This window comes from Canis lupus, chromosome X (genome assembly GCF_003254725.2).
Source record: "Canis lupus dingo isolate Sandy chromosome X, ASM325472v2, whole genome shotgun sequence".
Lineage (NCBI taxonomy): Eukaryota > Metazoa > Chordata > Mammalia > Carnivora > Canidae > Canis > Canis lupus.
In genome coordinates this window covers 34,466,785-34,608,464 of record NC_064281.1, presented here as the reverse complement: position 1 = coordinate 34,608,464, position 141,680 = coordinate 34,466,785, and the positions used below count along the sequence as shown (strand labels likewise).

Here is a 141,680-nt window from a genome sequence, read left to right as displayed (position 1 = left end):
TCAGTTCATATAAAAATAACAAGGTTAATACGCGGAAGTTAGAAACTCGTGAAAGTCGAGATTTTAAAGTCTGGAACTCTGACAAATCAATAGCAATCCAAAACCCAAAGGTAAAACGGTCTTTTCTCTACTCACAGCCACAAACTTACTGGGATGTCGAGTAATTCCCGGGGACGGCTGGGAGGAAGGAAGAGATGCGGAAGGGACAGCACGGGACGAGTGAGACGTGGAGCAAAACACGAAGGCACGTAGCCTATTTTCGTTTAAAATGAGTTATGTGTCAGTTTTTAAACAGAGCTCCAAGATTCTTTGACTCACCTCCCACTGAGGGATAAGAGGGAGGGGCCGACACCTTCTCCCCCTGGAATCCGGGCTCTGTGGCTTCTGGGCCAATAGAACATGGCAGCAGGAACACTGCTAGCTTCCAGGCAGCTTCCCCTTCCCCTCTCTTGGGTGCTCGCTCTTGGCAACCAGCCACCATGCTGTGAGGAGGCCCAAGTGATCTTTGGAGAGGCCCACACAGAGGAGAAACAGAGCCAGCACCAACTTGCCAACCATGTGCGTGAGCCATCTTGCAAACGGATCCTGGAGCTGCTGTCGAGCTGCCCCAGCTGACGAGGCGGCGGTGCAGAGGTGAGCTGTGAGCTGTCTCTGCCAAGCCCTGCCCCGACTGCAGATTCTTGGGCAAAATAAATGATGATTATTGTTTACACCACTAAGCTTTGAGGTGGCTTTACACAGTAATAGATAACCAAAACAGGATATAACTTACACATAGTAAAGTGTACAAATCCTAAGTGTACAGCCTGATGAATTTTTACATTTCGATATAACCATGTAGCCATCAATCAGATTAGATACAGAATATTTGCATCTCCCCTGAAGGTTCCCTTAGTCAAACGGCTTCTTGAAATACTACCCAGGCACCTGAACTATTAGCCTACAGCTCTGGGCAGCTCAGCATTTATTTTTTCTCAGAGACGTTTCCCAACGAAAGGGGATTAGAAACATTCTCTCCAGCGTCCATCGATGAAATAAAAACAGGCTATGATGTGCAGGCCAGAAAGGAGCCGAGGCTCAAATGGAAGACAACCAGACTGCAGGCTGTAACCTCTGGGAAGTAGGTCGGCAGGAAAATGAGCTGATCTGCTCTTCGACTCCCCATCAGCAGAGTCACCTCGTAAAATGCAAGCACATAGGGTGCTGTCTTAATACCTGTGGTCAGGCCTGCGAGGCCTGATTTGGTACGTATAATCCTAACTGCCCAAAGCAACTGAGGCCAAAAAGGCTTTGGGGAATCTTTGAGTTGGGCGGAGGAGACTCCCCCTCCAAAATCTGCTGCACCAACTGCTTTACTTCAAACTGTGGGCTGATTTCCATTAATCACACTTGGCCCTAATTACCCTGGAGCAGCCTTTCTTCCTTGGGCCTGGGGCAGGAATTTTAAGGGGCTCCTGACAAAGCAGGTCCCTGAGACCAAACAATAGTGGAGACTCCAAGAAGAGGCAGGGTGAGGAAGCGTCCATGCCCGCTCCTCTCTTTCCGGAGACCCAGGTTCCAGGCCGGCTTGTGATCTCCCCAGGTAGGAACCCGAGTTCCTTCACTAAATAGATTTTCCTTTTGTTGTCACATTAATTTGCAACTCATTAATAGTGACAGAAGTGAGGTACTGCACCGATGCTATTTGCATATTCATGAGTGACTTATTATTAAACAAATAAGATTTTCCTATCTTCGCGAGCACCCAAAGTAAGGCTGAACAGTACATTACACCGGCCCCGATGCTTTATTCTCTCTTTAATATGTTAATAGATTCAGTTGATTTCTTTAAGTAAATACGCATCTATAAAACAACACGTACTTTATAAAAAAGAAATCATTTAAATAATAATCCATTAGCAAAGTTGGCAACAATTTAAGAGGAACAAACCATTAATACCAACGCGTGAGAATCAATTTGCGAATTTTAACTCGATTGGGTGGTGGGTTGCGGACGGCCGAGGAGGACGACCTGTGAAAGCGTGGGAGCGCTTAAAAAAAAAAATATATATATATATATTTTTATATATATATATATATTTTTATATATGATATATATATGAGTTTCCGGAGACAGGTACTCGAATTTTCCGCGTCTTTCGGGTGCAAGTTCCCAGTAGGGCGAACACTGCCTGCGTCCCGACCGGGATCGGCGTCTTTCCGGCGTCCGCAGGGCACCGGACCTGGGAGCTGAAGGCAGGCCCGAGCGCCTCGCCGACTCGGCCGCTTTCCCAGTGTTCGTCGACCCCGGATTAGCACCCGGTTCAGCGGGGTGGGGGCGGGGCGGGGCCTAGTCTCTCTCGGCGAGACTCCCCCACCCGGCCGGGACTGGTGGCCTCCCCTCCTAGCCGCCCCCAAGTCGGGCATGGCTTTCGTCACAGCCGGCTCTTTCCTGCCCGGGTCAGGGCGGGTTCCCCCCGCGGCGGCGCGGAGCGCGGGGCCAACCGCGCACCCTTATCTCGGCCGAGTCAGACACTCGCCGCGCGGAATCTGTTGACATTTACTATTGTTCGCAGGAGTCCGGAGCACGGGCGGGGGCGGGATGGAGGCGAGGAGAGGGAGGGCGGCGAGTGTGGGGCAGTCGGCCCGAGTGTGTGTTTTGTGTGAGCTCGCGAAGGTGGGGGGGGGGGGGGTGTGCGCGCCGGCTCCACGGAAAAGAAAAGTGGCCCGCGGGCCCGGAAGCTTCCGAGCCGGCTGACCGGGCTACGCCGGGAATTGTGGCGGTGCCGGGCGCGCCGAACGGGAGATGGGGCAGCCGGCGGTGGGGTCCGCGGTCGGAGGGGGTTGGTTCCAGCCGCACGGCCCCCGGTGACCCGCAGGACACAAGTGCATTTGTGCCGAGCCGTGGCGGGGATTAAAGTGCCATACGGCCCGAGCGAGGGGGGCGAGGCGGGTGGAAAACAACTCCCCGCGCGCACAAAGCGCGCATTGTTCCAGCCACCTCCATTATGCCGCGCTGCAGCCAAGAGCCCGTTTCGCAACTGCCCGCCCGGCGCGCGCGCGCGCACGCACGCACACACAGACCGCCACACACACACGCGCGCGCGCGCACACGCACACACAAGCACGAATTCCCCCGGGCCGAGGCCAGGGGTGGGTGCGCTCTGCTGGGACTGGGAGAGGCCGCTGGGGCCGGGGTGAGAGGGGCTGGTGCTCGTCGGCTCAGGGCTGGGCTTTTTAATGTCTTCTCCCTCTAATTTCCTCCCCGGCACTTTTCCTTTCCTCCGTCTCTCCAGGCCTACCCCGAGCGCACCCCGGAGCCTCGAGCTCCCCAGGAGAAGCGGCGACGGCGGGTGTGGGGATCAGGGAGGGGCGCTCTCAGCCGCTGTCACCCGCGGATCGCAGCCCCAGGCGTGCAGCGCTTGCCGGCTCTGCTGGGGACACGTGCTCGGGAGGAACGGGGGAAGCATCCCGCCTTCCAAGGAGAGGCTCCCGGAGCGCCCCCATCCCGGGCTCTCCAGGACTTCCCCTGGCCCGGAGCGGGAGCTGCGGAATCCCGCGCCGCACTGCCGGGTCTGCCGGTTGGAGCTCGCCAACTAGGACAGCTCGGCCACCACTACCCTCACCACGCCAGTGCCCGGGCCCCGTCCTCCGCTCTCGCTGGCTTTCGCGGCACTGATGGGCACCCAGAGAGGACTATCAGGCCTGCCCGCCTCTTGGGATCCTACCCTGTTCTTCCCCGGGAGCGCAGTGGGGATGGGGGAGGCCGGGAGAGAACTAAGGCACCCTCTTCGCCTCCCGCCGCGCCCTCCCTGGTGGGCAGGTGGGGAGCGTAGGAGCCGGAGCGCGGCGAGCCAGCGCGGTCTGGTTTCCTTTACGTTTACAAGCTATAAATAAACTTCCCCTTGGGCGGATGCGCGCTGCGTCCAAGGGCGGCTTCCCGCCGAATCGGGCGAGTGGTTTACGATCCGGGCCGGGAGCTGGTCCTAGCGCGGCCTGAGCCCAGGGTGGGGCGCTGGCTCCGGGAGAGCTCAGAGGTCAGCCAGGAGTGGCCGAGTGACCCTCCATCCCCCGCGGGGCTGGGGCGCCTCTGCGGTGAGGCCCGAGGGTGGGGCCGGGTGATTTATGAGCCGTCACCCCACCCCGCCCCTCCCGTTTCACTTGTTTTCCTCGCCTTCCTCCCAAAGCCTCGCCTCCAACCTTGCCCAGGGACGACTTGGCAGTTTCAGGCTGCCGAAGCGCCAACAGCGGGCCCGGCGGGGCGCGTGTCCGCAGGACGTGGGTGAGGCCCTCGGTGCTTTCACCCCCGCGCCCCCGCCGGGGCTCGGGACCCGGCCGGCTGAGCGCGACGAGGCTGGGCGGCCTTGGCCGGAGAGGCGGGGAGGAAGGGCTGGCCGCGCGACTCCGGAAACCGCGGGCCTGCGGGGTGGATCGCTGACCCCCAAGGTCACCGGGCCTGGGGAAACCACCGGCCCACGCCGGAGCAGAGGCCACCGCTCCAGTCGGAACCCTACTGGGGCGGGGGTGCGCAGCCCTGCGCGGAAGCCCGGAGGACAGGAGACGCAGCGCGGAGGCCGCCACGCGTGCCGGCACTGCCCTCCCTCAAAGGGGCGCCGTTTCACTCGCACCGCGAGCCGTGCCTCCTCGAGCCCTCAGCACACGTGTGGGGCGGCTGGCGTACACGGAGGGTCCTATGGGGACTGCAGAAGGAGTGGGGTGACTCCGGCAGCGGCTGCGTTCGCTTCCGCCGAGACTTGGGAGGCTGCGGGGGAGAGAGGCGGCCAGCCGAGTGGGCGAGGGCCTGGCTTGGGAATGAGGAGGGGGCGCCCTCCCTCCTGGAGGCTCCGTAGCGAGCGCCCCCAGCGTCGCCTTCCCGCCGGTGTCTGCGGCGCGAGGGCCGCGGCCCCACTGCACCCCAGGCTGGCTCTTCTGCCTCGTGTTTGCTTAACCCTCGACCCCTCTGCGGCAGCTGCGGGTAGACGGATTCCTGGCGGCGCTAACGCTGGGGCTGGACCCCAACCTCGGGCCGTCGGGAGCGCCCCTCCCCCTGCCGAATCTCCAGGCCGAAGGTCCCCGTGGGCCGGCGTCTCCGCCACCTACACGGGCTTGGGGACCTTCAGGGACTGACAGAAGGGGACCCTTGGCAAGGTCCCCATTGTTCCCCGGGAGCTGGGAAGCTGACTCACGCTCTGAACAGAGCGATGCCGAGTGTTTTCTCGGCAGCCTTTACCCGAGTGCTTTATTTAGACAGGCTTTATTTACAGTACACATGTTTTCGGCTCGTTATTCTGGAAGCGGGAATGGAAACTGGGCAAAGCAGGAGCTCTCCCCGTGAGCCTCACGTTTGGAAGGGGCTGAGGCTCGGCGCAGTCGAAGGATCCCTCTCTGGCTGGCGAGGTTCCCTAGTAAGAGGCTTTGGAGGAAGACAGGGAAGCAGGAGCATAGAGGGCGCTGGGGCGCACCCAGGGGGTCAACCCCTCCCGCAGGGCCACTCTTCAAAATGCAGAGCACCCCAGAAAGGTGACACACCCGCAGCTCATTACACAGACTTCAGGGAGGGCGATGGCAGGCGGGTCACATGGACACCAGTTCAGTGAGGAAAGCAGGCGTCTTTAATTTCATTTCCTAGGCTGCCTCCTTATGCTTTGGACCTCCGGGGTGACCCAGATCCTGGTCGCTCTGGATTCTGTGAAGTGCCTTGTCCAAACTCCTGAGTGCAGGGTACAGGCCGGCCAGGCCGCTAGAAGGCCCGTGGTTGCCAGCCTGCAGTCAAGCCTGCTTTTTGGCAGCTGTTCAGTAAGTGGGGTGGTCCGGTTAGGGACTGCAGGAAATTGTCTGAGCTAGATTAAATATTTTACAAAACCTTCGGGGGGCCCACGGTTGACTTGAAGCTGGCAATGTTAAACCAAACAAAAGTTAACGAGTTCTCTCTCCTGACTTTTTAGGTACAGTTCAGAGAAAACTGGGGGTAGTGCTCTTTAGAGGAAGCAAGTTTAATGGCGTTTCCTCTAATTTTTCTCCACATCGAGATGTAGTCTTCCTGCTGCTTGCAGAACTCAGTAGCTTCTCTGGAGTTGGGGTGTAAGAAAGGCCTCTCTAGGGTCTCTCCCGGGGCAGGGGGCGGGGGTGGGGTGCAGCTGACTTGATCTCCCGTGGCCTCTGAATTCTAAGTCCTAGGCCCTTTGCTTGCTTCTGACTCCTGCAACCTGACCGGAGGAGGTGCTCTGGCCCTCGGCACTGCACGGGACACAGTGCATACCCGGGAGCCCCTTCTCCCAGCCTTCCTATAACTCAGCCCCTGGGAGAGAATGGCCTACTCCTCAGGGGCCAAGGCCCAACAGCCTGTGCCTGGCCTGAGTTTCTCTCCCTTTCTTCAGTTTCTGGCTGCAAAACCTGAATTGCTTTTTGGGGTTAGTCTGCAGGGTTCCCCTTTCTGAATCTAACATCCCTTGGTCCCTGCCCTCTGGCTTGCAGGGGGTGCTGACTTTTCCCTGGTGTGGATACCCACCCCAAGCCCATAACCAAGCTGCAGCATTTGAGCTCCGCAGGCCAGAAGTGAACCATGGTCCTGTGAGAGGAGATGGCCTGACCTTTGCAGGAGGGGAAGAGAATGGAGATTCACAGCTTGCTGCCCGCGTGGCGGGGAGACCCAGTGTTGCACAGGGAGCCGCAGGCAGGCTTGCCACAGCCCTGGCGGCTGATAGGAGTCTGTAAGAGGAACCCAGCTCTGGGAGGCAGAGATCTTCTGTGCCCTGGCGAGGTGCACAGACCACTCAGCCAGTGGAGCTGCTTGGGGGTGGGGGCTGTGGCTGCTGCCAGTGGAGCCGGGTACGTGTGTGGGAGTGGTTCACAGAAGCTGGGGCCAAGGTTGAGGCTGCAGTGGAGGATGGGGCCTCTGGAGAAGACAATGGCCAAAGGAAGCTGCTCTTGAGGCCCAGCCACCTGGAGACTGGCTCTTTGATGAGAGCCCCCCCCCCCCCCCCCCCCCGCAAGAGCCTAGGAAGGATAGAATTGCCAAAGGATCTAGGTTGGGTCTTTAAACATGAATATTTGGGGTGATGTCTTCCATACAATGCCTTTCCAGGGGGAAACAGGCCCTTCATCTGCAAGTCCCCAGAGACCTCAGGCACAATGACCTCAGGGCTAGCATGCAGGTCCAGGCACACCTAAGGGTGTGTGTCTCAGGAAGGGGCAACCCATGCTGGATCTTTCCTAGGCTCTGAGGGAGGGGTGGGCAATGATGGGGTGCTCACACCCGATGCTGAGGCCGCTGCCGTTGTGCTTGAAGCGGGAAGGTGCTGCCTTTAGCTTCGCTGCTGGAAACCATTGTTTGAGTCTGCACCCAGAGCTTCTCCAGCCGGGCTAATTCTCCACGTGTCCAATTTTCGTGTCTGAAAAAAAGCAGCAGCACAGAAACAAAACCATATGACAAGACTGGGCTGCAAACCTTGAAGAATCAAGAAGAGGGTGGGGGAGGTGGCGGTTGGAAAGGGGGAGGGGAAATAATGTATGTGTGTGTATGTGTGTGTTGCGGGGGGAGGGCGGGGGCGGGGAGAGGCAACGGCGGCGCACAACTCAAAGTTTCGACTCTTTCCTACCCGATCTCACCTCCCAGGCGTGCTCATCTGATGCAGTTCCAACTCCTCAAACGATTCCGCAGCCCCGGCGCTCGCGGGAGTGTGGAATTACAGTTGGGAGGCGAGGCGCTGGGGGACAGGCGACGCGCAGAGCTGGGCAGTGCGGAAGCACAGGCCCTCGGCGGCCAGACGGCTCCGTCCCCCTTCTGGTGCAGAGCGGGAGGTCGGTCCCCGCACACCCTCTGCTGGCTGGGGGCTGGGGCGGGGAGCGGGCCGGGGCTTCTCCCGCCTACCTCTCTAGGGCGCGAGGTGCCTCCTCCCCTTCCTGAGATCCATTTCCTTAAAAACTAGCCCTAGGGCCAAGCATTTAGCCACGGGTTCCGACCCCCGCCCCGTGCCCTCTCCAGGTTCTCCAAACCAGCGAGGGCACTTTAGGCCCGGCCTCTCTCCCCCACCCCCCACCCCCCACCCCCGCTTCCGTCCGTGCACGAGCCTGTGGCGGTCACTTGTGCGACTCTGGAGGGCCGACGGCCCGGAGCTTTGTTCTCTCAGGGCTTCCCCTTTTCCCCTAAGTCACCTCTTCCAGGCTTTATCTGCCCCCCCCCTTCCACATTCGCGCATACAAACAACCCTGGTTCATAATCTCATTAGCATAGGCCTGGGTGTGGGTGACCGCGAGGTTCCCGGCGCCCCAGCGCAGCGCTCTACTTCGCTGCGAGCCTGAGTTTGCACCAGGCGTGCGCCCTGGGCGGGGGGGCGGGGATGTTGCGGGGGGCCAGTGTTGGCTCCGGGGCAGGATTGGGGCCAGCCGGGAGGAGGAGGCCGCCCGGGGCAGCCGGAGCCGCGGGAAGGCCCCTCCCAGCGCCCAGTTGCCGTGGTCCCCGGAGCAGATGGCAACTTTGTCTCCTGGTGTGCGCGCAGCGACTTTCAACACATTCAAAAGGCTGCGCTCAGCCTGTCGGGGAAGCCTCGCTGACATTCAGAACCGATTAAAGACCCGAGACGGTGCCAGGCGCAGTGGAGAGTTATGAATTAATCATGGGGGTTACCGATATCTGAGGCTCCCCAGGGCAGCCCCTCTATTATTAAGCAGCCCCCACTGCCCACTCTTGACCCCCCTCCCCCCCCACAAAGGGGTAGGCTCGGCGTCTTTTACACTGCCCAATTAACAGCCACCGGGTAACGTGAAAAGTGTTTGCCCCGCCACCCTCGGTGCAAGGCTCAGGTCGCGCCGCTGGGCCTGCCAGACGCGCGTCGGGCAGAAAGCTCAGCCTCTGGGACAGGCCTAGGGTGAGCGCCCCGCCCCGCCCCGGGCCGGGGGTGGGGTGGAGTGCGGCGCGTTCTCAGGCTCGGTGCCCCAGGCTCGGCTCCTTTCACCTCCGCAGGGGCGGAGGTGGGGAAGGCCCTGGCTGGTGGGCGACGCCGGGGGGCGGGGGAGCTCTTACCGCGGGGTACGAGTCCTGGGCCCCCCAGAGTGGCGGCAGGTTTGTGGTTTCGCGTGGTGGCTCTGGTGACGTTCCAGGCATGCAAAAGCGAGGTTCGTGTGTGCTGTGAAAACCCGCACATTTCCTGGGCCTTCCAGGAGGCCAGCTGACTGGAAGCCTCAGGCTCTAGGCAGCCAAGGGTCACCCTCTGTGCCCGGCACCCCTGGGAACCCAAGCATACACTCGACCACCGAACTCCCTGTCTGCATATTGTTAAATCACGTACACCCTTCTAATCTTCCCTATTTATTTCCTGGGCCTGCCTGGCCACAGATTTCTGCAAGACAGAGCAGTCTTCGGGTTCCTCCTGCTTCCAGAGGGGCCATAAAAAACAGATGGTCTCATTAGGAACAATTTATGCATATATATTTCGAAGAGTTCAGCAGAGCCGGGGTAGGTTTGCAGCCCCTGCGTCAGGCAGGAGCAAAATATCACCACTTGCAAATGTTTCCAGTTTGCAAAATAATGGCCTATCCAAAGTAGCTAAGCAACGAATTACTCAAACACTAGAAGGTTAGATGCCAATATTATCACATTCCTCGTGTTCCTTAAACTGTCCTCCTCCGCGGTCATTGGATTTCGGAGGGAGGCTCGCGAGCCTCGCACCCCTACGCCCGCGGCTTCCTTTCAACGACTATTTCCAATCTCCAAGTCAAATCACTTATTAATTATAGAGGCAACTCGAGCAAACCCAATTACCCGTAGGCAGCCCTTCCCAGATGGGAAGTCTGTCTCGCGGCTCCCACGGTGGCCCAATTTCTGGGGAGCCTTTTTTTTTTTTTTTTTTTTTTTTGCGTCCGATTTCTTTTTGCCAGTGGACTGCCAGCGGCCCTGAATGTTTCCTCTCCCTGATTCCTCTTCCTAGAGGCAACTCCATTTTCCTACCCAGTTCGCTTTCCTTCCTCCAAGGAGACATCCCCGCCCCTTAGGAGGCGCTGCCTTCAGGCTAAATTTACCGCCGCGCCAGGTTTAAGCCTTAGGCGTCGCAGACCTGGCGCAGGAATGGCGGAAGCCGTAGACAGACAGAGCCCTATTCATTTGCAAAGGCGGAGGGCTGAGCGATTCGCTCCCTCGGCTGCCCCTCGACTCCTCTGTCCTCCCCTCAGGCCTAGCTGGTGGCTGGCGCTCACCTCGATTTGTGAGCTGTGGCCCTGGACCCCCAGGGGTTCACTCCCCGGTCGCAGGAAGGCCACCTCGCTTTTAGTGCTGCCACAATTCTGGCCACATGGTAATAATGCTAACCGCCTGCATTCTGTGCCAAGGCAGTTTCCATATACAGCTATCTTTAAACCACACGGCCACGCATTTATACGGACAGCATTCCTCCCATTTTGCAGATAAGGAAACTGAGGTTAAGAAAACTGCCTCAAATCACACAGTTGGTTGGAAATGAAGCCCTTAATCCCAAACCTGAGTTTTCATTCACAGCTTCAAAGACACCTTCCGGAATAGTATAAAACCGCGGCGGGAAGGAGGGGGGCAGTTGGTTTGCGTGCAGCAGAGGATGCCTGCCTGGTAGCGCAAAGGCCTCGGAGGTTTCAGGCAAGTGGTTTAGGCGTCCACTTGGCAGTTGGAAAGCACACCGGCTGGACGCGGCAGAGACCTGGGAAACGGAGGCGTGCTTGGGCTTTGGGGCGCTAGGGTGGCTGCGCTGGCCGGGGGCAGGATTGCGGGGCAAAGCGAGGCCACAGGGGTCTTGCAGCGCGTGGAGAAGGCTCCCGTCGCCGCTTCCGGGGCTGCGGCGCTCGGGGACGGGGGACGCGTTGCCGGGCGTGGAAGGCTGGCCCGGGCGACCCGGGGGAGGGGGGAGGAGCCGCGCGGAAGAAGCCTCGGGGGGTCCCCAGAGGCAGTCGGCCGCGGTCGGGCTTCCAGGGCGCGCACTCTAAGATGGAGCCAGCAGCTCCGCGGAGGGGAGGGGAGGGGAGGGGAGAGGAGGGGGCAGGGATGCGCGGGCGAGCTGGTAACCGTCTGCAGCGAGGAGTGTAATTGCCCCTGTGACCGCGGGCGGCGAGGGCGGGGCGCGCGCCCGGCCTCCTCCCTCCCACTGCGCCGCCGCGCGGAGCCGGCTTTTGGCTGGGAGGGCGCGGAGCACCTCGAGGGCCTGGCAGCCTCGCTGTCCGGACCGTGGGCCTCCGCGCCCCCGCCAGGGGCCGCGCCCGAGCGCGGAGGCCGCTCCCTTTGGCCCCCGGGCCCTTCCGCGCACCAGCCTCCGGCCGCCTCGCCTCGTGCGTGGTGCGCCTCGACCGCGGCCTGGGGCGGGCTGCTGCGCCCTGGTGACGTCGTTCCCTGGAGAGCGGCGGCCGGCCCTCCACCCCATCCCATCCCCGGTTCCGAGGCGGCCTGAGCCACCCCAGCCGGACACGAGGCCGAGCTGGGCTGCGCGGCGCCGGCCGCCGGTCCCCGGGTCGGGAGGGAGACAGTCCCTGCGCCCCTGGGAGCTCCCCGCGCCGTCGACGGGCGCGCTCGGCCCTTTGGTGGCTTCCTGGCCCCGCGCCGAGCCGAGGGGCCGCGTCGGAGGTGGGAAGGGGGCCCGGGCCGGCCAGGGATTCCGGAGTTTGTAACCCGTGTAGTTTCTGGCTTTCACGGCTCGTTTGAAATCCTCCCACAGGAAGATGTCTGCCAAGGAGGCCTGCGCCGCTCGGAGCCCCGCGCGGCCACCCGGGTGTGCGAGTGTGAGCGCGCACGCGTGTGTGTGTGTGTGTGTGTGTGTGTGTGCGCGCCCGCGCGCGCTCGAGACCTGGGGGGATGGGGGAGGGAGCGGGCCCCGGCACCTTCTCGCCGGGCGGCCGAGTTCCGAGCGTGACCCGCGGCGCGGGGCCTGGCACCCCGGGCTCGCCCGCGCCCCCGCTTCGGCCCCGTGGGCGCCCGGGAGTCCCTCCCGCGCCTTCCTCCTCGCCCCCGCGGCACGAACTGTTAACCCAGGCAGGTGACGGCGCCCCGGCGCCCGTCGTGCGTTGGTCTTTATACCTCGTGAGTTCAACACTAATGAGTTATGGGTTGGCCCACGAAAACATAATGTGTAAATTAGGAATTTAATGATGTGTAAGATTAAAAGCTGCGCAGGGTTGCATTTATTTAAGGCTGCCATCTTGTGTTCGCAGAGAAATTACTCGAACGACATTGACCCCCCTTGCCTGTGGGCCTGGAAATGGCGCGGGGGCGGGGATGGGTTCTGGGGGCTCCGGGCGGTGGAACTCGAGGCCCCTCGCCGCTCTGGCTGGGTGGAAGGGAGGCCTCAGCGGAGCGAAGTGTGGTCTGGGGAGGCCCAGACCGTGGACTGCTTCTGAGTGGGCCCATTCCCAGGAAGCCTGAAGAGGGGTTGATGAAACTCCCTCCATCGCCCCCTCCCTGCTTTCTCGGGTTACGGATTGGCAAGGCCCACAGGGTTTGCCAATTTCTGGGATGCTTTCATCTCCTTCCTGTCCTGGTGAGCTCCTGTGGTGCAGGGGTCGTCTCCAGAATTCAAAAGCACCCATTTTTTTTTTTCTTGACCATTTCTCTTCATATGAACGAGCTCCAAGTGTTGAGTCTGCTCTCAGAGACATAAAACCTGTCCCATGAAGTGGCCAGGGCCCCCCAAGACCTGGGCAGGCCTGGACTTCTGCCTCTGAAACCTCAGGTTTATGCAGATGCAGCTCACTCTGGTTTTTTTTTTGTTTGTTTGTTTTCTTTTTGCAAATTCAAGGGGGATATAGAAAGCAGAGAGTCCCTGCTTTTATGCTCTGACATTGGGGTGCCCCCCGCCCTGTGACAGCATGCCTGGGTGCAGGCCAGCAGCCACCCTTACCTGAGTCCTGCTGGGCCCCACCTATTCCTGGGAGCTGAGGAGATTCGTTTTTTCTAGCAAAAGCTCCTGATCATGTGTGTGGCTTGAAGCTCCCTCTCGGTTGCTTGTCAGACTCAGATGAGGAGTCTTGGGAGGCTGTGCAGAAACAGCCACTGGGCCAAGCCTTCCCTCTGGTTCTGCTGCCAAGGTGACTGGCAGGTGGGACGCCTCTTATGAGCACCACATGTGAGGCCTCTGGGCCGATCTTTGCCTAGCCCTGCAGCAGCTGAGAAGGGGGCAAGGCAAAGTGGGGTGCTCTTGGGGCCCAGTATAGAACTCCCTGCTAACCTCCTTCCGCAAAGAAATGTGGGCTTTTCTCTGTGAGGCTGCTTTTTGCCTGGTAGTAAGAGATGGCCTATTTGGGGGGACCCGAGATGAGTAAAAGCAGATGGAAAAAGGAGCAGTTCATGAACTTTTATTTAAGGAATGAAGGCTTGTCTTGGTAAATTCTAGAGTACCAGGACCCCATGGGACATAGGCCTCCAGCATGTGTTTTGTAGACCTTGAAAGAGTTAATGGAAGAAATGTTCACGGTTTGTCTGTTTGCTCAGGCCCCATACTTATCTAACCAATCGCTGAAAGGGTATAACTTTAGAAGTTTCCTTCTGTCTCCCGCTTGGCTGGGAGTTTCAGAAAACCCTTGCTTAAGTAATCATGATAATCCTTTCAGAGTCCTTAGGGTCTGAAGCCATTTGGTGTTCCCACTTGAGTCGTTCCTAGAAGAAAGGACGAGGAGAGAAAAAGGCAGCCTATAATAAAGGGCACTGCAATGTACCCCTCTGAGAAATTTCCTCCCTGACTGGCTGTGTTGTCCGGGTAAACTTACTAAACGCGTCCCCCAGTTTCTGAGAAATGGTACTGCCAGGCCTGGATGTTGGCAGGGAAGGGAAAGATCAAAGGGAAGCCAGGTTGGGGGGGCCATATTTTCCCTCTGGGTGAAACCGTGAAGGTGATACCTGACGTCCTTGGGCAGCTGGTCAGAGTGGTAGGCCTTTGAGATGCTACTGGTAAGACACTGTTGGTATCAGAAGGAAGGTGTGGGGGGGCGCCTGGCTCTTGATCTCGGGGTCATGAGTTCGAGCCCTACTTTGGGCCTAGAGCTTACTTAAAACCAAAAAAGAAAGATGTGTGGTTTCTTGCAGTTCCTTCAGGAAACTTTTTTTTTTTTTTAAGATTTTATTTATTCATGAGAGACACAGGAGAGGCAGAGACATAGGCAGAGGGAGAAGCAGGCTCCCTGCAGGGAGTCCGATGCAGGACCCAGTCCCAGGACCCCAGGATCATGCCCTGAGCCGAAGGCAGAGGCTCAACCACTGAGCCACGCAGGTGCCCCTCCGCCAGCCAACTTTTTCCCCTTGCTGTATGTAATGTCATGTCTCTAAGGGGTCCCTCGGCCCTGGGCCTGCCCCCTGCAGCCCAAATCAGCCCGTCATGGGAAGTGCCCTGCCACCACCTCCCTCCTAAGCCACCCTGTTCCTGATCTGGGTCCTGAGGGCCTCAGACATCCCGGCTCTTTATACAGCCTAGCCTCTTCACTCCCAAGAGGATCTTTATCCCCTAAAGAAATTCTTCCCTGAGCCATCGCAGTAGGCTGGCCAGACCTGTCCCCATTTCTGGTGACATTCTCCAGGCTTTTGCTTAGTCGTTTATATGCCATTCCCAGAGAAGCTGCGGGCGGAAGTGAAAGAATGCTTGGCTGGATTTTTGTAGGTCTTTTCGAGTCTGTTCTGCGGCTGATCTAGCCCTACAGGCTTAGGCAGGCCTATTCCCCTCTCCGCGCCCTGGTGTGGGGCAAGATGATTTCAAAGGGCCTTTTCAGTTCAGACTTTCTGACAATTTCTTTGACAAGGCTGGAAGTGGCTGGGATTCTAATCCTCAAGGCTGGATACAAGGAAAAGGCAGTTTTTGATTGATTGGGAGGTTTCGGTGTTTATGGCTTCTTTGGCAGCTGCTCAGAACCACTGTGGTAGACAGTTTTAGCTTTGCTCGTCCAACATTTGGTTCCCCTTCTAGATCCAGAACCCACACCCACACTGTTTGGGGAAACCATTCCTCTCTGACCCTCAGTCCAGGTGCTTTGTGGGAGGGGTCTGACTCTCTCCCTGCTGCTGAAATGGGATGACTGGAGCATTTGAACCTGTCCCCTCACCCCACTCTGGCCACACTGATTGCTTCAGAGATTGGTATGTGAACTGAGTGTGACCCAGAGAGACAGTTTGAGAACTTGCTGTTTCTGGTGGAAAAGAGAATGACACTTTCTACGGGGGTTACCAAAAAGATAGGTTCTAAGCCTGGGCTGGCTGGCTGCCTGAGAATGGAGCCGGTACAGGCAGAGAAGAGCCTCACGACAGAGTCTTCATTGTTTGAGCCCCTGGATCCCACTGAACCTGAAGCTAGCCCTGCCCCAGGATATTTCGGTAACGTATGCCAATAAATTCTTTTTCCTTCCTGAGATCACTTTGACTTGGGTTTTCTGTCACTTGATTTACCTGCGACCCTGGGGAAACATAGAGGTCACTACCCCCAGACAGGTTCCCAGAAGTTAAATCCAGGTGGTACAGAGCCAGGACAGGAACCCAGATCTCTCCTTCCACGGTGCTTGGCCCAACGAGTTTTGTCACCCTTTTAGTTTTCTTTCTCTGGCCTCTAGATGTTTCCAAGGACCCATCCAGAAGTAAACCTTGTATGCTGGGGCATCTTCATTGTGGTTGGTGCCAGGGGAGAATGTTTGCTTTTATTTCTGGCAGAGACTGTTCAGGATTTCACGCTTTGCTCTCAAACCCCTCCTAAGCCGTCCTCCCAAGATTAACTTCCTTTCGTTTGGTTTTCTGTTTTGTTTTCTTGCCCTCATTCCAAGGACATTTTCTTGACTCCCATCCATTCCTTTAATCTGATCTTCTATATTCTGCTATAAAGACACTTCCCAGGCCTGGGTCTGGAGACAGTGCCTAGCACAGAGTTGTAAGTGCCTGGTAATTGTTAGTTTGTTGTGGTGTGAATTACATCCCTTCCTTCTCCTTGTTCACCAGACATCGATACTTTGTCTCCCTTCTTTTGAGCAGCTTCTAGGGCCTCAAGTCTTTCATTGAAGCCTTATCAATATCTGGGAAAGAGGTAGCCATCTTCTCTGGCACTGGCCTAGATAAACTAGTGTGGCCCTCTCACCCCCAATCGCAGCATCGCCAGCCCTGTCCTGTCGCAGTGTAAAATGCCAAGAGGCCTGGACCAGGAGATAAGAGATTTGGTATCAGGCAAATACGGTAGTTAGTCTCACTCACACCCATTCCAACTCCCTTCTGCTTTCTCATTCTCTACCATAGAGGCTAGATAGTGAGATTCTCAAATCGCTAGGCTACTTTAGAGCGAGTGGTAGCCAAGTTCTGGCCAATGAGAGGTAAGCAGAAATCTCTGGGAAGGGTTTCCCTTCCCAAATAGGTAAAACCCTGAACAGAGAAGACCTTTAATCCTTGTCTCTTTTCCCTGCCTGGGATACAGATGCTGTGCCTGGAGGTGCAGCAGCCAGCTTGGGATCATAAGGATGAACCCCACAAGCAGTGGACAACAGCACAGGAATATAGAGAGTTTTGTGATGACTTAAGTAGATGACTGAGCCCTGAATTCTGAATGTTTCTTTGGATTTTTCATACAAGAGAAAAATAAACCGCTTACTCAACCACTGTTCATAGGATTTCTTTTTTTCTTTTTTTAAGTAGGCTCCATGCCCAATGTGGTACTTGAACTCACAGCCCTGAGATTAGGTCACATGCTCTACGGTCTGAGCATGCCAGGCATCCTAGGATTTCTGTTACTTGTAGCATTCCTACTTGATATACCTGGGCTCCGATCCTAGCTCTGCTCTAACTCACAGTATATTCCTGGGCAAGTGACTTCACCTCTCTGGGCCTTAGTTTCCTCATTTGTAGAATGAATATTTGTGAGTACATGCTTTAGAAGATTTTATATAGCTAACGTATTCTGATTTTAGAAATGTGGCTTTGTGTCTTTTCCCCTTGTCTCTACCTGTATTGAGGCCTTATCATCTAAGACTGCCATCCAGTCTCCTGACCTTCAGAAGGACCTCTCCTTCTACATTTCACACGCCTCCCTCTGATTAACCCCAAATATAGGAAGTCTGCTTTGTTATGCTTGAAAATTGCTAATGGTTCTTCTTACCCACAAAATAGATCCCCGAGTCCTTTTTTCTTTATTCCCTACAGATGTCAAGGGGTGAATATACTGCTGTGATAACCAAGATCCTGTGTAATTGGCTCTAAAACAGAGAACGGATCCACCAAATAGGAATGATTCTAGAAGAGACGAAAAACGCTATGATAACAATCCATGACAAACCAAAATAACCAAGTAACAGAGAAAGGAATAATTATTTAATAAATGCCACAAGTACAATTTATTGGTATAGAGGACTAATTGGGATTTGGATTTGTATCTCACACTAGACTCTGTCCTCCTCCCACCCCCACCCCACTCCTAAAATTCTGGATGGGTCAGAGTTAACTATTAAAGCAAAGTAGAAAAAAAAAATAAAGCAAAGTAGAAGGAGTGCCTGGATGGCTCAGTGGTTTAAGCACCCGACTCTTGGTTCTGTCTCAGGTCATGATCTCAGTGTTGTGAGATCAAGCCCCGAGTCAGGCTCCACACTCAGTGCAGAGTCTGCTTAGGATTCTATCTCCCGGGATGCCTGGGTGGCTCAGTGGTTGGGTGTCTGCCTTTGACTCAGGGCGTGATGCCGGTCTGGGGATCGAGTCCTGCATTGGGCTCCCTGTGAGGATCCTGCTTCTCTCTCTGTGTCTCTGCTTCTCTCTGTGTCTCTTAGGAATAAAAAAAAAAAAAAAGATTCTCCCAGGGATCCCTGGGTGGCGCAGCAGTTTAGCGCCTGCCTTCGGCCCAGGGTGTAATCCTGGAGTCCTGGGATCGAGTCCTGCATTGGGCTCCCTGCATGGAGCCTGCTTCTCCCTCTGCCTGTGTCTCTGCCTCTCTCTCTCTCTCTCTCTCTCTCTCTCTGTGTCTCTCATGAATAAATACATAAAATCTTAAAAAAAAAAGATTCTCTCTCCCTCTTCCTCTGCCCCTCCCCCACCCACTGCTCATGTTCATGCTTGTACTTGTGCTCTCTCTCTCTAAATAAGTAAATGAAATCTTTAAAAAAATAAAAACAAACAAACAAAATCAAAGCAGAAATATCTCAGCAACAGCAAGCACAGAACTGGAAGAAAATAGGCACGTATTCATTGAATATATCTATAAGAAGGTAAGGTGAACTTAGTAGGAAATGACAAGGACATTGATGTAAAAATAAGGAAAAGTACTACACAAGAAAAGTGTGGGTCTATTTTGGGGGTTCTGCATTCTTCCCTGTGGATCTGTGCGCCTGTCCATCCAACAGTATGATACTGTCTTGATTATTGTAGCTATAAGTAATCTTCATGTCAGAGTGAGAATTTGAAATCTTTTGACCATAAGCTGACTCAGTTTACCACTCTTCTCCCCACCCCCCTGACTGCTCTGATTTGTGCAGTGTCCCTCACATCTTTCATGGGTGCACTTGAACTCATTGTTGGCTGCCCAGAATGATGGGCCGTAGCCTGCATCTGAGACCAGCTCTTTCTTTAAGATTTATCTCGGTTTCTTCTTTTTCTGGGAGACCTTTCTTGGTTCCCGCTGCTTCACACCTGAATCTTAAAAGCGAGGGTGCTTCCCTCTTGAACTCCCTGTCCTCCATATCTGTGTCATTCACTTAGACTTTCACAGGTTATCCCTTTTATGTACCTGCATTCCCAAGTGTCACTATCACCTTCTTGAAGATGGGTTTCAGGTACCTGACACCCAGTGTCTGGTATACAGGAGGTATTTAGCAAATAACTCGTCCTCAGAGCAAAAGAGTAAATCTGATTCCACTGCTACTTCAGGAAGGCATATGTGTGTGGTCATAGGTGGGCAAAGGGACCCATGCTCCCTTTGAGTACTGGTGTGCTTGGAAGTGGGTTTGCAAGAAAAGTTTCTGACACCATATTGGTGCAAAGCCAAGTTTCCTGTATTAACAGGTTGATCGAAGCTCTATCTCTATATATATTTTTTAAATTATTTATTTATTTATTTATTTATGATAGTCACACAGAGAGAGAGAGAGAGAGAGGCAGAGACACAGGCAGAGGGAGAAGCAGGCTCCATGCACCGGGAGCCCGATGTGGGATTCGATCCCGGGTCTCCAGGATCGCGCCCTGGGCCAAAGGCAGGCGCTAAACCGCTGCGCCACCCAGGGATCCCTATCTCTATATTTTTTAAGATTTTATTTTTATTTATTCATGAGAGACACACACACACAGAGAGGCAGAGACATAGGCGGAGGGAGAAGCAGGCTCCCTGTGGGGAGCCTGATGTGGGACTGGATCCCAGGACCCTGGGATCACGACCTGAGCCAAAGGCAGATGCTCAACCACTGAGCCACCCAGGTGCCCCCGAGGCTCTACATTTAAACAGAACCTGGAATGGATGTAATCCCCATTGCTACCACCCAGCTGCATAACAAATGACCCCCAAATCCCCGTGGCTTACCACAAACACTTATTTCTTACCCATGGCTGGTTGTGGCTTCTCTGCTCCAGGCTAGGGGTAGGATTGAGGTCAGCTCCATGCATCTCTCATTCCGGGGTCCCACATTGAAGCCACAATAGCTACCTGGAGGCATGTCCTTCTCACAGTGATGGCAGGGGTTCGGTGGAGGGGGTCAGGCGAAAACAAGGAATCATATTTAAAGCCTCTGATTGTATCATGTTGACTGATACTCCATTGACTGAAGTGAATGGCTTTGCTGAAACCAAGGTTAGCAGGGCGGGAGCATACTCTGCCCCTGCAGGGGGTGCGGGGGGGCTGGGGGGGTCTGAGGGGGAAGGGAGGAGGGAGTATTTGCTGAGCAGTAGCACAGTGGGCTGCAGTGCATAAGCAAAGATCAAGATCCCAGCTACGAAGGCCTTGAAGCCAGAGGGGTGGACCTGACCTCTTGGGACGGTCCAAAAAGATCCAGGAGGAAGCCAAACTGCATGGGGGATCGCGCCGGGTCCTCAGCGAGGAAGAGCTGGGAGCTGGCGTCAGAACCTGCAGTGCATCCTTCATGGTTTGCGCGTGAAGTGCTCCTATAACAACTGCACGCTGCTCTGAAATAAATCCAATCGGGCTGAAGCGGCGGACTCATCCAGGTACAGGTAAGGACATGGAATCTGCCGTAGACATTGCCAATCAATTTCCCCCCTCTGTGATTTCTCTGTCATTGCACCCGTTCATCCTTAGTGGGGAATAATCTTGATTCCCATTTTCTTAGTATGAAATATTGGACTGTGGGAAGGCATAACCTTTGAAAAGAAATGACAGTGAAGCTTCTGGAGTGGGGAGTCTTTTCTCTCAGAGAGAGAGAGAGAAGCCAGGGATCTTCTCTAGATGAGGGGAATAGCTGAGATTTTGCTGGAATGTTTCTGGGTTCTTCTCACTGCCCCTCCTGGGAACTGAGTCTAGAGAGGAGCCAGTGTATTCCAGAGTCTCAGTGCCCGCACGGTACAAGGGAGAGACTTGGCCCTCTGCCAGCTGACCAAGACGTTCCCATGTCCCCCTATGCTTTCCCAGTTAACTCATTCGAGGCTTGCTTCTGAAGGTGGCTCCAGAAGCCAGCGCTCACCAGCCGAGGAGAACCAATTATACCCATCTCTTCCCAACTCTGCAGTCGGAGGCGATGTCAAGTCGAGAGCTTGAAATCGGCCACGGTGGGAGAATTTACACCACGCAAATGGGCAAACACGACAGACAGGCTTTCCCCACCCAGGAGAGAGTCCATTGTTAAATGTTTACCAGCACATCACTGCTGCTGAGGGACACATCCGTCCACGCCATCAAAACCTTAGAAGCATCTTTCTCAAGGTTTCTTAAAAGTCTGCTGTTCTTGTAAAGGCAAAACGGGAGTTTGGGAGTGTGGTGGGGGTGGATATAGGAGAAACAACTTGTGTTTTGTGTGTGTGTGTGTGTGTGTGTGTGTGTGTATAGGAATGAGGGAGTTGAACTATCCCATGTTTATTTAGCACTTTTTCTTTTAAAGATTTTTAAAATTTATTTGAAAGAGAGAGTGCATGAGTGGGGTGGGCGGGAGAGGGGCAGAGGGAGAGGGAGAAGCAGACTTCCCGCTGAGCAGGGAGCCCCAGGCAGGGCTTGATTCCCGGACCCCGAGATCATGATCTGAGCAGAAATCAGACACTTAACCATCTGAGCCACCCAGGCACCCCCAGCTCTTAATACAGACAAGAAGCCTTAAAGCACTTAGTTTTTAAGTTCAGCAAGTCCAGTGTGAGGCTGGGGGCTGCCACTAGGACAGGGGAGGGTCCATGGTGAGAAGGCTGGGGTGTGGGGGGGTAGTGACCGGATCTGCAGGGGGCCGTCCCTCTCTATCCTTTTCCACGGAGCGCACGACTGTCATTCACCACCGGAAAAGGTTATAAATGTACCCAGTATTGAAAAGCTCCGGAATGAATGAAATGGAATTAGAGGTGTACCACGTGAGAGGGCTCTGCTGGCTGTCTCCCCTTCATCCTAGGTGTGGGGCTTTGCCAACATGACCAGGACTCCAGGAACCCACTGAATGAACGAGTCGGGGGCTGGAGGGGGGGGAAGGAGTTTTGCATGCCTCTGTTATTCTCCTGTATCGTCATTCAGCAAAGCTTTTTGGGGGTACCCAACCTGTGCGGGGCACTATGCGCCCCCTGGCTCCCTAGGCACCCCACAGGGGGCATCTTGCCTGGTCATGGCCTGTGGCTTCACCTACATGGTCCGTAGTCTGTGGTCCGAAGGCAGGATCTGGATTCTTGACTCCCCGGCCCCCTGCCCTGCCCTTAGAAAGCCCATCATTAATTCCTGCGGGAGCTGCCACCGCCCCCGTCTCTCCTTTGGCATGGTGTTGGCAATCTCTTAAGGAGAAAGGAATAATTTTGTCTCCTGTCACGTAGCAAAATCAAAGCGTTTGGCAAGCACGAAGCTGGGAGGCCTTTACTGCCACACGTATAATTAGAACTTTGGGCTAAACCCATCCCCGAGGAGCAAAACATTACATTTTAAGGCACATGCTTTTGGATTTATTTATTTTTACATTTTTTTTTTTCCAAAAAAGCCGTTCCCTTCATTCCCTCGGATGACATCACGACTGAACACAGCACACAGTTCTGCACCGCTTTAGAGGGGGAGCATTTTGCATGCCGTCTTTCACTTCAAACCCTTGTGAACCAGACCTTCACCAGGAGCCCGGGATGGGTATTCTCCTTCAGGGGCAAGGATCATTACAAGGCAAGCATTCTTAAACCGGGTCTGCTCCCAGCACAGCATTTCCACATATGGATATTAATTTATGTGATCACTTGAATACAAACGCTCAGCTGTCTCCATAAGTTATAGAAGCAATCATCCCAGGGAGCATGGGAGATACCGAGAGTCAATTCCTGTGTAATAATTTCATATTCGAGCCAGGGATGCCAAATCACGGCCCCTTTGGATAAAATGTGAGCCTGTGGAAACACTCCCCTCCCCCTTTTTATTATTGTGCATTTTATTTCTCCATAAAATACGTTTATGCCCTGGAAAAACAAACCAACCCAGGGGGCCAGGCTGACAGCGTGATGCAGGAGGTGCCTGCTTGGGGCTGCCCGAAGCTTCTGACTCAGCCACTAGCAGGCACCGTGATGAGGGAGTGTGTGCCGGAGCTGCTGAGAAAGCCCTCCTGGGGCCGGACCTCAAGGGGGCAGGTGGCTGAAGATCGCCAAACCCTTGGAATAGAAATCACCCAGCCTCGGAGTGGAAGGAGGTCATCCAGCCCCAGTTCCAGCTCAGTTCCCATCTTGGGAATCCCTCTTTTTTTTTTTTTTTTTTTTTTTAAGATTTATTTATGTATTTGAGAGAGGGCAGGGGGAGAGGCAGAGAGAGAGAACCTCAAGCAGACTCCCTGCTGAGTGTGGAGCCTGATTCGGGGCTTGATTCCATGACCTGGGCTGAAACCAAGAGCTGGGTGCTTGACCCACTGAGCCACCCAGGCACCCTGCCTCTATTCCTTTTTTTTTTTCTAAAAAAGCTTTATTGAGAGATAATTCACATGCCATACAATCCACCCATTTAAAGTGTACAATTCAGTGATTTTTAGTACATTCACACAGAAATGCAACCATCATCACTTTTTATCATCCCCCAAAGAAACCCCATATCCATTAGCAGTCACTCCCCATCTCCCTCTAACCACTCCCCGGTCCCAGGCAAGCGCTCATCTACTTTCCGTTTCTATAGACGTGCCTGTTCTGGAGATTTCATACACACAAAATCATGCAGTGTATGTCTTTTGTGACTGGCTTCTTTTACGTTGTATGATGTTTCCAGGGTTTCTCCGTTGTGTGTCAGTTCTTCCTTTCTTTTTATAGCCAAATAATATTCCACTGTGTAGATTCACCACATTTTGTTCATCCATTCCTCAGTTGGTGGCCATTTGGCTTGTTTCCACCTTTTAACTATTGTGAATAGTGCTGCTCTGAACATTTGTGGACATATGTTTTCATTTCTCTAGGCTGTATACCTAGGAGCAGGATTGCTGGGTCATATGGTAACTCTATGTTTAACTTTATTGAGAAACTGCCAGACTGTTCTCCACAGTGGTTGCACCATCCATATCCCCACTGGCAGTGTATGTGGGCTCTGATTTCCTTTTTAAAATTTTTTAATAAATTGTGGTAAAGTACATATAACATAAAATTTACCATTTTAACTATATTTAAGTGTACAGTTCACTGGCATTAGTAGATTGACAATGTTGTGTCAACATCACCACTGTCTGTTTCTTTCCTTTTTTTGTTTTAAAGATTTTATTTATCTATTCATGAGAGACACAGAAAGAGAGGCAGAGACATGGGCAGAGGGTGAAGCAGGCTCCCCGTGGGGAGCCCAATGTGGGAGTCGATCCCAGGACCCCGGGATCACGACCTGAGCTGAAAGCAGATGCTCAACCACTGAACCACCCAGGTGCCCGCCCCCCACTGTCTGTTTCTAGAACTTTTCCATCATCCTAAAGAGAAGCCACATCCATTAAGCGCCACTCCTCATCCCCCCCGCCCCCGCCTCCTGGTAACCTTTGTTCTACTTTCTATCTCTATGAATTTACCTGTTCTAGGGTTCCAATTCCTTTTATAGTTCTCCTGACAGATGTTTGTCTGGGTTCAACTTAAATACCCCCAGCGGCAGCAGGCTCACTCCTTTGCCGGGCATCCCATTCTGGTCTCAAAAATATCTGTTGAAACATCTTTTATGCTTCTGTCCCCATCAGCTCCCATCAGATCCATCGACTGATGTTTGTGTCAGCCTCTGGATATAAGACATGTTGGACAAGTTGACCTCCCCATCCACAAGATAAGCCCGTCCTTTTCCAAACAAAACCAAGGGCTTGTAGGATCTAGCTCTGGAAAGAGTCTTCGCAGGATAAGAAGTGAGCAGCTCTGACCTTGGGCCCCCCAGAGCCCCCTTCCTCTGGGGGATCCTCACTCTGAGATCCACTGATACCACCAACCAGTGTTGCCCCCTCCCCAGGTTACGCTTGGGGCCCCTGCATGGAGAACGCTCTCTCCAGCCTGGCTCCTCTTGAGACTTCTAAACACTAAGGGAGGTCCGAGGGACATTGACCCAGAGGCCACAAAACATAAAAGCAACCTGGCTTACATAGCCAGTCCCACAGAGGCTGCCTCTTGCAGCACCGTCCTCAGCCACAAGGATTGGGATGGTTTGCAGGCTCTTTCCCTCGTCTTCGCTAGGCTTTCTTTCTGAAGACCCCGCTAGTCCTCCCGTGTTGCACCTCCCGGACAATTGTGTATGTCTCTTACCTTCTCTCACGCTTTCTTTCATCGTGCTCTGTGTTCTGGAATAATCTCTTGATTTTTTTCTTTCAGGCCATCAATCAAGTTCTCTCACTCTGTCCCCCTATTTTATTTTAGATTTTAGATTTTATTTATTTGAGAGAGAGAGAATGTGCAGTGGGGAGGAGCAGGGGGAGAGGGAGAAGCAGACTCCCCGCTGAGCAGGGAGCCCGACATGGGGCTCGATCCCGGGACCCCGAGATCATGATCTGAGCAGACACCCAACCGACTGAGCCACCCAGGTGCCCCTGTCCCAGTATTTTAAATTTCCAAGGGTTCTTACCTTCTCTGATTGTTAGGCTTGCTTTGTGGATGCAATAGCTTCTCACATCTGAGGGTAAAGCTTTCCTTCTCCCTCTCCTCTTCCTCCTGCTCCCCACCCCCCGCCTCCTCTTGCTCATCTTCCTTTAAATTCTCCCCTGTTTACCAAATTATCTGTTTCCTCCAGGATCAGTCTGCCTCATGTTCTTCCCTGTCTTTGTCTTTGAAGTTGCAGGCTTTCCTCAGACGAACAGCCGGGGAGGGCGTCTCTCCCTGTGTAGCAGGAGGAACGTGGACCAGAAGTGTGGCGTTGCCTAGGTTGGGGATTGGTGGTTGGGGAACTCCACTTAGGTGAGCCTGTGGGGAGCTGGGGTCTCCCAGATGATGGATTGTGGGGGGCTTTCGTCCAATCCCCTTATGTGCACATGAGCCACTCCAGTTCTCCTCAGAAAATGTGTCCCCTTTCTTTGGAAGAAAGTCTTTCCTGCTGTGGCATGAATACCAATGTCAACTCTAAGGAACCAGGAAGTTTGCTCATGGCTGTCCTACCCCCGAAGGCGGGGACGGTGGTGGTGGTGTGGTGGTGGTGGTGGGCGGCGGCGGGGGGGAGGTAGCGTGTGACAGCAGGTCTGCCTGTGGACCCTCAGTCCATCCTGTTTCCAGTCCTAGTTCCTACTCCTGCCCTTGGGGACCCCCATAGGCTCAGCCTGGAGCCTCTTCCTTTTGCTTCCCTGCCTGGGAGGATTCCAGCTGGGGCTCTCTCTGCTCTGTGTCACCTGTCACCACCCTTCCTTCTGCTCTCTGTCTTCCAGAAATGTGTTGAAATCCCTCATCTGGCGACACCCTGCCCCCCCTTCCTTATTGTGGGTTTATACCGTTTTTGTTCCTTCGCGATTATATTAAAGGGAGCTTGGGAGGGAGGGGAGATAAATACATGTGCTCTAAGTATGTAAAACAGATAATCTGTGCAAAGCACTCTGCACGGTATCTGCTCAACAAATGTGAGCTCCTCTTAAAATTATCACCTGGTGTTGTGCTGTCTTGGGGTGTGCGGGGAGAGGTATCAGGGCCAGGGGGACAGTGGGTTCTCGAGTCAGGGTGAGCACATAGGTGGCTAAACGGTGGTCTCTCTCTGTGAGTCTCCTGTGGCTTCTAGCTATAGTTTTTGCTCTTAAAAATTTATTATTTAAAATAGATTTTTAATTGCATTAAGAATAAAGGAGTACGTGCCTTTGTAAAAAGTGTAAAACCTCGAAATAGCTTCACACCAGTTCCAATCCCCTTCTGCCTTCTGTCTCAGCTCCGATCCCGGAAGCATGCCCTGACACAGGAGTTTGAGGGCCAGCCCTTTATGCGGGTGGTAGTCCCCAGGAAGCCCCAGTAGAGGGGTATGGAGATGAGCCATGAAAGGGAAGGAAATAAAAACCAATAAAGGCATGGTTACCAAGCAAGTTAAGCTGTGGGCAGCTGGAGCTCAGTCCCGCTGGGGATCTGTGGCCATCAGCAGAGAGCAGCCCACCCAAGGAGCCAGGGCGCTGGGGGATTTACCTGCCATGCTTGCTTCTTGGCCCTGCTCCACAGGGCGGGGGTCCTGGCCATGGCTTCTGAGGCCGCAGCTTGTGTGGTTCACTTCACTCCCACCTCCCACCGCCCCGACATTCCTCTTAGAGGTAAGAGGCTGCCAGTCACTTCCACTCCTGGAGCACATATCATGCTGCCCCCTCCACAGTCTTGGGGGATGGGAGTGGGGGAGCTCTTCAAGTCTTTCTCCAGATAGCCTGCTTCCCTCTTCCCCTCCAAAAACCTTATCCCATCCATCAAGCAGTGGCTGCTGGAACTGGTTTGAGCTGGCAGATGGTGTGCATCTCTTTCTAACTCTGAATTCAGGGATGTCACATTGGTAGCTTGAAAGCAGCCAGGGGGGAAGTATTTATACCACAGAGATTGGCCGACGCCCCAGGTGTTAAACATTTGCCACCACACGAGTGTGTGACTTCCAATGGGGAGCAAATACAGGGGATAGACAAACAAGCTAAATGGCATCACAAGGAACCTCCTGATATATCTAGAAGGTGGGACATTTTGCAGAACAACCTCTCTTATTCTCTTTGGAGCATTAAGTTCATTTAAAAAAGGAACTGGCCTGGGGCGCCTGGGTGGCTCAGTCTTTTAAGCATCTGCCTTCAACTCAGGTCATGATCAACTCAGGTCCTGGGATTGAGCCCTGCATTGGGCTCTGTTCAGCGAAGAGTCCGCTTCTCCCTCTCTGTGCTTATGTTCTCTCTCTCGATCTTTCAAATAAATAAATAAAATCTTAAAAATAAAAAATAAAAGAGGACCTGGCCAGACAGAAAAAGACTTAAGTGACATAACCAGATGCAATCCAAATTGGATTGGATACTGGTTTGCAAAAACATTTTGGGGTCCATTGAGAAGCTCTGAATATGTTCTGGGTATTAGCTGAGATGAATATTTACTGAAGTGGAAAGGTAGAGGGAGAGAACAAGGGAAAGGGCAGAGAGGGGGAGAGAGAGAGAGAGAGAGGGAGAGAGAGGGAGAGAGAGAGAGAGAGAGAGAAAGAAAGAAAGAAAGAAAGAGAAAGAAAGAAAGAAAGAGAATCTTGAGCTGAAACCAAGAGTCGGATGCTTAACCGACTGAGCCACCCAGGCTCCTTACAAATATGTCTTTACAAATATACTCGTGCAGAGAAAAATGTAGACAGATACGGTGGTGGGCAGAACCCATACCCTGGTCCCGGCACCTGTGCAAGTAAGGAGATTTCACTGCCGTGATTGTGTGGTGGGATAAGGCACAGTTGACCCCAGGCCCAGGATTATCCCGGTGGGCCTGACCTAATCACAAGAGCTGTTTAAGAGCAGAGCATTCTCTCTGGCAGGCAGAAGGAGAAGTCAGAGAGATTTGAAGCATGAGAAGGGCTCAGATGGGCTCTTTCTGGCTTGAAGGTGTGCAAGAACCAGAGGACAGCCAGAAAGGCAAGAGGGAGGCCCTCAATCATGCTGCCGAAAAGACCTGAATTCTGGTGATGACCTGGACGAACTCGAAAGTGGATTCTTCCCCCAGACCTCTGCAAATAAAAGTCCAGCCTGGCTGACACCCTGACTTTGGCCTTCTGAGGCTCAGAGCAATCTACCCGGACTTCTGACCTGCAGCAGTGACAGGTAGTAAATGGATGGTATTTTAAGCTGCCAAAGTTGTGGTAATTTGCTACACAGCCGTAGACAACTAAGACAGACGTGCACTTAGGTGTTAATGGTAGTGATATCGGGGAGGTGAGAGTGTGAGGTTTTGATTTTAACCTCTCTGATGGTCTGTAGGTTCTAATGTTCTACAGTATGCCTGTTCTCCCATTATATCAAAAGGGTATATTTTTGTAAAACCCTTTTAGATTGCTGGAAGGGTGAGGGGGAAGCGCGTCCCTTCATCCCCTCCCCATCCAAGACAGCCTATTACAGCATTATTCTGTACCTCCTCCGTGACAGTTGCTGTATTTTGTGCTGCTTATGTTCTTAGTAACACCGTATTTTTAATTTAGATCATCTTTTCTTTTTAAAAAGACCAAACCAAACCACCCAAAATACTTTAGCCTCCCCCTGAGCAGTAATATTCATGAAGTCATGGGTTGATTGTACCAGTTCTCTTTTTCCCAGCACATCAAAATACATAACCATAATTATTTAAAAAAAAAATACGAGTCTGTGTACCTCCAGTGGTATACAAAACAGGCTCCGGGAACGGCTGATCCCATATAATCCTTTTGCAGCTTCGGCTGCAGTTGAAAACAAAAGCCTGGGAGGGGTTGGCTCCTGGGTGCCTGGCAACTTCAGCCGTGACCCTGCCCACAAAAGCCCAAAGGCTGGGGACGCCAAGGTCTGGCCACTGTCTGGGTCACGGAGGGGGAAAGAACCTATGGCAGGAGGAGATAAATCCAGATTTGTGTTTCTGGAAACTGCCCTACCCACGGCTGGGTGTCAGAGCCCGAGGTTCAGCTGAGCCAGGCCATCTGACTCCTCAACCCTGGACTCATGCCACTTTTCCTCCCAAGGAAAAGACCAGAAGCATGAGAAGTCCCAGAAGGAATCAGGCATCAAGCAAAGACTAGTAGACACAGGGCTTTTTGTCCAGTTTTTGGTTTTACCCAGAGGAAGGAGAGAGCAGGAGATAGAGTGTCAGATAAATTTTTTTTAAAGATTTTATTTGTATATTCATGAGAGACACACAGAGAGAGAGGCAGAGACACAGGCAGAGGGAGAAGCAGGATCCTAGGACCCCAGGATCACATGCCTCTGATGAGGCCGTGGGTGACCTGAGCCGATCCCGCAGCCAGCGGTGCTGGGGTGGCAGCAGGTGGTCCTCTTCTTCCCAACTTGATCATTGGCCTGGTGATGAGAGAAGTGAATTTCTTTCTTTCTTTTTTTTCTTTTTAAAGATTATTTATTTATTTATTCATTCATGAGAGACACAGAGAGAGAGAGGCAGAGACACAGGCAGAGGGAGAAGCAGGCTCCGTTCAGGGAGCCCGATGTGGGACTCGATCCCGGGACTCTAGGATTACACCCTGGGCCGAAGGCAGGCGCTAAACCACTGAGCCACCCGGGCTGCCCTCTTTTTTTTTTTTTTTTTAAGATTTTATTTATTCATGAGGGACACACAGAGAGGCAGAGACACAGGCAGAGGGAGAAGCAGGCTCCCTGGGGGCAGCCTGATGTGCGACTTAATCCCAGGACCCCGGGATCACGCCCTAGGCCAAAAGCAGACACTCAACCACTGAGCCACTCAGGCGTCCTGATAAATTTGGTTTTAATCTGGGTAGGGCTCCTGGGGAAATCTGTGCCAGATTTTTCCTGGTCAAAGAGTTTACAAACGTGGCAAATTCAGAGTGAGTCACTTAACTTCTCTGTTTCTTTATCTTTGAAGTGGGAATAATGGAAAAGGTGGGTTTTGCCACATACTGGTGACGAAGGTGAAAACACTTCCTACTGAAATAATATTTAGTGGTACATTTGTGGTTCTCGGTGTCCGGATATGGATCATGTAACCTCTTCATGGGTGTGCTCCCCTTCTGCCCTCACCCCTCCACAGTTTGCTCTAAAAACAACAGCCAGTGGGGTCCCCTAAAACCCGAGTCAGCTTCTGGTGCTTTTAGCTTAGAATCCTCCAGAGCCTTCCTATGTCACTTGAGTAAAAGTTGAGGGTGGTAGGAAGGCCCTGACCCGACTTCTCTGAGCACCTGGCCTGTTACCTCCTCTCCTTTTCTTTGGCCACACTAGCCTCTTCGCAGTTCCTGGAATACACTGGGCCATCTCCACCTCAGGATCTTTGCACTGGCTGTCCCCTCAGCCTGCTCTTTCTCCTTTACCCACATAGGGCCCTCTCATACCTCCTCGAGGCCTTTGCTGAAGCATCAACTTCCCCCCTGTCCTCAGCCCCTTACCCGTGTTCTCTATTCTCTTCCCTACGCTGTTTTTTTCCTTCCCGCTTCCCACCAGAAAACATGCCGCATGTTTTGCTTATTTATTTGTTTTCTACCTTTCTCCCCTGCAAGAACGTAAGCTCCATGACTACAGGGATTTTTAAAAAATCTGTTTTACTCACAACAGTTTTCCACGGCCTAGAACAGCGAGTGACATATTGCAAGTGCTTAGTGATTACTCGTTGCATAACGAACGAACGAGCAAGGGGCAGAGTGGGTGCACAGTGGCCTAATTTTCAGAGGGTACCGCCTCGGGCTTGTGCGGGCCTTGGCCCGGGGAGCCTGTTTCTCTCCCAGGACCCCTTGCAATTTGAACGCCAGTGGCCACGCTGTCTGCTTTTCAGCAACCATCCGGGGCAGTCCTCAGTTGGCTCCGCTTTTGCTGGATTCTCAATACGTGATATCCCCCCATGGACAGAACAGGAATCATTTAAAATCATTCATGAGAAACTCATGGCTGTGCTTTCTGCAGGCAGCTTTGCAGGCCACGGCAGGTGAAAAGCAGAGAGGGGAAACATTGTGCCCATTTTCTCATCCCCTGTACTCTACCCTCCCAGGTTTCCCCAGGCCTGGGATGCGGGTGGGCAAACCTGCAGCGCGCAGTGCTTCAGCCGGCTCAGCGGCGGGCACGGTCATGGTGGGCTCCTCTCCCCACCGCCGCCCCCTGCGTCCCAGGCCTGCAAGCTGCAAGTTCCCCAGGGCTCGGCCTGGAGCCTCGAGCCTGCCCCGATCCTGGCCGAGGCTGCAGGCTGGGCCCCTCTTCGGCCCAGTGGCAGATCTGTCCCCAACCTGGCCTCCCGTGGCTCAGCGCAGAGGAGTCCATGTTATGCCCTCACTGGCTCCTCTTGGTCTGATTCAAATGGTTAGGGGCAGCCCCTGGGGTTCATCTGTGTAGACTCATGTGCCCTGCAGCCCTTTGCTAGTGGCTTAATCCGTGGGGTTGGGATTTTGCCACGCAGGCGGGCGGCCCTGCTCCTCCGGCTGGCTTGCCTTGACCCGCCCTTTGCAGCAGACACTTTCGGGGGGGGGGGTGCCCACCCATCTGCTGGTAGCCTTGGCCTTCGTGCTGAGGAGATTGTTTACTGCAAATGCCTGTGACTCCCTGCCCGAGCGGGTTTTCTGGCAACACACTCTTCCTGTGTGCGGGGGCACAGGGCAGGCTAGAGCACCCATGAAGGCGGGGTGGGGTCAGCGGACGAATCCCACAGTTCGCTTAGGGGAACTTTAGGGACATGTTCTATACTGTCTCCCTGAGGTCCCCAGTGGGACCCAGCCCCACCTAGTTGGCTGTACTAACCGCCTTTCCCTTCTGTGCCCTCATTTCCCTTCCTGTTATCTCTCAGGTCGTGGTAGGTGAAGACAGCCGCAAGCTCCTCGTCATTCTCCTAGCAGGAGGCAGGGTGCACACATCAGCAAAGGCACACTGAAGTCCCAACCCCCAGGGCCTGTGGATGTGATCTTGTTTGGAACCGGGGTGGTGGGAGATGTCATCAAGTTAAGACGAGGCCGTACTGGAGTAGGTGGTCCCTAAGTCCGCTGGCAGGTATCCTTTCAAGAAGAAGGAACGAAGACACAGGGACACACACGTCCACCCGCCACGTCACAGCAGAAGCAGAGATCAGGGTGGCTCGGCAGAAGACAAGGGATACCTCGGAGTATGGGCGAGCCCCAGGAGCCAGGAGGGAGGCCGGGAACACACTCTCTGAGGCCTCAAGAAGGAACCTACCTCGCTGCCGCTTGAATTTTGGACGCGTGGCCTCTGGACCTGTGAGAGAATGCATTTCTGGGCTGGCAGCCGGCAGCCTGCATCGACTTGCTGGCTCTTTAGGAAATGGGTCTTCCAGCCCAGCTGATGCTCAAATGGTAAAATTGTGAGCAAGTAAGTGATTGTTATTTATTTTAAGCCGCCAAGCGTGGGGGTGGTTGGTTGCCTGGCAATAGACAACTGAAACACACATGAACTTCTGGCCCTGAGATCCTTGTTTTAGAGCCCTACATCTTCCACGTTTCATCTTGCAAATTGGCTGCACTTCAAACCCAGTCTGCTTCTCGCGGCCCCTTTCCAGGCCTGGTCCCCCGGGGACGGTGCTCCCACCCTCAGCCACCTGCCGACCCACACCCGGCTCCCCTGCCTCTACTGGGTGTCCCCTGCACGTCTTCCCCAGACGTAGAACCGGGACTGGTGCCCCGGCCCTGCTCCCCTCAGCATGTACACTGTCCTTAGCCCTGCAGGCTGCCTTCGGGAAGCAGCCTCCTGGAACTGGCAGGGGTGCCCCTGGGGGAAGTTAGTCTCTGCCGGTTCCTGGTTTGCAGCCCTTCTCAGCATGTGTCCCACCCCCACAGCTCAGCATTCTCACGGGGTGGCCGTCCCAGGTCCCTGTCCTTTGCCACATTAAACCGTCACCTCTGCTACAAACCCCATGAGATCCATTTTGTGGTTCTTGGCTGGCATCCACAGCGAAGTCCTGCCCTTGTGGGCTTGTGGAGGGCATGGTGGCTCAGTCCCTGATATGTATCACTCTGCTGGGTGGCCGATCTATTTATCTGGCTAGGGATCGGGTCAGGAATGGACCTGTGGCTGAGTCTTAACCAATGAGACATGATGCGGCAGGGAGGGGTGTCTACTAGGGGCTTCTGAGGAATATTGACTTAGTATTGACTTGCTCCTAAGAAAGGTACTCAGAGTCTGGCCTGCCTGTTTTTTTTTTTTTTTTTTTAAGATCCATTTATTTATTTGAGAGAGAGAGAGAGAGAGTGAGCGAGCAGGGGGAGGGGCAGAAGGAGACAGAGACACGCAGATTCCCTGCTGAGCAAGGAGTCTGACTTGAGGCTCGGTCCCAGGACCCCGAGATCATGAGCCAAGTCAGCCGCTTAACCGACTGAGCCACCCAGGCGCCCCTTGCCTGTGTGTTTTGCTTCTGGACTTGTGTCTGTCCAAATGTCTCGTCTGGGATGGCCAGGAGCACCATATGACCTCCAGAGAACACAGGCTGAATGTGAGGCTGACAGGAGGCCAGCTGAGTGGGCAGAGGGGGCCACTCAGGTCCTTGTGGATATAACTGAGCTGATGAATGTCCCTTATCTGGAGCCAGCTGCACCTTGATACTAGAGTCATCCATTCTTTTTGTGTTTAAGCCAGCATTTTCCCACCTGTGGATCAGAACCCATTAGAGGGCCATGAAATCAATTGGGTGGGTCACAACCAACAATGAAGACAAAATGAGTTAGAAAAAGGAAGAAGAGGGGCGCCTGGGTGGCTCAGTCTGTTAGGTGTCTGCCTTCAGCTCAGGTCATGATCCCAGGGTCCCTGGATAGAGTCCTGAATCTGGGTCCCTGCTCAGTGGGGAGCCTGCTTCTCCCTCTCTGTCTGCCCCTCCCCCTGCTCCTTCTCTCTCTCTCTCTCTCAAATAAATAAAATCTTAAAAAAAAGGAAAAAAGAAACAGGAAGAAAGGAAGTGAAGATATCAGAGCATAGCCCATCCTCTAGTGCTTTGTAAAGAAACTTTTGTCTGGTGATGAGGATGAGCATGTACAGAGCCAAAATGGAGAGTATTTCTCACCGTGGACTGTGGTCAGAGTTCTAAAGCCATTGGCCAGAGACAAGTTGAGTCGAGGTTTTCCATAATTGCAGTCAAAATTGTCCCTGACACCCTCTTTTTCCATCTCCCACTCGACGCCAGCTCTTTTCTTCCTGTCCTTCCTAACCGGCCACGTGGCCTTCATTTCTGACTTAAGTCTTGGTTCTTATTCTCACCCCCATCTGCTAAAGCCCTTTGGCTCTCTCCCCTCTCTCCCTACCCGCCCGGTCTGATCTGGTCCTTCAAGTCCTGGCTCGAGCCCCACCGAGTCTGTACGTCCTGCAACTCCTCACCCCGGGTCTTATCTGCACGGTTACACATGGGCTGTGCAGCCCACTGCCTGGATTCGAATTTCGATTCTGCTGCCTATGGACTCTGTGAACTCGGATGAGTCAATGAACTTATCTGAGCCTCTGTTGAATCAGCTGTGAAATGGGGCTCATTACAGTGTGCGTTGAGTAGGGTCATAACGAGGACTAAATGAATAAACATGAACACTGTTTGCCAAGTGCTAGGACAGTGCCCGGCACAGCCATGATGCTTTATAAATGTCTGGGAGGTAAATGGCAGAACTGAAAGTTGTCATCCAGCATTTGCAATCGTATGTGTCTGCTCATGTGGCTCTTGCCTCTCCCCAGGATTGGCCTTGGGTCTCGTTCTTCCTGGATGTTGAACTTCCTTCCAGGTTCCTGGCTGGCCCTGTCCTCAGCTGTCTACCCCACATCCTCCCATCTGGCTGCTCTCACACCGGGTGACTGTGTCCATCCCCTGGCAGCACAGTGCTCAGACCTGCTTCTTCCAGCCTCAGCCTCAGCCCAGGAGCCTTTCTTGTCAATCTGGATGGGAACCCCGGAGGTGCCTGTCATGGGCAAATTTGATATGGAACTCCGATCTTCATTCACCAGGGGAGAAAGGGGCTTAAGAGCACTCGAGTAGAATTTCATGGCTAGACAGGTGGCATGAGGGATCCCTTCGACTGCCTAAGGTTTGAGAAGCATGGCAGTCATACTCCTGGTGGTAAGAAGACAATAATGGGACCTCTGAGCAGCCACTGAGCGTGGCGTGTGTGGCCCTGACCTGCCAGCTCAGGCTGGATGCTCCATTCAGAGCTGCCTCACTGAAGCCCGCCACCGTCCTGGCAAAGGAGGGACCACTCTCCTTGCTTTAAAGATGATGGAACTGAGGCCCAGAGAGCAGGGCCTCAAGATGGCACAGCCAGGAAGAGGCTGGGAGTGGAGAGCAGGGGACGGGAAGCCGGGAGGAAGCTCAAAACAGCTTTGGGAAGCTGGTTCCCAAAGCACACTCTGCCCTCCTCCTCCTCTGGCCACCTTCCTTGTGCACTGGCCTGAATTGTCTTGAAAGCCCGGAGCCCACCAAGCTGCTCGGGTGCCTCCTCACCCGTTCTCGGCCTGGGCTGTCCCTCCCCAGGCCAGCTGGGTTTTGCTCGAGGAAATGTGATTAAAGTTGGTCTCTCCAGAGAGGGTCTGTTTGAAAGAATCAAAGGCTCGGAGCAAGCAGAATGTTCATAATGTTGGAATAAACCCTTTGCTTGGGCGGCTGCGGAAATATTAGACCTCCCAGCAAAACCTGCAGGGTTGTCAATTCTGAGATGGGGAAGGGGAAGAGGGGAAAAAAAAAAAAAAGCGCAAAGCCCCATCGCCAGCAAATGCTAGAATTCCAACGGCACCGGGTCCCTGGAATCCTCACGGTGTGAATTCAGGAGGAAGAAAATATCTATCTGGGAGAGCAGGCGGTTCTCCATCTCACTTTTAATTGCACCTGGAAAGGGGCTTAATATCTCAGCCAATTTCTGCATCATCTTTTGCAAATCTTGGGCTGCTCAGGTCCCCGGGGGGTTTGTGTAATAAAACGGGATGGTTAAAGGGCATGTTTCTGCATTAACGAATCTTTCCGCACTGGCTGGGCCCGAGCATTATGTAAATGTTTATTGTAATTAAGAGATGAAGTTGTCACGGTGTAGTATTTTGGTTGCTGGTGTGGGGTTCTTGCCGTGCCCCAGCCGTGAAGAGTCACCCGGGGAAGGAGGAGGACCAGAAGCAGCAAAGAGAGGAAAAGGCAGGGCACTTGGCTACCCCTGGGAATAATCCTGTGGTGGTAACGGGCCATCCAGCCCCAGCTGCAGGGGGAGCCGGGTCGCCTGCATCCCTCGGGAGGACGGGTCTGGGCTCGGTCGCGTGGACTCGCCTTCCTGCCACTGCTGTGGTGGGGTGGCCATGCTTGTGTCATGCGGCCCTGAGCCTAAAGGTAGGATTTCTCATGCTCCATCCCAAAGATAAGCAGATACTTGGAGTTCCAGGGCCTCTACTTGTTGTACGGGTTTGTTTGTTTTTGGAGGGGGAAGTGGCAGAGAATTCTGGCATTAAAAAAAAAAAATTGAAGTATAATTTTCGTAGGGTGAAACACACATCTTAAAACAAAAATATAGCTTTTTTGAGGTATAATTGACATACGATAAACTGCACATATTTAAATGATACAATTTGATCTGTTTTGACGTTTGCGTCCACCCGTGAAACCATCACCCTAATCAAGACCATGAATATACCCAGTGCCTTGTGAGGTTTCCCCATGCCCCCCTGTAATCCCTCCCGCCTGCCTCTCCCTGTTCCCCATCCCCAGGCAACCGCTGATCTGCTTCCTGTCACTGCAGACTAGCTTGCATTTTCTAGAATTTAATATAAATGGAAACATGCAGTATGTGCTCTCTGGCTTCTTTCACTCAGCATGATTATTCTGAGATTCATCCATGTTGCGTGTTTGTTCCCTTTATTGATGAGTTGTATTCCACTGCATGGATATACCACAATTTGTTTATCCATTCATCTGTTAGTGGATATTTGGGTTGTTTCCAGTTTTGGGTTCTCACAAATGAAACTGCTGTTTGTGTGCATATACTTTCATTTTTCTTGAGTAAATATCCAAGAGTGGAATGGCTAGATCACCCGGCAGGTATATGTTTAACTTTGTTAAAAAAAAAATTTTCCAAAGTGGTTGTACCATTTTTCACTCCTAGCAGAGATGTGTGGCTGGGGTGGGGTGGGGGTTGTCCCATTGCTCCACCTCCTTTGCCAACAGCTGGTGTCATCATTCTTTTTAATTTTAGCTATCCAAGCTTGTGTCTGTGTGTGTGTTTTAATTAAAATCTCATTTTTATGTGCCTTAAAACTCTGTAAGCTACCTGAGTGTGTGCATTTGTAAAAATTCGTCAAGGTGTACACCAAAGATTTCTGCATTTTCCTGGGTGTAAATCATTTCTCAATAAAATACTATAAACAACACTGTAGGGAGAAGAGTCCCTTGAAATGAAATCATCTTCTATTTCTGTCCTTCGAAATGGTTTTCCCGACTGAGGCAGGGCCCCAGCTCTGGTAATAGGACCTTTAAAAAAGCCTGCTAGTTGTTGGTGGCAAGGTGAGGTGTGGGCCTGGGAGGTGTGGTTCAAGCTGAGGAAGGCACAGGTGACTCATCCAGTTTCTTGGATCCTGGAAAATTGTGCCCTGGGCTTTTTTTCGAGGCTCTTCTTTGAAATCTCAGAGATGAAAGCTTTGTAAGCTGTGGCCACTCCTGGCCGCTGATGGTGGTGGCAGCCCACTCCTGGCCAAGAAGCAGGGAGGCCGCTGCCCTGGGGTCGGGGTGGTGAGGTGGGCACAGGGGAGGGGCAAGATACCTCTGCAGCCCCAGACCCTGTCGCCTTCCCCAACACCTCGGTGTGAGGATGGCCTGGCTCTGCTGGCCCAGTCTGGTGGCTTAGTCATTGTTGACTTAAAATGCCACAAATGGCCCAGTGTACCCAGATCAGGGGTTCCCAACCTGGGGGTGCACTGCCCACCACCCAGGGGGTGTTTAGAAATGGTGTTTTTGTTGATCACGATGTCAGGGTGCCATATGGGTGAGTGGGCAGGGATAGTGTGTGGGACAACCCTGTGCAATGAATGACTGTCCTTCCCCAAACGCTGACGGTGTGCCCTAGGTTGAGAAACAAGCTGGTTGTTTTTTTTTTTTTTTTTAATTTTTATTTATTTATGATAGTCACACACACACAGAGAGAGAGGCAGAGACACAGGCAGAGGGAGAAGCAGGCTCCATGCACCGGGAGCCCGATGTGGGATTCGATCCCGGGTCTCCAGGATCGCGCCCTGGGCCAAAGGCAGGCGCTAAACCGCTGCGCCACCCAGGGATCCCTGTTGTTGTTGTTGTTGTTGTTTTTAAGTAGGCTCCATGCCCAGTGTGGAGCCCAATGTGGGGTTGAAATTGAGCTAAGATTGAGTCAAATGCTTAACCGACCAAGCCTCCCAGGCACCCCAGAAATAAGCTGGTTTTGGTAGGTAAGAGTTAATTGATTGCTTCAGTGGCAGATATTCCTGTTCTTTAATACCTTGAATTCATCATCATCTTTTTCTTCTTCTTTTTTTTAGAGTAAGCTCTACGCTCAACGTGGGGCTTGAACTCTTGACCTTGAGATCAAGAGTCGCGTGTTCTACTGATGGAGCCAGTCAGGCGCCCCATCCTTTTTTTTTTTTTCAGGCGCCCCATCCTTGAATTCACCTCAGGATGTCCACTGGAGCCTTCAAATCTTGCTGGCTGCACCCATACTGCATGGCCGCTACTGATTAAGAAATACATCTGGAATATCGACAGCACAAAAACCCTCCGCAGATCAAAACCTTTCTCATCTTAAAGGTTACGAGTAAGCCTGGCCCCGTCTCTAAACTTTCTGGCCCTGGAACACATAGTTTTAGGGATGTTTAAAGAGCCAGGTTGATTTCCAAAGCCATGAAATAAGTTCTCGGTCTTATTTCATTTTAATTTTATTTTTTTTAGAATTTGTTTTGCACCTAGTATTTGAAGTCAACCTAAACTGCTCTGCTGGTCTTGGTGCTGGAAGAGTTCTGGTTGGCGTGACCCATGCAGAGAAGGGAGTTGCAGTTTTCTGACATTAAATATTAACATGGGGGATTAATAATGAAGGCTGACAGTTCCTTTCTCGGTGTTCCTGAGCGTGTCTCTTCCCAGCCTGCCAGGCCCTTCCCCTGCCCGAGCAATGTGGCTGGAGCCCCCCGCTTTCCAAGGTCAGGAGAGGTAAGGACAACAGCCCTCATGTCACCCAGAGAGGCAGGAGTGCCTACCTGGACCACTGTGCACAGCTCCAGGCTTGTCCTCACCCTCTCTGGCGGCAGGAAAGCAGCTGGTGGCAAAGGAAAGAACAGGAGGTAGATGTGGGGCAGGGGGTGGGGTGAAGATGGCCTCCAGGGGGCCCAAGGTGGCTGGAGGTGGAGAGGGGCCTCTGGCTGAGAGACAAGGGGGGCTGGGGTTCCTTCCCCAAGGATGTGTCACCCTGAGGAGTGCTCACATACACCCAACGCCTCCTAGGCTTGGCCCCCACTCCCGAAGCCTTAGAGCTTCGTTATGAGCTCAAACAGCATCCCCTTCTTTTGGGCCAGGAGGCCGCAGACTGGTTGGGGGTGGGGGTGGCAATGTCAGTGCCATGTAGACCTGGGGGCCACACAGATGCTGATCTTGCTGCTCCTGGCCTTGCGCGGGCACCCCAGCTCCCCTGGACGCCCTGGTGTTCTGCCGCGCGAACTGCCAGGCCTCCTGAGCTCCGGCGACTCGGGGACGAAGGAAGGCAAGGCCAGCCTCGAACTTCCACACAGGGAGCTGGGCTGGCTGAAGTCTGTGCCGGGAGCTGGAAAATTAGGTGCCCAGTCATCTCTTACAAACATAATAGAAGTGCAAGGAATCAGATGTGAAATAGTCCCTATTTCCCACATTCCATTTATGGATGATTGTGTCTTCTCTTGGCTTTAATAAAACCTCGCCTCCCTCCATGTACGTTTTCTAGAACTTTCTGTTCTGGGCCTCCCCTTGAGCGGTGATGGTGGAAGGCGTAGGAGAAAAATAGAAGGCTAGGGGCAGAGGGAAAGCGTCCGTGTCAGGATTTGCCTTTCTTTACCTGTGGCGAGGGTCAGCGCGGCCGCCGGGCCGTAGGCCTCTGCAGACATTTGCGGGAGACCCAGGCCACTTAGAGCAGGGGCTGGAGTTTTAGGTCAGTGTCCCACCGGCTTGGCGCTAGGACCTCCCTCTGACGGAAAAGGAATGTAATCTGAGGAAGGAGCCAGCCGAGGCGCTCGGAGGAAGACAGCCATTTTCTCTGAGGAAAACTGTCCCATCAGAAAACCTCCAGGGACGCCGAGGGCTCACGGCCCTGCAGCCTGGGGAGCCAAGGCCCGGACGGGGAGCCTCTCCCGGCCTTGTGGTGGCCCTGTCACCGCTTGCCTGACTTTGCCCCGAGATAGGGCAAGGCGGCTGGAAAGAAAGAGGGAGGGGGGTGGGCCGGAAGCCTCCGTCAGTGGTGCTAATTAATTGGGCTTGTGGTCGCCTCGCACCTCTCATCTGAGGCTGTACAGGTGTTCCACAGACGTTAATTAATTAGGGCCGCCGCGCTTCCTGTGGGGTTTGGACAGATGTCTGATTCCAGAGGCCCCGTCTTCCCAGTAGTAGGGCAGAGCGCAGGGGGTTTGGTTGGATGGTGAGGAGGGCACCAAGCCACCTGACCTGTCGCCGTCAGGAAAGCTGGAGCAGGTGTGGAATTCCCTCTGAGGGGTTGATTGGAAGAGATTTCTGGAAACACAGTTGATCGGTATTCCCAGGTCCAGGCTCTATTCTCAGCATCCTCCTCTGTGGAGCATGACAACTAGGCCCAGCCGGTGACCGTCTGGTTTTGGCATCAGAATGGGGATCACTGAGAAAAAAAAAAAAGAATGGGGATCACTGCCTTCCTGCTCGCTGACTCACCAGTGCGGTGCCAGCAGGGACGGTTGAGTCCTTCTTTCGGTGGAAAGCCACACAGGGGAAGGAAAAGGTTATTTTCATGGGCAAAAAAGTTCCTGAGTAATGGTTTCTAGAATCTCTCCTCAGCGAATATAACCTCGTCAGCTCTAGGCTTCTGGCTTCTGAATAATTGTTCTCGGTAATAATACAGAATACCTTCATAATAATACATCCTTCTGTGTGTTCAGGAAAGTAGCAATTTATTCCAGGCAAGACTGAAAAAAAAAGAAAAAAGGAAAAAAAAGTTGCCTTTATTCATCTTGAGACCTGCCCACCCCAGAGATCAAGCGGTGAGGAGGCTGGCTTTTTGGAGGTCTTTAATGAGCGCCTATGGCATGCTCAGTAGTGGGGAGAGGTGCCGTGAGGGAAACAGGAAAAATAAGCCAGAAGAGCTAAGAATATTTCTGGGAAGGTCAGCCCAAACTACGTACTAAATTTGTTTTCCTTAAGTGCCCCCTTCCTTGGGGAAGATACGGTGGGTTGATGTTTAACATCCATCCCAGCCTGTGCTAAACAGTACCTTTCTCACACTCCTTTGCGGCTGGGGTTCCAGGTACGGTGAAGGTCAGCCTATCACATGCTCTGGGGCAACACTTGACTTTGGATCTTGGTTCTCAGTGACAGAGGGAGAGAAGCATGCATTTTGCTTCTGTGGCTCGTGGCTGAGGCCACAGTGTTCTCAAGCTGGTACTGGTGGCTTCCAATTACGTAATGGCTCCCTGATGGTGACAGCTCAGTTCACCCAGTGGTGTGGCTTTGGAGCACTCTTCTGGAAGCTCGACACTGGGTGGGTCTTGTCCCCCCTCCAAATGATCCTGTAAAGCCTCTTAATACCCTACGAGGAATCCCCTTCTGTTTAAACTGCCTGGAGTGGATCTTAGTCTCTGCACTGACCCCTGACCCCTGACTGACACAGCTCTGCTCTGGCACGCTTGCTCCCACACTGCCTCTGGGTCACCTGCCCCATGCCTCCACCCCCTCCTGTCCCCCCATCCCCCGAGGTCATCTTCCTTATGTAGGTAACTCCTACTCATTCCTCAAGACTCAGTTCACATGTCACCTCCTCTGGGAAGGTTGCCCTGATAAGTATGTCACCTCTGCATCCCTTGAACCTGATAGCACCCAACGCTTCCCTTCACAGCACTTCTCCCATTGGATTATCAGCATCTTTTTCTGAGCCTTCCTCCTCCACTAGACTGTGAACTGCTTTAAGATAAGGACTGTGTCTTTTCTTGGTGATTCTGGTGCTAGGCTTGGCTTTCACCAAGAAAACATTGCTATGTTGTTTGCACCTAGTAGGTCCTCAATAAAACTTTCTCATTGAATTAGAAAACAACATATGGCAAATACTCGCATGTGTGGTTCAGACCTCAATTCGGTAAAGGGAGAGGCCACCGTTGCCTAGAGCAAGTGGCAACCTCCCCTAGGAGAAGAATTGGTGACCCAGAAGCCAGGACAGCCTCCTTTCCTGGGTCTGGTTTCCTCATCTATAGAATGAGAGGTGGGCCTTCATTCGTGTTTCCTGCTGCAGATCTCTCGGAACGTTGCTTCTGTAAGGTGTTTCTTTGGACACAAGCGTTCCAGGAGCAAATGAGTTTGGGGGAATGTTGGATTCAGCAAAAATTCAACAGGTTTCTCTACTACAGAACTTCCCAGGGCCTTTACTGTACTAACGGGCATTGTGACCTTCCCGTGGAGAGTTCTAGTATGCAATGCTGTATCAGTTGTCTTTTGCTTCAACAATGCTACCAAACCTCACTGTCCTACCACATTCCAGATTTATGGCTCATGTGTCTAGAATCGCCTGGGGATTGGCCGGCCTGCTCCTGTGTCTGGTGGTGGCTAGCTGGAAGGCCACCTAAGCTGGTCCTGCTTGGGATGACTCCGGCCAGTCTCCTCTGTCCCACCTGTGTGACATCCTCCAGTGTGCTACCTGGACATGTTCTCGTGATGGCGAAGGCTGAAGAGAGCAAGCCTCAAAGTCCCAGCTCGCTGCAAGTCTGCTTCCCTCAGGCTTGCTAGCATGATCATTGGCCAACTGGTCGAGGGCTGGGCAGGTCGCCTGGCCTGCAATGGGAGGGCACTGCAAAGCTTCCTGGCATTGGGCATGGATTCCTGGAGGGGCAAAGAATTGGGGTCACCGTGACACTCTGCCTCACGGTGTTTCCCAGAGTCAGCTGACTGAGGAACTCCTCTTTACGCGTGACTGGCTCTTACAACATACCCTTTGCTGTCACAGCAAGGCTTAAAATCTTTCCCAGTTCTGATGCCCAGATTCTGCGCTCGGAGTAGCTTCAAGGAGCCGGTAGCAAATCTGGATCATGCCGGTTGGATGGGGTTGGACCAGAGGCGTGGCTGGAGGTGAGTGCCTGAGCGCCATACCATCCGGGAAGTCTCCTTCAAGATGGTTCCCTGCAGGCCATTCCCATGATGCTCCTCTTCTTCACCTCCTGTCACCACCAGACTTTTTGCCCAACCACTGTTGGGGAGGGGGGTGAGCAGAGCCCTCCCGGAAGCATCACTTCCTGAGAGGCGTAGTTCTAGGAACCGTGTGGCAGGCCGGGAAATTCATTTTTCCTGTGTTCTCTTGCTCCAGGAAGGCATTTCCCGGAGGCTTGAGTTTGGGGTGGCCTTCCTCCTCACGACCGTGATGCCTTCAGCAAGTCTTCCCTGGGGCTCCAGCCTGGGGGCTGTGTTCCTGCCATTGAAGACTCAGCCTGAACTTTCAAGGTTCGGGTTACCTGCACCCCCGTTCCCACCAGATCTGGAGGCCTGCACTGCCCACTTACCTCCCCTGGTTGGGGGGCAATCGGCCTGACCCCCTTTCCACCCGCTGGCAGAGCTGTCATGACCCCCCTGACTTCACCCGGACTTTGCCACGTCCAGGTAGAAATGACAACCGGAAGCCCCGCAGGGGACAGTGCCAGTGACGGACCACGGAGGTGGCCCTGAGCACTCACCCAGCGCTTCTAGATTTTGCAGACTTGAATCCATCCAGCAGCCCCGCCTGCCTTCCACTAGGCGCGGTGGAAATGCTTCCTGTTTATGACTCCCTGTCTTGTGTCCCCAGAACTCAGAGAGAGGTGGAGTTTCCGACCAGACATCAGGGACTGCTTGGGTTTTATCAAAGCCCACCCGACCCCCTTGTGAATGCCCTGTGGCTCTGGTGCGGGGAGGGGGGTGATGGTGGTGGGTGGGCTCTGCTCTGGGGAGGAGGACAGCTCGACAGCTCGGGTTCCCTTTGGGGTACATAAATTTGGCCTTGTTAAGGAAACCTGCAGGGACTCAGGGATGAAGGTGATCAGGTTACAAAAACACACCAGGCCTCTGTGGCTTCGCGGGAGGCCCGGGGCACACAAAAGGCCCTGGGGCCTGGGGCAGGTGGGGGTGGGGGTGGTGGCAAGCCACCTCCCACTAGGCCCCCATGGAGCTGGCCCCCAGGCCTCCCTCACTTTCAGCAGCTTAGAGGGGGTGAGGGTGGAGGTGCTGGTCCCGCCAGAAACATCCCTTTCCCCCTCCTGGGTGGAGAGCGCCTGGAAGTGTGGTGGTGTGATTTTATCAGAAATCAACACAACGAAGTATGTGCATAGAAACAATACTGAAAGGGAGCCCGGGGCTCTGGTATGGGTGGAAAATCCTCACTTGCAATTAGAGGTCATTTACATTTCTTTTTTTTACACTTTTTTGGTAGTTTCCAAATTTTCTACAGTGGTCACATGGTATTGTTAAATTAGACCAAAAAAAAAGTGAGGAAAAAATAGAATGGTGCCTTCACGTTTTTGGAGAAGTGGTTGTTTTATAATACTTTGTGCTGTATATTCAATAGAATCTCAGTTTAGTAAAAAAAAAAAAAAAGGATAAAAGGTACATAGGAAAGGCATAATATTGTTATCGGTGCTTATGTCTTGGAAATATGGTTGATTTAATTTTCTTTATTTGTTTTTATATTTTCTAAAGGAATGTATGACTTCATAAAATTAGGGAAAAGTAACAGAAGAAAATGAATGTATTTTTATTTTTACCTCTATTCCCTCAGTAAATTTGGATGGGGCATATCCAGGGACCCTGTGCCTGGGCTCCTGGAAATAACCACCGAGGGAAACCCAATCACCCGGTGACCCCCCAGGGTGTACACTTGCCATCTGCCACTGGGCCCAGACATCCAGGTGTCTGACAGGGTATAAAGGTCCTGACCGAGTCTGAGGCATCCAAGAGTCTGTCCTGCAGAAACCACGTTTGAATGGAAACTGGAAGAGTAATAAGGGGTTAACTAGATGATTGCTTAGGGAAAGGGTTTTCCAGGCTGGAAGGCTGGTACAGGAGGCCTGAGGTTGGAGGGAGAGTTCTGGAGAAAGACACAGGAGGGGGTCTTGGGGTCCTTTTCAGTTTAGAGCTTTATCAGTGGGATGCCGCCAAAAAGATTTAAGCAAGGAGGTGAGGTGGTAAATTGCATATTTAAAAACAACTGCAGGAGAACTGTCTAGGAAAGGAAGACTGATAGCAAGCATGGGGAGGCCTGTTGGGAGGCCTGTTAGGAGGCCGATCGGAGGCCAGTGAGGCCCAGACCAGGATGGGGAGAGGAGGTGGAAGGAATCACTGGAGTCTTGAGATCCAGGTGCATTTCAAGGTGCAAAGGGGCTTCTGGGTGGAGGATGGGTACAGGCCCCGGGGGTTTCTTGGAGCCCGAGTGCTTACCTGGTTCTCTCTTGCCGGCTCAATGGCCAGGGCCAAGTTGGGTCAGGCTGATCTGAGCAGAAGGAGAAGCAGCCAGCCCCCTGTAGCATGGAAGCTTGTCGGAGCTGTGGGCCCCAGAGAACGGCCAAATCTAGAGAGGAGAGAAGCAAATACGATCCCAGCTTCCAAAGCCCAAAAGAGACAGAGGTGGTAGCAGTGGACACGCTGTCCTTCTCAGAGTTGTCGCCTTACACTGCACAGTTTGGAAGGGTTGACTTGCCCCTGCCACCCCAGGGATCCAGAAAAGGTAAAGGCGCGGGGGAGGGAAATGGGCAGAATGTGTTTGAGAAGGGGTTGCTCATTAATCAAGCGGCCACAAAATGCAGCATGCCACAGCCTCCTGATGTGGTCTCTGACCTTTTTTGACATATTAAGTGCAATCTCCCACCTCTCCCGAGAGGGCTTTTGGAGGACATTTACTCCGACGGGCGTGACCCCTCCCCGCAGCCTCCGGACAGGACCTGGCTTCTCTCGGGGAGTGAGTCTGTCTGTCTGGGCCTTCTCTCCCTCCCTCTAGCCGCTGGCATTCCGTGGCATCCGGCTTCTGCTCAAGGCCTAGGCGGTCCTATGTAGCCAGGGGGTCCTCCAGGCCGCATCTGGGCCGGGCCTTCTGCACGGATACAGGCTGAATAAATATTCCATCTCACACCTAGAAATACGACCGTTTTCCAAATGTCTGCAGTGCTGCTGTGTTGAGTAAAACACAGCATTTGCAAGACTCACAGAATTCCGACTTGCCTCATGTCGTTTCGTATTGTTTGTAACAGATACTGAGAGCGCAGCGAGGGGGAGAACTTTGGGGACCTTATAATGAGCGGGCCCTGTGTGTGAGAAGGCTGGGGAGCACTGTTTGCAGAGCTGACCCCTTTTGTCAGGGGACCGTGCCATGTCCATGGGCCTGCCTATTAGGCCAGCCAAGCTGTGGTCTGGGAGGGCGTTCAGAGGTGCCACCTGCCTCTCTGCGGCCGGGGCCCCTGCTGCCACAGCCCGGCACCGCACAACACCTCTGGCTCTTGGTTGGCAATGGCAGAGTTTGGATGCTGCCCCAGGGTGCTGGGATGGGTTTCACCACAACCCCTATAGGATCCGCCACCGCTGCTGGTGAAAGAGAGCAGGGCATGGAATCAGGTTCAAGGGTGCTCCCACTGTCTCTTGGACTCTCCAGTCTAATGAGTGGTGGGGGAATTCTGGTGTAGGTTTGAGAGCAATCACAGTGGCTCGGGTGGGTGGGGATATGCATGGGATCCCACGCTTTGTCTGGAATGTTTCTTTCACAAAATGAACTTTGGCAAACACTAGAGACCTGTTTTTTACTGTTAGTGTGCTCGAAGTTTTGGCCTATCTGGCATGCTAGACACCGTGGGCTGGCTCTACACACTGCTTTCTTCCTTGCCTTCCTCTATCACAGAGGCTGGAAAGCACAATTCTACGATCTCCCAGGCTCCCTTGCAGCTGGTGGTGCCCATGTGACTCAGATCCAGCCAATTGTATATAGGAGGAAGTTTTTTGTGAAGGGCCATCTCAGCTGGCATGTCCCCATAGCCCTTTGTCCACCCCCCCCCCCCGCCCCATCTTCCTGTATGGAATGCAGGCTCATGCCTGGAGGTATAGCAGCTATATTGTGCCCATGAGGACAAAAGCCACATGCTAAAGAAACCAGAGAAGAAGATAGAACATCCTTGGCCTTCAGAGGTGTTGTTGGGCTGCCATACTAGTCCTGGAAAGCCACCCTCTTCATTTTTTTCTGTATGAAGCAAACAAAACTCCTACCTGTTTAAGCCATCGTTCATTAGGTTTTCCATAACTCAGCCAAATTCAAATCCAAATAACACACATGATTTTATCTTCAGAACAACTCAGTGGCACAGAACTGACATCTTTGTTTTACAGATGAGAACACTGAGGTTCAGTGGGTTCAAATAATCAAGGTCAGACTGCTAGTTGCAGATTTAAGATTTGCATGCAGGAGTGTCTGACTCCAAACCCTTTCTTTATTTTTTTTAAAGACTATTTTTTTTGAGAGAGAGAGAGAGAGAGAGAGAGAGAGAGAGAGAGCATGCACCCGTGAGTGGGGAGAGGGAGAAGCAGACTTCTCACTGTGTAGGGAGCACGAGGTGGGGCTCAATCCCAGGACCCCGAGATCACAACCCAAGCCAAAGGCAGATGCCTAGCTGACTGAGCCACCCAGGTACTCCATGACTCCAAAGCCTCTCTATACTCTTTCTACAACACCCCCTTCCATGCAGTAGAGAACCAGCCGTATTTGCCTAGTGGTGGAAACCCATCCAGGGTATCATACATGTTGGGTTTGAGGTTCATGGGTAGCAACGAGAATTTTCCCTGTTATTGATTGGTGCTTTTGCCATGATCACAAACATGCTCTCTGTTATGAGTGGAATTGTGTCCCATCAAAATTCATATGTTGAAGTCCTAAGCCCAAGTACCCACATTTTAATACAAATGTGACCTTATGGGAGGCCTGGGTGGCTCAGTGGTTGAGCATCTGCCTTTGGCTCAGGGTTTGGTCCCGGGGTTCTGGGATCGAGTCTCACATCGGGCTTCCTGCATGGAGTCTGCTTCTCCCTCTCTCTATGTCTCTGCCTCTCTCTCTCTGTCTCTCATGAATAAATAAATAAAATCTTAAAAAAAAAGAATGTGACCTTATTTGGAAATAGGGTCTTTATAGAGGTTATCAAGTTAAAGTGAGGTTGTTAGGGTGGGCTCTAATCCCATATGACTGGTGTCCTGATAGAAAGGGGAAATTTGGGTAGAGACAGACAGACAGACACAGAGGGATGAGGACATGAACACTCAGGGAGAAGATGGCCATCTATAGGCTGAGGAAAGAGGCCTGGAACAGATTCCCTCACAGCCCTCAGAAGGAACCAACCCTGCTGATACCATGATCTTGAACTTCCAGCTTCCAGAACTGTAAGACAATAAATTTCTGTTGTTTAAGCCACATAGTTTGTGGTACTTTGTTACAGCAGCCCTAGCAAAGTAATCTACCCTCCTAGGTGAATTTCTCCTGTTCTTCCAGGCCCTTCCTCTTGCCTTACATATCAGTCAGCTATCTTTGTAATCCTGCTGTGTAACAAACCACCCCAGGATCCACAGAATTCAGATTGGATTCAGATCTGCTCCTTGTGTCTCTTGTTTTCTTTGGGCCATTGGGCTACCTGGAGCACCTTTTTCTCATGGTGATGAGAAGTGTAAGAGGCCAAGCTTGGCCCCACCAGCACATTTTAAGCCCTTTCTCATATCAGAGTCTGCTAACATCTCATTGGCCAAACAAGATCGTGTGTTCCAGCACAACAACTGGGGAGAGGCAGCAGTGTACTCTAACCCACAAATGGAGAGGGAAGGCAGTGAATATTTACTAAACTATAATTCAAATTTCCACCCTTCCCAGAGGTGCTCTGGGCTTGGAATGAACCCACATATTCTTTTTCCTCTTTGCCTTGATCAAAGGCTCCTCACATCTTCCCATCCTATGGACACTTTTGTGGCATTCCTTCTCCTTCCTGAAGGCCATTTCCTTCTTAGTCTTCTGTACCAGTTAGAATGATTTCGACTAGAGGGACAGAAAATCCAGCTGAACCTGGCTTAGACAATAAAGGGATATAAGGCTTCAGTAACTGACAAATTTGACAGTTGGATGAGCTTCAGGGGTGGTGTGATCAGGGCTCCGACTCCACTTATCTGCCAATCTCTTGGCTCTTTTCTGCTGTGTGTCAGCCTGCTCCTCCAGAAGGCTTCCTTTAGAGTCAATCTATGATTACAGCAACACAGTGGTGAGGTGAAGGGAGAAGCTGCTCACCTGGCCTACAGGTGAGGAAAGAGGAAGGGGAGAAGGAGTAAGGGAAGGTGGGAAGATGAGGAAAAGGCAGACCTCTCGGCCCCACTGGTGGGCTGGAGGGGACATCTGGAGATTTTGAGGGGAGCAAGAGAGGCACTGGGAGCACTAGGACGGGAGTGAGGGAGTAGCCGGGGATGGTAGCCTGCCCCTCACAGCCAGGGTCTCCTGGTGACCATGTGAGAGAAACAACACTGAACTATTTACCTGACCCCAAAATGGTATTTCTTTCTTACAAAATTTAGGCTCCCATCAGCAGCAGATGAAAGTTCCTGTTGCTCTATATGTTGTCAACGCTTGGTATGGTTGTAGGATCTTTTTATCTTTTTTTAATGATTTTATTTATTTATTCATGAGAGACACAGAGAGAGGAGGCAGAGACACAGGCAGAGAGAGAAGCAGGCTCCATGCAGGGAGCCTGATGTGGGGCTAGATCCCGGGACTCCATGACCACACCCTGGGCCAAGGCAGGCGCTAAACCGCTGAGCTATCCAGAGATCCCCATTTGTAGGATCTTTTTAAAGCATAAATCAGGATGTGTTTCTGTCTTACTCAACCACCTCCCCCTGCCCCATGCCTTCCTGTAACATAACAAAATCAAATCCTAACTCTTTACGTGGCCTGTGACAAGGTGCAACCTATTTCTCAAGAGGCCAAGCTTGGCCTCACCTCAGGACATTTGCATTTGCTATGCTCTTCACCCCTGCCCTTTGCCTGTTTTCCTCTTCTCATCCTTCACATCTGTATGTTTTTGGTACTCCTGCTGCATAACAAACCACTCCAAAAGTTAGGGGCACGAAACAAGAATTTTATTATGCTCATGGGCTCTAGGAGTTAAGAGTGCAGACAGGACACAAAAAGCTTGCTTCTGCTCCACCGTGGCTGGAGTCTCAGCTGACAAGACATAAAGGCTGGGGATGACCAGCAGCTGGGCCCCAGACATTTCTGGAGGCTTCTGGCACCTGTGCTGGGATGACTCAAACTCTTAGTCCATCTGAGACAGCTGGTCACAGCAGGTACATGTGGCTTCTCTTGCTGTTTGAGCTTCCTCACAGCATGGCGGCCTCAGGCTAGGCAAGCTCCTCACGCAACAGCTCAGAGCTCCAGCATGAGCATTTGTGGGAACCAAACAGAAGCTCTGTGGCCTTTTGTCACGTACTTTGGAATTCTCTTGGTGTCACTTCTGCTCTACTCTCCTGGCTGAAGCAGCTGCAGCATGCCTGGATTCAAGGGATGGGATATACTTATTTATATGTTTTTTCCTATCACCTTTGTATCACTAGTGGCTGGCACCATACCTAAAACACAGTAGAAGATCTGTTAATATTTGTTGAAAGGAGATGATTTAGTGATAAGCAATACAGGGTGCTCTGGGAGCACAGAGGCTGGCTTTTATTGGGGAGTCCAGTAAAGGGCTGCTTGGGGGAGGTGACAAGAGCCGAGCTTTATTTTTTTATTGTTTTAAAGATTATTTATTTATTTATTTATTTATTTATTTATTTATTTATTTATAAGAGATACAGGGAGAAGCAGAGACATAGGCAGAGGGAGAAGTTGGCTCCCGGCGGGGAGCCTGATGTGGGACTTGATCCCAGGACCCCGGGATCACAACCTGAGCTGAAGGCAGACGCTCAGCCACTGAGCCACCCAGGTGCTCAAGAGCTGAGCTTTAAAGGACTGCCAGGTGTATGGCTGGTAGGATGGGATTTGCTTATTCCACATGAAGAGATCGCTGGGGACCTGGCGCATGGGACCCAGCCGGGGCACCTCCCCTTCAGTGTGTGTGTGTGTGTGTGTGTGTGTGTGTGTGTGTGTGTGAGGAGGGTGGAGGGGTGGTGTGGGGGACAGACTGGCAGAGCTGGAGCACACAAGGCAAGTCTGGCCTTGCTCCTGAGGGCCGCAGAAAGCCCCGTGAATAATTTTAAGCTGATATTAAATGATGGGATCAGATGAGCTCTTTTCCAAAGGTCATGTCTTACAGATGGAGTGTTTTTCCCACGGGCAGCAGGGATCCAGGCGGGCACTTGAGCGGGGCCTTGCATGCAACCTTCCATCCCTGCTCCCGTCTTGGGTTCTCATTATGCCGCAGACACACCTTCTATTCAGGCTGCTGCAGGGTCCAGGTGGCCCGAGGTCTGGAAACTGATGGTTGTCCCAGGCCTCCTGGGGATGTGTTGGGCTGAAGTTCGTCTCGGTTTCACCACAGTAAAGAGGGACAGCTATGGGCAGAGGTCTTACTCCTTGACAATAATCTACCACATTATTAACAAAACCCAGGATCAGGCGGGTGAAGTCTGTGGTGTGTGTGTGGGGGGCGCTGAGATGACACAGGGTGGGTGGGACAGGACTGGCCCCGGGGGTTGCAGGCTGTTGAGGCTGATGATGCTTCCCAACAGTTCCTTATAGAATTCTCTCGATTTTTGTTTGGAATTCCCCATAATAAAAAGGTTAAAAAGACATCACAGCCACCCCAATAAAATCATAGTCTCCCCTTCTCCATCTTCCCTTTCAGAAAACCATCATGTTGGGCACATTCTGTCCCAATAATTTTAAAAGCAATAGCTTTTGACCATAATGTCAGGATAACAGCAAGATTATTAGCAACTCGCACAGGATGTGAAAGCAGTAATCTTGTTTTTCAACTTATTGGAGTGACTTAATGGTCATATATTTTATCCTGAAGCGTGGAGAATGCATATTGAAAGTGTGTACTCCAACACAAAAGCTATTATTTTTAACGCTCAACTTTATGTCGAGTACAAAAGTGTCAACTTTCATAAGGCAAGCAGGGAGACTAAACTTTATTGTTTTGGAGGATCTAGCGACAGATTCTAAAGCTAAAGGCAGCATCTTTCATACTCAGCCAAGTACACCTGGGCTCTCTGAGACTGAGAGTTTGGGGCTGTGAGGACAGAGAGCAGTAGCCCCAATTCTACAAGGAGCTCCAGGTCCACAGTGGAGCTCTCAGTGTCTGTTTTCAGACCTACCCTTTCTGACAAGGCCGCCAGTTCCAACATGGCTGCCAGTTACTGCTGTTGAGTACCCCTACTAGGCACTGCTGCTGTTCTCAGAGATCTTAGGGGGAACTGCTGTCTCAGGTTGTGAGGAGCCACTCCTCTAAAGGAGGGATCTACTAGGTTTGTGTACATGAGCACAGAGATATGCACTTCTGTGGATGCCCAAAGAGACTGGGGGATGAGGTTAAGGTGAAGCTCTAGAGTGAAACACAGCCAATCGAGGCTACAAGGTTGACTTCCCTGGCTCTGTGGGTTCCATTGCTAGCCAGAGGTTTGTAGAAGGCACAGTCAGGGCCTTCCCAGAGGCAGGCCATCTTAGAAGTGAGGGGTGACAGGTTTTTCCATTGAGGCCCACCACAAATGCTAGTAGATGGATATATAGGGGAAGAGGATGGCTCCTGGGGCAGGGCCAAGCTGTGGGTACTGCATCAAGGTTGCCCCGGTCTGCAGGTGGCCTCTCTGACAGGCCAGCAGGAGGCTGGAGACCTAGGGGTGGGTGTGAGGGCAGGCCTCATCTCAGTGCAGGGGGTTAGGGAGCAGAGGAGTCAGAGGGCTGGAGGCTCACAGTTCCCACCCTGTCAAGTGGACACTGAGGAGGAACAGTAAAGACCTCTGCTCAAGGCTTCTGGGGAAGGGAGAGGTCTTCAGGAGGTTCATAAATACTTTGTACTGTGGAACTGTGAGCATGGAACTTAAGGACTGTTCCTGGGGTGGGAAGCTCCTATGATGTGCTGGCAAATCCCAGTGCACTGGCATACCGTGACCGCAGTCATAGCAAAGGCCCGAGATAATCCTGGGCCCTGTCCCCATCCCACTTGCCCGCAGGGAAGCCTTGTCTCTTCCAGGACCTATGCCCCAGCTTGGCCTCAGGGGCACTCCTTCCCATAGGAAGGCAGCTCGCCACTGTAGCTTCCCGGTCTTCAGATGGCTCACCTCCCTTCCTCTCAGTCTGAACACATCACATTTTGCTCCAGGTCTTGCTCTGATTGACAAGGCCTCTGACCCCTTCTCCCTACCTCCCTGACCTCTATCCTGTTACCCACACCCCTCCCCCCACCCTGCTCCAGGAACACATCAGGTACACTCCTACCTCAGGACCTTTCCATGGACTATTTCCTCCTCCTGGCATGCTCTTCCTCCAGATATCTTAATGTCTTGTTTCCTCACCTCCTTACATCTCCTTCCCAGCGACCCCTTCCTTAACACACTATTGAAATGCCAACAGCCCTCCCTCAGTTCCTATTTCCTGTACTTCCCCACTCCATAGCCTTTATCATCATCTGCAGGGAGACACATTTGAAGTGTCATCTATTTCCCCTCATTCACATAGAAGCTCGGAGCAGGAAGGGACTTTTCACCTCTTTCATTCAATGCTCCATCCCCAGAGCTTAAAACAGTGCTCGGCATGTACAGGCACATGGTAAACAGTTGTTCAGGGAATGAATGACTCTACTCACTGTGGCACCTTTGGGTCCCTGCTCTTCACTTGGTCCTTTCCCACAGGCTCAAATCCACCTTGGCCCCCAGCAAACCTTCTGTCTTCTCCCTCTGCCAAGCTGCTTGTCCCTGACCCTTCTGTGCTCACTGCCCCCACATTGTGACCTCCAGTGTGCTCTTGACGCTGCTTCCTGCAGGCCCCGACAGCCCATGCACTCAGTCCTCCTGTTCTCTTCACCGTGTCCCTCTGGCCCCTGCCCAGCACACAAGCCCTCCACCCCCCATGGGCCTCTCCATGCTCCTGTGCATCTCCTCCCCACTTTCCTTTGTGTCCACTCCCCACTATGGCTCAGCTCTCCTCCTGGCCCGAAGGTGTCCTCTGCCTCCTGCTTTTGTCTCCGGGGGCTCTCTCCCTTTAGAGGTCTACTCCATCAATCTCCTCAATCCAAAATCAATGAGGAAAAGCCCAACAGCCAAGTGCATGGATTAGCTAAAGAAAAAAAAAGCAATAAAAAAGGAGAAAAAGAATAAAGAAAAGTCTAGCTCATCAGCTTCTTTTCAGCTCAGCTTCTCCCCCGTTCCTCCCATCTCTGTTGGTAGCCTGACCATTCCCCTGGGTGCTGGAACAGAGGATCAGTATCACCTTCGGGGGGGCCCCCATCACATGCCTCTGGGAGGTCCTGCTGCGTTACCTCTTCTGAGGGCTCTTTGAGCATCTTTTCTCTTTGTCTATTTTCCTGCCACTGCCCCACTTCAGGTCGCAAAAGCTGTTAAGTGGGGTCCTCTGTAGCCGACGTGTCTTCTGAAGCCAAATTGGATCCAATTACCCTGTATTAGTGAGGGTCTAGCCAAGAAAACAGAAACCACTCTAGGTATTTAAACATAGGGAATTTAATCCAGGAAACTGGCTTCACAGACACTGGAGAAACCAAGGAGCCAAACGGGGCACAGTGAGGTAACACAGAAGTTAGCAACCCAGAAATTAGTAGCAGCAGGAAGCTGCTGGCACCCCTAGGGCTAGAGGGACAAAGGGAAAGGGGGCGTGGTAGGAGCCTGGAAGCCAGAGTCAGCTAACAGGAGCTGGAACCACGGAGAAGATGCTGGAGAAGCAACTGACGCTGGCATTGACTGGGGAGAAATACCCTGGCTTCTCCCTCTTGCTTCCCACCTAATCTCCCACCGGAATCTCCTATTGGCTAAACTGAGCTAGGGGCCAGGCACAAAGCAGCCTGGGAAATGTAGTTCCCTGCTGTACTGAGCAGGAAAAGAGAAGGGTGGAGGATGGATCTGAGGAAAGAGACAAGTGACTGTCCATGCTCCTTAGCAAAGAAGCCTTCTGTAGTTCCCGTCTCCCTATCAGATAAACTCCATCTCCTGAGTCTTTCTACATGCTCTGGGTCCCCTTCTTCTTCTTTTAAAGATTTTATTTATTTATTCATGAGAGACACAGAGAGAGGAGAGACACAGGCAGAGGGAGAAGCAGGCTCCCCACAGGGAGCCCGGTGCAGGACTCCATCCCGGACCCGGGATCACGCCCTGAACTGAAGGCAGACACCCAACTGCTGAGCCACCTGGGAGTCCCTCTATGGGTCCTCTTCTGTCCATTTTTCTGGCCTTATCTGCCATGGCCCCTGCATGCTCACATTGAATGTGAATGATATTGAGACCCCTGCCACTAGCATCTGCCGCCTCTGTCCCTGTCGTCACCCAGTATCCTCTGTCCAGGAGGCTTGCCCTTCCAGCAATGCTTGTGCAACCTCACTGAGACTTTAATGGCCAAGTGAAGTGCCACCTCCTCTGTGAAGCCTTCCTGCCCATCACTTCCAGCCCCAAACACACACAAACCTATATATTTTTTTCTTCCCCAGCACTTCCTGCATTTATTCCTTGCCTCTCTTCTCCCTGTATCATAGTTATTAATGGGCTTGTCTAAGCTCCTCCATTAGACTGTAGGCTTCCTTAAAGGCTTGTTCAAAATGAAGGCTCCACAGCCCCCAGCATGCAGCACCCTGCATCTAGGGAGGGTGTACCGCATTCTAGTGTAATAAATGAACAAGTAAGTAGCAAGCAACCCATCAGCAGGTAGCAATGCCCAGTCAACACAGGTGAATTAATTTGGACTTTTTGGCAATCCGTGCCTGGGGCGGGGGAGTGGTGACAAGGCTGGGGAGAAGTGAGCTGGGGAGTCGTTCAGGGCGGGGAGCAGATGTCCACATTCTGCCTTGTTATTACTTCAGCTTATTGTTCCAGGTTTTTTCTTTTAGAGAGAAAAGAATCCGCCCATGTTTTCATGTTGTTCTCATTGAAATCCACCCACAGGCTTTGAAACGAACCCACTGGTGAAGTGTGAGGAGAGAGGGTGGCAGGTTTGTTTCTTTAGCGTGGTTGGTGCAGCAGCTCGTGGGCCGGGGCTCCCCCAGGCTCCCTGGGGCTCCCCAGGGCTCTAGCATGGGAAGCAGAGGGTGGACTGCCCCAGCGGGCTGGAGAAACCCCTGGGCTGGCAAGCATGGCCTTGGGTAGGTGCTCCAGGTTGGGAGGTGGGTAGGGAGGAGGCTCAGACGCTGGAGCATTGAAGATGTGTCTGAAGTCATGTTCGTAGGAAGCATTTTTCAAGTGCTTACCTCTCCTGGAATGAAAGACTCTGGGATGAGAAGGGATGTGGGTGTGAAGCTGAGCACAGGGCAGAGGTGGCCCTGGGGCTTGGGGGTCCCCGTTGTAGGCCAATTATTCATGAATTGTGGTTGCCCATTCATTTATTTCATGAACACGAATTGAGGAGCCACCAACATGATCAGACTTCTGAAGCTAGCCTAATCCCCCTATCTGAAGTTGAAGGCCCAGAAAGGTTAAGGGACTTGCTCAAAGTCACACTGCCGGTTACCTGCAGTGTAAGATTTTAACCTGAGTCTCCTGCCTCCCAGTCCGGTGCTCCCAAGGATTGCCGGGCCGCCAAGAGGAGTCCAGCCTGCCCTTGCCTTGAGGCCTTATAATCCGGTGGACATTGGGTCTAAGGGTCACTTTTGGAGTGGCTTTCCAGAGTCGTGACTGGCTCTCCTGGCTGGCTGTGACACTGGGGAGGGACGGCTGTGTCTGGCACACTTTGCATCCAGCCGAGGGTCCTGCCAGCCAGTGGAGAAATGTATCTGTCTCTGAGCAGATCTTGTTAGACCCCTCACACCCCAACCTGTCCACAGCGCTGTGCCCTGCCCCCCCCCCCCCCCCCCAGCGTGTATCTCTGCCTCGGGTTAGTACGGACTGCATTCTGTGCTGTGTGTTTATAAAGCCCCGTCAGCTTGGGGTGTGGACAGAAATGACCTGCACTGTCTAAACAAACCACGAGCTTCTGGCAGCCTGCCTGCCAGGGTGCTTGTGACATCCTCTGGCCCGGCAAGGTGGGTTGGGTTGGGAGTCCTGGCTTTGCTCATTTTGAGATCTCGCCAGTATAAACGCAGGTCTGAGCCCTTGGCTTCCCCGGAGTGAGTGGTGGAAGCTGGCGCTAATCTACGATGCAAAGGTGTGTGTGGGGGGCCCCCCAGGATGTTACTGCCACTCCCTCCGCCTCCCCCACGCTGCCATGCCTCCCCGACCCCACCCTTCTCTTAATCACCAAGGCACAAAGAGAAGACCCAGCGGCAGCGGAAAGAAGAAAAAAAAAATCCCAAGCAGATTTTACCAATGAGAAACCACAGGAACAGGTACATTTTAGTAAAATGAAGGCCTATCTGCTTCTTTCAGAGATTGTGCCTGAAATCATAACTTCAGTTTCTTCTCCTGGATGCATATTTGAAAAATGAGGCTTAAGTCTGTCATTTTAAACAGCTTTTCAAATGACACAGAAATTATACTATTTTTAGGTCAAACACTCTGCAAAGTTGACATTTGAAGGTTCGGCTATGTGTGAAAACATCCAAAAGGAAACGTGTGATTTCTCTCTCTCTCTCTCTCTTTTTTCCCCCCAGAAACAATAAACAGGAGTGGCTTTGGTTTATTTGTGTCCGTTCTAATCCCCCTTACATTTGCATCTCCAGTGTTTATTGGTGTAATTCTTCAGGCGCACACTCTACATGGCAGATGTCACCTGAAGGCCGCCCTTGGAGATGTGGTCCCTACAAATAAAAGCAGGTCGTTAGACTAGAACCGTCTTTGTTCCCTTAACTATGGCGGTTTCTCCCTCTGCACAGAGCACGCTCTATATAAAGCCATAACCATTCAGAGTCACACGTAGACTATATAAAGGCGCTGCTGAGAGATGAAAGATGTTTTTAACCCCTTCCTCTCGGGCGGCGGTGGCAGCTGCCGCTGCTCAGTTCCAGAGCGTGCAGAGTTCTGTTCTGGGCCCATGCGGGGCTGGGGGAGGGGGAGAGAAGGGGGGTGTGAGTGCAGCAGCAAGGTGGGAGAAGTCCCCACCCTCCCCCTTGCCTCGCCTTTCCTGCCTCGGTGTAGAGCGGTGGGGAGGGGGGGACCCCAAGATGGAGCCGGGCTCATATGCTGGGAGTAGGAGGAGAAGCAACCTGTTGGGGGCTTTCATCTGTGATCTTATTTGGGGATCAGTGCACTCTGCCGTCTCTGCAGGGGTGCCAGGACCCTGGGGACAGAGGGGTCAAGGTGGCAGTGCTTCCTGGAGGATCAACTGTATTTGATTTTAAGTGACTGTCAATGTCGCGTTTATGTGAAAACAAGCCCAGGGGTGTCTGATGGGACAGAAAGCAGATGGGCATGAATGTCAAAGCTAAACATGGAACACCAGAGAAGTGCCCGGGCTCGCTGAGGTGCTACTTTGAGCTCTAGCTTGAGACCCTCGGGAAGCTGTTTCGGTCCCTTTGGGGACAAAGTTTAAGCTGTATCCAAAGGGCCCCCACCCCAGGCTGGATGGCTCTGTACGTTAAGCAGCTGCCTTTGGCTCAGGTCACGATCTCAGGGCCTCGGCTCAGCGGGGAGCCTGCTTCTCCCTCTCCCTGCCCCTCCCTCTCTGCTCGTGCCCTCTCTTCTCTGTCTCTCAAGTAAATAAATCAAAAATCTAAAAAAAAAAAAAAAAAAAAAAAAGAAGCCATACTTTACCAGCACATATAATCATCTGCTAAATGCAATGCAGAAGTGGTTTAGTGCAAGGGACGTGGTGGGGGTTCAAGGCCTGGCTCTGCTACTTGCTCGCTGTGCGATTTGGGGTGAGTTTTTTTTACCCTGAGTCTCGGTTCTTTCCTTTGTAAAATGAGACAGGTCCTGGCTCCTTCCTTAAGGGACCAGGCCTGCCTACTCTTGGAGCCTCAGGGTCTTGTGCGGCCCCCCTTCGAGCTGACATTCCTGTGAGGTTGCCCTTGCATAGAAACAATCCAGTCTGAGCCCAGCTGCTGGCAGGGCCACGGTGGCCACCAGGCAGGGCAGCAGCCTTTGTCCTGTGAGAGCACAACTGTGAGCGCTGAAAGCAGGGAGGACACCCCCCCCGCCGCCACCCCGAGGTGCAGTGCAAAGTGCAGTCACAACGTGCCCTGGGTTATTAGACATCCGAGGGCTCCCCGCCCTGGGCCACCACCCGCGCCCCACGGCACTTGGCTTTTCTCACTTGTTCCGCCTGACCTACGTGGTCGCTTCTGAAACAAGCCACGTCTGCTTCTGAAACTTGCTTTCATGGATAACGTGACCCATGTTCGGTGGGAGAGGGGTCGTGAGCCCAGCTGGACAGGCAGGCGTGGGGAGAGGAGGAAACAGCTGGTGGAAACTCCACCCTGGAGTGGACACTGTGGTGCTTTGAAAGATATGTCCACACATTCTTTGACACTCTTCCCCTCGAGAGGGAGGCCAGCTGCCACGTGGTGAGGACCGAAGCCTCCTGCCCACAGAAACCCTGAGATGATAAACGTGCGCTGTTTTAAGCCACTGGGTCTCGGGGTCATTGGTTCTGTAGGAATAGATACGGACATCTCCCCTTGTCCTTCAGAGTGCCTTTTGAAAGCTGCCAAGACTTCATGGATGCCTTTCTTTTTCCTCCTGGCTTATGAGAATGTTGGAAGCTGGAAAAAGAAGGGACGTGGTTTTGGCATAGGGCAGTCATACTGGGGGGATACGTGCTGAGTGTTTTCCGTCCGCCGTCGAATCATCTCAACCATCCTGAGGGCCAGGGTTATTAGTCCCATTTTATAGATGAGAACACGAGGCTCAGATAGGCTAAGACTTTTGGTTGAGATTACACAGGAAGCTTGGCTGATGGGACATCCAAACTGTGTTTCTTCATCAGTAATGGGCTGCCTCTGCTTGGGAATAAAGCAGCTAGCCCAAGGTCCTGGCCTTGCGTCTGATGAATTACATAGCCTTTGGCAAGTTACTCTTCTGTGGGGGCCTTTTTTCTTTGTGAAATGGCCCATGTCCCATTCCTTGTAGCACAAGGGGCTGTCAATCAGAGTGGCCCACTCTCCTGTGGCAACAGGCGTGGAACATGTGTTCCTGGTCTGGCCTATCAGAGTATCTTATTCCCCTGGCCACAGTGATTAGGTAAGAAATATGCACGGGATTCTAGCCAGGCCAATCAAAAGCTCCCTCAGGGCATCTTGGCCAGAGTTACTGGTGGGGGCAGCTCTTTCTTTCTGCTGGGCTTGCTAAGCCACAAGGCTGTGGATCTGGTGCTGTGGGGCTGGTGGGCCCGCCCCTCTGCAGAGTCAGGTCAAGGCAAGCCATGAAGGGAGGCAGAACTGTGGAGCCACTTGAACTCCTGGATCCAGCTATGCCTGAAGCCACCCCTCTTTCTGGACTCCTCAGTTATGTCAGTAAATTCCCACTTTTTTGTTTGTTTGTTTCAGCTGATTTGACATGGGTTTGCATTGTTTGCGGTGTAGTGAGCAAACTTGGGAGTTGCTTTTGGCATATCAGAGCAGTAGAGCATAGCTCCTCTATACGGTGACCAAACATAGCAGGTGCTAATGGTGCCCTGCTGGCCCATGCTAGAGGTCATAGTAGACTGTTTCCTTACAGGCCAGTGGTCTCCTGTATCTTTCTGCTTGAGGTGTTCTCTGGCTTTAGGACCACGTATGGGCCGTGTGTGTGTGTGTGTGTGTGTGTGTGTACGCACATATACATGTGTCAGGGGGGGAGGCTGTTCTAAAATGGCAGGGAGTTAATGCCTCAGGAGTGACCCTCTTCCAATGACAGATGGAGGTGGATGGATACATACTCTGGCTCTCTTGCCCCTTGAGAGGACAATTTACAGGTGTCTTCTACAGTCTCCCTGAGGGTCCCCAGCAGGACTGCACCCCAGTAGCCTGAGGTGGGACTCCCCCCACAGTAAAGCAAAGCACCCTTCACTGGTTCTCTCCCTACCTACTTTCTCCATTCTTTCACTTGTGATTCCTGGGATCACTTCCCAGATAAACTACCTGTACCCAAACCCTAGTCCCCGGGTCTGCTTTGGGGGGAAAATCTAAAGCTAGCACATCGATGAATGGGATTTTGATTTTTTCCTGGAGTTGACAGATCTGGAGATACTTCTCATCGTTGGGAAGCCTGAAACTGCAAGGTTCCTAGTCATAGCAATTTTGTGGGCTAAACAGTCCCATATGGGACCAGTGAGGACTGCCCCAAGACTGGGGCGGGGGGGGGGGGGGGGAAGAGGCAAGACAGCAGGGGGTGAATGACAGGCTTCGGAGATTCCATCAACTTGGGGGAGCCACCCTGAAATTAAAGTTGAGGGGACAGATGAGGGCCGGAGCATTTGGGCAATTGGGGGTTGCGTCAGTCTGGCACTTTGTGGGGTGCCTGCCTTCTCCCTTGCCCCCGCCGCCTAGAAGTGTCTCTGGACAGACGGCTCTGGAGCCCTCCCGATGACAGCAAGAGAAGGGCTTGCTTTCCAGCCCTTGGGCTTGTTTGCCTTCCTCCACTGCCCCCCCCAGCCCTGCCTTTGTTCTCTCTTTCCTTTCACTGCTCTGGTTTATTTATGTTTAAACACGTCTTGTCCTGTGTCGCTGCCTCAGCGGAGTGGCAGGAGAGCAGACGACAGCGGGGTTCCCACCTCGCCCTCCCCCCGCGAGGCTGGGGCTCCTCTGTGCTCAGGCCGTTTCCCTGGGCTGGGGACAGAGGCGCGTCTGCTGGCCTGGGGATGTTTGGCTGGCGAGGCCGGCTCTGACTCCCGTCTGCTGTCGCTGCTCCCGGAGGGCGGGCCCCCTCCCCCGCTGCTCCCCCTGGTCACTTCCGCGGTGGCATCTGGGCCGCACGCACGCATTGTTTTCCTCTAATTGCATTGCAGCCAAGGAGAGCCACGCTAATAGACGGAGCGCAGGAGAGGGGCCTGGCAGGGCTCGGGCCCAGTGGCTGCGGCTTCTGCGCGGGGCTTGGATCAAGAGGGAAATAGAAAGGTTCGCTTGGGGTATTGGCCCCCCTCCCCCCCTCAGAGGGGATTTCCACTCCGTTTTGTATTTCATCTTTTCCCTTGAAGGATGCCGTGGACAAAGAGCGTCCAGTGCACTAGGCGAGCACCTTGATGGAGTTTTACATATGCCTACAGCACGCCACCCCCATCCAGGTCAAGATACAGAACCTCCCCATTGATCCAGAATCTGGTCCTGCAACGCCCCTCCCAGTTAGCATCCTGCACCCACTCTCCTGACCTTTCTCACTGGAGATGGATTGCCTATTTTGTAACTGCAAGATTGAATCATCCAGCTTTGTCCCCTTCTTCTTCTTCTTTTTTTATGTTAAAAGATTTTATTTTGGGGCACCTGGGTGGCTCAGTCTATTGGACATCTGCCTTTGGCTTGAGTCATGATCTCAGGGTCCAGGGATTGAGCCCCATGTCCGGCTCCCTGCCCAGCAGAGTGTCTGCTTCTCCCTCTCTCTCTGTGGTCTCATGCTCCCTCTCTCTCAAACAAATAAATAAAAATCTTAAAAAAAAAAAGATTTCATTTCACTCAAATTCACAACCCCAAGATCAATAGTCGCATGCTCTGCCAGTCAGGCACAGGCATTGTCCCCTTCTGTGGCTTCTTTCGACCAACATTATGTCTATGAGCCTGTGTAAAAATGATCTCCTTTTTTTTTTTTTTTTTTTTTTTTGTTGCTGTGTTTTCTTTGATTCCTCACCACGGAGGGTACTGAAAGTTCAGACCCTGCAGAGTGTAAAGCTAGGAGCTCCAGGTTCAGATTTGGCCCCATCGGCAGTCCCAGTGGTGGCTTTCCCTGTGGGCACCTTCCCTCCCAACTGTGGGACGGTGATGTGCCGATTCTGCCAGACGCCAGCTCAGGAGGCTAATGCAGCCTTGGGCATCAGGTTCTCTGATGATTCAGGCTGCTGGGCCAGTAACCTCAGGTTGGCAACCTCACTGGCTCTTTGGGATGCTGGAGGACACTGGAGCAGCCCCAGATGTGGGGTGGGTCTCAGAAATACTAAGTTGCAAAGAGAGAGAGAGAGAGACACTAAGTTGCGATTTGCAAACATACAGACCATATGGGACTCTGCGCAGGGATCCTGCTAGCTGGTGGAAACTTCTCTCTCTGTTCCTCCTGGTCTATGGATCTTAGGAGACATTCCTTTCTATTCCATCTCCCCAGGGAGGTTCCCAGCCAACCCAGTCTACCCTGGAGAGCCTTGGTTCCTGGGGTCACTTCATGCACCAAGATGCCTGCTTCAGCTCCTGCCATCATGACTGCATTCCAGCCAGTAAGGAGGAAAGGCAAGGAAAAGGGTTCCATTTTCCTTTACAGTTCGTAATAATAATAATCATAGCAGCAGACACTTACACATCATTTACCATGTACCAACCCCTGTTCTAAGTACAATATCATCCTATAAAGTACTATTATTTGCCTCATTTCACAAATGAGGAAATGGAGACACAGAGAGGTTAAGCGATTTGTGCAAGGTCATATAGCTAGGAAGTGACCAAATCAAGATTTGAACTCAGGCAGTCTCATTTCAGCATCTGGGTTCAGAAGCCCTCTGTTTTTGTGCTTTTCTCTTCCAGATCTTCGTAGACTCTCCCCCCTCTTACAACCCATTGGTCAGAATTTAGGCACATGGCCATACCTACCTGCAAGGGAGGCTGGGAAATGTAGTCTTTGTTCTAGGTGATCACCTGCGTAGGAAAAATCTGGGGGTTTGATTGCTGGGGAAGAGGAGAGGACAGATCCAGGAGGGTGGCAAGAAGTCCCTGCCCGAGGTGGTAATTGCCATTCTAACTCTATGGCTCTGTTATGTGACTTGTTGGTGGGTACTCGGCTTGCAAGAAAGGCTCTCGCCCGGGCCCTGCGTAGGAAATGGCAGTCTTTGTCTTGCTGTGGACTTTAGGTCTAGAGAAGCTCCTTTTAGGATCCAGAATAACGCTATGCAAAGAGTGGTCCCTAATACGTCAAGTGATCCAATGCCTTTCTAGGGAAAGGTCCCATTCTCTGTTCTCTGGATGTCAGGAGGATGCACCTGGCCTAGTTGACCACCCTCTCTGTTCTGAAATGGTCTTTGGCTTGGCTTCCAGGGCACCACGGTCTGGAATCTCCTTGGACCCTCCAGGGCTCCCTCTCAGTCTCTTTTCCAGGGGCCTCCTCCTTGGCTGGCCCTGTAGGTGCTGGCTGGATCTGGGCTCAGTCCCTGGGCCCTCCTCTACATTTCCTTCAGCCTCTCTCCCTGGATGATCTTGTTTCCTTCCCTGTTTTTTTTTTTTTTAAATGCCCTCCATGTGCTGATCACTTGAGACTTGTCTCTTCTCAGAGCTCCAGATGTCCACAGCACCCCTGCCTGCTGGCATCCCATGTGGCAAGGTCATCGGTACCTCAAAACTAATGTATACTTTTTTAAAAAAGATTTTATTTATTTTTTTCATGAGAGACACACAGAGAGAGGCAGAGGGAGAAGCAGGCTCCCTGCAGGGAGCCCGATGTGGGACTCCATCCCGGGACCCCAGGATCATGCCCTGGGCCGAAAGCAGAGGCTCAACCGCCGAGCCACCCGTGCGTCCCAAACCTGCTGCTCCTTGAGTGTTTGTTTCCCACCTTAGTCAATGGCTCTTCCAGCCCTCCAGTGGCTCCTTCCAGAAACCCGGGAGCCATCCTTGGTACTCCATGCCTCATATCCAGCTCGGGGTCTGGCCCTGGCCACCTTACCTCCAGTATGTCCCCTGAGCCCATCCACTTGTACCCAGGGCCACTGGACCCTCAGCTAATCCCCCTCCTCCCTCCTAGACCATGGAGATGCTTCCCACCTGTTCTCCCACATCCATCCCTCCAGCCCCTTCTTCACGTTGCAGACTGAGAAATCTGATCATCCATCCTCCTGCTCTTGGTCCTTCAATGACTCCCGAGAGCCTGCGCACAGCGCTCCCAACCCTGGATGTGGCCCGTAACCTAGATGCTCTGGTTCTCAACGCCTCTTCAGTCTCACTTCCAGCTGTGGTCCAGTTACTATAGCTGCAGAGCAAACCGCCCCAAACTTAGAGCCATAAAACAACCTCCATTTATTACGCTCACAGATTCTACGGGTTAGGAATTTGAAAAAGGCACAGCAGGGACGGCTTATTGCTGCTCCTCGGTGTCTGGGGACTCAGCTGGAAACCTGGAAGGCTGCGGGGTGGGACCGTCTGAAGGCTTGTGCTTGCACCTGTCACCGCCCCACCCGGTGGCTGCCGGGTAAGACTGCTGCGTGGAGCACCTGCCCTGGCCCCTGCCTGAGGCTCAGGCTTCTTCACAGCATGGCAGCTTCAGGATGGTTACATCTCCCATGTGGCCGCCCAGGGACCCACTGGGCCAATCACCAAGGTGCCAGCTGATTCCCCTTCTCTGACCCAGCCTCCAAAGTCACGTGGTGTCACTTTGGCCACACGTTGATTGCGGGCCAGACAGAAGCTCACCCAGATTCAAGACAAGGGGACATAGATCCCATCTCTCCATGCTTTGGAAAATGCTCTCTGCCCCGTGGCCCTCCCTTCATTGCCTGGGCCTCTGGCGCATTGACGCTCTCTCTCTCTCTCTCTTTTAAGTTCCTTAAAAGCTCCAAATCCTTTCCCTCGGCTCACTTGCACACACTGCTCTCTCTTTGCTTCCTCTGGCTCACTCCAGCTCGAGGCTTATGTGTCACTGCCGCCCCCAATCTGAAACAGGTCCCTATTATATTCTTTCCTGGTTTCCGCCGCTGGGCCTGCATCATCCTTCCTGCAGCTTTTAATTATAGGCACTTTGGTTTGTCGAGATGTTTAGTTTTCGTCTCCCCCATTGTAAGTGAAGCTTCCCGAGCCAGGAGGGGGGACACCAAGGAGACTGCTTGGCTTGCTGCAGTGTCTCCGGAGCAGAGCCAGGACAGGACAGGCCTGCAAAGGAACGTTAGAGTTTTCAAGCCAGTTTCAGGGAAGAGCTGTCTACAGGCTAGCAATGGCTATGAGGATAGGTCAACGATGGTCTATCTCAGAGAAGGTGGAGTGTTTTTTAGGAGTGGTTGTGAGCCAGGTGGGCCAAGATGGAAATGACTACAAGAAAGACAATTTCTGTACCAGTTCTAGTGGCTCTCTTAGGGGTGGGCATGCCAACACCAGCTGCTTGCCTTGCCCCCCACCCCCCCGACCCCGCTCCCCAGCCTCACTGCACTTTCTATCAGACTTGGTTACTCTGGCTACTCTGGCACACCACGACTTTGCATTGATCAGCTCTCCTCCTAGGCACACCCCTCCTCACTTCCCTGACTGGCAAACTCCAGACCACCTCTTCCAGAACCTTCTCTGACTTCTGAGGCCACTCTGTTCCTCCCTTCCCTAACTCTTCCTGCACGTCCTCATCATGAGAGTGTATACCACTCTTACCAGCAGTGTCCTAGTCACACCACCCCTCTCCTCCCCTGCAGCCTGAGGGCTTCTTAAAGACAAGGCCCAGGCCCTCGGGGGGCCTCTATAAATTGTGGGTGACAGGCCACATTGCCTGCTGGTGTTAAGGCTGTCGCAAGGCCCCCTCTGTCTGGAAATTGGCCCTGAGCCCCCTGCAGGCTGTGGGTGGGCTAGGTGGGGGCTGAAGGCAAGTTGCTCCTCCACTGGGGCTGCCTCTCCTGCCTCGGGGGGGCCCAGCCTTCTTAGGATGCTTTCTTCATCCTGACTCTGACCGGAAGTTCCTCATTCCTGTGTAATTACATTGAACTTTTATGATGGGGATCTGGGCGGCCAGCAGCATTACTTTGCAGGGGCAGATTGCATTCCTGGTGTCTGGGTTTACCTTCCTTCTCAGTCTGTGCCCTGGAATGCCAGTCTGTGGACAGGTCCTCCTGCCAAGCCTGGGTCTAGTTGTGGGGTCTGCTGGCAGCATGCTGGCAGCAGGATAAAGAGTCAGAAGTATGTTCCCAAATCCCAATCCCAATCCCTCCTGCAGGGCAGGAGGAGGGAGCTGAGGCCAGAAAGATGGCCCAAGCCCCCTTTCCTAGCTGACACCTGCTTGCTGTGGCTTCAGAAGCCTCATAGTTGTCTGCCTCACACACATAGCTGGTCCGTGAGCGTGTGTGTCCATGTTCAGGGACTTTCTGCTTTTTTTTTGGTTTAAAGATTTATTGATTTATTTTAAAGTGAGAGAGAGCATGAGCAGGGGGAGGGGCAAAGGCAGAGAGAGAATCTCAAGTAGACTCTGGTTGAGTGTAGAACGGTTTTTTGTTTTTTTTTGAGTGTAGAACTTGACGTGGGGCTCCATCTCACGACCCTGAGACCATGACCTGAGCCGAAATCAAGAGTCAGATGCTCAACTGACTGAACCACCCAGGCGCCCCAGGGCCTTTCTTCTTAAATCGCTTCTTCTTCTTTTTTTTTTTTAATACTTTATTTATTTATTCATGAGAGACACAAAGAGAGAGAGAGGCAGAGACATAGGCAGAGGGAGAAGCAGGCTCCATGCAGGGAGCCCGACGTGGGACTCGATCCCCGGTCTCCAGGATCACGTCCTGGGCCAAAGGCAGTGCTAAACCTCTGAGCCACTCGGGCTGCCCTAAATTGCTTTTTCTTTAAAAAATTTTTTGTAAGCAGCTCTAGCGTATAAGGTTAGGACCCAATCTCACCACCCTGCACAAAGATAAATACCAGGTAGATTAAAAATCCTGATAAAAACCTGAGATGAAATCTCACAGTAGGGATCCCTGGGTGGGGCAGGGGTTTAGCGCCTGCCTTTGGCCCAGGGCGCGATCCTGGAGTCCCGGGATCGAGTCCCGCGTTGGGATCCCCGCATGGAGCCTGCTTCTCTCTCTGCCTGTGTCTCTGCTTCTCTCTCTCTCTCTGTGTGACTATCATAAATAAATAAAAAATTAAAAAAAAGAAATTTCACAGTGGACTACTTAATAATCGTGAGGTAGGAGGGCGTTCCCAACACAAATAACCAACAACATATGAGAAGATGCTTATATGCAGTATAATTGAGAAGGGTATTGGAGACGGTGGAAGGGGAAAGGCGCTCTCATATGCTGTTGGTGGGGATTAAAATTGGGATAGCTTTTCCTGGGGAACAGTTTGGCCTATCTATGCAGATTCTTTCAAGCCTATGTGAGCAGGTGGACATATATCCGGGGAGGTTCACAGCATCGTTGTCTTATGGCACAAATTTGAGAACAACCTAAATGTCCAACAGAAGGGGAAGGTTAAGTGAATGAGGAGCATCTCTGCCATGAAATGCTATACATCACTTAGAAAGAATAACAAGCTCTGACATGGAATGTTTTCAAGAAATATGAAGTAAGGAAAGAAATTTGCAAATCCCTGTGCCTAACCTGAGTTCCTTTATATCCAACAATCTGTGTGTGGATTTATAAATGCAGAGAGAAAGGGGCTTTGAGCTATATGGCCAGGATGGAGGTGGTGGTCCTTCTACAGAGGTGAGCAGTATCACGAAGGATGGTAAAAGGGGAGTTTCACCTTTTTACCTGGGAACTGGTTGAATTTTTATAAGCATCTATTACTTCCTTGAATTCAAACTGTTTTTTTTTTTTTTTTAAATCTCAAAGGCAACACCTGCCCCTTGTAAAAGGCTCAGGAAATCGAGAAAAATGATTAAATTGTGATGTATCTATTTTTTTTAAAGATTTTATTTATTTATTCATGAGAGACACACAGAGAGAGAGAGAGACAGGCAGAGGGAGAGCCCGATGTGGGACTTGATCCCAGGACCCCAGGATCAGGCCCTGAGCCAAAGGCAGGCGCTAAACTGCTGAGCCACCCAGGGATCCCATGATCTATCTATTTTATTTATTTTTCTTTTTAAAAAAATTTTTTTGTGATGTCTATTTTAAAGATTATTTATTTATTTATTTATTTGAGAAAGAGCGAGAGCAAGAGCGAGAGAGAGAGAGAGAGAGAATGAGAGGGAGGAGCAGAGGGAGAGGGAGAGAGGGTTAGGCTGAGTTGAACTTTGTAGCCAGTTTATTTTTTTTTGTATTTTTTAATTAGAGTTCGATTTGCCAACATATAGCATAACTCCCAGTGCTCATCCCGTCAAGTGCCCCCCCTCACTGCCCATCACCCAGTGTAACCAGTTTTTTAAAAAGGGTGTGGGCAGTGTAGGAGAAGATGTGCTGGATACAGAAGGCCGCTTTGAGGAGGGCTGGCCAGGAGTTGGCCTTTAGCAGAGCGCTGCTCCGAGGTGCCAGAGCAACCAAGCCCATGTCCTCACCAGCACCCACGCCCCCCCCCCACCCCCTTGGCCCTTCCACCTTCCACAGCTGCCCAGGGCTCATTGTTCCGGAACAAAAGCAGTTGAGATCTTGAGAAAGGAGAAAAAAAAAAAAACCTCAGCTGAACTCATCTTGCTTGTAAGTGAGCAGTTGGCTCTGGCCACTGAGTGGGGAGTCCTGCAGGGCGGGTGGTGGCAGGAGGGCCCTGGGGACAGTTTGACTGGAAGGGAGCAGGGGCAGGGAGGTGCGGCGGGACTTGAATGGTTGGTTGGTGATTTATGGCACCAATAAGCACAACGGCTGTCTTGCAGTTTTCCCTGAAGATGTGTCTGAACGCGGTCCCCTTGGAGCATCACCTGTGTGTGCTGTGGCTTCAGGTGCGGCCTTTCTGGGCACAAAAGCCCGGCTCCTCTGCGCCCTGCTGATGGGTGCCCCTCTCCGCTGGAGGCCCAGGGGGAGCCCCGCCCCGCCCAACTGAAGGCAGTGGGAAGATGTACCAGGAGGACCTAAAACGTACTGTGATAGGGACGGTGCCGGGTGATGAGGTGGTGAGCAGGGAGTCTGGCTTCCTCTTTGGGGCAGCGTGTAGGATGCATAGATTTAGGGAGCCTTCTGGAAAATCAGCCAGTGAGGAACATTCACTTTGGCAGCTGTGTCACTGCTTCGAGCTTTGGCGAGCATGCCCCGAGCTGTCCTTGGCTAGGATTCTGGGGAGTTAGAGGTAGGAAGTGTTTCTCAAGGGCCTACTATGTGCCAGGCACTGGGCTAAATTTTGAGCATTTTCTTAATGCTCTTTAAACTTCACGATGCCACCCTGACATCAGTATTATTATTGTTAGTTTCATTTTGCAGAGGAGGAAAGTCATGCTTGGAGAGCTCAACTAACTTACCCAAAGACCACAGCTAGGAGGTGGAAGAATGGGGATTCAAGCCTAGCTTCAGAACCAAGGAACCTTAACATACTTCGATGCCTAGGGGTTGAATTTGCTGAGGGGCAGGCCCAGAGGTACCCCGAGTAGGATAGGGCAGCTGGGCCCCCAGAAGCCCTCCAGAATGAACCTAGACAACTTTCTAACAGCAGATTGCTTCTAAAATCTGTGAAATCTGGGGTCCACTATGGCCTCTGGATCTTTTGCTGTTAAGCAATCTGCAGATGCACCTCGAGGACTGAGTTTTTCTTTTGGAAAATCTGACTTCCAGACTAATTCCATCTGGCTTGTTGGCTTCTAGTGCTATTGCTGACTGCAGAGGAAGAGAGCAAGAGACAGCAGGAGAGAGAGCACAACACTGACCTGTAAGCTACTGAGGGTCAGAGTGTTGGCTTCCCACCATGGACTTTGGCCTTGGTTGCTCTCAGCTGTTGGGGTCACTCAGAAGCTCATCTTTGTTTGGTCATTTGTTGGGCTAAGAGTGAACAGGCAGATGGTTCTCCTGGTCATGGGTGGCCATCCTGCCCCCTGCCCCCACCAGTCGACTCCTGCGCGTCCCATCCCTCCCTCCAAAGGCAGGCACTCAACAGAGATGTTTCTCTTTCCTGTAGGAGCTTGGGTACTGGAACCTGCACGATTTTAGCTTGAGGAAAAGACAAAACCGGCCCAATTTGAGATATTATCGAAAATTCCGATGACCTTTCCTTTTCCTGTGGGGAAGAGTCCCCTGCCAGCGCAGGGCCACCAGCTCCTGGCAGGCCACAGGAGACCTGGCATTGCTTGCAGGCTGCCTGGCCTCCTGGGAAGGCTATCTCCTGGCTGTGTGGGCCCCTCAATAGAGTATCAGCAAACTCCTGCGGGCCCAGTGAGGTCCACTCTGTGTGTGTGTGTGTGTTTGTGTGCGTGTGTGTGTGGTGCAGGCAGGGGCTGATGACCGGGCATCTCCTTCCCCTCTTAGCCTGCTGTTTTCTGCACCCCAAATCTGCATCAAGTGAAACAGTGGCAAGATGATAAGGGGGTAGGGGACAGAGGATTGCATGGCTATAGGTCTTTCTTGGGAGGGCCCGGCTGAGGACAAGTTGCCAGACTCTCGGCACTTTCATCCTTGCGGAGTTGTGAGTTTTCTTCCAGGAATTCTGGAATGTTCTCGAGCCAGGCTAGAGGGGGAAAGGAAACACAGCCTGGAGTCCCTTCCTCCCACCCCCGCACACTCCTCGCGCGCCAAGATTGATTTTCTATCAGAGCTCAGTGATTTCCAAATGGTCAGCAGCCTCCAGGCAGCTGAGAGGGAGAAGGAGAGGGAGCGAGCTGCGTGTGGAAGAGGTCCCCCGCCTGCCAGGTGATGGCTCCGAGGAGGAGCGCTCCCAGGGCCCGGCCATCGCCAACCGCAGGGGCCCAGAGCAGAGATTTGTTTTCCGTCTGTGACTGAGAGGTTTTCAGGCCCCTATGGCATGAAGATGGCCCTGGCGCTTGGTGGACAGGCAGAGACAGCCGGCATACCCGAAGCAGGGGCTACACAGGGCCACCTGGAGGCCCACCGGCAGGTGGCCCGGGGGGCTGGTTGATGGCGGCCAGTCTGGGAGTCAGATGGACCCAGGTTCAAATCCCGGCTCCATGACAAGAACCCCACTGAGTTCTTTTCCCTCCCTGATCCCTAGCTTCCTGGTCTGTAAACTGGGGACAGCGACAGCTTCCTCCAGAGGTGAGCACTGCGCGCAACGCCCGCCACACAGCAGGTGCACGGTGGCGAGGTAGCTGCTCTTCTTATTCATCAGTGTTTTCTCTTCCTTCCCCGGCGAGCACCGTCTGTCCTGGTGTGCCTGCCGTCTTTTTTTGGGTGCTGGACTAGGTGTTCTCAGGCAGCCAGAGGGGCCTTGGTGAGAAGTTATCCGAGTAACTGGCTCCTGCCTGGCAACAGGGCCTGAAAGTGTCCATGTCAGGAGGACTTGCATTTTGGCTCATCTCTGTCTCAGGGGGTGAATTAATTTTTTCAATAGACATTGATTGAGACACTGGCCTCCACTATAATCAGTGTTATCACCGTACGCCCACCATGTGCCAGGCACATTGATCTCACTTCGCACCAGCATTATGAAGAAGGTTTTAGCATCTTTCCCATTTTACAGATGAGGAAAGAGGTTCTGAGAGGTTAAGTCACCTGCCTGAGGTCCCGCAGCCGTGCCCCTGGCTCGACTGGCTCTGACATTCACTTTATTGATTGATTGATTGATTTTTTATTTGAAAGAGAGCGCAAGGGAGCCTAAGCAAGAGGAGCAGCAGGCAGAGGGAGAGGGAGAAGCAGGTTCCCCGCTGAGCAGGGAGCCCATCGGGGCTCGATACCAGGACCCTGAGATCATGACCTGAGCCGAAGGCAGACGCTTAAACACTGAGCCTCCCAGGCGCCTCTACCATCCACTTTGAAAGGGTAGGCACCATGCTGGTCCCTGGGGCCACAGACAGGAATACACTTCGTCCTCAGTTGCAAGGACCCCCTGTCCTGCGGTGGGGCCTGGCAGAGAAAACGGGTGGCCAACTTTCAGGAGTGGCAGTGGGCACAAGGTATGGCGGGCCCAGACTAGGGGCATGTGAGGCATTTGGGAGCAGGAACCAGCGTTAATTCTTTCCTGTGGGGAACCCGAAGCCACACAGAGCAGCATAAAGTTTATACTCCCACTTTCTGAGGACGAGGTCCACCTGCCCGGGATCAGCCCCTCTCCAGCCTGGGAGGACGGCCTCTTGACCACGTGAAATGACTTCAAGGGCGTTTGTTGGAATCAAGAGCCGTTCCTCTGTGCCGCCCTCCTCCCAGCTTCCGATGTATCCTTCGGGGGATACAAGAGGATATACGTATTCGATTGTATATAAATATATCCTTTGCAAAAACCACAAAGGAGAGTGCACTATAAGCCAGTAGCGCAATAGGACATCTACATCACGTATATTTATATATAAGAGCAAGTCAGCTTCCAACTCTCTTCCCCTTCCTGAAGGCCACCCCTGCTGCCAACATCTAATACAAGGTGATACATATATATCCTTTTAAGAAAGACAAATGATGCCATATCATAAACATATGATAAAGTTCTATATATCTTGTTTTTTTTTAACCCAACACTATGTCTCACAGAGCGTTCTGCAGCAACACCTAGAACTCTATTGCTCTTCTTTTTAATGGCAGCATAACATTCTATTATGAGGCCGTGCCAGACTTTATTTAACCAGTTTCCTATTAATGGATAATCATTCAGGATGTTTCTGGCCCTTTACAGCTCCAAAATACCCGGCTATGAATACCCCTTTACATAGGTTTTTACTCACATGTGGTATGTCTGTATACTTTTGCTGGATAAAGACATATGCATTTCAAAATGAAAAACCATTAAGGCATACCTAACTATGTAAAATCCGTGCCTAAAAGCTAATCCAAAGAAATGAATCACTAAGTGTGGAATTCTGACCATCAGCAAGCAACACCTTTTGCCTGAGTAGAGACTGCCTGCTCACCCTGGGAGTGGCCCTCCCTCTCTCCAGCTCCCAAGCCTGAGTGCCATCGGAGCGGAGATGGCTGGGGTACCCTGGCTCTTGAACCCTTTGGGGGGGGGCACAGAGTGGGCTGGTGGTGTATTCTCTGTGGACAGAAGTTCCCTCTCTAATCAGTTTTCCCACTGCATTTCATTGGCGGCCAAGAGAGACTTTCCTAACTCTTGCTATCTTTACAATATGTCGTTCAAATTTAAAACATGCTAAAAGGGAGAAAATATTTATAGAATTTTTCTCTGGAAGTAAAAAAAAAAAAAAAAAAAAACCCTACTTTTAAGCCTAGCCAATGACATTTCTGGAAACCACGGAGAGAAAACAGCAACAACTCGCAGAAGATAAAATGGGCTAATTACACAACAGATCTCTAATTTAAGAAACTAGCTGCATTCTTCTGGGCTTTTTTTTTTCTCTTAAAGATGACAGAGAATAAAAATACTGGCTTAGCAGCTTATTAAAAAAATAATCCAATGACTCCTAACCTCCTCTTCTGTGAGATGACGTGTGTTTGTGCATGCGTCCACATGGCAGGCCTGCTGGCCTTGGTAAAGGCCGTAGAGAGGGGTCCTGCTGGTGGCGTTTCTTGGCCTATGGGCTAGTTTCCCATGGGAAGGAACAGGAATTCTGCTGCCTGAGTTATTTAAATCCTGCCGTATTCTTTCCTTTTCCAAAGCTCTGGGAGTGTCTGCATGGCCCTAGCTGTAGTGGACGCTCGGCCTGGCTTTGGGGTGGCCGAGGTAGGCCTGTGGTCACCTGTGATTTGCCCTGTCATGAACCCAGCCCCTGGAGCCGCCACCGGAACCCCGGCTGGCCACCTTGAACAAGGACCCTGCGTTTCTAGAACAATTCCTCAGCTGCAGGGTGGTCAGCAAAGACACGGGGAGCCCCTCGCCCCTCCATTGTTTCTGCGAATCCGAGTCAGAGCGCTTCCAAATGGGCCACCAAGGGAATCTTTCCCTGGCTAGAATTTCCAGAAGCCAAAAAAGTGACTGCAGCCAAAACCTCCCCGTGAACTTCGTTTCTGTTTGGATTTTTATGGAAACTGTTTCTCCCAGACACACATCCTGTGGGACTGCGCTCCTTCCCCTTCCCTTATTTTTATGTATGAGTGGATTATGTCGGCTGTTTAATGGGTTTGCAGCAAACCCAGGCCACCGAGCGGTTTTAATGAAGCCTTGGGGCTGGCTGGCCTGTGGCTTTCGGAGGCCTTTCGAGACCTGAGAGAGGGGTTCCCTGGTGCCCGGATGGGATTTGCTCTGTGCTCCCTGCCTGGGAATCGTGGCTACCCTAGCACTGCTCTGATTTGCTGGGGGATTTGGGGAAAGGTCTTTAATCCCCAAGCCTGCAGTGTAGACCAGAGCTCACACCAGCAAGCACCGCGGCCCTCTCGCTGAACCAGGATGAGGAATCCTAGTGGAGAACAAAGAGTAACAGTGAGAAAGGAGTGATGGGGGCCCTGAGGAGGGGGTGTGCCCGGTGGGAGGGGGTGGTTCTGCTGAGGGCCAGGGTCTAGATGGGGATTCTCATCGTGAGTTCAGTTGGGGTGGCTAGGCCTCCATTGACCTGGTTTGCCTTCTTTTACCCAGTAGGCTCTGGTCTGTTGATTTGGGAATGTATTATCCATCTTTAAAGCGCACAGATCCAGGAGGCGACTTGGGGTGAGGGGGTGCTCACCTGGGGGCCGCTCTGGACAGCCCTTCACCTCTTGGGGAGAACAAGGATTCTGCGGGGAATCAAGGCGTGCTCTCTCCCCAGTGATGGGCTCCTGCCACTAACTCACCCTCCACCCCACGGCCACCAAGATCTCGTTTCCTCAGGCTGGCCAGAGGCAGACCTGAGAGGCAGGGCACCTTCCCTCCTCGCCTTTCAGCCTCCTGCCCGGCCTGGGGACCCCTCGTCGCCAGCGTTCCCAAGGGGCCCGCTGTCAGCAGCTGCCGGCAGGGCTGACGGATGAGGCTACCCCACAGAAGGTTCCCGCCCCTCTCTCCCAGAGCTCCTTTTATGATATCCTTCCCAGGGCTCCCAGGTTGACAGTAGGCTCCGTGGGGAAGGCTGGCGCTTCCCGACCCATTGGATTGGGCGGGGAGGGGGGTGGCAGGGCGGGGCGAAGCGGCTGACTGGGTCAGAGCATCCCACCGCCACCCCGACTCCCACCCGCAGGCCCCTGGGCTGCCTGGCCCACGCTCTTCACATCTGTTCTCTGCACAACTGGCTGAACGATCTGTTGAAAACGCACACTGGGCTCTGTTAGTCCTTCCTGAAAACCCTTGGAGCCGCTTCCAGGGCCTGGAGATGGAGGGTGGTTTAGGCCTCCCGGTCCCTGCTCTCTGGCTTCCATCCTCAGCCTGCAAGTGGCCACGCGCCTCTCCGCGCCGCCCCCAGCCACTGGGCGCCCCAGCCCGCCCTGCCACCGCCACCAGGCCGCCCGCCGGACTTCGTTTTCCCTCTTTCTGGAAGAATTCTCTCCAGTCTCTCTGGATCACCCCTATTCTGCTGTCAGGAGGCAGCTTGGGCATCACCTTCGGAGTCTCTCTGCAAATCTTTAAGCCATGGATTCCTTCATTTTGTTTTCCGTCGATCGAGACATATGTAACTGGCCATTACGGCTCCGGATGGGCGGCCAGCAGCCTGTCCTAGAGCTCATGCCTCGCCCGGAGCCAGCCAGTCGCGATACGAGAAAGGGGTCCTTTGAACCAGGGGCCCGGCTCATCCCTCACCACCCTGCTGTGTGCGCACCAACGGATTGCTCACCCCTCTGCCTCTCGGGCCCAAGGCCTTCTGTTTGCCTGGTTGCCCAGAATTGCTGAAGGAGGAAATTCACAGAGGCCTCTCTCTGACCTGTTGTCTCTTCCTCCAGGCTTGGTCTCCTGGACTTTAAGTCCATCCACTTCTGCGGTCCGGGGTTCCTTGAGAGAGGCCGAGAGGTCTCAGACTGCCACTTTCTCAAAGCCTGTGGCCACCAGCTACATATGGCTCACAGCAGGCCTTTGTGAGGCCCTTGTATGCGTCCTTCACTCCCCGGGCAGCCTCTACTCTCCCTTACCTGGGTGACTGAGGCACCCCCACCCCACTGGTCTCCCTGCTTCCCCTTCCACTGCCTCTTCCTTCTACTTTCCACACAACAGCCAGGTGATCCTGTTAAAACGTGAGTCAGATCATGGCAATCCTACCTCAGAACTCTCTGGTGGTTTTGCATCATGCTCCAGGTGGCCTCAAGGCCTCCCCATGGCCCACGACCTTCTACAGAATGGTCCCTGTCACCTCTCTGATCTCATCACCTCTCACTCCCCGTCACTTACCCCACTCCAGGTAATTGGCTCCTTGCCATCCCTCCCACTCCCTGGAAACATCTGGCCCCAGGCCCTTTTCACTTGCTGTTCCCTCTATCTGGAATGCTTCTCCCCCAGTCCTCTCCCTTCCTTCAAATGTCCCGATCAGTGACACCTTCTCCCACCACTCTATGGAGAATTGAACTCCTCTCCCCAGCACGCCTTACCCCCTCCCTGCTTTCTTCCCCTTTCCTAGCACTTACCACCTAAAAGATTATACATCTTTCTTATTGATCTTGATTATTGTCTATTCCTTCCGTGTGGGACTGTAGGCCTCTGTTAGAGCAGAGATTTTGTTTGTTTGGTCTCCTTAGTGCCTAGAACAATGCTTGGCACAAAGTCGGCTCTGATTAAATATTTGTTGGGTGAGGGAAGAACGGACAAATGGATGGATGGAGTGGCAGTTGGGTAAATGTTCCACTGTCTCATGGGCAACGTCTGAAAACCAAGAACGTTGGTTGGCTACTGGAGGGACACTTGCTCATGATTCATAGGTCTAGGAGTGAAGGGACTCTGAAAAACTCGATGGTCATCGGTCCTGGAATTCGATTTCTTCCTCCTCCGCTGACTTTAGATTCTCCTAACGTGGATCGTAGAGTGATCATCCACTATCTTCCTTCTCCGCAGGCTGCAAGAGAGTGTTCATGGCTTTCCTCTTGTTCTGCTGTAGCTCATCCCTGGCAGCAGTTCTGCATGACTTCCTGCTGGGCTGTTGCTCTTGGAACATTCGAGAAACCTCATGAGCCCCAGCAAGAGGAGCATGAGCTTTAACGTCACTGCTGGTGCCAATGGCCCTTGGTGCACCTAACGATGGAAATGAGAGAGCTTCACTTTGCCATCAGCTCTCACAGGCTGCTTAGAGGGGGAAACTTGCCTCCCGGAGCGAGGGAGCCTTCCACTTTCAAGATGAAGTGCTTACTTTGCCTGGAGGCATGGTCTTAGATGACATTCACTGGGCCAGGGTGTTCGGTTTGCACATCTCTAAAATGGGGCCAGTGATACTGACCCCGCCTGGTTGTCATGTGAGGAATAAATAAGCGACATAAATTAGGCAACCTATAGAAGTGTCTGGTGTTATTGTTACCGGTGGGGCCCGCTCCTTGGGGCAAGCTCGCTGCTCTGCGGGATGGGGGACCTCTGTGGGGCCCTAGAAGAATTCGGTACCTTTTGGCAAGGTCCTGTAGCTCACGTAGCCTCTTCTGCTCACGTATGGGGTTTGGGTATGGCTCTGTGTGCAGCTTCCTGCGACTGGAGGGTGGCCTGGCTCCCGGGCTGCTGGTGGCCAGATGGAAACGGTGTGTGTGTGTCAGGAAGGGAATGACCGCTGACCTTTCTTAGATATTCTGTGTCATTCATTTGCATTTTCCAGTCAGCTGAGAGTTTATTAGCCAGCAAAGGGACTCTCAGCTCCAAGCCCCCAGTTGCTCAGCGCTGAAGAAAGTCAGGCAAGGAGGCAGCCTGATGGCACAGGGAAGGTTCGAGCCCCGGGAGTCGAAGGGATTAGGGTCTCCTCCTCATTTCATTCTTCCAGTCGGTCAACTTTGGGCCTGTCAGGTCATCTTGCTGGGCCCCAGCTGCCTGTCTGTGTCCCAGGGGGCTTAAAGTAGACCGGTCCTGTTCTGAGCTGGTGTCATTTTATTCTTGTGACTTTTCAATGACAATCACTTCAAACCTGGAAATGAAAACCCTGTTGATGTTCCCTCTTCTTCTCCAGGTGGCTGCCCGTTATTCTGAATTTCTGGGGAGTCTTGCCTGAGGCCCGCTCTGGTTTGGTGGCTCTGTCTAAGGAGATTCTCCACTCCCAGAGGTAAACTCCTAACTGGCTGACACCATTGGGATCCATTGGTCTCGCGGGTGCCCTGGCTCCCCTCATGCTTCGATGGCACAATTTTGTGGCGTGCTCGACATGCTCTCTCGAGGTCCTCTGAGGGCCTGGACCCCAGTCACCCACAACAAAGCATTGCTTGTTCCTCATTCATCCTCTGCCGGCACCCTCCCTTTCTGCTCTCACTTCCCCCACCCTTGCCATTCTTCCTGGATCTCCTGCTGTTAGGAGCCACATTGTGTTCCCTGCAAATTCAGATGTTGGAGCCCAAACCCGCCATACATGAGAATGGGACTGCATCTGGAGCTAGGGCCTGGGAAGAGGTGAGTCACTTAAAATGAGGCTGTTAGGATGGGACCTGATCCCACTGGTGCCCTTATAAGAGGAGGAAATTTGTTCTTGTTTTTTTGTAAAAGGATTTTATTTATTTATTCATGAGAGACACACAGAGAGGGGCAGAGACACAGGCAGAGGGAGAAGAAGCAGGCTCCCTGTGGGGAGCCCAATGCGGGACTCGATCCCAGGACCCTGGGATCATGCCCAAGCCAAAGGCAGATGCCCAACCACTGAGCCACCCAGGTTCCCCAAGAGGAGGAAATTTGGACATGAAAGGGGACACCAGGGGCCCCACAGACAAAGGCATGATTGTATGAAGTGGAAGCAAGACAATGACCATCTGCAGGTTAAGGAGAGAACCTCAGAGGAATCCCACCCTGCCGGAGCCTTGATCTTGAGCTTCCAGCCTCCAGAACTATGAGAGAAGATCTCCATTCCTGAAGCTATGCTGCCTCTGGGATTTTGTTATGGTGGCCACAGCAGACAAATAAACTACCTGCACCCACATCTCCAGCGTGGAGTGTGCTTTTTTGGGGAGTGAAAGAGATTTAAGAAATCATCATCCAGGGACAGAAGATCAGTGCTACATTTTGGGTGCTGTGGTCTTATCTGGGGTGTCACAGACCGGGTCTCCATGGTGGGGTCTGAGAGCGGTTTGTCAAGATGCCGGCTCATCCCTCTCAGGTAGAGAGGGAAACAAAGATCTAGAGAGCTGGAATAAGTCAAAAACATCTTCATAGTCACCTTCTTGTATTCAGATTTGGGCCTGGTTCACGGAAAAGAGCCGGAATCCTGTGGTGAAGTCTACACTGGGAGTCCGGGCTGAGATAATGCGCATTACGCAGTGCATGAATACAAATGCTTTTATTCACGTGAAATTGCTTCAGAATGAAGGGCTGCTTGAAAACTGACCGCCAAATGGAGCATTTTGTGTTACAAAATAAAATTGCATCCCTTCGGCTCCGAGAAAAATGCATATTGCCCTCATCTGAAATGTGGTGATAATTATATGCCACATTATTCATCCCGTGTCATTTCTGGTCACATTCAGCATTTGGCACAGTGGCAATTTAGGGTGTGCTGGAAACAAAGGCAGTCACGCAAAAGGCACAGGGGACAGAGTGCGGGCAGCCAAGGTAATGGGGATGGCCCGTGGTACCTCAAGGCTCCCACTCTCTGGGGATGATGCACCTCCAATTTCGAATGTTCTCCGTGGAGAAGGACCAATGTTGACATGCTTTTCAGGGAAAAGGGGAAGAGAGAAGAATAGGAAAAGGAAACCAAGTCAAATAGCGCAAAGATGTCAGAGGAGGGTGTGTGTGTGTGTGTGTGTGTAGCAGGCCAGGGAAGTCAGAGCCATGTGCTCTGGCCTGAGCAGTCTTGGGGCTGAGGGAGGATTAGTTATTAGTGCATAGTATTAGGCTCTCAGCTAAGAGCTGTGTTATTTATCTGTTGCTGAAAGAGCTAATTACCTCAAAACTTAACAGCTTAAAAACAGCAAACAGTTTCCTCGGGTCAGGACGCCGGGTCGGCTTAGCTGGTGCTTCTGGCCTGGGTCTGCTTGGGGCTTGCAGTCAGCTCAAGGCTTGCCCGGGCCTGGAGGCCCAGCTTCCAAAATGGCTCAGGCACATGGCTGTTGGCAGGAAGGTTCAAAGGGTCGGTTTCTAAGCTCACTCACGTGGTTGCTTTGTTCCTCCCCATGAGGGTCCTCTATAGGCTGCCAGCGCATCGTCAGGACAAGTCAGCTGGCCACCTGGGGGGCAGAGAGTGAGTGCCCCGGGAGAGTCGGGGACTGAAGTCACAGTCTTTTTGGGACCTAATCTCCAAAGTGACTGCCTGTCCCTTCTGCTCTGTCCTGTCCCCCAGCCTGGCCCACCCGCAGGGCATGTGAACACCAGGAGGAGGGGGTCACCGGGAGCCATCTTAGAGGCCGCCTGCCACCGAGGTCAGGCCCTCGACCACCCCCGGCATCCGAGAAGGTTCTCGGGCCTGAGAAAGTTGCCATCATTACGAACAAGTGCTGGAGAAGAGAGCTTCAAACGTGAGATTTGCAAGAGCCTGGTTCTTGCCCCGACTCCCGACTCTCTTTCCTGTCTGGGTCTCTCAGAACAAAGACAAAAGTCTGTCAGAGTGGGTTTCCGCGTCTGTCACATAGGGACAGCAACACCGAGCTCACGGAAGTGGGGCTAGTTGAGTGACATGAGCAGCAAAACGCTCTCAGATGGAAGGAGCCACACTGGCGGTCTCGGGAACATTCCCCGGTGTGCTGCTACCCGGCCAGGACTGGGGGACCTGGGGCTTACGTGGGTGACAATTTCTACTGTGGTGGGCTTTCCTGGCCACTCTATTCTAGGGGCTTAAGACCAAGACTGACAAGAGCCTGAACAGTCATTAAGTAAGTGACCGTTGCCAGGTGGCGTTCTCTGTCCAAGGAGATGGCAGAGGGTGACGGGCAGGCCACAGCCCCTTGGAGCCCAGGTCTCGCCTTTCCCCTTCTTTCCACTGTCCTTGGGTCTCCCCAACTCTGATTTAGACCTCTCTCCACCCACCTCTTGACTGGCTCGAATGGGTAAGAAAAATCTTTTAATAGTCTGGTACTTTCCAAACAGTATTCTTGTTTCTGGTCCTGAGTGTTTTATATTTCCTCTGGTCAAAAATAAAAACATTGACGTTTCCCTTTTGTGTGAGGTCCTGGGGACCAGAAGCCTTCAGGAGAGGAGGGGGAGAGGCCTGGCATTCCTCTGTAGGAATGGCAGGCGGGAGGGCGCTGGGCAGCCTGGTGCCCTGTGGAGGAGCAGCCTCTGGCCTCTGGGGCAGCTGCCGCCACCTCCCGGGAGCTCCCATCATGCTCTGGGGTGTGCTGTCCCCAGCCACGCCAAGCAAGCCTGGTAGTGACTTGGGAGCAGGGAGGATGTCAGGTCGCCTCCAGCTCTGTCACTTATTAGCTCTGGGGCCAGACAGAGGGTCCCTCTGGACGGGCCTCTGCCTGCCCTGTGCACTATCATATCTCCTGCTCCTGGCACAAGCCCTGCCTGAGATTCTTTTTAATTTAATTTTTTAATTAAAGCCTAATTTGCATGCATTGAAATGCACAGAAGGTGTACACCGTGATGCGTTTGGGCAAATATATGCATCTGTGGAGCTACCCGCGCGAGATATAGAACATTTCCATCACCCTCAAAAGTTCCCTTGTCCCCTACCCAGTCAATCGCATCGGTCACCAGAGACAGCCACCCCCCCACCCCCCCAGTCTGATTTCTGTCACCGTGCATTAGTTTTTGTCTCTTTCTAGATTGGATATAAATGGATCATACAGCATGTGTTCTCTTGTGTTTGGCTTCTTTTGCTCGACATCACATCTGCGAGATTCATTCACATTGTTGTGAGTCCTGTGAGTACCTTCCCTTGTATCACCGAGTACTGTTCCGTTAGACGGTTAGGCCGCACTTTGTTTATCCCTTCACCAGTTGATGGATATTTGAGTCGACTCCAGTTTTGGAGCTATTATGAATAAAGTTTCCGCGAGCATGCCCGTGCAACTGTGTTTCTGAACATACGCTCTTATTTCTCCTGGGTAAATACCTAGGAGTGGAATTGTTGAATTCTAGGGCAGCTGTATGTTTAACCTTGTGAGAAGCTGCCAGACTATTGTCCGAGGGGCCCTGCCATTTTATACTCCTGGCTGGCATTCGAATCTTTGAGCAGAAGGGTAGAGGTTGTTTGTCTCTGGGTCTGCCTTGGCCCCTGCCAGTGCCAAGCTTTCTTATCCAGACATCCAATCTACGATGCCAATCTCCGATCGTCTTCCAGTAAATTTCCTTTTTTTCCCCCTCATTTTTTAAAAAAGATTTTATTTATTTATTCATGAGAGACACACAGAGAGAGGCAGAGACACAGGCAGAGGGAGAAGCAGGCTCCATGCAGGGAGCCCGATGTGGGACTTGATCCCGGGTCTCCAGGATCACACCCTAGGCCGAAGGCAGGGGCTCAACGGCTGAGCCACCCATGCGTCCCTAAATTTCCTTTTGTAGAAACAGATTTTATTAATTTATTTGAGAGAGAGAGAAAGAGAGAGAGAGAGCGAGAGAACACAATTTGAGAGGGAGGGGCAGAGGTAGAAGGAGAAACAGACTGCCTGCTGAGCAGGGAGCCCAATGCAGGGCCCAATCCCAGGACCCCAGGATCAAGACCTGAGCCGAAGGCAGATGTTTAACCCACTGAGCCACTCAGGGGCCCCCAGTAAATTCCCTTCTGCCCAAGTTAGTCAGACTCTGTTTCTATTGTTTGCAATCCAGGAACTCTAGCTAACTGATGCAGCACGGTGCACACAGTAGGTGCTCAGTGAAACGGCGGCTGCTCTGGTATTTGTGGTGTTCAGTCCAGACAGTCACAGGGAGAGGCAGAGGGAGCAGGGCGAGGCTGCTAGATTGGGTGTGTGTAGGAGGGAGGTGGGTGCAGCTACAAAAGGGGAGTGGAGGAGGAGGAGATTGTTCTAAGATGCTTGGACACGGAAATGTCGTTTTGTCACTTGTCTGGGGAAAAGGTCCTTTTCATGTAGCTTTTTAGTCCTTTGTAGTATGGACTGTGGAGCTTCAAGAGGCACCTGCCTTTCGGGAAGGCAAAAGGGTTCATGAGGCTCCCGGGACACCGGCTTGGCAGGGCCCCCTGCCCCTCAGGATCTCGTTTCCCTCTTCTGCAAGGAGGCAGCTGACCGGGAGGTCCTCGAGGAGCCGACGTCGACATCGGCAGCATCTACACTCACTCCATCCTGGTCATGCTGGTGATCTTTTTGAGGCTGAGGGAGATGGATAGGCCATGCTAGGGTGGTGGTCCTAGCCTGAACACCCGTGCATTTTGGGGAGCCACTTGCTTCACACAGAGGGATCACAGCAGAAGTTGGGCAGGCAGGATCTCAGGCTGCTCTGTTCCTGTTGTTCCTACTTGCATGTGGACATGCGGGGGGCTGTCTCCGAGAGGCCCCCCCCGGGTAGCCCTCTTCCCAGACCTTGATGGTTTCCAGTTTGCACTGCCATGGCTGACCCAGTGCTGAGCTTGGTCTTGCATGAAGGGCAGGTAACTAGCTGCAGTTGGGTCCACGGGGTGCCACCTCCTGCATTTTCACCTGACGCCGCTTTTTTTTTTCTTTGTTTAAGTTCAGGTGCAGCTTCCATACAGGGAAATGCACCAATCTTCAGTGCTAATGTTCGAGGAGTTTTGGCAAAACTCAACCCTTGCGTAACCTATCCTCCTATCAAGATACAGCTCATTTCCATCATCCCCAGAGCACTCTCGTGCTCCTTCCTTTTTCTGACTTTCATTACCATAGTTTAATTTTGCTTGTTCTCGAATTTCACATAAATGGAATCATAAAGTGTCTCCTCTTTCACGCTTGACTCTTTTCAGGGAGCAGATGCATTTGAGATCACCCAAGTTGTTGTATTTAGGAAGAGTTTTCCTCCTTTTGATTGCTGAGTACTTACCACTGTATGGATGTACCATAGTTTTTGTATTTATTGACCCACTGTTGGACCTTTGGGGTTGTTTCTGGTTTGGGCTGCTATGAGCAGTGTCACTGTGAACACTGACATTCAAATCTTTTTGTGGATAAATGCCTTCATCCCTCTTGAATGGGTACTCAGGAGTGAAATAGCTGGGTCTTATGGCAACTGCATGTGTAATTATTTTTTTAAAAATGTTGTATTTATTTATTTATTTATTCATGAGTGACACAGACATAGGCAGAGGGAGAAGCAGGCTCCCCACGGTAAGCCCGATGTGAGACTCAATCCCAGGACCCCAGGATCATGCCCTGAGCCAAAGGCAGATGGTCAACCACTCAGCCACCCAGGCACCCCTGAATGTGTAATTCTTCTTTTTAAAAGATTTTATTTATTTATTCATGAGAGACACACAGAGAGATAGGGAGAGACATAAGCAGAGGAAGAAGCAGGCCCCATGCAGGGAGCCCAATGTGGGACTCAATCTAGGGACTCCAGGATCATGCCCTGGGCTGAAGGCAGACACTCAACCGCTGAGCCACCCAGGCATCTCTGAATGTGTAATTCTATAGGAAATTGCCAAACTGTTTTCCAAAGTGGCCTTATCATTTTACACACCCATCCACAAGGTCTGACAGCTCCAGCTGCATCTCACCCCTGCCCGCACTTGGTGTTGTCGAGTGTTTTTAGTTTAGCCATCCCAGTGGATGTGAAGTGTTTTCACATTGTGGTTTTAACCTTGGGCCGTTTTTCAGTTCTGGGAGAAGTATGATTATTTTGAGGAGTGTTGAGAATGGCTCTGTGCCTGTGTGATTATAACCTGGCATTTGAAATATCAACAGAGAAAAGCTGATTTGGAATTCCAGTGAGTACTATTTGCTGATCCTTGTACACACCAATAGGGTGTCTCTCGATATAATACATGACAGCAATCCATTTCAGTGCCCTCCTTACCATCCTTGTTTTGCATTGAGAGAGAGTGAGTTCCGCACTCTGCCGGAAGCTGGCACAGCCCCTCCTGGGGTCGAATATCCTGCTGGATAGGATGGCGCTGCTCATGCACTGTTGAGGAAATGTGTTGGAGCTGTCTTGGGGTGCTCCCTGCCCTCTCATGGGATCCTGATCAAAATAGCTGAATCGCTACTGTTCACACACGAGAATAGGGTGAGGTCCTGGCCAGTGCTGCAGAGGTCCTGCATGCAACGTCCATGAACTGAGACCACAGGCAACTGCAATCCCTCTGACGTTGTATGCACAGTTTTGCATATACATGATTTCTGTTTTTCTGTGAAAGGGTTCATAGCTTTCATTGGGTTATCAAAGACAAAGATTGCTAGTTGACTCCCAACATTTATTTTGTTCCCCTTTTTTCCAAGTAATGGAGTCCCTGAATTCTTTCCGGACACATAGGCTATGTGAAATAAGGACTACATTTCCCAGCCTCCTTTGCAAGCTAGAGGTGACCTGTGATTAATTGTTGGCCAAGAAGATGTAAGTAGACATGTCATGTGCAAGTTCCAGGAGGTGAAGGGACCCTTTTTCTTGGCTGGCTGGACTGTGGATGTGCTGGCTAGAGCATGAGCAGCCATCTTGGACTAAGAGGGGGCAAAGAAACAAGATGGAAGAGGTCTGGGTCCATCAGGAGCATGGAACATTATACCAACTTGGGTATAGACTTTGTGAGAAAGGGAAATACATTTTTCTCTTGTGTAAGCCACTACTCTTGGGTTTTGTGGTAGGCAGCTGTTAAGAAAGACTTCAACGAACCTGCCTCCCACACTGTTCCAGGGTTGGTTTGTATGACCAATAGCATATGGTGGAAGTGATGGTGTGTCACTTCTGAGATTTGGTTATAAAAATACTGCTGCTTCTTTCTTGGGTTCTCTCTCTCTCTCTCTCTCTCTCTCTCTCATGGATCACTGGTTCTGGGGGAAGCTACGTCATGAACACCCCCACGAAGAGGCCCATGTAGCAAGAAACAGAGGCCTCCGCCAATGGCCACATGAGTGTGCTTGGAAGCGGATCCTCCTGCCCCAGTGAAGCCCTAAAAGACTGCAGCCCCAGACAACAGCTTGACTGTAGCCTGAGCCAGAACCTCCCCCAGCCAGGCTGCTCCTGGATTCCTGACCCTCAGAAACCGTGTGAGATAATAAATGTTTGCTGTTCTAAGCTGCTAAGTTTGGAGCAATTTGTTACCAAGCAATAGATAATGAATACAGGCTTCCTGTCACTGAAACAGACAAAGACCATCCTGCAGATTAGACCCACAGAATATTAAGAACTTCTGTGCTAAGTAACATCTAGGCATCTCTGTCCCTGGGTTCTAGCCCCAAATTTCCAGAAACGTGCTCCACGGCATTGGACAAATCATGTCGCCAATCTGGGCCTCGGTGTCTCCAGCATCAGCTAAAGCAACTGCTTTTTCCAGCTAGAGTCTCAAATTGCAGAGAGTAAGGAAGGCAGGAGAGGGTGGCATGGGCCGAGACCAGACCAATTTGGCCGGCATAAAACTATTGCAACACTTTGGTGAGGCTCCTTGGGCATTTCCCCAGTCCAGGGGGGTGGTGGGTAAGGCTAAGTGAGGACTGAATTGCTCTGCCTAATAAATTAAGAAAAACTGTCCAGGGGAGCTGTGTGCAAGTGGCGGGGAGGAGCAGGCAGGGGACGAGAGGGACCAAAGGAGAGAAGCCTGTGAACACGGCCATGGATAGGAGCCAGGGAGGAATTCCCTGATGCCAGGAGCTGCTGATGAATTTTTAAACTAGTGAAAGTATCATCTAAATTGTTTCTTGTATTGTGCTGAAATCTATTTCGAAGACTCCAAGCTCTCTCTCTGTCACACACACACACACACACACACACACACACACACACACATGCGCACACTCAGGCACATCCACACACACACACACCTACTGTGCCTTCTTACCCCGGCAGCCTAGCACTGGGGAAAATTTAAGAGCGCAGAAGCAGCCCCGGACAGGCCTGGCTTTTTGAATCTGGGCTCTGTTTCTTACCAGCTGTGTGACCATGAATCTGCCGCCTCCTGTCTCTGAGCCTCAGGTTGACCTGATACAGTGAGGCTAAAATAAAGCGTCCTTGATGGGAGTTGCTGAGGGGGACACCGGATTCTGTCCTCCAGGCCCTCAGCCAGGGCTGAGCTCCTTGCCAGAGCGCAGGAGCCACTGCTGTGAGCTCTCGGGGTTGTCTTTCCTCTGCTTCTACCTGCCGCAGGCCAGTCATGCTTCTGGAAAGGGCAAGCTGAAACCTCCTCCTCTGCTGGGTGCCCACCAGCCCAATGTCCCTCCTCTCCCCTCCCCTCCCCTCCCCCAGCCACAGAAAGAGACTGCGCTGTGTGACATCATCTCTGAGTGCCCTCTTCCCCTAGCCTGGGAGCCCAGGCCACCCTGGGTGGGTGGGTGTGCAGGTGGCTTCTGGTGAAAGCATAAGGTCCAGGCTGGTGGCTCAGGGGCTGCAGTCCTGCTCTCTCAGAGGCAGGGCTGCCAGCAGGGCTGTCACCTTTTTCTAGGTGTCCTGCTTGCTTTTCTGGGTACAGAAAACTTCAACCAAGTGGCCCAAGTCCAGCAGATGCCACTGGGGCCCGTCGACTGGGAGTTAGCCCTAGCAGGAGTAGGCCGGATGTGCTGGGCCCGGGGTGAGCATGGCTGCCTTGCAGAGGTGCCACTGCTGGCAATGGCAACCCTAATGATCATCGCCTCCCATGCGCTCCCCTCCCGCTCCTGAGAAGCCAAGGTGTCCGTGGATACTATATCTCGGAGGCCATCCCTGGGGGCTGGACAGCATCAGTCCATGTGAGAGGGGAAACTGTGGCACAGAGCTACGTAGGAGGCCGTGGAAGGTGCCAAGGGGACAGAAGCCATAGAGGAGCCCGCTGTGATCCTGGTGACAAACATCTGTTACCCCTGCTGATGCTGCCAGTCAGATTGGATTAAGCCCACTCTAAGGGCTCATTTTAACTTGATTCACCTCTTTAAAGGTCCTGTCTCCAAAGGGAGTCACTTCTGAGGTCCTGGGCATTAGAGCTTCAAACTATGAATCTGGGTGGGGGAGGGGAACATGATTCAGCCCTTAACAAGCTCAATTTAGTATGAGGCATGTGACTGCCCCTGAGCACATTTCTGCCAGGCGGGCACACAGACTGACCCAGGAACCCCAGCCTTGGGTCCAAAGGTCACTTGGCTCATGAATGCTTTGACGCTTCTCCCGCTGAGTGGCAGGGTCCATCTCACCCCTTCCAAGTCCAAGCTGGGCCCCGGCAGAAGTGATACGTGCCACTGTCAGGCTTAGTTGGTCCTTCTGAGCGCCGGCACCTTCTGCCCTGGTCTCTTGGGGGCCCTGAGACCACTTCAGAAGTTGAACCACCCTCCTAAGAGACCCCACGGAGAAGTCATGATGCCCTATGGCCAGAGGGACAGGCCCAGCTGAGCCAGCCCCCTGCCTTCCTCTGTCAAGGCACCAGGCATAGGAATGAAACTGTCTTGGGTCCTCTAGACACCACAGTCACTGGAAGAAGGCCACCAAGTGACCCTAGTCAATGCCAGGTCCTGCTGAGGATTTGTCCAGTTGAGCCCTGCCTGCGTTCCCGACCCCCTACCTCATGAGAGATAATAAAACGGTGGTTTTTATGCCACTAAGTTCTTTTTTTTTAAGGTTTTATTTATTTATTCATGAGAGACACACAGAGAGGTGGAGACACAGGCAGAGGGAGAAGCAGGCTCCCTGTGGGAAGCCCAATGCAGGACTTGATCCCAGGACTTCGGGATCACGACCTGAGCCAAAGGCAGATGCTTAACCACTGGGCCACCCAGGTGTCCCTATTCCACTAAGTTCTGGGGTCATTTGTTATGTAGCGAGAGATAGTGGACTATTTGGTGACTCTCGAGGTGGTGTGGTGGGAAGGGGGTTCAGTGATGTGGAGGGACGTTCTTGCCAGGCTGGGGTGGGTCATTCTCCCCTCCATGGCTGAGCAGGCTGGACTCGGCTACCTTCCCTGGCCACGGTTGAGAGGGCAGGCATCCTCTTCCCTCTGAAAGTCCATTTTCTGGAATCTAGGAAAGCCTTGGGCTGCGGGCTGTGGCCACCCCTGAGGCCATAGGGGTTCAGGAAAAGAGGGAGAAGAGGAACTGCTATCTTTTTTAACGATTTATTTATTTGAGGGCAGGGGAGGGACAGAGAGAAAATCTTCAAGCAGACTCCCCACTGAGCAAGGAGCCTGACTTGGGGCTCGATCCCCTAAACCTGAGATCATGACCTGAGCTGACACTGAGTCAGATGCTCAACCAACTGAGCCACCCAGGCGCCCTGAGGAACTGCTATTTTTGAACACCTCCAATGAGCTGATGAGTCCTCCAGGGAGGGACATTCCATCCCATCCGCCCTGTTTGTCTGACAGGAGGCCTCATTTCCTGGGTCATACCAACCTGAGCCTATGTTTGGATGGAGGCGGGTCAGATTCCCCAGCCAGTGTTCTGACCCTGACCCCACACTGTCTGGGCCGAGTTGGGAGGAGGGTGGGGGGAGGAGTCTGACAGTCAAGCAGCTCTGGATGGGCTGACACGTGAAGGTTTGAGAAGGTTGACCAACAGGCCAGAGGGTAGGCTTCTGCAGCAGCCAGGCCATGGTGGGTGGAGGCAGGCCTTGGCCACTGTCCCCAGCCTGTCCCACACGTGGGGATGCAGGCAGGGACTGGGCCACAGATGTGGTGAAGACCAGGCCTGAGAAGCAGGGTGCAAGGATGGGGCTGGTGTGCCCCCAAATACTCTGATGGCCCTGGCTTGGGGGACTAGGGAGACCCAAGGCCTCAGGTGAACATCAAGGGGCCTCCCTCTCCCACCACGAGGAGAAGTGGGACTCAGAGACCGGATCTTACTGAACTGGATCTGTGCCCTTGGGCAGGTGTGTACACTTCTGAACCTCAGTTATCTTATCTGTAAAATGGGTAAGTTAGACTAGGTGATCCCCTCCAGTAACGCCTGGCTCGAAAAAGTCTGTACTTTTGTTATAAAATCCCTCCTTCTCTCTCACTCTCCCTCCTTCCTTCACACCCTCCTGTCCTCTGTAAGCCTTGGTTTTGTTTTGTTTCATTTCTTAGCACCACCCAGTGCTGCCTGTCTTCATGGATCATACAGTCTGCTAGCAGAGAATGGAAGATTGCACTTTCCAATCGACATACGCCATCCCACATGCCCGTCTTCCAGGTAGCCATTGACTCGTCTCTACTGAAGTGTCTACATTTCCTCCCGGGGCATCGGAGGGCCTGTGATTATGGCAGGAGTGATGCTGTGCCACATTTGAGGTGGAGCCATAAAACGCACTCGAGTTCCTGCCTCGCCTTGGGGTGCTCTCTCAGAATCTGCAGCCATACTGGGAAGGACCCTGAAGCCACGTGTAGGGGTGACGACCCCAGTCCCAGCCGATGGCCCTTGTGAACTCCCAGACATGAGAGGGGCCGTCGGATGAGCCAGCCCTGGCCTTCCAGCTGCCCTGGCTGACGTGGGATGGAGCAGAGATGAGCTGTCCCTGCCATGCCTGCTGAAATCACAGATTGATGAGCAAAATAAATGTCACTGTTTTAAACCATTAAGTTGTGGGTTATTTGTTATGAAGCAATAGATAGCCAGAACTGGGCGAAGACAGGTTGGAGAAAAAAAATGTAACACCGGATGACACCGTCTTCAACGAAGGTATATATATGTCACAACCTGGGCGCAAGGGAAGAAAGATAAACTTTAACCAATGTGTGTCCATGTATGTGTTTGTGGTGGGGGGGAGGGTTGCACCTGCCATGGTGGAGATGGGGATGGAAATGGATTTTTCCAGGCAAACAAAATGGGGTGGGGACCATGCTCCGCAAAGGAAGAGCCAGTGCAAGGTCACGGTCCTGCCAGGTCCCAGAGCTGCCGGGTCACAGAGCCTGGAGATTACAGAGGAGCAAGGTCACAGAGCAGCCAGGTCACAGCGCTGACAGGTCACGGGGCCACCAGGTCACAGAGTTGCAGGTTACAGAGCTGCCGGGTCACCGAGCCTGGAGATTACAGAGGAGCAAGGTCACGGAGCAGCCAGGTCACGGCGCTGCCAGGTCATGGGGCCACCAGGTCACAGAGCTGCCGGGTCACAGAAGTGGGTGGCAGCCCAGGGCTGAAGCTGAGGAGGTCATGCTTGCACCCAGCCACCGGCCACCACCGCAGTACAAGGCTCCAGCTCCGGTTTATGTATTATTTTCCCTTAATTGCCTCTGAGGCTGGTGGATGTCAGCCAGGGAGGGTCTTAGATCACATCAGGGAGCCATCTGCAAATCTTCGTGCAGGGGGTGGTGGCCTGAGGGCAGCTTTCCTGAGGGGAGCTAATCCCAGGCAGGCTCTGTAGCTCCTCAGGGGAGCTGGGTGGGGGTGGAGTGCCTCCCCCCATCCCCAGCCTGTCTTAGATTCGGGCCTTTAATTTGGATGGTGGTTGGCTAGAGGCCCGAAACCTTGAATGCTGGAGGCTGCTGAGTCTTGCCCACCCCCCTCACGTAGGGAGGTGATCCCTGACTTAGCGTGATGGCTCTGGAGTCCGTGACGGGGAGGTGAAGCCAGGGTAGCTGGCTTTTGGGGAGCCACTCTGGTGACCTGGTTATTCTATGTGACAGAGGCAAGCCTAAGCCATTCCTAAAGCCCTCACCTTTCCGAGAGCCCTGGGGCCAGGCCCCCACAGCTCTCACCTGGCTTCCCTCAGTCAAGGTCAAGTTGAATGAAAGAACATGGAAGGGCTTTGAGGTCCTTAAAGGCCCAGGCAAATCCAGGTGTCTGCTGGGGCCCTGTACTAAGCCCTGTACTAGGGGGCCCACACCTGGCTGCTCATCTACTGCCCCCTGCGGCCACCCCTTAGCGCGGTGGTGAGGAAACTACAGCTTAGGGTGCCCAAGGCCACTCGGAGTGACACAGGCCTACCCAGCTCCAGGCTTCCCACTCTCCACCGGACGCCAATACTGCTGTGAAGACCAGAGAGACACCCTTATTCCCTTGGTCTGGCCTGTTGTTCCAGGATGGGGACTCTGGAGCTAGGCCCCGGGGGACAAACCGCGCTCTCTTCGTGTGACCTCAAGCAAGTTACTCAACAGTCCTGGCCTTGGCCTCATCACTTGTGACTGATCGAGCAGCAGCACCTGCCTCCGAGCGGTGGGGGGGCGGACGGGCTGAGTGGGGTGCCACGGCCTCCCAGTGGGTCTACCAGGCCACTGAGCTGAGATGGCCTTTGTCGGTCGGAGCCACGGCACGGGGTGGGGGGCGGGGTGGGGTGGTGACTAGCTCTGTCTGCCCACCACACCGGGAACTCCTGGAGGGCACGGCCACCAAGAACTTACAGGAGCAGGTGGGGACGCACGCCCTCCACTCCGCCCCATTTGGGATGAGTCCTCTGCCTGCAGAAGGACACGGAAAGGAAAGAAAGGTGGCTCCTTCGGCTATGGGGTCTTAGAAAGCCAGGGAAGAGGGTATCAGGCAGAAAGGACACTGGGTGGGGTGTCAAGGGGCATAGTGCCCATCCCTGGGAGCCAGGACTCCTTGCCCTGCCTTCTCAGGCAGCCCGGGCCTGCCCCCAGGGCCCTGCAGCCTCCACCTGTTCCCAGAACCCCGACAAGCGTCTCCTTGTCTTCCCGGGCCTCCTGGTTCTGGGTTCCTTGTCCGGCCCTGTTCCCTGCAGCTCTGCACATGGCTTTGGGCCAGAGCAGCCCGGGGCCCGGAGGGAGGTTTGTGAGAGTGCACTGCCTCCTAACGAGGCGAGGCGGTGTCCCTCTGCAGCGCCCACGCCAGGGGAGGGGGGTAGGCAGGGCTGAGCCATGAGCCGGGTGGGGGGACGGCCCAAGCTTAAGGGATCCTGTGCCCACCTAGCTCTGCCCCCGGCTCCCCCGTGGCTTCTCCCCGGCCCATCATAACCGTGCTGTCTTTGCTGTCCTGCTCTGTCCTCTTGCCCCGTCTGCCAGCTCCGGGCATCTCAGGGCCTGGCCACGTGATGGGCCCAGTGGGAATGGCTCTGGGTGTTCCCGAGCCTGGCACACAGACAGGCCCTGTCCCTGCTGCTTACTCTGCCATCTTTCCTGATAGTTTCCATCAAGGGGAGTTGACCGGCCCTACTTTTCCTCTCCATGTCCCACAGCTGTCCCTGTCTTTGCCGGAGACTTCTAGAACTTCCAGATTGAAGGGAATGCTCAATGGCTCCATACTGCCCTCAGGAGAAAGTATGAGTTCCTTAGCTGAGCTCCCAGAAGCTTGCTGTGATGAAGTCCCCCAACTTCTCCAGCCTTGTCCTGCGTCTACACCCCCACCCCCATCATCCCATGTCTTAGTTATTTGCAGCAGCCGCCAGGCCCTTGGTGGGCTAGACTGTGGCCCTATCTTCTCCCCCTGCCTTCCTTTTCAAGTCCCTTCTCTCCCCTGCATCCTCCTCATGCACCTGGGCCTCCTCTGTGAAGCCTTCCCTTACCACTCCCCACATGCAACAGATCACCTGCTTCGTCGTGCTCCATGGTGGGCTGAGTAGCCTTCCATCACGGCATCTATAATGCTGGAGCTTGTCTGGCATTCTCCGTCATGCTGCTTCTCCCACCAGGCCAGTGGCTCCTGAAGGGCAGGGCGCATGTCTTTCTTGATTTCGCTTCCCTAGACCCTAACATGGTATCTTAGATAAGAATTCTCTAGAAGTACAAGGAATCGTGTGCATGTGATTTATGGAGAGTGTGCTCTCTGGAGAGGCCAGTGAAGGTGTGAGGAAGCAGGAAGAGCAGAGGAGGGGGAGAGGGCAAGGATGTGGTTTCAGGGGGTGTCCGGCCCCAGCCTAGCCCGGAAGGGGAGCTCCCGGTGTCAGTTGCGGTGGAGAGCGTGAGAGTCAGAAAGTGAGGTCTAGAAAGAAAAGAAGAGGAAAGATGAATGAACCAGTGAGAGAGGAAGGGGAGGACAGAGAGAGGATAGGCGGGAGAGAGCTGGAAGGGCAAGGTGGGGTAGAGGGAAGAGAGAGAGAGAGAGAGAGAGCATTGGAGGAGGAGGGTAGAATTTGTGCTGGCTAGCATAACCCAAGCCTCGAGGTCCCGGGGTCCCTGGCTGCCCCAGGCTCTCTGGACAGAGCCAGGAGTCATGGCCTGGGTGCGTACCATGGAGGGACAGAGCAGGGCCTCTCTGGCAGGCTCCACCTGCCATGCCCCTGACAATCTTCCTGAGGAGGCCCGAGGGGAGAGCAGGCCCTGGTAACCACCCCTCCGCTAGCATTTCTGTACAGACGTGCATTCTCTAATCCCACAGCTCCTGGAGGACAGGGCAGCCTTGTTAGTGTTTCCATGTCACCACGGCGGAATCTGAGGCCCAGGAGACTTGACAGGGCTCCCAGGTGAGTCACCAAGGAGAATCCATCCCCAGATTCCCTCTCCTCTGGGAGGAGAGATGCAACTCGGGGTGGGGTGTGCACCCACCACAGCGCCCTCCTCTGCAGCAGGGCTTGTCCAGGTGCAAACATCAGGGCTAGGAAGGGGGTGGGAGAGCCATCCCCTGTGCCTCCAGCCCTCAGGGACCTTGCCAGCTCCTGCTGGGGGTGGAGCAGGGCATCCCTTTTTTCTACCTGCTCAGAACTAATCAGAGCAGCAAGGGCGGGTACAGGGCCTGGGGCCTGGTAGGGAGGGAGCAGCACCCGTGTTCTAGTCTCAGCTCTGCCACCAAACATCATATGACCTTGAGCACGATACTTAATTCCTGGGAGCCTCCAGTTCCTAGTCACTAACAGGCCCAAAGCCTGTCTTACCCATCACTTCAGAAGCTTGTTGTAAGGGCCCATCCAGGTAAGACAGCCAGGTCCCAGCATGTAGCACAGTCTCTTAGAAGCCTCTTGGTGGCCCCAGGGAAAGGCCTTAGTAGTCTAGTGTCAATGCTATAACAGATGACTGCCTGCTCAGTGGCTTAGAATAACAGAAGTTTGTTGTCTCATGGTTCTGGAGGCCAGAAGCCTGCCATTGGTTTCACTGGGCTGGGAGGTGTCAGCAGAGCCACACCTGTTCTGGAGAATTGAAGGGACAATTGGTTCCTCGCCTCTTCCAGCTTCTGGTGGCCACCGGCATCCCTCGGCAGGTGGCCACATCATTCCAAACTTTAAGAACAGCGGCTTCAAATCCTGGTCTGCTTCGTCCTCACATGCCTTTTCCTTTTATCAATGCGTACACCAGGATCAGGGATGTTACACAGTATCCCAAGGTCACAGCCAGTGAGGGAACCAGAATTTGAACTCAGCCTGTGGAGACTCAATCCTGTGATCTCTGCTCCATCTCAGCTATGACCTGCCTGAGCTGGGCCTGCCCTCCTGAAGCCTCTTTCTGGGAGCCATCTGGAGCTGGCCTGTGGCCATCCCCAGCTTGTCTCCAGCCAGTGGATCTGGGACTTGGAGACCAGCTGTACTATGGTGTCTAAATAAAGGGCATCCTCGAGAGTACAGCAGAAGTAGGGGAGGATGCTGGCTGTGGCTGACTGACCATTCAGGGTGGCCTTGGTGGCCCATCACAGGGCTGGGCAGGGCGATCCAATCTGGATCTTCAGGGCTGGGGTCGGCCCCGGGGTCAATGCCGACATGAAAGCCAGCCAACTTAAGCAAGACCACCTACGTATTTAAACAGTTCTTTGAGACTGAAGGGGCCATGTCATCGCTTGGGCCTAGAGAGACAAGATGGGCCTCAGGCTGGGGATTAGGGCCTTTTTTTGGTTTGAGAATTTTTCCTGATGCCTGACAGGGCCTTTTCTGCCTCTTCCTTCTCTTGTCCTGTTGTGGGGAATAGCAGGGTCTGTCCTGTTTAGTATTTAGTTCTGGGGAAAAGACAAAATGAACCTGTGTGCATGTGTGTGCAAGTGCCTGTGTGTGTATGTGTGTGTGCACATGCATGGGCGTGTGCAGGCCTGAGTGTGTGTTGAGGGTGAAGGGATGGAGCTATTTAATTTTTTTAAGCCAGCTAGGCCTGCAGAACTCAACACTGCTTACTCTATTCCACGTTTCAGACCCAGAAAAAGGGAGCCAGAACAAGAGATCCCAGAACATGGGAAAGACGGCTGTGGCTGAAGTCGTATCTGGGTTAAAACCCCAGGAGTGCTCCTCTTTAATTTTTTGGTACAGCAGGATCAAGGAATCGATTCACTCTGGTTATGCTTCCTCCCATTGTTTCTGTGGGCCGTGTTTGATCTGTGTTTCACGTGTAGATCTGCTATCCACGCTCTGAAAGAAATAATATATTCTGCGTTGCACTGGGTCAGGCTCAACCATGAAAGCCCCTTTTATTTTATTTTTTTTTATTTTTTGGATGATTTCAAAGACACACACACACACGCACACATACACACGAGCACACAGGCGTATATACATGCGCGGGCGCACACACACACACTGTTTGCGTAAAGGATTAAGAAAGAATGAAAGGCCCAGTTCCAGAACATGAACAGGGTCCGGGACACGGACGGGCCTGCAGGAGTGGCCCAGGCTGTGGCCTTCATCTGCGAACCTGGGCCAGCTGTGTCCCCTCTGAGCCTTGTGTGCCTGACCCCTGCGGGCAGGGGGGTATACCAGCGGACCCTTTGACGCTGCGCCTGGTGAGGCTGAGTGACAACGGCTTTCAGTGAAAGAGAGTCATTCTCCCAATGGGGAAGTCTTCCCCTTCCTTCAGGTCAAAAGCTGAACGGGGATGCCAAGGACACCCCCCAGTGCTGGGTCCTGGGGGTGGGGGGAGCGGGGCGGTGTCCGGGGTGTCAGGGGGATCGTGCACGTGAAAGATGTGAGGCCAGACAGGGAGGGCAAACAAATAAATAACCTGGCGCTGGCAACCAGAGCCGAGCCTGACGTTTCGGCGCGGGGGTGTAAAAGTTCAGGGGAGCCGCTTGGACCGCAAAGGCCCCAGGTGGGTATTGCTACCAGACTCTGCCAAGCACCCGGCTGGTGAACATGACAAAACTGAATCGATAAAAAAGAGAAACAACAGCCACCACAGGAAACACAAAGACGCAACACAACACAGCGACAACATGGCAATCGCAACACGAACCCACCCACGCAGCGTCCACCCAGCCCGTCCCGGGCCAGCCTCCTGTGCGCCCGTGACGACATTGCACTCCGCGTCCTCTCCCTTTATTTAGATAAGGTGCCTGTCGCCGCCGCTGGCCACCAGCCAGCTTTCTGTCTCCGAACTTGGGGCTTCAGCGCCACACAGGAACGCGACTCTGATGCCGCGGGCCTGAGTGTCAGCAGCACCCCGAGGGTCCCCGCGGCTTTGTGTTCCCAGAAGGATGATTTGTTTGACAACGGGCTTGCCTTCCAGACCGTCCTTCCAGGCTGGCACGGCGCGGGGGTCCCCCGAGACACGACGGGGCCGTGGAGCGCCGGAGCAGGCACCTCGGGCCCCGGCCGGCCACTGCCTAATTATGACGGCCACATAAAGGAAACGCAGACACAGTGGAAGGCCAGGGAGGGTCTTTGGTTTCACGGACTAACTGAAGCGTTTGTGTTCATCAGGCCTGAAAAAGTTAAGCGCTGGGGGAGCGGGGCAGACAAGACTGGACTCATTCTGTGGCACACAAAAGATTTTTAATAAGCTCCGAGAAAGGTCCCCACCCCCACCGCTCGTGTCTTTCTCTCCCTGTCTCATTCCAAAGCTCCTGTGTTAGCCAAAGAGACAGCTCGGAAAAGCCGCCCGGGAGGTGGGCGAGGAGGCGGTGGGGGAGCCGTTCTACCAGGCTGGTCCCCGCTGGGTGGCTCCCACAAAGTCAAGGCCAAAGTCATCCTGGCCAGGCCTGGGGCGAGACAGCCGTGAACAGTGGGGGCAGGGCTGGTGTCCGGTGGAGACCATCACACCGTCTCTGCTCCCATCTCCTTTCAGGCTTGCTCCGGGGATCTCGGATCTTAAAGCAGCTTGACCATTAGCCACTGGGCTCCTGGAAGCTGGTGGCGAAGGCTGGAGGGATTGATTTTACAAGCGACACTTGGAGTCAGTTTATAGGGGCCTTTGGTGAGGAACCACAGAACCACAGGAGTTGGGCAATAAGAATCCCTCTGCAGGCCGGGGTCCCCCTCCTCACTGTCCCAAGCCCTTTCCCTTCATATTCACTGAGGAGTAGGCCCCGGGAATAGCTGGGACAGCCTGCCCGCCCCCCGCCCCCCCCGCCACGACATCTGGTTGTTGTCTTAGGGACATCAAGGGAAGATCTTGCCTAGCTGTCATATTGGGACCAGTTTGGTGGACTGTGTTAAAGGCAGGGAGTGGTCAGCATGGGGTCGAGAGGTCTAAAGCGACCTCCAGCAGGAATTATCTAGTGCTGCCCAGGCAGAGACGCTGACCGCACCTCTGCTTCTCCTTTCCATGGTCCACCTGTAGCACTCTGACTCTGATTCCCAGGAACCTCAAAGAGGATAGTTCAGAGGTGAACATGGGCTTTCCTGCCCCCGGGGAAAGAAATCTGCCTGTTGCCAGTGGCTGTGTTGGCATCGATTTTTCTGAGTTTGGCTTGGCCGCCCCTGGTCTGCTCCAGGTACACTGACCAAATTCTGTTTCCGAGTCAGTCCTCAAATATGGTCTGCCAGGGTTAGCCTCCCCTGCTCCCTGTCTGAAAGTTTCCCTCCCCCTGGAACTGTAGCAAGCCTTATTCGCGAGGCCAATCTCTTATTTCGGGCCAGGGCTCCTCTTGCCCTTTTTTTTTTTTTTAAATATTTATTTAATTTAGAGAGAGAGAGAGAGCAGGGTGAGGGGCAGAGGGAGAGGAGGAGATTCCTCAAGCAGATTCCCTATTGAACGCAGAGCCTGATATGGCGCTCGATCCCAGGATCCTGAGATCAAGATCTGAGCTGAAACCAAGAGTTGGATGCTTAACCTACTGAGCCACCCAGACATCCCCCGCACCCCTGCCTTGGTTTTGACTGGTGCACGAGGCAGGTGAGGCTGTGGGTGGGGTAGGGGTGGAGGGGTGCTCTCAGAGAGGAGGAAAAGAAGAGGAGAAGGAGACAGGAGGAGGCCTGATCCTCATTTCGCATCCCTCCTCATCCGGCAGCTGCCTTTTCCACTCAGTCTTGGATCTTTGGGGGATTATGTGATGGGGGGCTGAGAAGAGGAGAGAAGTCAAGAGCTCCCATTAAGCCTCTGAATTATAACCTGTTTCTGGAATGAAACAAAACTGATGGCTTGAATAAAAGGAGACAAACTATAAATGGCTACACTTTGCTTATCTAGAAGTCATTTGACTTAGCAACCTCAAGTATCTGGAACAATCTGGAAGAGCCAAAATGTGTTAGGAATTCCCTGCTCTAAAGTCCATTGACGGTGCATGGGAGCCTGTTTACTCTTATTTCACAAACTATTTTAACGACCTAGCCGACTCCGAAATTCCATCTAACTCCTGCTTTTGTTTTCGTTTTTGTTTTGACTTTGATGGCTGGGTGAGCACAGGGGCCATTCACCAGGCTCAGAAATACAAGAGGAGAAGGAGCAAGCTGGAGGGAAACGTAGTGAGTTCCCGTGGGGGTATAGACTGAGATGCTTCTGGGGTATCAGAAGCATCAGGAAGGGGTTATTGTCCACATCTGAGCAAAAGAGAAGCCGAGAACAAGCGAAAAGGAAGAGCTCCAGGGGACAGCAGGGTGGAACCATCTAGTGAAGGGGCGCATTGACGCAGAAGGCTGCCCCGTCTTTCAGCATGACAGTTGTCCATGTCCCAAGGGAGCAGGCCACCACGACAACTTCAACTGTGTCAGTGCCCTCAAAGGAAACAGGGAAATGTATAATGCAGTTTAGATGTGGTTTACTTAAAAACAGGTACACTTTTGTTTTTAAATCTTCGAGTTTCCAGGGGGTGAGCTTAGCCTGCACGTTCATGTCTTTAAAACAAACCCATTCTTCCCTGGTGCTCGGTTAGGGAGGGGTTAGTGTTTTCCCTACGCGTTACATCTTAAAGATGAAAAAAAAATTCTGCTGGCTGCCCGAGAAAATTCAGTATATCTCACTTGACATAGGAAGCTTGGCATTCCTTTGAATGCAAAATGCGAGAAGCATGCCCATCAGAGCATCCCTTAGTTTGAAAACAATTGATTTGTAGCCCTGTTCCCTGGCTTCCAGGAGGGAGGATTGAACAATAGGAAGCAGGGTGCTCCCGCTCTCTTTCTGTTCCTGACAAAGAAGGGGACCCTCAGGCTGGCGGAGCCCACACTGGAGGCTCCATGGGTGCAGCAGGACTAGCCCAAGAGCTCCCTCCTTGGTTAGGCCGGGGGCTGAGCCTAGGCTTTCGTTGCTACGCATCTTTCTTCTCTAGGTGATTATCTGTGGGACACACACACACACACACACACACACACAAGCTTGAGAACCACTGCTTTAGAGGGAAGGAAGCTCATTTATTGAACATCAGTGCTCTGCCTGGCATTTCATAGGCGCTCAATGCAGATTTGTTGGAAGGAAGGAAAGTAAGAGGAAGGAAGGTCACTATAGTAGTCCAAAGCCTTGGATCTCAACCCTGACTGACCACACACTGGAATCACCTTGGGGGCTTTAAAAAGTGCTGATGCCTCCATCCCAGCCCCAGAAATTCAGACTTGTTGGGTCCAGAGCGTGGCATGGACATGAGGGTTTCTGGAAGCTCTTGGAGATTCTGGTGTGCGGCCCAGGGTAAGGACCACCGATCTAAAGGGTCTGGCTTCAGCGTCAGAAAGAACAGGCCTCCATTGACTCTTGGAGCTTCCTCGGCTCTATGCCTTTGAGCAGATGGCCAGGGTCTCAGTCTCCCTATCTGCCGAGTGGGCAGAGGTCCCGCCCGGCTCCTGGTGTCTGCTCCCTGGAGGACCGAGTGGAACGGTGTCTGTGAAGCTGGAGCGCAGAGCAAGGTGCTCTGGAACAACGGGTAACAACCCGTGATTCCTGGCAATCCTGTGCTGGAAAACAGCCCATGGAAAGATCTAAAATCACCTTCCCATCCTCCGGGTCTTGAGGTTGGCTGTTTCCTATCCTCGTTAGCTCCAACTCTGTTGCTCGCATGTGGTCGAGGTTCTCGAAATATTGGCGGGTTGACAGAGAACCTGCAAGGAGAGCCCGGCAGAGTTCGGCAGACCCCAGGAGTTTGGTTTTTCCTTTTAAACCTTGCGGAGGAAGGATGGAAAAGAAATTCCAGATGCAGGTTTTATGATGCCCTTAGTGAGTGCTGTGAAAACAGCTGAGCGGTGGAGACTCCCGCTGCCTGCCCTGGGCCATCCCGGGGCACGTATGGTGACAGGGCACCCCAGCCGAGCGCTCTTGACTTGCGGCCACCCCACCCCGCCCGCCCCCCAGCCTTTGATGAGAGACACGGAGCTAGCGAGCCACTCGCAGGGAAAGAGAACGCTCTTTCCTCAGCCCTGGGGACTTGTTCAGCTGTTCGGCATTTAGCAAAATCTGGCATGCATTCTGCACAGCCCTGCACCCCTTCCCTTCCAGCTCAGCCTCAGCAGCATTTCCCAGTCGAGCTTCAACTGCCACTGACTGCAAACCCTCTCAGGACAGGGGAGCTGCCCCCCGGGGCTCTGGCCACCCAGCCCGGCTTCGGGTGACCTCTACCCATGCTCTGGTCTAGCGATGGGGAGTGAGCTCCCCCCAGCTGGAACCCAAGCTGGCAGGCGCACCAGGGGGCTCTCTGGATCGGGGGTGCTGTGCCTGGGCTCCAATGTTCCGGTGATGATAATGACTACCGTGCTTCGCCTGTAATTACGCAGTCTCTAAGTCCCCGGGGCTGGGATGGTGTATTTGCCTGTGCTGTTTGGGGGTTGATCCTGCTGTCAGCGCTTAGCAAGAATTAACAGTGACGCTCTGCGCACCCCAGTCATAACACTAAATCTGATCTGCATGTTTATGATTCATTAAAAAAAAAAAAACCCACCGTCGCTGAAACCCCTCCAAGCCCATCATTGAAAGAAATTATGCTCAGTTGAAAGAGCGATTTGACGTCACGGAAGACCTACGTGCCTTTTCATGAGCGGCTGGAATTAGAAGCCCGCGCTTCGGTAAGTGTAAACGGGATCCAGACTTGGAAACCTCTGTGCAGCCAGCAACCTGTTTTCCAGGTGCGGGTTGCTCACTTTCCGGATCCTCTGAAGCAGAGTACTTTGAGAACCCATGGCAGGCTCGCTTATCATGTCCTTCTGGGCCACGCCAAGCTCCTTCAAGGCAGGTAGCTTCTGGGAAGGCCAGCCGGTCTTTCTTTTTCTTTTCTGCCTCTTTTCCTCTTCTCCTTCTCCTCCTCCTCCTCCTTCTTCTCTCTCTCACTTGCTTGCTTTTTTTTTTTTTTTTTTTTTTGGATTGTAGGAGAGGCCCACACTTCAAGCGGGAAGGACAACCTGTTCCTATAACACAGCTTCCAGTAATTCTTTGACATGAGGTCAGAAGCCGTGAGGATAGCCTTTCCCTTTGAGGTCCTGGCAGCTCTGTCCTGTGGAGGAGCAGGAGTCTGGGCAGTAGGACTCCCGTTCAAGCCTTACATTGTACCACGGACGCTTGGGCAGTTTGTACTTCCGTATCCACAAAGATGGGTCATAAGAAATTCCACCTCACCCTGTCTCTTAGAGTCAGATAGGGATAAGGAAACAAAGCAAGAGTCAGGGAGGATGTGATCTCTTGGGAGAACTTACTACTGCTGTGTAAAATATGACCTCAAACTTAATGTTATAAAATCACAAACATTTTATTATGCTTGCCGATCTGTGGGTCAGAATTTAGGCTGGGCTCAGCTGGCCGATTCTTTCACTCTTTGTGGAGTCCAGTGATGCATGGGCTGGGTCTAGATGCTTCTATCACGTGTTTGGTGACTTGAAGGGCATGAGCTGTGGCCTGGAGCATCTGTGCATGCCCCTACAGGGCAGCCTTAGGTTGGACTTCCTATGGGTTCCCCTGCAGTGAGTACCTCAAGATACCTAGGTGGGAGGCTTTTTCTGACTTAGCCCAGAAGTCACACAGTATCCCACATGCCATGCTCTATTGATTGAAGCAGTCACAATCCCACTGGGATTCAGTGGGAAGGGAAAAGGAACCCAATTCTTTTTTTAGGGCCTGATTCTTTATGGGGAGAGAATCAGAGGACTTGGAGACTAGGACTTGGCTAGACTTTACAACAGCTCCAGTTTCCACTCTTTTTTTTCTTTTTAAGATTTTATTTATTTATATGAGAGAGAGAGAGAGAAAGAGAGAGAGAGAGAGAATGAATGAGCAGGAGGAGGGGCAGAGGGAGAGGGAGAAGCAGCCTCCCTGCTGAGCAGAGAGCTCAATGCGGGGCTCTATCCCAGGACCCTGGGATCAAGACTTGAGCCAAAGGCAGATGCTTAACCATCTGAACCACCCAGGCACCCCACCAGTTTTCACTCTTACACAACTTTTCATTTAGGGCCTCATATTTTACAGTGTTGTCACTGCCAGTATTTCTTTTGGCTTTTGCAAAAACCTTCTGATGGGGGTAATGTTATCATCCCCATTGTGCTGATAAGGAAACTGAGGTTTGGAGAGATGACCTGATTTGCTCAAGTTTGTAATGGCAAATAAACAATGAAATGAGGGGTGCCTGGCTGGCTCAGTGGGTGAAGTGTGTGACTCTTGATCTCAGCATCACAATTTTGAGCCTCAGTAGAGATTACTTTAAAAAACGGGAAATTAAAAACAAATAAGATGAATTTTATTTGTTATTTTTTAAAATTTTTATTTATTTATGATAGTCACACAGAGAGAGAGAGAGAGAGAGAGGCAGAGACACAGGCAGAGGGAGAAGCAGGCTCCATGCACCGGGAGCCCGACGTGGGATTCGATCCCAGGTCTCCAGGATTGTGCCCTGGGCCAAAGGCAGGAGCTAAACCGCTGCGCCACCCAGGGTTCCCTATTTTGTTATTTTTTATTTTGTTATTTTTTATTGGAGTTCAATTTGCCAACATATAGCATAACACCCAGTGCTCATCCCGCTAAATGCCCCCTCATTGCCCATCACCCAGTCACCCCAACCCCCTGCCCGCTTCCCCTTCCACTACCCCTTGTTCATTTCCCAGAGTTACGTGTCTCATGTTTTGTCACCCTCACTGATATTTTCACTCATTTTCTCTCCTTTCCCTTTATTCCCTTTCACTAATTTTTATATTCCCCAAATGAATGAGACCATATAATGTTTGTCCTTTTCTGATTGACTTATTTCACTCAGCATAATACCCTCCAGTTCCATCCACGTTGAAGCAAATGGCGGGTATTTGTCGTTTCTAATGGCTGAGGAATATTCCATTGTATACATAGACCACATCTTCTTTATCCATTCCAAGATGAACTTTAAAAAAATATTTATTTAAATAAATAAAATAAAATAAAATAAAATAAAATAAAATAAAATAAAATAAATAAATAAATTCATGAGAGACACACAGAGAGAGACAGAGACATAGGCAGAGGGGGAGAAGTGGGCTCCCCACTGGGAGCCCGATTAGAGACTTGATCCCAGGACCCTGGGATCATGACCCAAAGGAAGATGTTCAACCACTGAGCCACCCAGACATCCTAACGAGATGAACCTTGAATGCACTTTCCCAGGTAACAAATTTTAAAGAGGTATGTCGTACAGATGAGAAGTACAGAAAGATGTTCTTTAGAAACTGCATCTCTATCTTCCCAAACAAGATTTTTAAACATCTGAGGAGTTGTCTGGGAGATGTGACTTCCTCTAAGACACAGATGGAATTGAACCCGTTCTCTGTGGAGAATCTTCTGGGCTGCTACCTCTTGTCTTCCTCCTCTCACCTTTGAGTCAGAAATCAGTGGCCCAACAATAAAATGTGAATTCATCTAAAATGAAATGTGGAGAATTAAAAAAAAATTGGGGAGAATTGTAGAAGTCAAGCCCAGCAGACGGGCAGCTCACAGGGTAAATATTTGATCAGTGAGTAAAAATTCAAATTTGCACTATTTGCTGAAGATGAAAAGTATATTAGGGAATGAATGTAATGGAGGTTAAGTGGGTCTAGAGAGGGCCTCCTCCAGGAATCCTCCTGCCAGGATTCCGCCTCCAGAAGCCCCCTGCCTCTTGGTGACCCAAGTTATAAGCAAGAGGAGGCTGGGTGCCTCCAACCAAGGCCACCCTCCTGGCAGGAGCATGGGGGACCATGGGGGTAGAGCTGGAGTTGGCTGGATCCGTTCGTGTGCTTGTATGTGCTTGTGTGCACTACACCCTCCCCTTCTGTTGTCCCAGCTCCTATTAGAGTGCACCTTTCTTCCCACTACCAGGTAAGCTGGAAGCTGCTCCTGGCTTTGCCTGTCAACCCCCAGTACTCTCATCTTCTGCCATCATTTGTGTCACCTTGGCTGGGCTTTAGACCTGCTAAACAGAGGGGTTAGGACAAAGGTCAGGAAGGGAAATGAGGGCTAGGGTTTGCCCAGAATGTTTAGCTCCGTTCCCACGTCCCCAGATCTATCCTGTATCTCTTCCAGGCCCTTTGCATTTCATCCGGAGAAAGCAACGATACTTTGGAACAGCCTAGGCCAGTGTGGAAGCTGGCAGGTCTCTGGAGAATGTGTCAGTCACTCCAATAACAAGGCTCAAAAGCAGGGCCGGGGCTCCGGATTCTTGAGAGGCCAAGCTCCATGGCTGAGTGACAGCTGGTTACTGGCAAGCCGTGGAAAGCAGGGGACAGAGCTGGAGGCCGGTGAGGACCACGCTTGCCATGGCTGATGAGCTGAGCCGTGGAAGGCTTGTGGTCCCGGTTGGCTTGTCCTATTTAACGGAGGTTGACTTCCTCCGAGGCTTGTCCTGGGCCGCCCAGTGCCCGGTGGGCGGCACAACGGAGCCTAATGACCAGCCCTGGAGAACCAACGCTAAAGCCCAGACAAGCCGTGGCCTTGGGTCCCCTGCGGTGGCCAGCTGTGAGGCCGCTGGTTACCAGGAGCAGAGCCTGAACGTAGCAGGAAACCGCCGTGAAGGAATAAGACCAGAATTTTCATCCATAGGCCCCGGGAGAAGTGAGCAAATCAAAAACACCCAGCTGGGCTAGAGTCAGACTGGCTTCCAGACACGCATCAGCCTCTGGAGGAACAGTGAGGGGGGCAACGGGCCCAGGGGAAACGAAAGCGATTTATGCATCCAGATGTGTCAGGAGCTTGGAAATTAAGGCAGGGGCGAGGATGCAGCACACACAGAGACCCCTTTGAGGAGGGTCTCTCTGTTCTGGCTGGGGGCTGAGGGGTCCCCCGGACAGCCTCCAGCTGTCGGCTCCTTTGGGGTTGGCCTCAGCCACCTAGAGCACTGTACCCCAAGCCACGCCTTCCTGGGCAGCCTGTATCTGGTGGGGGGTCCGTCCTTATAAAGGCCTGGCCACTCTGGCTGCAGGCCAGACACAGTGCGGGACGCCCCGACACCAGAGCTCTCTCCGTCAGGTTCCTTGAAACTCTGCATTTCAACTTGTCTCCCCACTCTCCCCCCACCCCCAGTCCTGCTTTCCCCTCCTTCCTCTGAGGAATTGATCTCTCCCCAACATCCTGCCCCCTAAACTCCATCTCAGAGTGTTCTCAGGGAGCCCTGTGTGCAACAGAGGGTCACCTCCACCTTTGGGTCATGGATTCCATGCCAGGGACCGTCAAGCCCCCAGATGCCATTCTCTTATAGTCCCTGGGGGGTTTTGTCCCATTTCCTTTAAATTGTTTTGGAAATTCCCTCCACCGATTGTACTTTATCTCTTCTTGCGTTGAGAGATTACCCTGAATGTAATAGAGTTCTTCATTAGGGGCAACCCGCCCCCTCCACCCTGGCCCTCAGTGTGAATTTTATTCTACCCCATTTTATCCGGCCCTCTGCCCTCCCTCTCTCCGCAGACACCCCCAACCCAGGGTCCAGCCCGTGCTCCTGTAAAGGGCTCCTGTGGCCCCTCAGGTCTGCTCTCCTCCCGAGCTCCTTCCTGATGATCGTGGCTCTCTGCCAGGGTCATTCGGAAGGTGTCTCTCCGCACGCAAAAACCTCGTCTCCTGCCAGACACCGGGCCTTTATTATTGGCGTGGGGACAAGCCAAATAGCTTGGCAAGCCACACGCCTGCTCTTAGTCACTGTCTCGTCACTGTGGACATTGTTGCTGCCTTAGTGCCCCCCCTTGGGATCTCAGTCATCATGGTATTCGTTGGCTTCTCCTGCGGGCCTGGAAGGGACCAGCCTGGGAACCCTGGGATGTCACCTCCCATGGGCCCCAGGGAGGTCCAGCTTAAGGCTCAGATCCTTGACTCATCAGCCGGGAACTTCTCTGACCTGCTTGGCAGCCACCTCTCCCCTAACACCAGATGCCTAATTAGTAGCTCAGGATCTCCTCTTCCTCCTTCCTCCTTCCTCCTTTCTCGTCCCCCCCCCCCCCCCCGCCTTGGGCCCCACCTTTACCCTTATGGGATGATCCTTGAAATCAGGGGTATATTTTCAGGTATTGCACGGCAAGGGTGTGAGAAGAGATGTTTCCAGACTGTGCCCTTGGTTTCAGCCAGTTCAATTCAACACTCCATCTATTATGCGCGGTGGCAGCGGGTCCCTGTCCCTGGCTGGTGTGAGGCCTGCCAGGGGGCAGCTGGCTAGCAGGGAGTGCCTCTTATGGCCCACCGAGCTGAGGGCACTGCTAAAGGACAGAGCGACCTGTTTTGAGGCTCCCCCTTCATCAGCAAGATAAGAACCTGCTCTGGCAGACCTGAAGGCAAGGGGCAGGCCACCCCTGAGCCAGCTGCACATCCCTGGGGGGCACCCGAGGGGATTGCTCCCCCCACCCAGGCCTCAGACAGGCTCCCGGGAATCCTCCTCTCGGCTTCATTTACACAAACAATCCAAAAAGCCAACCCAACCCAAATGAAATGCCCACATTTTATTGCTTGCAGTGTTTTAGTTCTAATTTGGCTTCATTTGGAAAAGAGGTTTTACTAAGTGGCATAAATTGAGCCTAACAAATTTTAAAACTAAAACAGCAACACCCTAAATGTTTAAAACTGTAATTGGAGAGAGAGAAAAAGTGAGTCGTCTGGGAGGGGCGGCGCGGGAGGCAGAGGAAGGGGGAGGGGAAGAAATCCAATTTCCGTCCTACTTGGCAGGAGGGTCATTTCCTGCTCCCCCTCCCCTGCACCCCAGCCCTGTCCCCTCCCTCCCTCAGAGAATGCACCCAGAAGCCTCCAGAACTGGTGCCTGTGCCCTGCAAGGTGACTTGTACATGGTAGGCACTTACAAGAGACTGGGTGAGCGAATTCTTTTCCTCCATGTGGCCATGGACAGACGGACAAAGTGGATTCCTTTCAGGGGATCCATTTGCCCCCATAGGGGAGGTCTGCAATTTCTTGGCTGGGGGGTTGGGGGGGGATACAGGGAAGTCCTCCTTGCAGGAGGCTGTTCCAGCCTCCCTGTGGCCTCTCCCCACCGACCTACTAGCCTAGCCCCCTCCCCATCAAGTCAGGATCCTACCAGGGAGGGAAATATCTTGAGACCTCTGGGCCCCTCTGCTGATCTGAGAGAAAGAAGGTACAGGTGGGAGAGGGCAGTGGCCAACCAGGTGGCTCAGTGTCCCACTTTCCCCACTTCTACTGTGAAATATCATCAGGGATGATGGGTAGGTGGGGAGAGCCATCCCTGCGTGCAGTGCATGGCCACATGCATCCCTGCAGAGGTGGCCTTCCTCCGTAGGGGCCTGGCAGGAGGCCCTGCAGGCCAAGCATATGTCTTTAGGGAACCAGTTCCCTGATTTGCCTTTAGTGAGCTGGCTGTCCCCTCAGGAAGGGCAGCATATACATAAATAAGCATAGGTGACCTTGGGAAGTATCCTCAAATGCTGGACAGGAAGAGTAGGGAGGGAGCCAAAGAGGTGGTCTGGGGCTGGGCCACAGTCCCTGGCTATGCTAGCCTGTACCCTCTCCAGGGAACCGTTCAGCACTTAGAGCCTTAGCCCGGTGCCTTAGCCTGTGTTTATAGAATGCTTCAACCAGGAGGCAGCAAGATGGGGGTGGAGTGGGGTGGGGCAAGCCCATTGGCAGGAGACTCCTCCTGCTCATGGCCGGCCTCCATCCTTCGTGGTCGAGGTGAACTTGGCCAAGCCCCTGGGTTGTCCAGTTCTACTTTCTCTAGCTATAAAGTGAGAAGTGATGGCAACCGCAAAACTCTTTAAAGCAGGAATATGCCATGTGCGACGAATCTGCTTTCTTCTTTTTTGCAGCTGATAGGAAAATTCTTTGTCTTAGGACGTTTGTAATACCAAGAATAAGAACATTGCTTAACTTAGTTCCAGGAAATAGGAGATTTAGTAACAGGATACCAAGGTCTCCTATAGAACCCGACTACGGGAAAACTGTTGGGGCCCTGGAGACTGGAGCAGAGCTCCTGGAAATGGGGCTGCGGTCCATCTCTCCCTCAGATGGGGTCTGTGGCTGCTCCTCCCTGCAGGTCTCTGGGTGATTGCTGTGTTCTGTCTCTGTATCCTGGTTCTTCTTGGTTTGTTCGTCTGATTGTACGTGGTTCCATGTGGCCACCCTAAATGGCAGCCTCCAGCTCGGCAAAGTGGTCTAATGGCTCCAGAGTCCACCATTCTCTGATTGATTTTGTGTCTCCGAGTTCGAGATCTCAAAAGAGAACCTAACTGGTTTAGTTCAGGTTATTAATTGGGTCAACCTTAGCTCAGGCAGATTGCCTTGTCCAATCAGCAGTGACCAGGGAGGTTGGGCCACGAGGAATATATCTGGTCCCCTAAGCTACCCCTTAGGCAGAGACCATGGGTAGAAAAATGTGGAGATTTAACCCTAGTCATTCCTAGGACATTCCCTGAGTACCATGTCATATATATTTTTTTCTGAATATAATGAGTCTTTCTGACTCAGAGCCCTGAAAGCAAGAAAGTGCCCAAGACATAGTTGCTGATTGTTTGAGGGAAGGTTATCTTCTGCTCAGTCTCTGCTGTCTGTGTTTCCTTCCTTTGTCATTAGGCTTCTCATCTGGAGTGTATGGTTTCAAGGAAGGGTGATCACAGGCAGAAAGCTAATCATCTCGCCAGTATATAAAAAGTTCCTAGAAGTCAATAAGAAAGCTATCAGTGATCCAATAGGAAATACATACAAAAGATATCAACACACAAGTTACTGAAAAGGAGGTACAAATGGTTTTTAAACACATGAAGTGTTGCTCACTGTCACTCAAAATAGGGAAACACAAATAAAAGTACACCAAGAGGGCAGCCCGGGGGGCTCAGCGGTTTAGCGCCGCCTTCAGCCCACGGTGTGATCCTGGAGACCCGGGATCGAGTCCCATGTCGGGCTCCCTGCATGGAGTCTGCTTCTCCCTCTGCCTGTGTCTCTGCCTCCCTCTCTCCCTCTCTGTGTCTCTTATGAATAAATAAAAATAAAATCTTTTAAAAAATAAATAAAAGTACACCAAGATATTCTTTTTCACCTAGTGGATTGATAAAAATCTAAAAACGTGATAACATACTATGACAGTAGAGCTGTGTATAAACAGGTGTTCTCATACATTGCTTGCAGGAGGATAAGCTAGTCCAACATTTATGCAGAGAAAATTGGCAATATCCATCAAAATGTCAAATGCCCATACCCTTTGATCCGGCACTTCCTTGTCTGGGAGTTTGTCTTACTTGCACAAATATTCCATAGTGTATCAGTTAGCTAGCGCTGTGTAACAAACCGTTCCAAATTTTAGAGCCTTAAAACCACAGCTCCTTATTATTTCTCACCACTTGATTGGCTGGGTAGTTCTGCTGATTAGACTCTGCTCATCTTGGTTAAGTTCTTTCATGTATCTGTGATCAGCTGGTGAACTGGCTAGGGGATGGCCTGTCCAGGACAGTCTCAGCTGGGCCATTTGCCCCTGCTTCATGCAGGCTCTCAGCCTGTAGCAGGCTAGTCTGAGCTTGTTCTCAGGCTGGCCTGGTCATGTTTTATGTCAATTGCAGAGAAGCAAAAGAGGAAGTGGAAATCTCTATTGCATTTTTAAAGTTTCTGTTTGCATCAAGTCTGCTAAGCGAGTTAGGTGGTGAAGTCCAGATTAAGCGTCAAGGAAGCACACTGTGCCTCTTTAGCAAGAGAAGCAATAGAGTCAAGGGCCAAATGGCAGGGCTACAAGAAGAGGTAAAGGCTTGGAGCCATCAATGCAATCAGTCTTCCGTGTGTGCGTTGACATTTGTGCACGGGTACTTACTGCAGCATTGATTGTGATAGAGACAACCGAAATGGCCATCAGTACGGGACGGGCTAAATAAACTGTGGCATCCACGTGCCGGAATAATCTGCAGCTGAACAAAGGATGAAGAATCCCCCTGTGTACGGTTGGAGAAAATCCTGAAGGTAGATTAAGTGAAAAAAGCCAGGTGCAGGATGGTGTGGATAGTACGTTACCTTTTATGTAAAAAGGGGAGAGAAATAAGAATATATGTATTTGTATTTGCTTGCATTTGCATATATTAGCTCGAGAAAGAGAAACAAGAAATGAATAGTGTGGGGGTGGGGGAGCACTAGGGAGACAGGGGGCAGAGCTGGGTGGAGATGCTGCACTGTATAAATAAAAATAAGTCCCATGCTAATAGGATAATACAGATTCAAAAAAATTAACATAAAATAGCCACACACGTGTAATAGTGATATAAAAAATGAGAGAGGAATAAACAAAGAAAGGGAAAGTCACAGGTCTGCTTGGCTTTTAGAAGCCTAGACAGAAGGCTTTGTGGATCTAAATTAGACCTTGGTACCTAACCTGCTTTGCCCTTTGCAGATCCCTTTTGGGAAACACCCGTGGTCCAAAGGCTGGTGTTTCTACTCCTGGGCTGTGCCGTCCCCGAGGAATGTCAGAACACTCCCCATCCTTGCTTATGACCAGGAGCTGACATTTCTAAAAGATGCCATGTGCATTTTCCAGACACATTTGTGGGTTGATTTGAGCTGGGATATATTCCGTGGCTCTTCAAATGTCAGCATGCTGGTCTGGGGGAATAGGAGCCCATTTCTCTATCAGTGCCCAGAGCCACGTGATAATGGGTTTCCTTCCCTGTGGTACGTCCTCATCAGTAGGCTCTGGAAAAGAAAGAGCCTCTGCAGAGCAGCAGATGCACACCTGAGCCTATGGTGATAGTCAGCCAGACCCCTGCTGGGGCATAACCCAACGTGTCCCTACACTGGGCCCAAAGCAACCTAGGAATGTCACTCAAGCTGTTGGATGCCCTTTCTAGGCTCCTAAGGCACCAAACTGGACGGAGTCACAGTGCCCGTGCCCCAGCATCCCCCTCTGCCTGCCTGTAGGACACAAGAAGGGATGCAGGAGAGGCCGAGTTTGGCAGCACCTGGAGAGATGAAATGACCAATCTGTCCCTGTGCCCGATCTGCAGCAACGAGGAGCCACCAGGCTCACTGTCACCACCAGCACCACCACCACTGCGCCTGCACAAGCCAAGCACCTACACGTGCCAGGCATTGCCCTGAGTACCCCGATTCCTCAGGAAGAGAAGCTAGGGACCGAAGCTTGTTGGCTTGAGGGAGGCCAATCAATAGGGTCTGATGTTTGCTTCATAGTTGAATAAATCTCTTCTGTTGCAAGGACAAAACTCAATTCAAATTAGCCTAAAGGAAAATGGACTTAAAGTTTTGCCATCATATATGTGGAAAGGAATGTCTCATAGATCTCAAGGCAGTCATGTGTCCAGGCTCGGGACACTAGGAACTCAGGAACCTCTTCTCTCCATCTCCTTTCTGCTCGTCAGGATCTCTCTTCTCTCTCATGCAGACTAGTTTCTTCATATATAATGCCTGATGCTTTGGGGACATGATATCTCACAGCTTCGACCACCTAGTCAGAGATTCATTTACTGCTCTCCATTCCAGGTGTAAATGTTCCGGAGAAGGGTCTCACAGGCGCTGCGTGGTCAGGTGTCCAGCTCTGGAAGGGTGCGAGGTCTCAGGGTAGGAGTGGCCCTGCAACCACGTGGAAGACCAGATTTCAGGGACGCCTGGGTGGCTCAGTGGTCGGGTGTCTGCCTTCGGCCCAGGGTGTGATCCCTGGGTCCTGGGATCGAGTCCCACATCAGGCTCCCTGCATGGAGCCTGCTTCTCCCTCTGCCTGTGTCTCTGCCTCTCTCTCTCTCTCTCTCTCTCTCTCTCTGTCTCTCATGAATAAATAAATAAAATCTTTAAAAAACACTAGATTTCAGCTTAAGGAAGCAGGGAGAACCCCCCCACACATACACCGCAAGCCTATAGCAGCAGGACCCTCAGGATCTCCTAGGGAAGGGATGGAGGGGTCAAGACAGGAAGCGATGAGCCTCGGTAGGAGGTGTTTCAGTAATCCAGGCAGAACGTGACAGAGAGAGAGAGAGAGAGAGAGAGAGAGAAGATTCCAGAGACATGGAGGGGATAGAGCAAGGGGAATTTGGTGGATGGGATGTGGGGGAGAGAGAGAGAATGGGGTCCAGGTCTAGGTGGCTTCTAAGGTTTCCAGCATGGGCAGCGGGAGAAATGGCAGTGTCATTCACTGAGAAGACTTGCTTTGGGTCTTACGTTGGATAACCCTGAAGCAAGATCCTGAGCCCAGGACATATTTGAAAGTGATTCATTAGGACCTGCTTTCAAGGATACCAAACAGGGGTGTGGGGAACTGGGATGAGGAAGGGAAGGGGCCCGAGCCAGGGTGTGTTCCCACACCAAGTCCGATGGAGGGTACCTGAGCTCAGTCCTGTAGAGGCCTTTTGGCGACAGGGCAGGTCACTTCTCAGAGTTGACCCTTGTCTGGGACCAAGGGGGCCACAATGTCTACTGCCTCCCCAGAGCTCCAATTATTAGTTAAGGGCTCATTTCAAATTGCCAGACACTCCTAACTGTGTGCATGGGCAAAGTGGGTCTGGCAGCCTGAGGATAGTCCCCGGCCACAGGACACTGTGTCAGCCTCTGGGCAGGCGCAAAAATGATAAAAGGATTCGAGGGATACGGGGCATGTGTGGTCCCGGATGGTGTCAGAACAGGGGCACCCCCTTGGTCTCTAATTGTGCCTGTGTCCTGGTATTTATGCCAACAAGTGGGCTCCTTTCACCTTTCCCCTTTCTCCCTAAATTTCCACTTGGTATTTGATTCCTATGATCCTGTATTCTTTTTTTTTTTAAATTTTAAAAAAGATTCATTTATTTGTTCATGAGAGACACACACAGAGAGGCAGAGACATAGGCAGAGGGGAGGCTGGCTCCCTGTGGGGAGTCCGATGTGGGACTCGATCCCAGGACCCCAAGATCACGCCCTGAGCCAAAGACAGACTCTCAATCACTGAGCCACGAGGCGTCCCTGATCCTATATTCTTGTCCGAGGTCATTCCTGTCATCTGTTCGCTCCTTCAGTATATTCCTCGGCCTTTGCGCGCTTGTGCCTTCCGCCCCATCCTGTACACGCACAGCTGTACATCGCCGCAGCTGGTCCCGATGTCTGCTTCATGGCCTTTCTCTGCGGCCAGGCCTTCTCCTCGGGGGCCTCAGCGGCCTCAAGGGCCTCAAGGGCTTCCTCGTTCCACCCCCTGAGGTCCCCAAGGTCAGGCCCCAGGCAGCAGCCCTGGGGAGTTTCAGGACAGTCCCTGGCACCACAGCACCAGTGTTGGTCGCTCCAGTTTGCTGCCCTGTCGCTGAGCAGATCCTGTGGATGAGGATTTTGCTTTCAGCCCTCGGGCCTCTGCCATAGGGGGGATGGCTTTGCTGGAGTCTAGCCCAGTGGCGCCCGGGGGCCAGGAGGGGAGCCTGGGAGCTACTGCTCTGTCCAGTGCCTCTTTTATACCAGCTCCTCGCCCAGTGGGCTTGTGCTGCCCCATCGTACCCCACACCCCCAGGAACGTGGGCTCTTGCCCTGATTTCTGCCATGGAGAGGCAGGACATGATGGCCCCGGGCCTCAGGTGGATGGGTAGACGCAAGAGCCACATTTGGAAAGCTTCTCTTTCCCTTTTTGTTTCATTTCTGCTTCTAGCCACCCCCCATCCGACAGACACTTCAAAGGCACCTTTGGTTATCCTTGGGGTTTCTCATGGCTCTTTGGTTGTCTTCTGGAATATGTGCTGCCCTTTCATTTCTTGGGCATTTCCAGGCTTGGGAGAGGGAGCCACTGGTTCAGAAAAGGCTGCCTCTTGCCTGGCTGGCCTTGGCCTCACACTTAGCCTAGAACCTGGTCCCTTCCAGGCGGCCTGCTCAGGTCTGGCTCCCGCTGAATCCAGTCCAGCCCCATCCTGGCTTTCAGTGGCTTCACAGACCGGGCTTTGGCCTCATGTCTCCTCTCTAGGCATCTGGTCCCCAACTGCCCCTGGTGAGTGGCTTCACCTCTCCTCTCATCATGGTCAGCTCATAGCACCCATTCCCAGTCTGGTTGGCACGGGACCTACACATCTGCTAAAGGCTGCAGCCATTGGATCCGCATCGATGCCCGAGGGGAGGGACAGGCTGCTGGAGTCACTGCTCTGCAGCTCGGAGAAGAGAAGGGTGGGGGTGCCATGACTGGGCACCCACCATTCAGAGCTGTGTCGGAGATCTGGGCTTCTGGAGGATCTCTGTGCTTTGGGAGTCCCAGGGGAGCAGCCGAGAGTGGGCAGGGTGGCAGGTGGGGCCATGCAGGGGGCCTGGAGCAGTGGCTATTTACTATATGGTACGGAAGCATTTCAATATTTTAACAACCAGTACAGCTGTTGCAGCCATGCCTTTCAGCTGAATGCCGGTCCAGGTTGTAGGTGGTGGTGAGCAGCTGGGCTGTCACGCAGACGATAAGAGCAGATGGAGTGGTTATAAACTGCGACAGGAGAAATTTAGGCTAGTCACTGAAGAATCTGTATCACTACTTTTTGCCGAGGAGGGCTTGGTGGAAGTTCTGTCTGAAACTTTGGGGGCGATAAGAGGCGGGTCTTCGGAACAGGCTAGAGGCAGCTTTTTGTGAGGCTGGCCTGGCGTTAGAGGGTTGGCACAAGTGATTTCTTTGGGCCTCCTCCTTCTCCTTTTCAAGCTAAGGTCCCCAGATTATATGCAGTAACGATGAATCAGAAACCTTTTTTGAGCATTTGCTGTATGCCAGGCATGGTGCTATGTCATGGGCTTACCAAGGTGAGTAAGTCAGACTTTCCGCTCTTCTGGAATTCATGTTGGGGTCATGGGGGAGCCTGGGGTAGATGGGACACTTACCCAAAAGATGACCACAGAAGCAGGCAGTAGGTGTGATGTGCTGGATGAATCATAAGAGGAAATGACGTTGAAGCTTGTATGGGGTGCGAGGCTGGCAAGGCTGAGGAGAGACCTTCATTTCAGGTCTGGAACAGGGATGGAACCAGCCTCTGAAAGGGTTTCCTTCACCTCTAGAAACAGTGAGGTGGTACTACTTGGTTCTGATTTTCACCTCCAGATAGCAGGACACATTTCGTCCTTGAAAGCACTCAAATCGGCTCGCCTCGCCAATGTGAAGTCACTGCTTGTTAGCTATGCACAACTGAGATCAGAATCTGTCCTCCTGCCAGCCAGCCAGCCAATACTGAGGCCAAGTGTCTCACAAGCTGCTCTGAAGGGCTGCTCGGGCACCTTCCTTCTAAGATTTCTCCAGCCTGAGGAGGGGGCAGAGGGCTGTGTGGATCTCACCTTCTCCCTCCTATAAAAAACAATGCCTAGGAGACTGGGGATGTCCCTCTGTGAGATCACCATCCCCAGAGAGAAGGCTAGTCTCTCTAGTGGATCTCACAGCGTGCCCTGGTGGGTATCTAGGCCAGTCGTTTCGTCTCTGGGGATGGTGTCTGGGAAGACGTGTTTTGGCCGCAGTCCAGAGCTGGAATGAGTGCTGTGCTCCATGAAATCCTTGGGGGCCTGGGATCCTTCAAGCTCCATGCTTTGCCTTTAGCCCTGTGGTCCAAGATGGCGGCCATGACGGCCACGCTTAAGGATAGGATAGAGGAAGCGACTAAAAAGAAAGGGATGAAAAGGCACGGACCAGCTGTCTTTTAAGGAAAATTCCTGGAAGCTGGAACGTCATGTATTCATTTATGCCCTATTGGCCAGGACTTAGTCACATGACCACACCTCATTGGGAAATGAATCTTTCTCCTGGGCAGTCGGGACTCAGGAGATATTTGGGTTAGCTTGAAAGGATTCTGAAAAATGGCTCAACCTCATCCAAATATTGGGGTACTTCAATGTAAATGCTCTGTAAAGATCTATTAGGAAAAGAAAGCTATAAGTGAAACAGAGCCTTGATTTTAATTTTAGCTATTGAGTGTTTTGGCCCTTCTATGGCTGATCCTTTCAACTCTGAAAGCAAAGCATTTTTACAAATGTTTTTCCTCTCTTGTTCTCTAAGGACTTCTTTTTTTACATCTTTGATTTAAAAAAATCTTGTTGGGCAGCCCCGGTGGCGCAGTGGTTTAGCGCCGCCTGCAGCCCGGGGCGTGATCCTGGAGACCCTGGATCGAGTCCCGTGTCAGGCTCCCTGCATGGAGCCTGCTTCTCCCTCTGCCTCTCTCTCTCTCTCTGTGTCTCTATGAATGAATAAATAAAATCTTAAAAAAAATAAAAAAATAAAAAAATCTTGTTACTTGCAGCCCAAAGCATTTCTGACTGATACAGGTCCTTTCTTCCATGGCCAAACTCTCTCTCTCTCTCTCTCTCTTTTTTAAAAGTAAACCCTAGGGCAGCCCAGGTGGCTCAGCGGTTTAAGCACCGCCTTCTGTCCAGGGCCTGATCCTGGAGACCTGGGATCAAGTCCCACGTCGGGCTCCCTACATGGAGCCTGCTTCTCCCTCTGCCTCTCTCTCTCTCTCTTTCTGTGTCTCGAATGAATAAATTAAATTTTTTTCTTAAAATAAAGTAAACGCTATGCCCAACATGGGGCTCAAACTCATGACCATGAGATCAAGAGTCACATGCTCTACCAACTGAGCCAGTCAGGACCCCTAATGTAGCCAAACTCTTTATGGGGGAGGTCTAAACTGGTTGGGTCCCACCTCTCAGATGCCTCATTCCTCTTAATCTCTTGCCACTAACTTGCTTCTACTATGACCAGGTCATAGTCATTTTATTCTTGTAAATTCTAATGGCTGTTTATATCACCTGTGTCCACTTCGAGCTTAAGCCTTCTTACAGAAACTCTTTTTCCCTTTGGTTTCTAGGATCCTGGATTTCATATTCTACATTCTATCTTCTGAGTATGACTTCTACATTTTACATAGTGGGATCCTATTCTTTCTTTTGCCCCCTAATTCTAGATATTTTATTCCCCAAAGTTTTCATCTCAGTCCCTTTATGGTTTACCAGCACCATTACTCCTCTACAATTTCTGCTATCATCACCATCTCCTGTCAACTACAAACATGATCATTAGTCTTCCAATCTTCACAATAGCTATATAAAATTAAGTGATATTATTATCTCATGTTGCAGATAAGAACACTGAAGCTCTAAGATTTTCTGTCTTTTGTCCAAGTTCAAAAAGCTAGTAAGTGTCAGAGGTGGAATTTGAATCTTGGTATGTCTGATGTCAAAGCATGGGCTCCCAATATACCATACTTTGTCTTCCTTAAGATGTCACAGGATTTGCTCCTCATGTCTCCTGACAACAATGGGTGTGAAGCCCTTATCACCACAAGCCTAGGTTAATACAACAATCTCCCAGCAAACCTCCTTGAGTATAGGCATCCAGTCCTCACCCCACCTTCATTGGCCCCTGTATACCCATATGTCCAGCATTGGACTGCTGATCTAATTATGCTTAAGTCAACCTTTTTCATGTCCTGTCCTGCTTATATGCCTACAGTGACTCCCTGATATTTCATGGGCCATATTCTGGCTCTCCAAAGCCTTTCTCCTCTGTGCCGCCCACCCATACTCTCCATACCTCCAACTGCCCACAGCTTATCAGCATTCTGAAGCCAAATGTGGAGGTTATCATTAGTGTTTACCAACAGCCGATTCTTCTCTTCTTCCTGGGCATGGGGGAGCTCACACTTCCTAGTCCCTTTGCAGTTAAGCAGAGCTGGTCACCAGTACAGGTAAATAAAATATATGTGGAAGTGATGTATAATATACTTTTACATTGAGGCAATGGGAAGGCCCTGTAGGAACCTCTAGCTCCTCTCAATCCTTGCTTGGTGAATAATGGCAATGTTCCAGATGGTGGAACCTCTATTGGCCTGAGTCCCTGAGTGACTATGTGGAGCAGAGCACCTTTCCTCCTTCATCCATTGCCTTGCAGTGAACCTTGCAAGGATGTGAAATTTATTTGTTGAGCCACTGAGATCTGAAGGTTGTTTGTTACAGCAACATAACATAGCATGTTGGTAGGCTGGGTATGCTGTAGTAACAGTTCTAAAGTCTCAGTACATCACAATACAACAATACAGGTTTGTTTCTTGCTCACGCTACATGTTTTATGTAGGTTGGCAGGGAGAGAGGCTTTTGTCATAGTCATTCAGGTATCCAAGTGGATGGACAGTCCATCTTTTTTATGTATATTTTTAATGTATATTTTTAAATTGGAGTTCGACTTGCCAACATATAATATAACACCCAGTGCTCATCCTGTCAACATCCCATCCCCCTACCCACCTCCCCTTCCACCACCCCTTGTTCATTTCCCAGAGTTAGGAGTCTCTCATGTTCTGTCACCCTCTCTGATTTTTCCCACTCATTTTCTCTCCTCTCTCCTATAATCCCTTTCACTATTTTTTATATTCCCCGTATGAGTCAAACCATATAATGATTGTCCTTCTCCAATTGACTTACTTCACTCAACATAATACCCTCCAGTTCCATCCATGTCAAAGCAAATGGTGGGTATTCATTGTTTCTAATGGCTGAGGAATATTCCATTGTATACATAGACCACAGCTTCTTTATCCATTCATCTTTCAATGGACACCGAGGCTCCTTCCACAGTTTGGCTATTGTGGACATTGCTGCTATAAACATTGGGGGGCAGGTGTCTCGGCTTTTCACTGCATCTGTATCTTTGGGGTGAATCCCCAGCAGTGCAATTGTTGGGTCATAGGGTAGCTCTATTTTTAACTCTTTGAGGAACCTCCACACAGTTTTCCAGAGTGGCTGCACCAGTTCACATTCCCACCAACAGTGCAAGAGGGTTCCCCTTTCTCCACATCCTCTCCAACATGTGTTGTTTCCTGTCTTGTTACTTTTCCCCATTCTCACTGGTGTGAGGTGGTATCTCATTGTGGTTTTGATTTGTATTTCCCTGATGACAAGTGATGCGGAGCATTTTCTCATGTGCTTGTTGGCCATGTCTATGTCTTCTTTGGTGAAATGTCTTTTGCCCATTTCATGATTGGATTGTTTCTTTGCTGTTGAGTTTAATAGGTTCTTTATAGATCTTGGATACTAGCCCTTTATCTGATAGGTCATTTGCAAATATCTTCTCCCATTCTGTAGGTTGTCTTTTAGTTTTGTTGACTGTTTTTTTTGCTGTGCAGAAGCTTTTTATCTTGATGAAGTCCCAATAGTTCATTTTTGCTTTTGTTTCTCTTGCCTTCATTGATGTATCTTGCAAGAAGTTGCTGTGGACAAGTTCAAAAAGGGGGTTGCCTGTGTTCTCCTTTAGGACTTTGATGGAATCTTGTCTCACATTTAGATCTTTCATCCATTTTGAGTTTATCTTTGTATGTGGTGTAAGAGAATGGTCTAGTTTCATTCTTCTGCACGTGACTGTGCAATTTTCCCAGCACGGTTTATTGAAGACACTGTCCCTTTTCCAGTGGATAGTCGTTCTTGCTTTGTCGAATATTAGTTGAACATAGAGTTGGCCCATTTCTGGGTTCTCTATTCTGTTCCATTGATCTATGTGTCTGTTTTTGTGCCAGTACCACACTGTCTTGATGGTCACAGCTTTGTAGTACAACTTGAAATCCGGCATTGTGATGCCCCCGGCTCTGGTTTTCTTTTTCAATATTCCCCTGGCCATTTGGGGTCTTGAGAGTCCATCTTAAATTTGTGCTCTGTGATCACCTCCAAGGGAGGGGAGAACATGGTGAATCATGCCCTACTCTGAAATTTTCCACTTAGAAGGGACACAAGTAACTTCTGCAAACATCTCATTGGTCAAATCAAGTCAAATAGCCACATATAAGTTAAAAGGAGAGTAAGACGATATAATTCTACCATATGTCATGGTATCAGAAAGGTGGAAATACTTGGTGAATGGTACTATGGACATCTTAACAGATATGTCAGGTGAACTGAGCCCTCCATGCCCTACTCCATCCTGCCTCTAGGACTTATTTCATGCTGGCTCCTGACCTTTCAGCTATAGCTCTGGGCCCATCTTTCCCAAAAAACCTTCCTCAGAATTTCCAGTACATGCTTTCCCTGCTTCTAAAACTCTATGGCCTTTAGGTTGATCAAAATTTAGTTGGTTATTCACTGATTCGTGCAGACACGATGAGACTATTTTTGCTTTTAATGAACACACCCAAGTGCATTTGCATATACATCTATTTATATATATACATATTAATGTACCTTATTTACTTCAGACTATCACCTGTTTATTTCAATGATGGGTTCACTGCTCCAAGACGTCTGTGGAATTGCCTTGAAGTTTGTGGCAGTCCATTTCCTTATCTGTCAAGTGAGATACTAATGGTGCCCATTTTATATAGATGTGTGAGAAAGAGAAGGGTTGGTGCATATAGAGTGCTTAGAACGGCAGCTGGCACGCAACGGGCACCAAATACACTTTCGCCATTATTATTACTCCCCTAAAGATCTCTGCTGATAGCAATCTTACCTTCTGAAGGTGGATTTGATCTCTTGCTGACGGTTCAAAAGTCATCCCGATCTGTAGCAGGTGCCCTCCCCAGAGGCCCCTGCTGACAGTTCTTGTACCTGCAGATGGCTTCCTGCATGTCTCTGCCAGAAGGGGCTGTCTGGCCTTGGAAGGGATGAAGACCCTTCCATGTGGCTTGCAGGCAGGATACCAGCAGTGTGAGTGTTGGGGAATGAATATCCTCCCAGGCAGGGGAGGCAGTCGATCAATGTCTCTGTTTCATTGCTATTTGGTGGGCCAATCCCGAGATGTGTTCTGCATAGTCTCTGGGAGGCTCCCAAATGGGTCAGTTGCCCACAGTAGAAATCAGCTTGGTAATGGATTCTCCTCCACCTACTTCTTCTTTAAAAGATTTTATTTTATTTATTATTGAGTGTGAGTGAGGGAAGGGCAGAGGGAGAGGGAGATAAGCCGACTCCATGCTGAGTGTAGAGCCCCATGTGGGGCTCAATCCCATGACCCCGATGTCACGACCTGAGCCAAAACTAAGAGTTGAACACTTAACCAACTGAGCCACCCAGATTCGGCAACCTTCCTCCCCATCTTCCCCTCTTCTTTTCTCACTTTCTCCACTCTCTCCATTGCATTTCTTGGGATTGCCTCCCAGATATGTTTGCTGCCTGTACTCTGGGGCTAATACTTGAAGGGAGGAGGGCAAACATGAGACTAAGTTTAAGGCAATGAAATGGAGTTTGTCATGAGTCTGTCCATTACCTTTGGCAGTGGTTTTTAAAATGGAGTTTCTAAAGGGTTGAGTGATGACTGCATCATCAAAGTAAGTTTGTGGCCTCATAAGGTATCAAGAGTGAGGGAGATGAGACACCTGTGGGGTATTGGTTAGGAGACTGATTAGTCCCCTAGCTCTGTAACTCTACTCTTTTAATGACTTCACCTAGAAAGGCTCTGCTCTGGGGCATCTGGGTGGCTCAGTTGGTTAGGAATCTGATTTTTGGTTTCGGCTTGGGTCGTGATCTCAGGCTTGTAGGATGGAGCCCTGCATCAGGCTCCATGCTCTGTGCAGAATCTGGCTGGGATTCTCTCTCCCTCCGACTCTCCAAAAAAGAGGCTCTGCTCTGCTTGGTGAGGACAGCACACTGTTGCCTGCTGGGGTGGTGGGGTTTGTGAGTTCTGTGGAGTCCAGTGCAGAGATGTTCAACGAATGCCTTGCTTTTTTTTTTTTTTTTAAGATTTATTTTTATTTATTTATGAGAGAGAGGGAGAGAGAGAGAGAGAGAGAGAGAGAGAGAGAGAGAGAGAGGCAGAGACACAGGCAGAGGGAGAAACAGGCTCCATGCCGGGAGCCTGACGCGGGACTCGATCCCGGGACTCCAGGATCGCGCCCTGGGCCAAAGGCAGGCGCGAAACCGCTGAGCCACCCAGGGATCCCCCCGAATGCCTTGCTTGATTGCCATTCTGTCCCCTGTGGTGGGCAGTGGACATCAGCTTCTCCAGGCTCCATGACAACCTCCTCCCCAATTTCTGAAAACCTACAGGATGAGTGCCAGGAAATATTCAGGACAGTCTGGCTGTTGATAATGTTTTGCAACCAAGGAGAAAGATATTAACCAACTTGTGTGTGTGTACAGTGGTGTCAGGAAGCAACTTCCAATGAGGGACAGATAGCCAAAAGAAAGAAAGGAAGGAAAAAAGGAAGGAAGGAAGGAAGGAAGGAAGGAAGGAAGGAAGGAAGAGAGAAGAAAAGACAAAACAGTGCTTCCCTGATCGGTGAGGAGGTGAGTACGGACAGCTGCGAGGGGCCCCTGGGGGACAGCTCTCTGCCCAAGTTCACCCCAGAAGGCAGCCTTCTATCTCGTCCACCCCTTCCCATCAGGTAGGCATCTGGGAAGATGGACCTCTTCCTGCACCGTTTTCTGAAGACCATGATCAAAATTGTAAGGATTATTATTTAGGATTGCATGTGTTTTAGAAACACGTAGGCCTAGAGAAGGGAGCATCTGCAATTGCAGAAAAAAATTAACTCACCGAAGGATTTTTCCAGATCTCTGAAATGAAACTGGTGATTGTAATATCTGCATTACTTGTTGTGAGGATTAGCTGAGGTAATGTATGCAAAAGCACCTGGCATTGCTCCCATGCCTAGCAGGCACTCAGAATTTGAGAGTTATTATTCTAATAAATGTAGTTCTATATAATACATTGGTTAACTTTCTCCGATGCCATTTTGATTTTTTTTTTTCCTAGCCCGATAGGAGCCTTATTATATATTGGATATCTTGAGAGCTACCTGGAGTTAAGTACAGTCCAGTGAATTGTGCCCATTTCTTTGGGCTCTGTTGCACAACGATGGCTAGCGTTGAATGACCTCTGTCCTCTCTCTGCTCTTGCAGATGTTTATGGCCTTGCCCACAACCCCGTTGCACATGCCTGGCATGAAGTAACAAGCCACAAGGGGAAGCCCCATAGTCAGCTCACCCCATGGGGGCCCCGAGGCCTGCGGACGGCCAACAGGAATGAACAGAACCCAGGACAGCCAGTTCCTATTGTCAGCAAGGACACTGGCCAGGCATTCTGGTGCTCCAGCTAGACGCAGCAGTGGGGCCTCTGCTCCAGCCAGTCAATGGGAAAAGACGGTTGGACCTAGAACCAGATTCTGGGCTGGTTATATTTTGGGTCGGGAAATATATCCAGACCCCTTCTTCCTAGTATGTGTGAACTTTGGGGAGCAATAATTATGCTTCTGCAGGAGCCAGTAGAGAGCCTAACGTCTCCACACCGCCAAGGCAGCTGTCTCAAACATACACGTTATTAGGCTGATTGAAATAATCAGAAAACAGCTCCAGAATGCTGGCTTGGAGGAAGGCAGGCAATTTCTGCTTGGCAGACAGTGGTGTCAGCTGCCAGCGGGGGGAAATGGAATGTTGTCTTTCTTGCTCTCTTTCTTCTTCTCCCTTCTAAAAACTTCCCCGCATCATTTCATTTCCCATCAGTTTGGCCAGAAGGGTTGTTGGCGGATCTCCCGTGATGCGCTCTGCAGCCTTCCAGCGTGTTAGGGCACCAGGTGACAGGAGAGATGCATAAGGACACCCCTAGACACGTGTTGCTTTCGGACTGTGGGAAACTGCCTTATACCCAGAGCCCATGTCTTCTCCGACTCTCCCTCCTGGCCTCTCCTCACTCAGGTTGTCATTGAGTAAGAAAAGGCCAAAAAGCCTGAGAATCTGACCTCATGAGGCAGAACCAACCATCCCCATCCAAGCAGATAGAAAGGGCTAGAGAAAAATCGTTCTTGTCTGCCTGTGACGAAATTGAGTTAGTGCTGGTCACATCTGTGCCCACTTACAGTGCAGAAGGGGCCAACGCTGTTTGGGGCTGAGGGGGGTGGGGGGTGGGGCTGGGGTGGGGTCCCCCTTCCTGGGGCCCCCCTTCCAGGTGCTCGATGTTTTGCAAGTGTTGGGGCAGGCACCTGGACCAGGTGAGTGCCAGCATTTCATCACTCACAGCCTCCTCCCCAGGGACTCTCTGTGTGCCACCCCCTTCCCCTCCCCCTCCCCTCTTCCCTCCTCCTTCCCCCAGAGTGAGTCTGCTTGGAGAAAACTGGGTTGAGGGGGGAGATGGAGGGGAACGTGGTGTGCTCTGGACAGTCTGCCCAGCGCGGAAAGCTTCAGCTGTAGGCATTAGTGGTGCAGACAGCCTTGGGAGAGGAGGGAGAGGTGGCAGGGGGATGGAGTGGGGGGAGGACCTTTCTGTGTGGTATTTGCACGCTGGTAGAGAGCGTGCCGCTTCCAGGTTTCCAGCAATAACAAGGCACATTTGCTACTGCAGGTTCATTAACGAGGCCTGCGGGAATGAGGATTGGCTTGTCCACCGTGCTAACTGGACTGGAGGAAAAAAAGAAAAGTCAGAAAAGAAAGAGCAATGTTCAGGTTTGGGTTCACCTTTCACTACTCCTCTGGACTGGGAACGACTCCCCCCCATGACTGCCTTGGCCTTGGGGAGCAGGGAGAGGGGCCAAGGAGGAGAGAGGATGGAGAGGTAGGGTGGAGGGTGTTGCTAGTTCTCTGGCTCTTCTCCTTTTTTCCTTTTTTAATTCATACGGGGCACAATTTTTGGTGCCCTTGGGTCACAATTGAACATTTTCCCCAAAGTAATGGCCACAGGACATTCTTTTGTAGCAGAACAGGCAGCTTTCCCAGCTTCTGCTGGCCCAGGTCTAGGGCCTGAGGGGTACACCCTGCCTACCCCCTCAAGAAGAAGAGCACTTAAGAATCCTTGATTGTGGGAGTGCCTGGGTGGCACAGGTGGTTAGGTGCTCGATTCTTGGTTTTGGCTCAGGTCGTGGTTTCAGGGTCATGAGATGGAGCCCCTGCATCGGGCTCTGTGCTCAGCATGGAGCCTGCTTGAGATTCCCTCTCTCCCTCTCCCTCTGCCCCTCCTGTTTGTGCTCTCTTTCTCTCTCTCAGATAAATCAATAAATCTTTAAAAACAAAAATAATCCTTGATTGTGGAAAAGTCAGGAAACGAGGAGCCCCCCAACCCCACCTCAGTGTTCCATATTTCCTCTACTTCTACTCACTCTGCAGGCTCTAACCTGCCTTCTGTCCCCCCACCCCCCACCAGCTGTCCATCCTGCCTCAGGTGTGGACAGGGAGGCCCTCGGATTTTCGGCCACGTGGTGGCCCACAGTAGCCCTTGTGGTCCCAGAAGCCCTCGCCCTGGAACCTGTTGTCTTCCCTTCCTGTCCTCCAAGGTGGCTTGAATTCGCAGCCAGCACTCCTGTTTGTTGGGCAAACAGTGAACAGTCCAGCGCCAGGAGGTTTAGAGCCTGGCAGCCATCTCCCAGGGATGAGGAAAGAGTATCCAGTCGAGCACCATTTAGGGCCCACTGGCATCTCCCCCTGCATCAACTGGGGGAGGGGGGCAGGGGGTAGTGGCAAGGGCAGGGATGAGGCAAAGACTGGGCATTGGGAATCTTTGTATCCTGCAACATGGGCCATCAGGAGTCCTGGCAAGAGGTTACTTGGGGAAGCTGGATGATGTTATCGACCAAATTGGGGTTTGGGGATTATCTATGGATTTCATTTATCTGTGTTTTCCCTCGTCTCTCTTGTTGTAGGTAATTAAGAGCTGATTGCTGGTAATTAAGAGTTGCCGAGAGAGGCAGCCGGATCCAAAAAGGAGACTCACACGGTTTGTCTTCTTTTGGATGGACTCCTGACATCCTGCCCCTCCTCCTCTGCTGCCCCCTCCTGCGGGGACGTGGACCCGGGAAAGCACGGCAGGGCTTGTCAGCAGGAGTCTATGTGTCCCCTCTGCTCTGACTTGGTGCCCTCCTGTTTTCCTCCAGGCTCGAGTAAAGCCTTGCGGAGCAAGGTGAAGTCCTCAGCTCCTGACACTCAGGTGTGCTAAGATGTAGCTTTTCTTTATTTCTCCCCAACTGCAGTCTTAACTGGGCCCCTGAGTCCCCGTTTGTGCTGATGGTGGACAACTTGAACTTGCCAAGTCAAAGTAACGGTTGCTTTGGTCTTAAATCATGGTCACTTGGAGGCCAATGCTGTTTCTTCAGGATTTTCTCTTGCCCTTTCTGCCCTGCTGTGAGTTGCAGGGTGGGGGGCAGGGGGGGCGGGGGGGGCGGGTGGGAGGGAGCCCTATGCCTGCCTGTTGTCCAGCCATTTAGCAAGGGATCCGGTCTGCTGCCCTGTGGCCTGGCCCCACCCACTGGGCTCGCTGGCCTTGGATGAGTCGTGCTCATCCCTCCTGGACTAGAACATGAACCCTGATGTCTCAGATGGCCGTGACCTTGGGCCCAGAGGCCCTGCGTGCTGCTTCCCTACAGGCCCCCTGTGGGCCTCTCCTGTCAGCACTTCTGGGTGCTGCGGGGGCTTGGGTGCTCTTGGCTGTTCTCTCTGCTGTGCTGGGGTGTGCAGGATCTGGGCCACCCTGGGGACCACCACCGAGGCCCCTTACTTACCATGGCTACTTTATCTCTGCAGTTGTGTGCTAAATGTGGGCTTCTCCCTCCGGTATGAAGATTTCCCTTGCTAGTTGCTATGGAGCAAGGCCCCTGGCCTCTCTCTTCTCCACCCTATAAACCTCTCTGGGGTTTCTGTGCCTCTCCCTTCCCTATACCATAAGAGCTTCAGGCCTGTCTGGGGCCCTCAGTTGGCAGAGACCTTTCCACTGGTCAGCTAAGCTCTCAAACTGGGGGAACCTTTATTCTCTTTCCATGTGGTGGGCAAACGGCCCTCATTCTCCCCCGTTTTATATATTATGGTGTAGAATCAATGTTCCAAGTCCAAGGCATCTAAAAAACCAAGTCTGTAGAATTCCAGAACACCCTGTTGGTCTCAGGCACCTGGAGCTTGCATTTGGACATCGTGGCTCTCAAGAGCAGTGAACTCGCTATAGATTTATGAGAGTCTCCTAGGGACTTTGGAAATGTTTTTGCTCCTAGTAGACTAACGTTTATTGTGCACTCCTCACGTGGCCCACGCTTTGTGTGGGTTATTGCATTAATTTCTCACAACTGCCCTGTTATGATCACCATTTTGCATATGAGGAGACTGAGCCAGAGGAGTTAAAAAATCTTGCTGGATCATTTGCTGCCTCTGGTGCCCTGGCTCAGTTTCCCACGGCCCGACCTCTACTTCCAGCTGTGGCTGTGGCAGACAGTTTGCTGAGAATGTCTATTCAACTTGCCCTGACAGCCTCTCACCCAAAGTGCAAACCGTGCGTCTGTGCCTTTCGTTTTCTTCTCAGGAGTCCTCTGCTGCTGCAGACACTGGGGGAGCCTGCTTGTCAGGAAGGAGGCTCACTCACTCAGATGTCTGGCAGTTGATGCTGGCTGTCAGCTAAGCCTTTAGCTGGGGCAGTTGGCCAAACACCTACATGTGACCTCTCCATGGGCTTGGGCTTCCTCACAGCATGGCAGCCAGATTCCAAGGGTGAGTGTCCCAAAAGAGAGAGAGAGCACACACTAGGTGGGAGCTGTTTGCATTTTATGACTTAGCATCGAGTCACATAGCATCACTTCCACTGTATTTTATTGGTCAGAACAGTCACTAACCCATTAAGATTCAAGGGGAGAGGGAAAAGATGCTCCCTCTTGATGGGAGTGGCAAGATTCTGGAAGAGCATATGGGACTGCAAAAACTGCTGTGGCCGTATTTGAAAAATATAATCTGTCATAACAGAAGTGTCCAGGGAAAGAGTGCAAAAGGCACTGGTCAAACAAAAACTCAAAATCCAAGGAACCAGCCCAAGGAACACCTAAGGCTCCTTGAACCCCAAACACAATATAGGGGCTACCCACTTGCCTTGATCTGAGAGATGCTAGGAAGAGACTCACCCCAGGTATTGCAACACAGGAGACACCCTCTTCTGGGTTAGTCTTTGCTGTAATCTAGGGAAGACTAAGCCTTTAGAGCCACTGCCACAGAGGTTCTGAAAGGCCTACCCTCAGTGGTTCTGCAATGGTTGATAGCACGCCATCCCTACAACTCTGCATGTCTCAGTGGAGACCAAGGCAGACTGTTCCAATCTGGTGGGATGAGCATCCTGACAAAGGTAAGCATGGGTTTCTTGAAGCACATGGGAAGGGCACCTTCCCCACTGGGCCTGCTGTATAGGCTTGCATAGGGACATTTCCTAGAGGAGACGTGCCATCTGAACTGGGTGGTGAGTGACCAGTAGGAGTTGACTGGAACAGGTAGGGGAGATGGGTATCTCTGTGGAAGGAACAGCATGTGCAAAGTCAAGGAGGGAACAGGAATGTGGTGAGGTGACAGGAGCAGGGGTTGAAGTGGTGAGGGGGAAGAAGGGTGGATGGAGCACTGGCCCCACATCTCTCAGACCTGCCAAGGAGTAGGGATGGATGGATTTTCACTTTCCTCTGTCTGGGGCATCAGAAAATTCCTGGTTTCCTTGGGGAGGGTGCAAAAATATGTGCTAGGTGGCTGTGGAAGGAGAGAGAAGTGAGGGGGATGGGGGATGGAGGAGGAGGAGGAAACAAAAAGAGAAGGATCCTAGGGCAAAGGACTTTTTCATGACATGGCCTAGAGCCATGCTGGGCACCTTGGCCATGTCTGAGAGCTTTTGCTTTGGGGAGCTTCTCTTGTCTCTTCGTGCCTGGAACTTATTCATTGATAGGTACTTACTGTTTGTACTCCACTTGCTTGTACTTATGTTGCCTTTGCATGTTTCCTCATTTTAACAAATAAATATTGGGACACAGCCTAACACACATAGGTGAACTTATGGGACAACGGAGTAGCGCATTTAAGATCTGAAGTCCAGCTTATCCCTGCCTCACACCCCTTTACCTCCCTCCCTCCCTCAGCCCATTCACTCTTACTTAGCCAGTCTTGGTTTGAGAACTTGCTCTGTGCCAGGAACGGGATATGGCAGTTAGAGATCTCTGTGTTAATTAGGATTAGGTTGGGCTGAGAGTAACTGAAAAACCCCAAATGACAGTGGCATGTCCACGACAGAATTTGATTTCTTCTTCTTCTTTTTTTTAAGATTTTATTTATTCATTCATGAGAGACAGAGAGTGGCAGACACATGGGCAGAGGGAGAAGCAGGCTTCCTGCAGGGAGCCTGATGTGGGACTCCATCCCAGAACCCCGGGATCACGACCTGAACTGAAGGCAGATGCTGATCACTGAGCCACCCAGGCATCCCAGAATTTGATTTCTCATATTTAGGAAATCCAGATTTGGGTGGTCCTGGACAGCTCTGGCATTGCTCAGGGTCGGAGACCTGGGCTCCTTGACTTTATTGCTCTGCCAAGCACGGCTGCTATGGTGGTTTAAAATCATGTTTGAACATTCTTCAATGGTCCTTCCAACCAGGTGGAGTCTAAGTCCCCTTTCCTTGATATGGGCCAGATTCTTCCAAAGAATAGAATGAGGCAGAGGTGACACTGTGACTTCCAAGGCTAGGTCACATATGGCTTCTGTCTGGTTCTTTCTCTCTTTCTCTCCACAGGTGTTTGGAGCCTCGAGCTGCCATGTAAGAAGGTTGGCTACCCTGAAGCTGCCATACTGGAGAGAGGTGCCTGGGGTCACCCAGGTATTCTGAGCCCCCTTCTCCCACACATTAGAGTCTTCCCAGTCCAGGCACCAGACCTGCAAGTAAGGAAGCCTTCCGATGATTCCAGCCCCAGCCACTGCCTGACCGCACACAAAAAAGCAAGAACCGCTGAGCTGAGCCCAGGCAAGCCCCAGGACCACAAGAAAACAAACACTTAAATGCTGTTGTTTTAAGCCACCAAGTTTTGGGGTGATTTGTTCCACAGCAGCGAATTACTGATTCAGCAACTGTTCCCAAAGTCATTTCATCGCCCACCATGGCTTCTGGAGCTTGAAGCTCATTTGCCCCCTCTGGGGACAGCAGCACAGAGGACTGATACGCCAACTGGTCTGGAAAATCCAAGGCATCTGACTGCTATGCAGGTGGCAGTAAGCACTTGTCCATGACTCTTCTGCTCCATGGGTCACATATTTCTGCCCCTATTAGAGGGCAAGCCCACCATTCCACTTGGGGACCGTCTTCCTGAGGGCAGAGGTCTCTTTGGAACATGTTCCTCTGAGGTCCTGGGGACACTGACATGCCTGCTGCTTGGGTTGGCAGCTGCTCCTCATCTCTGCACTAGTTTCTTGCTCACAGTCCCCAGGTGACTTGGCACATGTGGTTGACATGGAGCCACTCAATTTCCTGCCTTACCTCCTCTCTGGTCTCCTGGCTTGCAACTAAGTCTTCCTGTTTGGGGGGCTGAGGGCTCTGTGGCTTCTCACGGGCTTTCTCTGTCCCCCCTCCCCCAAGGACAAGGTTTGAGGCGGGCAGGACAGGAGGAACAATGGCCCTTCTGATTCAGTGGGGACAGCACTAGACTGCAGACCTGGGCTTTCATCCAGGCTCTGCTGCTAATTGGCCATGAGACTTGGTGAATCCCTTTTCCTCTGGTCCCAGTCTCCTCACCTACAAAGCCTTCACAGGTTGTGACTTTGTGATTCTGTAGTATTTATTGAGTGTCGTCTTTTCATGGGGCTAGGCTGTTTGGAACATCTCAAGGAAATCACATCAAATTAGTGATCTTTACATTGTAAACCCAACCCAAACTGATGTCAGCAAAAGGAGAAATCCATTGGTTTATGTTACTGAATGGTCCAGGGACAACCTACTTCAGGTATGGCTTGATCTAGGACCTAAATATGACATCAGCACCCATTATTTGCTTTGTTTCCTCTGAATGGGCTTTAGTAGCTGCACAAAGTGGTTGTTCCCTGCCCCCCATCCCTGGGGCTTCCGGGGCTCTCCTCCCTATCCTGCCTTAGTTGCAAGTGTTATACTCTAAGCCTTGCATTCTCCCATGACCACAGCCAGCCCAGAAGAAAGACTGTGTCCCAGCCATCCCAGCAAAAGTCTTGACGTTCATATTGTCTGAACTGATTTTGTCGTGTGTGTTGTTTGATTGAGCCAATCAGGCTGATCCCTGGAGCTGGGGGTGCAGCCAACCCCAATTCCCCAAACCGTGTGCCTGGGAAAAGAAGGAAATTGATGCTGGCAGTATGTGTATGTGGCGTGTATGTGTGTGTGTGTGTGTGTGTGTGTGTTGTCTATCCTCAAAGACCTCACTCAGAAAGCAGATTTAGGGGATCCTAAATCTGGGTGGCTCAGCGGTTTAGCTCCTGTCTTCAGCCCAGGGCGTGATCCTGGGGTCCCAGGATCAAGTCCCACGTCGGGCTCCCTGCAGGGAGCTTGCTTCTCCCTCTGTCTATGTCTCTGCCTCTCTCTCTCTGTGTCTCTCATGGATGAATGAATAGAATCTTTTTAAAAAAGCAAGCAAGCAAGCAAGCAGATTTATACTCAGGATGCAGAGAGCTGGACCCCAACAATTCTTCCTATAGTGTAGCAGTTTGACAATAGAAAGCTTCGTGTGAGCTCAGCTGTCTGGGAGGGCTTCTTGGAAGAGGCAGGACTGGGAAACAGGAGAATTTGCACTGGAAAAAGCCTGGGAGGAAAGGCAGACAAGGACTGTCTTATGTATGGTCTGCAGCCTGGCAGCCTCTCATAGTCCAGGAACCACACTGACTGGCATTTGAACAGGTTGTGATTGCAGAGATACAAGAGAAACCTTGTACTGGTGTTATGGGTAAATTGTGTCCCCCCGCCCCATTCATATGTTGAAGCCCTTGACCCTGCAGGACCTCAGAATGTGACTGGATTTGGAGTAGGGTCTTTAAATAGGTAATTAGGTTAAAATGAGGTCACGGGTTGGACCCTCATTCAACCTATGTCCCTATAAGGAGAGGAGGTTAGGGACACAGACACACCTGGAGGGAAGACCATGTGGGACACGGCCGCGAGAAGGCAGCCAGCTGCAAGCCACACAGAGAGGCCTTGGGAGAAGCTGACCTTAGAGACCCCTTGATGTGGGACTTCCAGCCTCCAGAAGTGTGAGACCATAAAGCTCTGTTATTTAAGCCCCTCCAAGTGTGGGTCTTTGTTATGGCGGCCCTGGAAAAACCAATACAACTGGTTTCAAAAATACCAGGAACCCCACCTCTCCTTGCCCCTTCCCGGGGGTGGGGGGTAGTGGTGGAGGTGGCTGGCTCCCCTGCTTGGAGCCTGGCTGGGCTCTCAGCTGCGACGCCATCCCAGGGACTCTCCGCTATCCACCCTTACCCCATAGCTGATAACTGAAGTGCAGGGGCTTCACCAGAAAGCCCTCCTAGACGCTGCCAAGTCCTCTTCGTCCTTACCTTCCTTCTGGCCACTTGTTCTGGACTGCCTTTTTTAAAAAATATTTTATTTATTTATTCATGAGAGACACAGGCAGAGGGAGAAGCAGGCTCCATGCAGGGAGCCTGATGTGGGACTCGATCCCAGGACCCCGGGATCACAGCCTGAGCGGAAGGCAGCTGCTCAACTGCTGAGCCACCCAGGCGCTCCCTGAACTGTCTTTAAGAGCAAAACCCTGGGCCTCTACCCAACAGTGTACACTTTTGCTGAAGATGAAGCCAGATTCAGCTGTGTTTGACCCAGGAGATGGAATTTTCCCCCAAGTGAAAATAATGGTGTCCAACTCTTGTGGGAGGTGGACAGGGCTGGAGCAGGCACCGCCAGCCTTTCGTTCCCTCAGAAATAGCCCCACAATGGCCTCATTTTCTAAAACCTGCAACTCAGCGAGTACTTAGCCTTTAGTAAGAAGAATCTACTTTGCTGGAGTTGAAAAGGGAGAGAAATCCATTTGTCAATGTGGGCAGCCACTCAAGTGGGGAGGGGACCGGGGAGCTCCCCGAATCAGCTTGCTCACCAGTCTTGGGGTTAAGGACTTGGGTGCCTGCAACCGACTCACAGTGGGAGACAGAGACGGATGAGTAGGTTTGGACTTTCCACACACACCTGATGAGTACGTCGGGGGAACAGAGTGGAGCACGGGGTTGGTGAGGGTAGGCGGTGTTGGCAGGCAGTGGGCTGGGAGCCTGGGCCCCCGTGAGAAGCTGGGGACAGCTGGCTGGGAACTGGGACACACAGGGTAGGGCGTGATGGGAAGGGGAGCTTTTTTCTCACTGGCCATGTACGAGGTCGTTGAAAGACACTAGTGTGAGCAGGTCTTAATGGACTTGACCTTCGCATGTGAGCCCTGATCCCCTGCCCCTGGAGATCTTGCACTGAAAGCAGCGGAGGAGGCCCACAGTGCCTTTTGCCCCACTCCCCGAGGAAGCTGGAGGGATCCCTGAACACTTGTTTTTTAATGGAGTGATAAAAGCTCTACAAGTCTGGCCTGTTCAGGCAGAGTGGGGGGTGGGGAGAAAAAGGGAGGTGAGCATTTATGGGGGGGCCTATTGTTCCTTGTTCTCTGTACAAGGGGAACCAGAAAGATAATCTTTCTAGAGCATTTGGGCCTCCAGTTAGAATCTTCCTCCTCTGACAAAGCTTTTCCTTGCATTGTGTGGTTGTGCCGCCCTCCCCACGCAACCTGGGCTCCCGGGAAGAAGACTGTGTGGGTGGCGGCTTTGTGCCAAGGGTCCAAATGTCCAAGAGTCCAAGGGGCCACCCTGGCGGTGGCTACTTGGGCTTGGCAGCCATTTTGGGGGGCGGTGGAGGCTGTACGGCCTCTGAGAGGTATCCTTGAGGTTGGGGGTCTCCTACCCTTCCTGGTGGGGTGCGGGGCCCATGACTGAGCCCAGTAACCACGTCCAGCCCACAGCCACTCCCCAGGTAACTGGGCCTCCCTGCCTCTCCTCCCTTCCCCCTCCCCACCCCCCAGCTGGCTGGCTTGGCCCTGGTGCTTCCTGGTTTACTTAGCAGTCTGAGGAGGGGAGAGCTCGAGAAGGGCTGCCTGCTGCAGAAATAAGTCTCCTGGCAAATTAGCTGCAGGATTTAAAATCCATTTTTATTCTGCCCATTATTAATTATTGTTATTTCTGCTGTTCATTACCAGCTCGTTTCCTTGATCAACTCCCGGAACAAAGGCTTGTCAAAGCGCTCCCCTCCCCATGGAGGAGCCCACGGGACCACCATCACCACCAGGCCCCAGCCCCTAGTACCCCTCCTGGGCCCGGAGATGGGGACCCCTTCGGGGTTCAGCAAGCCCTTCTCCCTGCTGGCTTCAGAGATGGAGCTACCAGCCCCCTCCCTGGACCCCGCCTGGGCCTGCCGCCCTGTCCAGAGCAGCTGAACTAGGAAACCCGTGCTTCTCATTTTATACTTTGAAAACGGTGAAGATTTCACATATATGCGGGAAAGTCCACCAATCTTAAGCATATAGATCTATGGCTTTTTACGCAAGTAGGCATCCATGATACACCTGAATACAGGACGTTGCCAGTACCTATCCCGGGGGCTCGTGATAGCTCCTTCCAATTGACATTCTGCCAAAAGGTAACCATGATTCTGGCAGTATAGACTTGTTTTGTCTGGTTTTGAACCTCCACAAATAGCATCCTACAATATGTACTCTGGTGTGTCTGGCTCCTTTCGCTCAGCATGGCCCGGGATAGCCATCTGTGTTGTCGCATGGAGCGGTTGTTTTGTTCTTTTACCAATGCTCCATGGTGTCCCTCTGTATGAGTGCATGATGGTCAGTGATCTGGTCTACTCTTGGTGGGCATTTCGGCTCTTTCCAGTTAGGGGCAGTCAGGAAGAAAACTGCTACATGCATTTGTGCGCGTGGCTGTTATTGAACATCAGCACTCATTTCTCCTGATTGTCTATTACCTCGAAATGAAATTGCTGGATTACAGGATATGTAATAAAAACCACGCCTCGTTTTTAAAAGAGTGAGCTGGAAGAGGGCAATGCTTCAGCCAAAGGTCTAAAAGGTAGATGAGATGATGACCTTTCAGGCTTCATGTGGTGGAGAGAGGTTTTGCACATGTGTGCAGTGGGTTGTTAAAACGTGGCCCCCAGTGGATCGCACCTTGGAGTATCCACATCCATATGCAGTCCCCTTTCCACATTGACTTTGGGTTTAGATACATGACTTGCTTGCACCAATGGGACATGGCAAGCACCCTGCAAGCACAGTGTGATAATTGCTTGGGCATTGAGACAAAAAGACCACATGGAGAGAATGATCTAGATTTGGGGCACTGGGGAGTGAGATTTTCGGGGATTGCTAGGATAACCTAGCCTATAAGGAAACTGCTACCTGAAGGTGGGTTTGGCCATAACAAGAAACCTAAAATATACAGTCCTTGCTTAGGGTTGAGTGGCAGGTGCATGGAGGATGGAAAGACAGTGACCCATGCTAGGCAGTCACTTTCTTTCTTTTTTTTTTTTTAAGGTTTTATTTATTTATTTGAGAGAGAGAGAGCACGAGCATGGAGAGGGATAGGGGAAGAAGCAAGCTCCCCACTGAGCAGGGAGCCCAATGTGGGGCTCAATCCCAGGACCCCGGGACCATGACCTGAGCTGAAGACAGATGCTTAACCTACTGAGCCACTCAGGCACCCCAATTCCATCGGTTTCTTACCAGCATCAGTACGAGACTCCCTTCTACAGTTTTTCTTTGTCTTTTCTTCCTTTCTCTCCTCCTTTTCTGGCTGTCCTAACTCCAACACCCTGTATCTCCAGTTTGAAAGAGAGGAGACGGGGAAATACTTGGAGGCAGAGGAACAAGTTTAAATCTCAGGCTCCTGAGCATCAGTTCCAGAAGAGAATCTTTAGAGTTAATTCCTTTCATGACCTAACTGGGCTGCCGAAGCATGGGGAGCAGAACTTCAGGAATCTGGTTACCGAATCCGATTGTGGTGATAACACTTCTTGTTAGTTGATTATCCCATGATGGTGTAATGCCCCCCACCAGTTCCTATAAAATATTGGACTTGGGGGTCGGCTGACTCCAAGTTCTCCGTCTAGCCCTACCACTACCAACCAACTTGTCCTTTCAGGTATCACTTTAGCTGTTTGAACCCTCCTTTTCTGTTGTAATCTCAAAAAAGGGGCAATCACACCTGTTCTGCCTTCCTCACGGAGTGCTTGCAAAAGCTGATGGAGTAGTGCCCTTGAAAGCAGGGGGAGCTGTGCAGCAGTGTGCAAGGGGAAGGCATGCAGGGCTCTTAGCCTCAGGAATTGCCATCAGCATGAATTGTTACACTTTTGGGGCAATGGATTTTGAGTTTTTCAAGGTCATTTTATTTTATGGCCTTCTTCCTTAGCAGTCCACATAAATTTGGTGTGTTCACGAGTGACAGTGGGCTCCAGAAGCTTTCTCTCATTATGACTGGCTGTATTTGCAAACCAGTGGAGCTAGCTATGGTGGCCATTGTCTTTATGAGGCTCTTGGCTCATTTCAGGAAGAACTGCTGGACAGTTGGTCTCCTTATTGGCGAGAACCAAATCATAGCTGTATGGGCCACCAGAGCTGCTTTTGCATCAGATTCCTTCTTGGGGTAAACCAGGGCTGTGTTCTCAACCCATGCCCTGTGGATGGGCTTTAGGAGGCTTCATGAGGAGGCATGCAAAATTCTGTGTGAGTGGGTGCACGCGTGTGGGCACACGCTACACGTTGGGTACATATTTTGTTCTGGGAAGAGAGGCTGTAGACTACAACAGCTCCACAAAAGTGCCTCCCCCGCCCCGAGACTAAAACTCCTTAAACTTTTAGGCCTATGCTGTCACCATGAGATTGAGATTCTAAGACTTTAGCAAGGAGCTACTGTATTAAGAACTGTTGTCCCAAGAAAGAAAACTGCTCAGGGTATCTGGACCTACTTCAGTGAAACCCACAGACGTGCCACTCTGTTGACGGGTATGTCAAAGCTATGTCCTTGTCAGATTGGATGTTTCCTCTCCTGCATGATCCAGGTGTTGGTACTTCATGCCAGGCTGGCAATGGGTTTTGGCAAAGAGGTAGCTCGAGAGTCAGGTGGAAGGTGCTAGCACTGCAATGTTATATTGAAAAGTAGATGTAGCCAGTAGACACTGTAGAGAGAGGATTATTTTATTTCTCTTTCTTTTTCTTTTTTTTAAGATTTATTTATTTGAGGTGGGGGGGGCAGAAGGAGAGAAAGAATCTCCAGCAGACTCCACGCTGAGTGTGAGAGTGCGGAGCCTGACGCTGGGCTCAATCTCACATCCCTGAGATCATGATCTGAGCTGAAATCAAGAGTTGGATGCCCAACTGACAGCCACTCAGGCACCCCTATTCCTCTTTCTTTAAAAGACTGTATTTCCCCTCCCTTTTTGAGGTGTGGACACCAAACTCACAGTAGAAACAGAGGAGCTGAGCATTCAGGGTTAAACTGGGAATTTTGATTCAATAGACCTTGAAGAACAAATAGTTCCAATGGAACTCTCCCGAGAGCATGGTTGCATTTTTATTTTTATTTTGTTAAGGTAATGCCAACAATGGAAGGGGAGGCACGGAATCATGCAAATGATTTGTCAGGAAGTGCTTTGCTGCAAATGATCTATCAGAAGCAACCCACACCTAAGCCTTGGTAAAGAGGAATGGAGTTAGGGATCCAGGATCTCCACCGCCTGTTTGGGGGCCCTCTTCCAAGTGTGTGCGTGTGAGGGCCCGACAGGGCAAGCAGTGGGTGTGCTGTGGGGGCAGTTCTGGCTGGAGTAACATGCAGGACTTTGTGCTGATCAAGTGTGCACAACGGATCCTTCGGAGAGATGCTGCTTGGTGATTGTCATGGAATAGAAAGAATCTTGTCCAGAGATGAACAGTGCTTTCCTATTCAGGGACCATCCTGGCTCCACTCCCTTTGGGGGAGGATTTGTAAATGGAGGTGCATTCTGAGTTGTCACAGTGACTAGGTGCTGCTACTGGCGTTTAGTGGGCAGGAGGCCAATGACAATATCCTACAATGGGGGGACACCTCAGTGGCTCAGTGGTTGAGCATCTGCCTTCAGCTCAGGGCGTGATCCTGGGGTCCTGGGATGGAGTAGCATTGGGTTCCCCGCGGAGAGCCTACTTCTCCCTTTGCCTATGTCTCTGTCTCTCTGTGTCTCTCATGAATAAATCAATAAAATATTTTAAAAAATATCCTACAATGAGGAGGACCGTCCCATACAATGCAGATATGTCCAGGATCAGATACCAATACTGCTCCCATTGGCAAAGCTAGTAGCTGCGAAGAAAGTTCTTTCTAAAGAATCCGCTGGTTCATTGGAAACTGAGGATCATTTTTCAAGGCGATCGAAGGATTAGGGCAAGGACTCTTCTAAGAGAGGTGGTGAACTCACCAAAGCCTGTGGTCATGCCCTGCAGCCCCAGGAGGCTGGGGGAGGGGATGCCTAAGGATCCACTGAAGTCCATCTGTGGCCACTAGGAGGGAGGAGCTTGGGGGGGGCGTGTTGCTGGGTAGGGAAGCCAGTTACCATCAGGGAAGAGGGGGAAAGAAGACCTGTGGGTGTTTCACTCTGAGGTTGGGCCCCCCTGGAATAAGACACATGGAAAGTCAGAGAAGGATGGGTGCCCCAGACAGGGGATTTAGGGTGGGGTGGAATTGAGAGGTTGTCCCAGAGAAAAAGGCAGAGGGGACCCTTTGAGAGGCCAGGCAGGCCTTAGCTGGATAGAGAGGGTCCCTACTGCTGCCTTTATATGCCCTGCTCCCCTCCAGTTCTTAAGGGGAGTGGCCTGGCCTCTGCCTTTGCTGGTACCCACAGGGGACCCCCAGCTACATTGGACCCACCCTGGCATGGCCTGGTCTGCTGCATGCTACAAGACCCCCTCAGTGAGTGAGGTGGGTGCAGGAGGAGGCAGGTGCCCCAGGGCTTAACATTCACCCACCCCTCAAGAGGGTCTTGTAAGCCCAGCGAACTGTCGTCATCACTGTCTGCTCATCCTGTGCCCCACAGCTCTGTGGCTAGACCAGACCAGGGGACTTTAAAAACGGGTATCGAGGTCTGCTCTTAGCCAACGTTTTGTCTTCTGGTAATCAAAGGTTTGCAAGGCAAAGGAGCTAGATGGCAGTGGCAGAGAACAGAGCTCAAACACCGCAGGGGGAGGGGTGCCGACTCCCCACAAGGGCTGGGGGAAGGGCCTGGGACCCAGCTGCTGACATTTTGACAAAACAAATAAGTGTAGGGCAGAGCCAGTGACCTCAGTGTGATGGAAAAAGATGGTCAGCAGAGTGTCTGCCAGAAATGGCATGTTTCTCAGCCCACCTGTTAGGAAGCCGAAGGGGAGATGTTGACTAATATCACGGCAAGCAGTTATTGAGCATTTACTGCATGCCTGGCACGGTTCTGAGCACTTGATGTGGGTTATCACATTTCATCCTCAAAACCATCCCGTGGGGAGGGCTCGAGTACGGTTCCGTGTTCACAGATGAGGCGCCCGAGACTGGGGTGTTAATGTACTCCTCCAGGTCGTACGGCTAAGAAGTG

At 52.1% G+C, this 141,680-nt stretch overlaps 3 long non-coding RNA genes across 4 annotated transcripts; 2 read left to right on the top strand and 1 right to left on the bottom strand.

Moving 5' to 3' along the window:
- Positions 1-22,041: 22,041 nt before the first annotated feature.
- Positions 22,042-26,946, bottom strand: LOC118353719 (uncharacterized). The gene is made up of 3 exons (XR_007409383.1): positions 25,083-26,946; positions 24,767-24,863; positions 22,042-24,254 (listed from the first exon to the last, which is right to left on the bottom strand). It is a non-coding gene; the product is annotated as an uncharacterized LOC118353719 (long non-coding RNA).
- Positions 26,947-31,521: 4,575 nt separating this feature from the next.
- LOC118353758 (uncharacterized) lies at positions 31,522-82,455 on the top strand. The gene is made up of 4 exons (XR_007409471.1): positions 31,522-32,430; positions 38,675-39,229; positions 79,127-79,219; positions 81,440-82,455. It is a non-coding gene; the product is annotated as an uncharacterized LOC118353758 (long non-coding RNA).
- A 9,721-nt stretch (positions 82,456-92,176) lies between these two features.
- On the top strand, positions 92,177-97,235 carry LOC112673183 (uncharacterized). Of its 2 annotated transcripts, none has more exons than XR_003144702.2 (3): positions 92,177-93,248; positions 95,364-95,448; positions 97,095-97,235. It is a non-coding gene; the product is annotated as an uncharacterized LOC112673183 (long non-coding RNA). The 2 variants fall into 2 exon arrangements; XR_003144703.3 differs by lacking the exon at positions 92,177-93,248 and adding an exon at positions 93,294-93,519.
- The last annotated feature ends 44,445 nt before the right edge of the window (positions 97,236-141,680 follow it).